Below are 144179 nucleotides of genomic sequence, written 5' to 3'. Positions count from 1 at the left end.
GTTGCCATTTTAAAATGTACACTTTTAAGAAATACACATGGAGCAGCATGAACGTAATAAACATAAAGAATAGGAACACAGCACAACTACTTACTTTTTTGCAGCACTCTCTGGATCTTTCTGTACTGCTCATGTTCTCATAATTTCAGGACCGACCACCACTTCCTGAGCTGATCTTTCGATCAACGTACCCCGAAATTCTGGTGCAGACTCCTGACCACTTTCGCCATGATCTTGGCCTTTCTGACATTGGGGTTGGGGTAAGGTCCATACTTTCCATCATATTCGGCCTTCTTCAGGATGTCCACCATCTCCAACATCTCCCCAAAGGACATATTTGATGCTTTAAATCTCCTTCTGGATCGGGACGTGTCCGGATCCGGGCTTTCCTCCTCCTCCTCCTCGTTCCTGTAATTAGGTGACAATTGTGTGTGAATGATGACTAAAAAACTAAAACTATGTCCCTTTTTCATACACAGGAAGACCTCAGCCAGGAGGAGGCTGTGGAATGTGGCAGCCAGGAGGAGGCGGGGATTAGTGGCAGCCAGGAGGAGGCGGGGCTAAGTGTCAGCCAGGAGAAGCCTGGGACAAGTCGCAGCCTGACAGAATCGCAGGTTCCTCCCCTCCGCCTTCCATACAAAAGACCCAGGAAGGGGAGTCATGTTCAGGATTTTGCACTCAGGCTTATTCAGGAGGCTTCTGCGTCCCTCCGAGCCTTACCCACTCCTGAAGAGGCCTTTGCCTGCATGGCTGCCACCAAACTGCAGGGCATGCAGGAGGGTCAACGCCTCATGTGTGAACAACTTATTTATAAAGTCCTAACTAAGGGGGTGAGTGGCGAAATCACACCCAAGACTGACGTGATTGAGTTGGACCATCCTCCTCCTCCTCCTGCAGCCACAACTCCACCACCACAGCCACAGCGTGGAAGGAAGCGTGGAAAGAAGACCAGAGAGTGATGGCCCTGGGTTCAGTCTGGTCTGACAAAAGCTGCAGTCTCTTGTATGACCACAGCCTGGGGACACAGATGTCATCTGCTGCTTTCCGGATCTCTGGGACTTCTGGACCAGACAGCACTCCGTTAGATAAGGACTCCTCAGGCCACCAATTTTGCTTGAAAATAGTTGATGTGTGCCCTGGGGGTCCAAGGCTTCACCCATTTCTGCTGTTTCTCCAGCATTGCCTCCCTCTTTGTTTAGTTGTGAGCCCTTAATAAATCAATTTTTTGAGAAAATTATACTCTCCTATGTGTGTTTGCATCCAAAAAGGACAGTTTGTTGGTGAGGATTCAGGTACATTTCGAAAGTACAATGTGAAATTAACAAGAGACAACAACACCAAACAATCTCCTACAGATTAAATAGAAAACATATCAATGGTGTTGTGGTAACTTGACACACAAAACACACACAAAAATATTCTGGAGTAAAAATAAAAATACAATAAAACAAAGATCAGCCTTGAAAAAAAGACAAACAAAAAAAAAAAAATAATCTGCCTTAAAACCAAAAAAAAAAAATTCCAACACAAAAAAAATGTTGTCAGATGTGACAAATCTAAATATATTAAGGGAATCCCGATAAATAATAAAGAAAGAAGTTTGTGAGAAGTTTGTGTGAATATGAGCAGCAAAACTACTTCATTCTTCTCACATTATAAAGAAGAAGAGAGTGCGCTGTATTAACCACTTGACCACTGGGCATTTAAACCCCCTTCCTAACCAGACCAATTTTCAGCTTTCGGTGCTCTCACACTTTGAATGACAATTACTCAGTCATACAACACTTTACCCATATGAAATTTTTGTCCTTTTTTTCACACAAATAGAGCTTTCTTTTGGTGGTATTTAATCACCGTTGGGTTTTTTATTTTTTGCGCTATAAAAGAAAAAAGACTGAAAATTTGGTAAAAAAATGAATTTTCCTTTGTTTCTGTTATAAAATTTAGCAAATTAGTAATTTTTCTTCGTAAATTTTGGCCAAAATTTATACTGCTACATATCTTTGGTAAAAATAAGTACAACATGGTGTATATTATTTGGTCTTTGTGAATGTTAGAGAGTCCAAAAACTATTGTGCCAATATCTTAAAATTGATCACACCTGAAGTACTGACGGCCTATCTAATTTCTTGAGACCCTAACATGCCAGAAAAGTACAAATACCCCCCAAATGACCCCTATTTGGAAAGAAGACATTCCAAGGTATTTAGAAAGATGCATGGTGAGTTTTTTTGAAATTGTCATCTTTTCCCACAATTCTTTGCAAAATCAAGATTTTTTTTTCTTTTTTTTTTTTCACAAAATTGTCATATTAGAAGGTTATTTCTCACACACAGCATATGCATACAACAAATTACACCCCAAAACACATTCTGCTATTACTCCCGAGTATGGCGATACCACATGTGTGAGACTTTTACACAGCGTGGCCACATACAGAGGCCCAACATGCACGGAGCACCTCCAGGCGTTCTGGAGCACCCAGGCCAATTCTTATATTTCTCTCCTACATGTAAAAATAATAATTTATTTGCTAGAAAATTACATAGAACCCCAAAACATTATATATATTTTTTTTTAGCAAAGACCCTAGAGAATACAATGGCGGTTGTTGCAAAGACCCTAGAGAATACAATGGCGGTTGTTGCAACTTTTTATCTTGCACGGTATTTGCGCAGCAGTTTTTCGAACGCATTTTTTTGGGAAAAAAAAACAGTTTTGTGCTTTAAAAAAAAACAAAACAGTAAAGTTAGTCCAATGTTTTTGCATAATGTAAAAGATGAAGTTACGCCAAGTAAATAGATACCTAACATGTCACCCTTCAAAATTGCACACTCTCGTGGAATGGTGCCAAACGTCGCTTCTTAAAAATCTCCATAGGTGACATTTTAAAATTTTTTACTGGTTAAATGTTTTGAGTTACAGAGGAGGTCTAGGGCCATAATTATTGCTCTCGCTCCAACGTTCGCAGTGATACCTCACATGTGTGGTTTGAACACCGTTTTCATATGTGGGCGGGACTTACGTATGTGTTCGCTTCTGCATGCGAGCACACGGACATGGGCGCTTTAAAATTTTTTTTTTTTTTTTTATTGTTTATTTTACTTTATTTATTTTAGTTTGACACTTTTTCCCCCCAAAAAAATTTTTGATCACTTTTATTTCTATTACAAGGAATGTAAACATCCTTGTAATAGGAATATGGCATGACAGGTCCTCTTTACAGTGAGATATGGGGTCAATAAGACCCCACATCTCACCTCTAGGCTGGGAAGCCTGAAATAAAAAAAAAAAAAACGATCTTGGCTTCAATCGTAGCGGTGAGTCGGTAGAAGCACCGGAGGGTGGCGGGAAGGGGGGGTGTCCCCTCTCGCGTCCCATTAAAATGATCAAGCAGTGGAACAGCCGCTATGATCATTCTTATGGTGTAGGAAATCGCCGGCTGAAAAAGCTGATATCTGAATGAAACCTGTAGCTGCAGGCATCATTCAGATATTCCCGCTCAAAGTCAAGGACATCATATGACTGTGGGCGGGAACTGGTTAAATATTGCGGGGTATTGCAGAGTAGTGCAGGGTATATTGCAGGGTATATTGCAGGGTATATTGCAGGGTATATTGCAGGGTATATTGCAGAGTATTTCTGGGCATATTGCAGAGTATTGCGGGGCATATTGCAGAGTAGTTCCGGGTATATTGCAGAGTAGTGCCGGGTATATTGCAGAGTATTGCGGGGTATAATGCAGAGTATTGCGGGGTATTATGCAGAGTATTGCAGGGTATAATGCAGAGTATTGCAGGGTATTATGCAGAGTATTGCAGGGTATAATGCAGAGTATTGCAGGGTATTATGCAGAGTATTGCAGGGTATAATGCAGAGTATTGCAGGGTATTATGCAGAGTATTGCAGGGTATAATGCAGAGTATTGCAGGGTATAATGCAGAGTATTGCAGGGTATTATACAGAGTATTGCAGGGTATTATGCAGAGTATTGCAGGGTATAATGCAGAGTATTGCAGGGTATAATGCAGAGTATTGCAGGGTATAATGCAGAGTATTGCAGGGTATAATGCAGAGTATTGCAGGGTATTATGCAGAGTATTGCAGGGTATAATGCAGAGTATTGCAGGGTATAATGCAGAGTATTGCAGGGTATTATGCAGAGTATTGCAGGGTATAATGCAGAGTATTGCAGGGTATTATGCAGAGTATTGCAGGGTATATTGCAGGGATGGCTGAGCATGGAGGGATGGATGGATGTGACTGCAATTGTCACTGAGCACCGCTGTGGGCACTACACATGCAGCCCACAGCGGTGCTGCCATCCTCCCCCTCTCCCCTCACACTGTACCGATCGGTACAGAAAGGGGAGGGAGGAACCGGCGTCATGACATGACGCCGGTCTGTTGACATGTGATCGCTCCGTCGCGATCAGCGGCCGTTTACCGTGATCCGGTCACGGAAGTTCTCGGGAGCGCGCTCCAGGGGGCGCGCGAGAGCAGTATTCTGGGAGGACGTCCCACGGACGTCCACCCAGAACTAGCCGACCGCGCTGCAGCCGTCTTTTGGCTATGGCCCGGTCGGCAAGTGGTTAAACCATTTTTAACATTGCACCGTGATGAAAGTGTTGTATCCATTGCGAACGCTAAGTTTACCAGACCAAGCTGTTCCGTCTCGGAATTTCTTCTGAGCATGCGTGGCACTTTGTGCGTCGGAACAGGCCACACACGTTCGGAATTGACGCGATCGGATTTTGTTGGCGGAAAATTGTATAGCCTGCTCTCAAACTTTGTGTGTCGGAAAATCCGATGCAAAATGTCCGATGGAGCCCACACACGGTCAGAATGTCCGACAACACGCTCCGATCGGACATTTTCCATCGGAAAATCTGACCGTGTGTACGGGGCATAAGTGTAGCAATATGTTTACATTTAATGAAGGTACAACATTTAGCAACTCACATGGTTGATGATTAAAAAAGGCACATCTAAGTATGCACACATCCGGGGTAAAGCTGTCCACATAGACCATCCTCCACACCGCTGGCTCTCAATGCTGTCAGTCTGCAATCATGACTAGGAAGACTACCCTGCAGTAGAGCGATCTGAAAGCGAGGCTTGAAGCGATCGCGGAGCGCAGAGTGGAAGGGATGACGTCAGTGTCGGTGAGGAGGACGATCTATGTGGACAGCTTTTCCCCGGATGCCTGCATACTTAGATGTGCTTCTTTTGATCATCAACCATATTGTTACACTTAGAGGCGCCTCTCTTCTCTTTTATCCTCAGTTGTGACATGACACTACTTATATATTAAGTCAAAATATTTTCACACAGGAAATAATCATTCACCAACACATAGAGCAGAAAAGACACATTTTAATAGAACTGTGAAATATACACACTCTCAGCCGCATCCTGTGCAGATTTTCCAGATTGCATCATGCGTGTGGGCCGACCATTTTGCCTGACATTCTTTGAACCATTAAAATTCAGTCCAAGTGTGTTCGTCCGAGCACTAATATACTGCCCAACAAGAATTCTCTTGCCTTTTTGGCTGTGTGTGTGATTTGTATATACCATATTTATTGGCGTATAACACACACCTTTACTTTAACCACTTAACAACCGGCCCATAGCCAAATGAAGGCTACAGGGAGGTTGCTTAACTCTGGGAGGGCGTCCAGGAACGTCCTCCCAGAATTCCGCTCTCGCGCGCCCCCTAGGGCGCGCACTCGAGAGCATCCGTGATCTCGGTAAATGGCCGCTAATCGCGGCCGTTTACCATGTGATCGCTCTGTCAAATGACGGAGCGATCACATGTAAACAAACCAGCCTCATGTCATGACGCCGGTTCCTCCCTCCCCTCCTGTGTAGCGATCGTTACACTGTGAGCGGAGAGGGGGATGGATGGATGGTAGCAGCGCTGTGGGCTGCATCTGTAGTGCCCACAGCGCTGCACAGTGACATCCAGCCATCCATGCTTAGCCATCCCTCACTACTCTGCAATGCCCCACAATACTCTGCAAAACCCCGCAATACTCTGCAATACCCCGCAATACTCTGCAATACCCCGCAATACCCAGCCATACTCTGCAATACTTGGTGATACCCAGCCATACTCTGCCATACCCTGCCATACCCTGCCATACTCTTCCATACTCTGCAATACCCCGCAAAAGTCTGCCATACTCTGCAATACCCCGCAAAAGTCTGCCATACTCTGCAATACCCCGCAAAAGTCTGCCATACTCTGCTATAACCCGCAATACTCTGCCATACCCAGCCATACTCTGCAATACCCCGCAATACCCAGCCATACTCTGCAATACTCAGTGATACCCAGCCATACTCTGCCATACCCAGTCATACACAGCAATACTCTGCAATACCCAGCCATGCTCGGCCATACTCGGCCATGCTCAGCCATACTCGGCCATGCTCAGCCATACTCGGCCTCTGCATGTGGCCAGGCTGTGGAAGTCTCACACATGTGGTATCGCCGTACTCAGGAGGAGTAGGAGAATATATTTTGGGGTGTCATTTTTGGTATGTACATGTTATGTGTTAGAAATATTGTATAAATGGACAACTTTGCGTTAAAAAAAAAAAGCGTTTTAACCACTTCCCGCCTGCTGTCATACGACGTTCTTGACCTTGTGCGGGGATATCTGAATGATGCCTGCAGCTACAGGCATCATTCGGATATGAGCTTTTTCAGCCGGCGATTCCCTACACCATAAGAACGATCATAGCGGCTGTTCCACTGCTTGATTGTTCTTATGGGAGGCGAGAGGGGACTTCCCCCCCTCCCACTGCCCTCCGGTGCTTCTACCGATTCACCGCTACGATCGATGCCAGGATCGTTTTTTTTTTTTTTTATTTCAGGCACAGCCTAGAGGTGAGATATGGGGTCTTATTGACCCCATATCTCACTGTAAAGAGGACCTGTCATGCCATATTCCTATTACAAGGGATGTTTACATTCCTTGTAATAGGAATAAAAGTGATCAAAAAAAATTTTTCTGGGAAAAAAGTGTCAAACTAAAATAAATAAAGTAAAATGAACAATAAAAAAAAAAAAAAAAAATTTAAAGCACCCCTGTCCGTGTGCTCGCATGCAAAAGCGAACGCATACGTAAGTCCCGCCCACATATGAAAACGGTGTTCAAACCACACATGTGAGGTATCGCTGCGATCGGTAGAGTGAGAGGAATAATTTTGTCCCTAGACCTCCTCTGTAACTCAGAATTTGTAACCAGTAAAAAATTTTAAATCTTCGCCTATGGGGATTTTTAAGTAGCAAAGTTTGGCGCCATTCCACAAGCGTGTGCAGTTTTGAAAGGTGACATGTTAGGTATCTATTTACTCGGCGTAACTTCATCTTTCATATTATGCAAAAACATTGGGCTAACCTTACTGTTTTATTTTTTTTTTAAAGCACAAAAAAAAGTGTTCGAAAAATTGCTGCGCAAATATCGTGCGAGATAAAAAGTTGCAATGACCGCTATTGTATTCTCTAGGGTCTTTGCTAAAAAAACATATATAATGTTTTGGGGTTCTATGTAATTTCCTAGCAAATAAATGATGATTTTTACATGTAGGAGAGAAATGTCAGAATTGGCCTGGGTGCTCCAGAACGCCTGAAGGTGCTCCCCTGCATGTTGGGCCTCTGTATGTGGCCACGCTGTGTAAAAGTCTCACACATATGGTATCGCCATACTCGGGAGTAATAGCAGAATGTGTTTTGGGGTGTAATTTGTGGTATGCATATGCTGTGTGTGAGAAATAACCTGCTAATATGACAATTTTGAGAAAAAAAAAAAATAAAGAAAAAAAAAAAAACTTGATATTGCAAAGAATTGTGGGAAAAAATGACAACTTCAAAAAACTCATCATGCATCTTTCTAAATACCTTGGAATGTCTTCTTTCCAAAAAGGGGTCATTTGGGGGGTATTTGTACTTTTCTGGCATGTTAGGGTCTCAAGAAATTAGATAGGCTGTCAGTACTTCAGGTGTGATCAATTTTCAGATATTGGCACCATAGCTTTTGGACTCTATAACTTTCACAAAGACCAAATAATATCCACCAATTTGGGTTATTTTTTACCAAAGATATGTAGCGGTATAAATTTTGGCCAAAATATATGAAGAAAAATTACTAATTTGCAAAATTTTATAACAGAAATGAAGAAAAATGCATTTTTTTACAGATTTTTCGGTCTTTTTTCTTTTATAGCGCAAAAAATAAAGAACCCAGCGGTGATTAAATACCACCAAAAGAAAGCTCTATTTGTGTGAAAAAAAGGACAAAAATTTTATATAGATACAGTGTTGTATGACTGAGTAATTGTCATTCAAAATGTGAGAGCACCAAAAGCTGAAAATTGGTCTGGTTATTAAGGGGGTTTAAGTGCCCAGTGGTCAAGTGGTTAAGAGGGAAGTTTCAGGAAAAAACCTTAAATTTTAAATAAAGAGCTGTGAAGCAAAATAAGGGTCAGTGCCCACCTGTAGCCTCACAAGTGCCATGAATGCAGTACCCCCATTGCCATCAGTGCAGCACCCCTATTGCCATCAGTGCAGCACCCACCATTGCCATGAATGCAGCACCCACCATTGCCATGAATGCAGCACCCACCATTGCCATCAGTGCAGCTTGATTGAAGCCCATCCATCTGCAGCCTCGGAGGGGACAGGGAGGTGGGCGGGTTGAGCGCCAAAAGATTACATACAGGAAAAACTCTTGTTTTCTCGGCGGCCTCTTTAATACAAAGTCCCTCCTCCTATAATGGACAGATGGCAGCGCAGGAGACGGGACTTCCTATTACAGAGGCTGCTATGTAAACAGGAAATTCTCCTGTATGTACGGCACTCGTCCCGCCTCCTCCCTGTCCCCTCCAAGGCAGCCAGCATATATATCTTTTGTTGGGGCCACAAAAGATATATATGTCCAAATAACCAGGCAGGCCATTCAAAATCGGAACGCAGGCTGGGATTGGAAAATAATGGTGGCCTCACAAAATATTGACACTTTGGGCCCAATTTGGACATTTTCACTTAGGGGTGTACTCACTTTTGTTGCTAGTGGTTTAGACATTAATGGCTGTGCGTTGAGTTATTTTGAGGGCACAGCAAATTTACACTGTTATAAAAGCTGTACACTCACTACTTTACATTGTAGCAAAGTGTCACTTCTTCAGTGTTGTCACATGAAAAGATATAATAAAATATTTACAAAAATGTGAGGGGTGTACTCACTTTTGTGAGATATTGTACGTGATCCAGCATTCCTGGGTAGAGGGCGTCCAACGCACTCCTGCTGCCCCATCTGTGCTGTGATTCGGTACAGCACAAGTCAGTCAGCAAGTACCAGCCAATTATTTACCTGCTGATTGGCTTAGCGAATCACAGTATAGGGCCCTGTGTTTACTAACAACATAGGGCTCTGTACATGGATCAGCGATCTGGCTGTTTTTTTTGTTTTTTTTGTTTTCCCCTGCAAAGTAAGGAGAAAAAACAAACACATTTCTTAGTAAAAGCAGCACATATTACACACATTACACATTGTCAGGGATGCAGTTAACATTTGATTGCCCCTAGATGTTAACCCCCTCCCAGTTACTGTCATTAGTACAGAGACAGTGTATAGTATTTGCACTGATCAATGCATTAGCATTAGTCAGTTCCCTTCCTGTGTCAGAAAAAAAATAAATTAAAAAAAAATATATATATATATATATATATATATATATATATATATATATATATATACACACAAATTCCAGTGTAGATGCTATAACTTTCACGAAACCAATCAACATACACTTATTGAGATTTTTTTCACCAAAGACATGTAGCAGAAGTTTGGTGAGCATTGATTCGCACTTTTTTGTTAAGTTATTTTTATTTGAATGGCAGATAGCACCTCTAATTTATTTTCTGTTGGGTTTTTTCTGCACAATAAAAAAATTGTGGATAATAATACTATGTTTTTTTTCTTCAAATGACAGTTTGGGAGTAGGCAGTTACATTAAAAACATCACAATGGAAAATTAACAAGGGACACCAACATAGTTGTATCTTTGATCTTAAAAACTCAGGGATAATGGTGTTGTGGTAACTTCCCCAAAAAAAATCAAACAACCATAATATTAATATTATTTATATCACTACAAAACAAATGCCTTTTACAATATGTTTGGCATAACTCCATCAGTATCACCAGCAAAGCAGATTCATTATTATCCCATTAAAAAGTAGAGAATGTTCGCTGCATTTCGACATTTCATCAGCTGCCGTGTCACGAATGTTAATTCTAGATTACGAACTGTAGTTTACAAGACCGAACTCCTCCCGGTTGTTTCTTGATTCCGATCATGCGTGTTTGTACTTTTGACTTTTGTGTGACGATTTCTGTACTGACCATCCGAAAATCAGACATTGAGTTCACATCCGACAAACATTTTATAGCCTGCACATCCAGCTTTTGTCTGACGGAAAAGTGAAATTGGCTGTCGAGAGCACCGTACTAACGATCCAAAAATCCGCAGACAGCTCGTCTTACAAATTTTTCCATCTGATTTTCGTATCGTGTGTATGAGGCTTCAGGCCCCATTCACACTATTCAATTTTCTGCAGATTTTTGTCTTTAGATTTACCAAAACCATATGATGTTAAACCTTAATGCCCTGTACACACGGTCGGATTTTCCGATGGAAAAAGTGCGATCGGATTGTGTTGTTGGAAATTCCGATTGTGTGTGGGCTCCATCTGACTTTTTCCGTCGGAATTTCCAACACACAAAATTTGAGAGCAGGATATAAAATTTTCCGACAACAAAATACGATTGTTTAAATTCCGATCGTGTGTACACAAATCCAACACACAAAGTACAACTCATGTTTAGAATAAATAAAGAGACGAAAGCTATTGGCTACCGCCCAGTTTATAGTCCGTGTTTTACGTCACCGCGTTCAGAACGATCAGATTTTTCAACAACTTTGTGCGATCATGTGTATGCAAGACAAGTTTGGCCCAAAATCCGTCGGAAAAAATCCGATGGATTTTGTTGTTGGAATGTCCGATCGTGTGTACAGGGCATAAGAGTTTCCATTTGTATGCAATCAGGCAGGCCCTTGTACTACGTGGTTTTGGTACATCTGAAGACAAAAATCTGCAGGAAATCTAATAGTGTGTATGGGGCTTTAACTGTATTTGAGCACCACAAACAAAAAACACATATAAAGTATAACTAAAGGCAAAACTATTTTTTTTTTGTTTTGGATGGAGTAGAGAGGGATAAGAATGCTTGTTTTATTGTTGCGTGTGCCCCCATTAAGGAGATCCGCCGTCTCTATGTGTCCTGTTTACCATTATCATCGAAAGTGAAAGTAAAAGAAAATCCCAAATTTTATGTTGTCCCGAGAACAGTAATAGAAAGGAAATCTTCCGATGGGGACATTAATTCTGGTGACCTAGGGGTCCTCAAGGAATTCCATTAATTTGCTTGGATTTCCTCTCACTTCCTGTTTGGCTATGGGACCGGAAGCAAAGGAAAATCTCCGCAATGAGACACAGATGGCAAAAAAGAATCATACAGGGGTTATAACCCTCCCTTGCTTTATCGAAAATGAAAAAAAAAGTTTTTCCTATAGTTCTATTTTAATTCATTTTTAATATTTGTAGCAATAACTTACAGTGGAGCTGCTGATTTAAAGCCAGCTGTTACCATCACCTTTTTACCTGTAATTTCACCAGTAGCGGGTCTAGGGTTCTGTTGAGCTTATTATCAGACAACGTAGTCACCAGTCACTTGAGTATTTTTCCAATGCTTTAATGGGAGATAACTGGAAGAAGTAGCAGGAAAGAGGTAGAAGAAGAGTTGCAGGGAAGTTCAAATACCTTTTTTTGGTGTAACACTAAGGAATTGAAATCTTAGGGATGAATATATTTTCCTTTCAAGGTTAAATCTTTGCCCGCCCGGATAGCTCTCTCTCACCAACCTAGCAGCCGGTACGCAGCACGAACAAGAAGTCTCTGCCACATACTTGAGTGAAATAAAACCCGTACGATCCTCTGCCACAGGATGTAGTAGTTTTCGATGAACAGCAAACACAGTACCAGAACCTTTAAGCCGACCTGGCAGTACTTGTGCGGTAGGGTAGTTTAGGATACATCCTCCAATGGAGTCACCAGGCCCTTCTTAAGACCAGCCTTGCACGGTCCCTTCCAAGATGGGTCCTCCCCTGGATCTTCCCGATTGTCCGGCTTTTTCCCGCAGGACAGACAGCACAGGACCATCCCAGCGACAGCAGGCCCCAGACAGGCTTCTGGGTCTACCCACCCGGCTGTAGCAACGCAACCCTCCAGGCTGAAGGGCTACAAGGTAGAACTCACTGACACATACCTCTAGGCCAGGAGGGCCACGAGGCGAAAAGACTCCCCAAAACATGGCATCTTGCCCATAAATACCCTCTACCAGAATGCAACTCGGAGGACCACCTCCGCTGAGTTATCTCCGGGACAGAAGAGCACTCATACACTTCAGCTTGTTGCTTTTCCAACACCGACCCATGGTGACAACGACACCCACAGGCACAGTGTGAAACTACACGCAACACAGCCAAACTGGAACAGAGGCTAAATCTGACAATGAGCTAAATCTGAACTATGGACAGAACAGATGACCTACTAAATTTACCTATAAGCGGTAGACTGAAAAATCTACCGGCGCTACATACTCCCCCCACTACAATAGACGTTGTCCTCAACGTCTGTCAAAATATAACTCTCAAGCCTGAGAGTAGGTATTTGAATTTAGAACTTGGATGAGAAAGAAGAAAAGACAGTATAGAAATGTTACAGTTTTAACATTTATACAACGACATATTCACATCAGCAAAAGAAATCACATTAGACATGTCACAAAACCCCACTATCTACCTAGCTGAAACGACACACACAGGCACAGTGTGAAACTACATGTAACACAGCCAAACTGGAACAGAGGCTAAATCTGAAATAAACTAAATCTGAACTATAGACAGAACAGATGACCCACTAAATTTACCTATAAGCGGTAGATTGAAAAATCTACCAGCGCTACATATTCAAAGCAAACTCACCCATCCATCCATAGTTACATAGTAGGTGAGGTTGAAAAAAGACACAAGTCCATCAAGTCCAACCTATGTGTGTGATTATATGTCAGTATTACATTGTATAGCCCTGTATGTTGTGGTCTTTCAGCTGCTTATCTAATAGTTTTTTGAAACTATCGATGCTGCTCGCTGAAACCACAGCCTGTGGAAGGGAATTCCACATCCTTGCCACTCTTACAGTAAAGAACCCTCTACAGAGTTTAAGGTTAAATCTCTTTTCTTCTAATTTTAATGAGTGGCCACGTGTCTTATTAAACTCTCTTCCGCGGAAAAGTTTTATCCCTATTGTGGGGTCACTAGCATCTCTTCTCCAGAGAGAATAAGTTCAGTGCTTGCAACCTTTGTTCATAACTAATTTCCTCCAGACCCTTTATTAGATTTGTTGCCCTTCTTTGTCCTGGCTCCATTTTCAGTGCATTCTTCCTGAGGACTGGTGCCCAGAACTGGACAGCATACGCCAGGTGTGGCCGGACCAGTAGTCTTGTAGAGTGGGAGAATTATCCATTTATCACTTGAGTTAATCCCCTTTTTAATGCATGCCAATATTCTGTTTGCTTTGTTAGCAGCAGCTTGGCATTGCATGCCATTGCTGAGCCTATCATCTACTAGGACTCCCAGGTCCTTTTCCATCCTTGATTCCCCCAGAGGTTCTCCCCCCAGTGAGTAGATTGAATTCATATTTTTGCCACCCAAATGTATTATTTTACATTTTTCCACATTGAACCTCATTTGCCATGTAATTGCTCACTCCATTAATTTGTTCAGATCTTCTTGCAAGGTTTCCTCATCCTGCGGAGGCGTTATTGCCCCGCTTATCTTAGTATCATCCGCAAATACACAGATTGAACTGTTTACCCCATCCTCCAGGTCGTTTATGAACAAATTAAAGGATTGGTCCCAGCACAGAACCCTGGGGGACCCTACTTTCCACCCCTGACCATTCTGAGTACTCCCCATTTATCACCACCCTCTGAACTCGCCCTTGCAGCCAGTTTTCAATCCATGTACTCACCCTATGGTCCATGCCAACGGACCTTACTTTGTACAGTAAACGTGGGGAACTGTCAAATGATTTTGCAAAATCCAGAAACGTCTACGGGCCTTCCTATATCTAGATGGCAGCTCACCTCCTCATAGAAGGTTAGTAGATTGGTTTGGTAAGAACGATTCTTTATGAATCCATGCTGATTACTGCTAAGGATACCGTTTTCATTACTAAAATCTTGTATATAGTCCCTTATCATCCCCTAGAGCAGGGGTCTCAAGCTGGCGGCCCTCCAGCTGTTGCAAAACTACAAGTCCCATCATGCCTCTGCCTGTGGGAGTCATGCTTGTAACTCTCAGTCTTGCAATGCCTCATGGGACTTGTAGTTTCACAACAGCTGGAGGGCCGCCAGTTTGAGACCCCTGCCCTAGAGCTTGCATACTATTGATGTTAGGCTAACTGGTCTGTAATTCCCAGGGATGTATTTTCGCCCTTTTTAAAATATCGGTGCTACATTGGCTTTTCTCCAATCAGCTGGTTCCATTCCAATCAGTAGACTGTCAGTAAAAATTAGGAACAATGGTCTGGCAATTACTTGACTGAGTTCCCTAAGGACCCTCGGGTGCAAGCCATCTGGTCCCGGTGACTTATTAATGTTAAGTTTTCCAAGTCTATTTCTAATTCTGTCCTCTGTTAGCCATGAGGGTGCTTCCTGAGCTTCCTGCTTCCTGAGATAAGTCATGAGGATAAACACTGCAGTTTTGGTTACTGAAGCCCCCTGATTCCCACATGAAGACTGAGGAGAAGAAAAAATTCAATACCTTCGCCATCTGTCCATCCTTAGTAACCAGATTCCCTTCATCATTCTGTATGGGGCCAATAAGGTCTGACCTCCCTCTTTTACTGTTTATATACTTAAAGAATTTCTTGGGATTTTTTTGCTCTCCTCCACTATGTGTCTTTCGTGTTCTATCTTAGCCATCCTAATTGCACCTTTACATTTCTTGTTGCATTCTTTTTAAGTCTGAATGCTGATGATAATCCCTCAGCCTTTGTATTTCTTGAAGGCCTTCTCCTTTCCATGTCTTAATGCTTTATTTTGTTGACAAATCACTTTGAAAGCATTTCTAGCCATGGCCTTCTTGAGTAAGGACAGATGATTCATGTAGTAACCTTTAGTAATTCCAATAGTAAAATAAGAGCCCCCAGCTGCTCATGGAGCTGCCATTTCCTGTCCCCTGGCCAGTGTGGTGCAGAGCCAACCCCAACCAATCAAAAGGTCTGACGGTTGTGTTGTAGGTCTGCTCTTATTTAGTACAGTGCAGAGTTTGAACCACTTGAAGAATAAGTCCAGTCTGATGCTTCAAAGGTCACTGGACCCGATAGAGTTACTCTCAGTAATCTAGTTGGTCTGATGGTAAAATGAGAACCCTCAGGTGCTCTTGCAGCTACATTTTCTTGTCACCTGGCCAAATAAGATTTGACCAAGGAAGAAGGTCGGTGGTGTCTGTGCTCTCTGGGAGTAGTTGCTTTAGGGGTGCTTTTAGTAACACTTGGGTGTGGGACTCCACTGTGTGAAAAGGCACGTGGTCACAGTCACCAAATTTGCTTTCCTTTTGCACTGTGCCTTTTGGCTACGTCTGGGACAATTTTTGTATTTCAGAGCCTGGCCAGTGCACAATTGCATGGCCACGTTATTATTTTCTATTTGTCACCTTTTACTTTTATGTGTGTTTTTCTCACAGATGAAGGGTGTGAGTCCTCTGGCTTGTCCTGATGTCTAGGGGAAGAATGTGTGGCCCTTAGGTTCCTTCCTCCTCTGCCCCTTGACCAAGTATTCGATGGTCGGCTTCAGCTGACCTAGAAAAACTGAGTCTGCCAGGCCTTCTGGCTAGGCAGACCATTGGAAACCTTAGTCACCGTCAGGAGCCTTGCTCCCCCCCACCCCCACGGGGATCAGGGTAGAGGTCCTACTCCTTCGGGGGGTGGACTAAAAGCACACCCTTAAGTGCACTTTTTAGTGTGTGTTTGACATGCATGTTTCTTTGTTCACTTACGGATTTTTTCTGTTTTTTTGATTTTTGCACCACCTCAGACAAAAAAAAAAAATTCCTTAAATAGTTATAGATGGCTGCTGGGTGGTGAGTCACTGGCCGTATTTCTCTCAATAATTCCAAAAATTTGATTTTTGGCTTTGTGCATGAGAATGATGTTTCAATTTTTCTTTTGCATTGTATTTAATATAAAATGAATACTACATTCAACAGGGTAAATTAAATTCATTGAAATGACCAATGCAGGTCTGTGAAGCTAAGATGCAGAGATCTTGTTAACCAGAGCCCTTATACCCTTATAGCCCTGATACCCTGGGATATCAGTTGGAGGGATTAACATAAATTTGGATTTACACTTTAAACACTAGTCAGTCACTGAATGTGACTATTTAAAACAGGGGTCTCAAACTGGTGGCCCTCCAGCTGTTGCAAAACTACAAGTCCCATGAGGCATTGCAAGGCTGACAGCCCAGGAGACATTACAAGCATGACTCCCACAGGCAGGGGCATGATGGGACTTGTAGTTTCCCAACAGCTGGAGGAGTGCCGGTTTGAGACCCCTGATTTAAAAGGTCAGCAAACTTCTGATCCACTCATACCTCCTATACACATTTTTTTTATCATTGAGGTTAAGTTCACATCTATCTGTATCCATTTTTGTCTGTTTTTTTTTTCCATTTTTTAAATGTGTTGTGGGGTGTTTCCATCCTATTGTAAATCACAGGGCATGAAAATGCACAGAATTGGAAACAAATGTCTAAGCAGTATGTGAACCAGTGATAAGTCCTTAAGTTGAAGGGGTTTGGAGGAAGTCAGGCCTGCTTTTGAAGTGTGTCTGTGGTCTTAAAGTGTTTACATACAAATATGTTTTATGATCTTTTTATTTGTTTCATCCTATACCAGCAAATGTTTTAATGGTTGAGTATTAACTGTATCAAGAATTCCATCTGGAAAGTGGTAAATATTTAATTATTCAAACAAGATTTTATTGAGGCTATGAATTTTCTGAAGCTTGCCATGAGTGAAATGTACATTTATTTTATAAGAGACAAAAAAAAAAAAACAAACAAACAAAACAAACTATGGCTTAGCTCAGGGGTTTCCAAACAAAGTGCCAGTTAGCTGTCCTTCAGACTTTAGGGGGGCCCAGCTGTGGTCAGTGGGAGTAAACAGCACCCCATCTTTGATATTAGGGGGAGGAATTATGCCCCATTGTTGGTGTCAGTGGGAAGAATAGTGTCTCATATTAGTGCCCCAGGGGCTAGATAAAGGCAAGCAAAGGGACACAGTTTGGAGACTCTTGGACTAGCTGAAGCAGATAGTTTGTAGTGTTTGAAAGTAGAAAGTAATGTTAATATAAATATAGGTTTTATAGCCCCCAGCGACATCACTAACCTGGTCTTAAAATACCAACCAAATTGTTCTCTTCGCACCTCCCAAGACCTCCTACTCTCTAGCTCCCTTGTCACCTCCTCCCATGCTCGCCTCCAGGACTTCTTCTGAGCCTCTCCCATCCTCTGTAAAGCTCTGCCCCAATTGGTCTGACTATCTCCTACTTTGTCCAGTTTCAGATGATCCTTGAAAACTAATCTCTTCAGAGAAGCCTACCTGGCCCCCAACTAACTGTTCATTTATTTTCTTCATCAGCCCATCCCCCACAGTTATTACCTCTTATATGTCTTGATGCTCCCCCTAAGCTCTAACGCGTAGGGCCCTCTGATTCCTACTGGATTAAAGTGTATTGTAGTTGTACTCTCTCCCCTCAAGTTGTAAAGTGCTGCGTAAACTGTCAGCGCTATATAAACCCTGTATAATAATAATTATATCGATTTTTATCATTGTTTCATCCATTATTTTTTTTTACTTTTTATATATTTTTACTCTTATTTTTAATGAGCTATTTTGACTCAATAAAGCTTTGTTGAAACCTCAGGAGTCCAAGATAATCAGAAGTAAAGTGGAAAGACACTACTACAATATCTTCATGGTTTTTATTATAGGAATTAAATGTAATTTTAAATGTAACTTTAAAGTTGAGTATACCTTTCATTTCATAAATAATTTCTGCATTATTGCTGAATTACCTACTGCTACTAGTTTTGTTCCAGACCTTCAGAATGAACTGAGATGCAAGCTCCAGTCCCACACCTGGCATAGCCATCTAAAAGGTTATTACTATTAAAATACCTCCGTCCATCTGCATTTCACAGTTTAGAGAAATTCGCTGTTGACCTTTGGCCTATACAAAATCAATTCTTCAGCTTTTGATGGTAATGTCTTTTACCTACTAAAAACTTAAAATCATTTTCTTTGTGGGTGTTCACATACTTATTAGCAAATTTCAACCAGATGCAAAGAATAATTGGAAAAAAAATATGTTTAATGATTTTTTTTTAAAGGGCCAGTTCACACCACATGCAGTCTAGTGCGTTTTTTTCTGCATCAAAAACGCATGGAAAGTAGGTTATATTGTTTTCAATGGCATAGTTCACACCAGTGCTTGCAGTTCAAGTGCGCTCCAGAAAAAAAAGTAGGACATGCTGCATTTTTCCTGCACTGGACTGTACTTGAACGCTGAAAAACGCACTGGAACGCACCGGAATGCACCAAAAAAAAAGCACTGGAACACATATTTCCTTATTTAAGGTTAAGAAAAAAGAGGGGGGAAAAAATGCACTGGACTGCATCAAAAACGCACTGGAAAGCATCAAAAATGCGTCAAAAACGCGCATGCAGAAAAGCATCTGGAACGCATCTGGACTGCGTTTCTATGGTGTGAACTGACCCTAAATACAATAACCCTACTAGTGATTAAAAATGAAATATGAGGATATACTGTAAAAATTTGTATTAGTAACCAAGCCCGATGTACACAAGTGATGACACTTCAGAAGTGTTTTTATTCCACACAAATATTGGATCTTACTGTCAACAAACACATTTTTCATCATCTGTAAATCTGAGTGATGAGATGTGATTGGCGGACCTAACATGGGTCAAAACTATGGAAGTGCATTATTTCAATCTTCTATGACATTTGGTGAAGGTCAGCATACAGACATTTTTGGTATCTTGTTGTTTCCTGTTCTTATCTTTAGATTGTAGAAGGAAATGAATCAACTGCTTCTGCATCTCCAAGCTCAGCACTTCCCAGACAGGCAGCTATCATATACTTTTTTTTTTTGCCAAAAAAACGTCTAGCAAGTGGATGTAGCACTATTTATATAAACCAAGTGTCCCATGTTTATGTAAAGAGAATTTACACAACTATCCTTCTGGTAAATGATTGCTTTCAGTTAGCAAAGCACCACTTTATGTGCCACTGCAAGCGGAATGGCCACATGCAGTTTAGGGTAATATTTTTTGCCATGACACATCAGATCAAGTGTGACAATTTGTGCCAGAAGAACATGATCCAATTTGTGTAATTATTTTTCTACATAATTTTACCCAAATCTCATATAACCTTTAAAGTGATACTAAAACTTCTGTGCCGTGGCAAATTATGTTACGTATTGGGCGTGACATTTTAGCCAGAGTTTTTACAATTTTTTAATTATTTTTAGTTATAAATACTTTTTTTTTTACCATTTTTACATTTTTTTATTTTCATTTTTAATTAATTTTAAAGTGATTGTACAGTCAGAAGGTTTTTTTTTTTATCTTAATGCATTCTATGCATTAAGATAAAAAAACTTCTGTGTGTAGCAGCCCCTCTCAGCCCCCCCCCCAATACTTACCTGAGCCCATCTTGATCCAGTAATGTTGCACAAGAGACTCAGCTGCTGACCTCATTGGCTGAGAGGGCAGCGCGGCATCATTGGCTCCCGCTGCTGTCAATCAAAGTCAGTGAGCCAATGAGGAGAGAGAGGGGGTGGGGCTGAACCATTGCTTCGTGTCTGAATGGACACACAGAGCAGCGACTCGGGTGCCTCCATAGCAAGCTGCTTGCTGTGGGGGCACTCGACAGGGGCCAGAAGTGCCTGCAGGGTACCAGAGAAGCGGAGGATCAAGGCTGGTCTGGACAAAACCACTACACAGAGCAGGTAAGTATAAAATGTTTGTTCATTTTAAAGAAAAACAATCTGAGACTTTAGTATCACTTTAAGTTAATAATTTGTTACATTTTTTTCACACCACGGTGGGGGGGGGGGGGGTCTTTGGTGAGATATCAGGGGTCTCAGTCTCAGTTTTGGGACAGAGAAACAGGAAACACATTCCACAGTTCCCTTCTGCAGCCTTACATTATACAATTTTCGTATTCAATTTGCCTTTAGATTTACCAAAACTGTATAATATGAGGTCAAACTGAAACACTTTCAAAGTGTATGCAATCAGGGAGGCCCTTGCACTACATAGTTGAAGGTAAATCTAAAGAAAATTGAATAAGAAAATTGTATAGTGTGTGGCCAGCTTTAGCTGCACTGCAGATGAATGAACAGAAGACAGAGGATCCTGTCCATTCATAAACGGAAGCACAGTAAACACAGTTTACTATGCTTCCGTTATGAATTAATACAGTGTGTGATCGGTACCGGGGGGGGGGGGGTCCAGGCAATGAGGGAAATCCAATCAGTACAGCGGTCTGCTGTCCTAAGGTGCCTCCCTATGCTTCTTCATTCAGAGTGGTGTCTGTATATTATAATACAGGAGGTGTGTTACTGGCCAGATCACCAAGTAAAAACAGAGGGGGAAAAAAGCTTAAAAGGGAAAAGAAATACAGCCACTACATCTAAGGATTAGGGTTTAGTACTGCTTTAAAACCAGGGATGGTACTTAGATGAATGAAAAGCGTCCCTTGTGCTGGGGGCTGCTCTGTTCCTTGAAATCAAGTCCGGCCATCTTTTATGTATTATGACATATGATGTCATTCTTAAAAGGCCTAAATCCGTTCACCTGAATGCTTACAATCTGGAACACCCTGATTCAGATAGAATAAATATGGAGATAGTCTATCAAACAGAATAATGATCTGGATATAATTGAGTGAGTAATGTTCTTATAAATAGACAAGACAGTGGAAATTTCCCCTTTTAGAACTTGTTATGATTTCTCTGGAAAAAAAAATCATTAATGCTTATTTTTAGACAAGGGACTTTTTACTTGCTTTATTTGGAGCCTTTGAATTATTTTCTCATCGTTTAGAAATAGGTCTTCTTTCTGAATATCCTGACTGTATTAATTTTTTTAATTTGGATAGAGCGCTGGGGTTAGAATCTCTGTCATGTATTTATTGCTGTCTGTCTCCCCTTTATGGAGATAAAGCACAATTCCTCTAATAGTCCTGATCAACAATGTCACCAGAAACAAAAGTTAGGGTAAGTCCAAAATATTAAGTGGCCACCAGAAGAGGAATAGAGGGATGATGATTATTGATGATAGTGATGATGATGATGATGATGATGATTGATGATAATGATGATGATGATAATGATGATGATAAAGAAGGTAAGAGCACACATTGGGCAAACCATTGGGGGTTCATAAAGGTTAACTGCTTCCCGCCCACCCAACGTCATATGACGTAGTCAAGTTTGAGCGATGATATCTGAATGATGCCTGCAGTTACAGACATCATTAGGTATCTTCTTTTAGAGCGATTCCCTTCACCACAAGAACAATCATAGAAGCTGTTTAGCCACTTAATCGATTTTATAGGCGGCGGGAGGGGACATCCCCCTCCTCCCAGTGCTCTCTGGTGCTTATCCCAGCTCGCCCCTGCGATTGGCGAACCGGAGAAGGAACCGGCCGGCCCCGGATGTTGACCATAGAGATTTCCGGTGGGTCAGACGGTCCCCGGAATCTCTATGATCGTTTGGAGGCCGGGCGTGACGTCATAACATCGCGTCCTCTGCATTTGAAAAAATGCCACGCTGGGAAGCCAGGATCTGTTTTGGAGGGGATTTCAGGCTTCCCAGCCTAGAGGTGAGATCTGGGGACTTATTGACCACAGATCTCACTGTAAAGAGGACCTGTCACGCACTATTCCTATTACAAGGGATGTTTACAATGTAAAAAGAAAGCATCAAACTAGAAAAATAAAATGAAAATTAACAATACAAAAAATTTTTTTTAAAGCGCCCCTGTGTGCTCACTCGCAGAAGTGAACGCATACGTAAGTCGCGCCCACATATGTAAACAACGTTTAAACCACACATGTGAGGTATCGCCACGAACGTTAGAGTGAGAGCAATAATTTTAGCACTAGACCTCCTCTGTAACTCAAAACATGTAACCTGTGAAAAAATGTAAAGCGTTGCCTATGATTACAGTGGCTGCAGATTGAAAAGGAAAGGTAATTTTTATTAACGTTAAATTACAATATGACTTGTGTCGCAATTTTTTACGCTATATTATTTTTTCTTTATGTGCTAATTATTTTCCCCACAAAAGTGGAGTTACCCTTTAATAATCCCCACTTGAAGGGTCAGGGAATATAACTGAAACACATGCACAGTTTTGAGACCATGAGGAACATAAGTGAGCACCAATAGAATTCAGGGATGGCGAACCTTGGCACCCCAAATGCTTTGGAACTACATTTCCCATGATGCTCATGCACTCTGCAGTGTAGTGGAGCATCATGGGAAATGTAGTTCCAAAACATCTTAGGTGCCAAGGTTTGTCATCACTGGAATAGAGCAATCTACTCCAAAAAACTCTGTATTTTCTAATATTTTTTCTAGCACGGCATATTTTTGTATTAAGAAGAAATAAGAGTCATGTGTTAGGAGTTGGAACTAATCATTAATGTGGAAGAAGGTCATGAAATCTGAAGAAGCATAAACTGCCTCCTGCTTGTAAAGGTGCTGAGTTATGCAGAGAAATGAAAGGATGTGGTCAAACCAATACTACCCTATATTACACATTCTATTATAATCAAGAAGATACATCAAAGTGACCACAGAAGATGCATATCATATGTATTTATACCGTATGTATGAGCAGAAACAACAGCAGAGTCAGTATTTAGGCGTATACTGCATCCGAACACCACAAACCAAAAAAACAAAACAATTTAAGTTTAATATTCAATCTCCCCTATCCATCCATGTCTCCATGTTTTATTTTGCTGACAAATCACTTTGAAAAACACCTTCCTGGCAATTCTGGTTGTGACCATCTTGAGTAAGGGCAGATGATACATGTAGCATTTACTTCCTGGAATCCATCTGCCCTTAGCTCAGGTAGGCAGGCAGGCAGGAGGGTGTGTTTAGCTGAGAAAACACCTCCCCCCCTCTTGAGACTCCTGGGATGTATAACATCATTTGGCTAGGCCTGGAAACCAAAAAGTAACTGAAGAAATACAAAAAAAATTGAAACAAGTAAAGTGGTACCTTGGATTACAAGCATAATTAGTTCCAGATGAAAGGCTTGTAATCCAAAGCACTCGTTTATCAAAGCGAGTTTCCCCACAGAAGTCAATGGAAACTCAGATAATTCGTTCCACAGTGACTTCTATTGTATGCAGTACCACATGTGGCCAGAGGTGGAGGGGCGCAGGAGACACTCGGAAACACTCAGAGAGGTTCGGAAACACTGGGGAACTGAGTGTTTCTGAGTGTTTCCCTGTGGCTCCGAGTGCATCTGAGAGGCTCTGAGTGTCACCGGCGCCCCCGTACCTCTGGCCAAAGGCGGTACTGCACACCACAGAGGCTTGAATCCTGCTTGTTTTGCGAGACAACGCTCGCAAACCGAGTCAAGATTTTGAAAAAATAAGAGCTCGTTAACTGGGTTACTCACAATCCGAGGTATTACTGTAAATATTATATACTTTCCTATCTATTCAACAATGCTGGCAACATACGATTTACAAATAGTCAGTGTTGATTACTGTTGAACACATATTACATGCTGTTTTTCTGATAATGTACTTGTTCTATTAGGCAGCTATTGTGGCTTGCCATATACCTGGTATTTCCTATCCCTATATCTTATGCCCTGTCTGTACGCAACTTTTTTAAATAAGGAATTTAAAAAAATATGGTAGTCAACGTTTATTGAAAGAGTGAAGTTCCACTTTAAGAATTATCAGTATTGGTAATCTGTGGAGAATATCAATGTGATTCTTACTAGTGGATATTTGTGGCTATTGCTGTATGGCTGATAAAGAAATCTATTGATATAAAAACATAACTATATTATTTTTCTGGATTTTTCCTCCTCATGTTACGACTCTTTGAGGGTGTTTGTGAAGTATAACATTACTCTCTATAATTGATCACAGACTGTGCAGGAAGTGTAAAGAACTTGAACCTGCTATACATTAATAATAATTCAGTAAAAATCCACATCATTCATCATTTCAGAGTTTGACAGGTTAGTGCAGCAAGTAATGTTCACTTTACAGCAACCGTTTACTTTATCAATGTATGCGAAAACCACTGCCAAATATACATATTCAACGTATAAATAACTCACTGCTGCATAATGAGCGAACAAAAACTCTGTCTCTAAAAACCCAGTAATCCCCCCTTTGGTTATCACCATCTTGGCTCTAGCTTGACAAAGAGAAGGTGAAAGCAGTCTGTCAATCTCAGCCCATATATCAGACATCACTCCATTTTTCCAGAGAATATGAATGATAACACAAAAACTTTTCTTTCACTCATGGTTCGTGTTTTATTTATTATCAATCAAATTATCAATCAACTTTATTTTATTTATTATCAATCAACTGTGTTTACTTTTTTTTAAAATCATAATGACAACAGAAATTACCCAAATGACCCTGATCAAAAGTTTACATACCCCAGTTCTTAATACCGTGCATTGCCCCACATCAAAGACAGCTTGAAGTCTTTTGTGGTATTTGTGGTGAGGCTCTTTATCTTCTCAGATGATAAAGCTGCCCATTGCTCTTGGCAAAAAGACTCCAGTTCCTGTAAATTCTTGGGCTGTCTTGCATGAACTGCATGTTTGAGATCTCCCCAGAGTGGCTCAATGATATTGAGGTCAGGAGCCACTTCAGAACCTTCACTTTATACTGCTGTAGCCAATGACAGGTCGACTTGGCCTTGTGTTTTGGATCATTGTCATGTTGGAATGTCCAAGTACACGCAGCTTCCTGGCTGATGAATGCAAATGTTCCTCCAGGATTTTTTGATAACATACTGCATTCATCTTGCCATCAATTTTGACCAAATTTTCTGTGCCTTTTGTAGCTCACACATCCCCAAAACATCAGCGTTCCACCTCCGTGTTTCACAGTAGGAATGGTGTACCTTTTCATCATAGGCCTTGTTGACTCCTCTCCAAATGTAGTGTTTATGGTTGTGGCCAAAAAGCTAAATTTTGGTCTCATCACTCCAAATTACTTTGCGCCAGAAGGTTTGAGTCTTATCTCAGTGCTGTTTGGCGTATTGTAAGCGGGATACTTTGTGGCATTTGCGTAGTAATGGCTTTCTTCTGGCGACTCGACAATGCAGCCCATCTTTCTTCAAGTGCCACTTTATTGTGCAACTTCAAACAGCCACACCACATGTTTTCAGAGTCCTGTATTTCACCTGAAGTTATTTCTGGGTTTTTCTTTGCATACCGAACAATTTTCCTGGCAGTTGTGGCTGACATTTTAGTTGGTCTACCTGACTGTGGTTTGGTTTCAACAGAACCCCTCATTTTCCACTTCTTGTTTAGAGTTTGGATACTGCTGATGGGTCATTCTCAATTCCTTGGATATCTTCTTATATCCCTTTCCCCATGACTCAGAATCCAGAAACGTCAGTGCAGCACTGGATGAAAGATGCAAGGGTCTGTCAGGAGTCTAGAAACTCATTGACCTTTTATATACACACACCAAAATCACCAGGGTATGTAAACTTTGATCGTTGTCATTTGGGTAGTTTCTGTTGTGATTCTTATTTAAAAAGAGTAAACACGGTTGGTTGATAATAAATGGCTTCTGCCAAACACTAACCATGAGTGAAAGAAAGGTTTTTGTGTTACCATTCAAATTCTCAGAAAAATGGCAAAGAAATCATAAATTCAGCCAGGGTATGTAAACTTATGAGCACAACTGTATATATATATATATATATATATATATATATATATATATATGTAAATAACAATAATGCAGCTCTATAATTATTAACACATTCAATGTATTACATTAAAGCCTTGTACACACGATCCGATTGTTGGTCAACTGAGCGTCTGATTTTGTCCAAAGGGCGTGTGCCAGGATATTGTCTTGCATACTAATGGTACACAATTGTCAGCCAACAAACATGTACTATGAGACTATAAAGAGGAAGTTAATTTCTCAAGTGCCACCCTTTGGTCACCTTCTGCTAATTTCGTGTTAGTAGAAGTTTGGTGAGTGTTGATTCGTGCTTTAGTTCCTGCTTTTCAGTTTGTTTCTGAACGGCTGTTCGTCAACCAGCCATGTTGCAGAACCAGAGGAGAGAATGTGCTATTATTGGGCTTGAAATTATTGCTATGACCCAAGTCCAGTCCAGGAACAGAAGTAGGAGGAGTTCTTGGACCAAGAATTGGTTGCTTAATTGTGACCAATTATGTCATATGCCATTGCTGCGGGAGCTCCAGGAAAATAACCTGGATGATTTTTGCAATTATCCCCGGATGATGGACCCCTGCTTTCACCAACTCTTGGCATTGGTGACCCCCTATATTAGTAAGCAGGGTTTGCCATCACTCCAGAGCAAAGGCTCATAGCCACCTTGTGGTACTTGGCGACGGGGAGAAGTCTCCAGGACCTCAAGTTTACCACTGGGATCTCCCCCCCCAGGCTCTGGGACTCATTATTCCAGAGACCTGCTCAGCCATTATTCAAGTACTGCAGAAGGCCTATATTAGGGTAAGTTTTTACCTTTAAGATCACATTCTGTGTATTAATGTTTGCTAATGTATTGTATTCATTTGTTGATTACATAATTACTATTATTGTAATATGCTGTGAATGTCCTCTTTGTCCTCACGCATGCTGTAAGCTTTTCCTGCTCCTTTTTTGACCTACATGCATATTTACCATAACTAACCTCCCCAGCATGCTATCCTGGGCCCATACACATCTAGCCTAATAACTTAACAATGTTTTTTGTCAGCTACATTTTGGGGCTTACCCTAAACAACCCCTAAAATATGTACAGATGTTATTGTTGTCCTCAAATTCAGGCAGAGTGCAAGAGACCATTTTTTGAGGCCCAAACTCATTTGGAACCCTCCCTCCCCCCCAAGTATGCAAAGTCGACAGATACAAATGCTCTATCTGCTGATTTTGCAAAACCCATACACACTATCCCTCTTTTGTGTTCATATTTCTACAAAGTAGTAGTGCAAAAGTTGATTGTAAATCAAATGGCTGATAGGCAGGGTATTAATAGCAGAAGAGACCCTATTGGTCTCTTCTGCCATAAATGCATCATTCTTCCTGTCAGCTGTCATGTTCACTGAGCTGCGCATGTGCAGCTCATTGAACATTTACAGTCCCGTTCTGTGCCATGGCAATGTGACTCCCGTGCGCATGCGCGGGAGTCACATTCCCGTGGCCTAGCCTATCACATAGCCGAAGGCACGGGACCTGGAAGGAAGACCGGGTGAAGATGGAAGCGCTGGAGGCCCGGCGGATTGATCCCACCGCAGCGCTGGAGGACACCATATGACAGGTAAGTCTGCCATGATGTACTAAAATACTGTGCATACTAGCACATTATGGCATAATCCAGCTGGGGGGCCCTATAAAACAAATGTTATAGCGGAATTTACTTCCGCTTTAAAGTGATACTAAAACAAAAAACGTTTTTTTTAACTCTAATGCATTCCTTGCATTAAGGTAAAAAACATTTTATAATTATGTGTCCTCCCCCTACCCTGTGTGAAGGGGAAGAGAGGGAAGAAGAGATCCAGCACTGTGCACGACTGCAGCTCTTCTCCCCTCTCTTCCTCTTCACACAGGGCCTCAAACAGCAGCAGGAGCCATTGACTATTGCTGCTGTCAATCAAATGCAGTGAGGAGGAAGTGGGGGGCTGGGCTAAGCCCCACTATGTGTGTGTATTGAGCTCGACACACAGATTGGGAGCAAGTGGACACCATAAGCCCCATAGCAAACAGCCTGCTATGGGGACACATGTAGAAGAGGAGGAGCGAAGATTGCTAGTGGGGGACCCAAGAAGAGGAGGACTGGGGCCGCTCTGTGCAATACCAATGCACAGAGCAGGTAAGTATAACATGTTTGTTATATTAATTTAATAATAAAGTACTTTAAGGTATTTGCTGAGAAATCAACACCCTCTATCATTTCTGGCCATGTCCATCTTGAGTACAGCCAGATGATTCATGTAGCATTTATTCCAGGAATCCACCCTTAGCTCAGGCATGAAGGCAGGAGAGTGAGCTTAGCTAAGTAAAAACCTCCTCCACTCCTAAAGACTCTTGGAATGTATGACATCATTTGCTTAGGCATAGAAAACAAGAAGTAACTCAAGAAATGTAAAAAATAGTCAATGTTCATTCAAAGAGTGAAGTTCTGCTTTAAATTGCTGAAGACACTACCTTCTTATCTATGGTAAGCTTCAGTGAATCTCCTTTCATTGGTGGTACAAGTCAAGTATTGCTGTTTCTGGGATAAGTAAAAAAAAGCCCATAGTCTTCTCCCAAAGCCCTGCTAGAAGTCTTCCTGAGTTATGAGAGTCTACACATTCTGGAGGCATGGCCAAGGAGCAAAGTCTAATGACATCAAGAGATTGGGTGTGGACCGAATGTCTGCAGTCTGATCATAGGGAATAGAGGAACTGTTTGATGAGATGAACGCAGATCTATATTTTTACTTCAGCTGTACAGATGAATAATACAAAAACTGAATCCAATATATACACAATAAAGAAGAGGAACTGTTGCCACGAACGTTACTAAATAACCCATAATCCACCCAATGCTGAATTATATTTTCATCCCGGAAAATGCAGCACTCTCTTTACAGGAGGAATGAACTGGAAAGGGTACAGCGAGGACATGGTTTTTCTTGGAATGTGAAAGAACTAGAATCATTATTAGAGGGAGGATGGAGTAAAATCAAACAACTACAAAATCAGAAAGTTTCAAAGCTCCGTAAGCATGAAGGCATCTTCCAGGACAAGATGACCAGACTCTTTCAAATTAAACAATGCAGATTATGCTTAAAGGAGAAGTTCAGGCAAAACATAACTAACGCTATCGCTTCTCGGCCTTTTGGCTAAGATCAAGTGTAGTTTCTGCCTTGTTCTTGTCATTAGGTAACGACCAGTGCCAGTACCTCTCGGCCTTGGGGTGTTTCCTTCGGGTGCATCCCATGCTGCTATTGGGGGGGACGCCTTTCCCTACCATCCATGAGTTGGCCGTGGGATTGGTGGGCGTAGATATGGGGGGGCCGCCGAGCGCACCAAATACTTTGAGGCTGGTCGTGACCGAGCCTAGACGGAGCGAGGTTGGATTGCACTTCATTCAGAAGCAATTGATTGAAGACCTTTTTGGGATGCCGAGAGAAGCAATTTTTTGCATGCAGTGTTTTCCTACTACTGGAATGTATGATGTTACTTTCTGGAAAAAGGAAGATCTGCAGACATGTATGCTACGGAAGAGCGAGAAAGAAGGCGACGAGATGCTGGAAGGGATCACATTCCTGTCGAGTGAGACGAAAGTGCGGGTCCCCATCACTGTGCATATGTGCAATCCTTTTGTACAGGATGGGGAAATCGCTGCCTTTTTATTTAGGTACTGCGAGTCAGTTTCAGCAGGCGTGAAACTGACAAATGTGCTAGGCACCTTTAACGGGCAGCGAAAATTTTGGGTGACCTTTAGGGCGGATCCAGAGGGTATAGGTGGCGTCAGGCACCCCCCTCAGTCTTTTTCCATTGGACGGAACCGTGGCTATCTTTGGTACCCTGGCCAGCCCCTCTTCTGCAGGCAGTGCTTTGCTTTCGGGCACACCAAGGACCAGTGCGAGTCCGGGTTAACATGCCGCAATTGCTTCAAACAGGGTCACGGAGCCGGTCAGTGTCCGGAGAAGAAGAGCTGCCACATCTGCGGTAGTAGGACGCACCTTGCGAGACAGTGCCCGAAGGTAAACAGAGCGGCTGAGCCCACTCCAGAAGCTGTGGCGGTAAAAGCTGTGGAGGCGGGGGGCAAGCAGGTGTTGTCCTACGCGGATGTGGCCAGACTGGGATCCATTCCAACCACCGCGGTGGACTCTGTAGAACAGACCATAGTGCTACCCGAGGAAGTGGTGGTGCGGGCTGATGTCTGCCTACCTATGGAGGGTGAGCCAGGTCCCTCCCCTGTTGACGCCGTAAGGGAGGAGGGGGCCTCTCCTGCACCTGAGGAGAGTGTCCCTGGGCACGTCCTGGCTGAGGGGGAGTCGGAGGGGAGCGGTGAGGAATCGGAGGACTCAGAGGAGGAGGAGGAGATGGAGGTGGGACAGCTCTCCCTAAAAAGAAAGATGGCTGAGTCCTCCCAGGTCATAGGCTCCTTCCCGGACTCTCCAGGCCCTGAAGCATCGGATGTGGTGATTGACTCGGACTCCTCACAGGCACCATCTTATGTGAGCACTGGTCAGGTGTCCGAACTGCAGGAGGTGATGGGGTACTGCAAGGTACCAAAGGGGAAGGCGAAGAAGAAATCTGGGGGGGTGAGCCTGGGGTCAGGGATAAAGGTGGGAAAAAGAAAAAATCCTGACAGGAATGTGATCCCTTCTTAATCGTTTATGCTCTTACGGGTATCTTCCCTCAATTGCAGAGGTATTGGGACGGCATGTAGACGGGCAGCTGTTTTTAAAATCTTGGCTGGATATGCTGACGATATCTTTTGTTTACAGGATTGCAACATGAGGGAAGAGCCACATACTGCGAGATGGACCCAGGGAGAAGCAGTATGGTCTTTGGGTCGAAGCAGGAATAGTGGCGTGGGGATTCTTATTAAAAATAAAAAAATGAAAGTTTTAAGGAAGGTGGAGATGGAAGTGGGACGGTGTTTATTTATTACGTTGGAATATGGGGGTGTTTGTTTTAAGCTTTTTTGTGTGTATGCACCGGTGGATAAAAAGGGGAGGTTGGATCTATTCGAAAAGATTAAGTTATTTTTGGGTGGAAGGGATCCTGTTATTGTGTTGGGGGATTTTAATTGTATTTTGCGTAATGGGGATAGGTGTGGGGGTGGAGTTGGTGGTGGGGAAGTTGACAAGTCTGGGAAGGAGTTGGGTGAGATTTTACGGTTGTTTGGGTTAAGGGATGTGGGTGAGGGTGGTGGTTTTTCTTATTTTAGTGATAAGGGTACTGTGCAATCTAGGATTGATTTTTGTTTTCTTTCAAAAAATTTACAGTCAGAATCTTTTACCGTTCAGCGGGAGCCTTTCTCGGACCATGGTCGGATCAAGTGTATTGTGAGTATGGAATCAGAGGTAACGTATGGTAAAGGTGTGTGGAAGTTGAATGTGGAATTGTTGGAAGATGAGGGTGTGAAAAGAGAGTATGTTGAGTTTTTTGGGAAACTGAAAAGGAGGAGGAATGATTTTTTAAGTGTGATTGAGTGTTGGGAGTGGGTGAAAAGTCAGACTAAGAGGTTTTTTGTAAGGAAAGGCTGTGAGATTGCGAAAAAGGAACGTGAAGCGTATGAGTGGTGGTTGAAAAGATTGGAATATTTGGAAGAACTTAGGGAATGGGGAGCGAATGTGGGGTGTGAGTTGGTGGAAGCAAGAGGAAAGTTGAGAATATTTATGGAACGGAGGGGGAGAGAGATTATGTCGCAAGCAAGGATGGTGGTGAAGGAGAAGGATGAGAAGTGCACGCGGTTTTTCTTTAAAAAGGTATATGGTGGGAAGGTGGATTTGTCAAGTGTGTTGGATGAGAATGGATAGGTGGTAAGTGGGAAAAAGAGGTTGGGAGATGAAATCTGGAAGTTTTATTCCGATTTATATATGGAAAAAAAGAGGGATGAGGGGGTTGAGGAAGAAGTGTTGAAGCAGGTGGAGATGTGTCTGGACATGGAGGATAAGAGTATGTTAGGGGAGAAAATGAGTAGAGGTGAAGTTGATGAATGTCTGGGGAGTATGAAGAAAGGTAAGACGCCTGGGAGTGATGGTTTGCCAGTTGAGTTTTATTGTACGTTTTGGGAGGTGATTGGTGACTGCGTGTATGAGATGGTGATGAAAGTTTTGGAAGAAGGGAGGATGCCTGAATCTATGTTAAAAAGCGTGATTGTTTTGCTGTATAAAAAAGGTGACAAGCGAGAGTTGAAAAATTGGAGGCCTATATCATTGTTGAATGTAGATTATAAGGTGGTGGCAAAGGTATTGGCGAATAGGTTGCGTGCAGTGGTGGAAAAATTGGTGGGGGAAGAGCAGGCGTGTGCGGTACCTGGGAGGTCTATTGCAGAAAGTTTGGTGAGCTTGAGGGATGTGTTATGGTTTTGTAAGGAGAGGAAGCAGGAAGTGGCTGTGTTGGCTGTGGATTTTGAAAAAGCGTATGACAGAGTGTCGCATGAGTTTATGTTTAAAGTATTGAGAAGGATGGGGTTACCTGAGGTTTTGATTGGATGGATTAAGTGTTTATATAAGGGTATGGTAAGTAAGGTGTTGGTGAATGGGTGAATGACGAATGATATAAGCATTAGGTCGGGTGTGAGACAGGGTTGCCCGTTATCACCCGTGTTGTTTATTTGTGTGATTGAACCTTTGTTAAGGATGTTGATGAAAGATAAGTGTGTGAGAGGGGTGGAGGTGCCAGGGAGTGGTGGCAGGGTTTTGAAAGTAATAGGATACATGGATGATGTTACGGTGATTTGTAGAGATATGGCAGGTCTGAAAAGAGTGAAGTTGTTGATTGAGATTTTTTGTATGGCAAGTGGTTTCTGTGTGAATATGGGGAAAAGTGAGTGTAAATTGTTTGGTGTATGGAGGGGGATTGAACAGTGTGGTTGGAAGTTTTGTGAGGGTGGAGTGAGGATTTTAGGTGTCAAGTTTGATTCTGATTTGTATGGGAGAGAGAGTTGGCAGGATGCGTTGGTGAAAGTAAAAAAGAAAATTGATTTTTGGTCTTTAAGGACTTTATCTTTGGAAGGGAAGGTGTTGATTGTGAAGGCTGTTGTGATTCCGATTTTGTTATTTTTATATTATGTGTTTCCAGCTCCGGATAGAGTGATGAAACAAATTGTGAGAGTGTGTTTTTCCTTTTTTTGGTCGTCTAAGATGGAGAAGTTGAAAAGAGAGAAAGTAATGAAAGGAGTAATGAATGGCGGGAAAGGTATGGTGAGTATCGAGAAATTTCTGGTGGTGAAGTATGTAAGTATGTGTGTGAGATTAAGTGAGAAAGAGAACGTTGCAGGGTGTATGGTAAAATATGCATGTGGGAGTGTGTTACGGAAATATAAGTTGTGTGAAGTTGATTTGAGGAAGCCTGTATGTTTTGTTGCGCCTTGGTTTTATGTGAGGGTTGAAAGGTGTATGAGGAGGTATGGGTTGCAGGATGTGACGCGAGAGAAATGGTGTGAGAGTAAGAAGGTTATGCAGATACTGAAAGAAAGGGAAGAGATGGAAGGAATAGGTGGTTTAAGAGTAGCTGAATGTAAGAAAGTCTGGAAGAATGTGTGCTGTAAGGGAGTGGATAATAGACAAAAGGATATTGCATGGATGGGGGTGCATGGGTGTTTGCCTACAAGAGAGTTTCAGAGAAGGAGAAGGTTTGTGGACAGTGAGGTGTGTCCAAGGCTGGGGTGTGGGGGGATTGAGAGGGTGGTACATGTGTTCTGGGAGTGTCGCTATGCGAAGAAAATATGGAAAAGAATGGAGAAGATGATTGAGGGTTTGACTGGTGTAAATAGTGTAACGTATGAGATGATGTTATATGGTTTGTGTGATCTGGGGAGGAGTGAGGAGAGGTTGTTGTGGATTGTTGTGAATTGTATAAAAGAGTGTTTGTGGGATGTTCGGAATATTTTAATTTTTAAGCAGGAAGTGGTTAAGGTGAAGGAATGTGTGGCCATGGTCCGAGGAAGGATTTACAATTATGCATATTATGATTATAAGAAGTTGGGAGAGAAGGATGCAAGGAAATTATGGAAATTGGAGGAGTGGAAACAATGGTGTATATAATGTAAATATGTGAATTATGTTTTTGATGTTTGTTTTTGAATGATTAACCTTTTTATTTTTGTTTTTCAGGGTGAGTACAGATGGTCATAAAGGGACAGTGTGGAGAAAGAATATAGGAGTGTTTTTTGTTTGTGTAGGGATAGAGTGGAGGGATAGTATATAATAGGGATAGTTTGTCATTTATTCGCTATGAGGGATGGGAGTGGGTTGTTTTGTTAAAAGTTAAAAATTCTTTGTTATCTTTATTGTTTGTTTTGAAACATTTTTGATATATTTATCGTTTGTGAGATGTCTTTATTTTTTGCTATTGTTATGTACATTTTTGGTTTTTGTGGGTGGGGTTTTGGGAGGGAAGTGGGTGGGTTTTGGGAGGGAGGTGGGAGGGTTATGTAAATATTGTAAATACTTGTCTGATAAATGTACTTCAATGTTATTTTTATTGTTCAAACATATTCTTTTGATTTATGTTATCTATGTATTTTACTTGTGAAATTTTAAATAAAAGAATAAAAAAAAAAAAAATAACTAACGCTAAACCTGCTCTGTGCCACATTCTAAGCCTAACCTATCTAACCCTGTAAAGAAAAACACTATGTACTTACCTATTCTGCAGCTGATCCAGTCCCAGCATCAGCTGTCAGCCGCAGCTTCGCAGTGTAGGCGGGTTCAGGTGCAGGAGAGGCATCCAACAATGGAAGCCCCATAGTAAGTCTATGGGTGACATCACTTCCTATCCAATTCATTTCACAGCCATTGTCGGTCCTCTCCTGCACACAGCTTCTACCGCTGGAGACCGGCTCGGATCAAGTGCAGAATAGGTAAGTACAGCAAGTTGTGCTTTACAGGGTTAGATAGTTTAAGCTTACAATGTGGCACAGAGCAGGTTTAGCATTAGTTAGGTTTTACCTTGACTTCTCCTTTGAGGTTGGGTTGACACTTTTGCGAATTGGAGGCAGATTCCCTGCATCCAATTAGCAATAGCAGGAGATTCTGACCGGTTCTCTATGGAGCCGGTTCACATATCTCTGCTGCGGCTCCGGTGCAAATTTGCACAGGAGCTCTGTGCGTCTTTTGGTCCATTTCAGGTCCAAATTCAGCCAAAAATTTGGGCTGAAATTGGAGCTGAAACAGTGAACAGGGACGCACCAGACCCCTGCTGTTAGCTGTATGTGAAGATAGTGTGAACCCAGCCTAAAGGGCATCTACCCACAAACAGAATGTAATATAGTGCTGCTTACCAGTCCTTACTTGTGATGGCTGGTTTATTTTTTTTAGGCTTTTTCCCCTTTATTTTCACCTGGTGATCCTACCGGTAAATCACCTCCTTGAATATGTGTAATTGATGTGCTGGGTTCGACTTATCAATGGATCATGATTGGAGAAGATCTAACAAATTCATATGTCTGTGATGGCTCCGGTGGGGCTGCCCTTAAACACAAACAGGGTGCTCCAATAAATGGGGGGGGGGGGGCTCAAGTCTGGAGGCTATATATACAAAAAGAGTTTCAGACCAATGGGCCAAGAGTCCAAAAATCCTTAAAGAGGAAGTAAACTACTGCCCCCCTCTTTTTTCTTTTTTCTAACCTGTAAAGTAAAACCCTAATGTGTTAATATGCATCGCATACTAGCACATTATGTGTAACTTACCTGCGAACAAAGCCCTCATTGTCACCGCTGTAGGTCGCATCCATCTTCGCCCGTCTTCCTTCCGGGTCCACGAAAAACCGGCATGCGTGCGGGAGCCGGCGGTCACAGAACAGGGCTTTGAAGAGACAGCATGGATGGCCGTTCCTTAAGAGCGCATGGACTGATGATGTCATCTGCTGCATATACAGTAAGTAGGGTTGTCCCGATACCGATACTAGTATCGGCACCGATACTGAGCATTTGCCCGAGTACTTGTACTCGGGCAAATGCTCCCGATGCTTCCCCTGATACCTTGAGAGTCAGCAGTGATCGGCTCGTGGGGGAGTTACAAGCTTCTCCCCCCCCCCCGCTTTCAGCTGCTTTAGTGAAATCTATACAGCGGTGATCGGTGCTTGTAACTCCCCCACATGTGATCACCGCTGACTGTCACCGCATCCTCCATGCCCCCTCCGTTCCGCTGTCCCCCTCCATTCAGCTGTCCACCTCGGCTGTCCCTCTCCGTTCAGCTGTCCCTCTCCGCTGTCCCCTTCCGTTCATCTGTCCCCCTCCGCTGTCCCTCTCCGTTCAGCTGTCCCCCTCCGTTCAGCTGTCCCCCTTCGCTGTCCCTCTCCATTCAGCTGTCCCCCCCCCGCTGTCCCCCTCCGTTCAGCTGTCCCTCTCCGTTCCGCTGTCCCTCTCCGCTGTCCTGTCCCCCTCCGTTGTGCTGTCTCTCTCCATGTCCTCCTCCTTCCTCTGTGTGTGGACAGAGTCAGCTGACTCTGTCCATTCACATAACTGAAACATTGTAATCTCCTGTGATTACGATGTCTAAGTTTATGAATGGAGAGGAGCCGCTGTCTTCTCTCCACTCATTTTCAGTTCAGGCTGCAGAGAAAGGGACTGGGGAATCTCTATCCTCTGTCTCAAGGGGGAGATATCAGGGGTCTGTTAAGACCCCTGATATCTCACCAAAGCCCCCCAACAGGGCTGATTAAAAAAAAAAACACAGAGTATTGCAATAAGTAATAAAAAAAAAAATTATTGTAAAAAATAATAAAAATTTTAATAAAAAAAACACAGACAGCGTCCACCCCCTGAAAGCATTGTAAAGAAAGCATTTTGAAAAAACAAAAAAAAAAATTGTAAATAAAAAAAAAAAAAAAAAAACCACTGCCATGTGACATTAAAAATCAAAGTATCGGTAATCGGTATCGGCGAGTACTTGAAAAAAGTATCGGTACTTGTACTCGGTCTTAGAAAAGTGGTATTGGGACATCCCTAACAGTAAGTGTTTCCTAAACGGTGTACATTTAATAGATATATACAGTACCTATAGGTAAGCCTTATTATAGGCTTACCTATAGGTACAAGCAATCCATGGAAATGTACTTCTTCTTTAAACTGTCATTAAACCTAGACTATGTAAAACTCTCCTTACATGCTATATAACAAAGTGTTCATACTTACAAAGCCACTAAAGCTTTAGTTTTGAGTGGAGTGAAATATACCTGGTTGATCCTGCCTTCAGCTGTCCCTCCTATCTTCTCTGTGTCCCCACTGCAGGATGAGATTTTGCAGACCAGCTGGTGTCCTCTATGGAGCATATTCAATTTCAATTCCCTTCTAAGCTCTTCATTTCCTCCCTTTTCTTATCTTTACAACCCATGTGACTATAGAGTCACACATATGGGCATTCCCACAGCGGTAAATTACATACCTTTCCCTCTCTCCACCTCCTCCATGTACTCCTATTGCTAAACAACACAGTGGGTAAGTGGTTAGCACTTCCACCTATCAGCAATAGGGTCTTCAGTTCAAATCCTAACCACAACACTACCTGCCTGTAGTTTGCATGTTCTTCCTGTGCCTGTGTGGGTTTCCTCCCACACTCCAAAAAGACTGGTACTGTAGGTTAATTGGCTCCTGTGTATGTATGAATGTGAGTTAGGGACCTTGGATTGTAAGCTCCTTGAGGGAAGGGACTGATGTGAATGTACAATATATTTGTAAAGCGATGTGTAAATTAACAGCGCTATGTAAGTACCTATAAAAAATAAACACTGTGGGTGCGTGATATAGTACGCTGAATGATTACACTCACAAAAACGCTTAGTTTTAAGGACCAGCCTCGTTTTGGATTTTAGGTGTTTACATGTTTAAAACAGTTTTTTTTGCTAGAAAATTACTTAGAACCCCCAAACATTATATATGGTTTTTCTTCTAACATCCTATAGAATAAAATGACGGTCGTTGCAATACTTTTTTTTGCACCGTATTTGCGCAGCGGTCTTAAAAGCGCACTTTTTTGGAAAAAATTCACTTTTTTGAATAAAAAAATAAGACAACAGTAAAGTTAGCCCATTTTTTTTTTTATATTGTGAAATATAATGTTACGCCAAGTAAATTGATACCCAACATGTCACGCTTGAAAATTGCGCCCGCTCGTGGAATGGCGTCAAACTTTTACCCTCAAAAATCTCCATAGGCGACGTTTAAAAAATTCTACAGGTTGCATATTTTGCGGTACAGAGGAGGTCTAGGGCTAGAATTGTTTCTCTCACTCTACCGGTCGCTGCTATACCTCACATGTGTGGTTTGACCACCGTTTTCATATGCGGGCGCTACTCGCATATGCGTTCGCTTCTGCGCGCAAGCTCGTCGGGACGGGGGGGTTTTAAAATTTTTTTTTTAATTTTTATTATTTATTTTACAATATTTTATTTATTTTTACACTGTTTTTTAAAAAAAATGGTGTCACTTTTATTCCTATTATAAGGAATGTAAACATCCCTTGTAATAGAAAAAAGCATGGCAGGACCTCTTAAATATGAGATCTGGGGTCAAAAAGACCTCAGATCTCATATTTACACTAAAATGCAATAAAAAAAAAAAAAAAAAAAAGTAATTTAAAAAAATGACATTTGAAAAAATGTGCCTTTAAGAGTCTTGGACGGAAGTGACGTTTTGACGTTGCTTCCGCCCAGCAGTGTCATGAAGACGAGTGGGCGCCATCTTAGCCTCACTCATCTCCAGACACACCACGGAGGAGGGCGCGATCGCCTCCGCTGCTACCAACGGCTCCGGTAAGCAGCGGAGGGCACCGGATCGCGGCGGGAGGGGGGGCCCTCTCCCGCCACTGATAAAAGTGATCTCGCGGTGAATCCGCCGCAGGGACCACTTTTATCTGAAAGCCGGCCGCCGTACGAAAACGGGGATACCGGGGTTATGGCAGCTAGCTGCTGCCATAAGAACGATATCCGCTGCCAAATTTGGACATACATCGTCGTGCGGCGGTCGGTAAGTGGTTAATATACAGTGCATCTGGAAAGTATTCACAGCGCTTCACTTTTTCCACATTTTGTGATGTTACAGCCTTATTCCAAAATGGATTAAAATCATTATTTTCCTCAAAATTTTACAAACAATACCCCATAATGACAACATGAAAGAAATTTGTTTGTCTTTACAAACTTATTAAAAATAAACAACTGAAAAAAAAATCACACATACATAAGTATGTAGATGTAAAAAAATCACATGTACTTAGTGCAGGAAGTTTAATAGGACTACTGAACACCTCCCCTTTCTATAACATAAGGTGTAAAGTGCTCTGTAGTGCACAAAGGTGAACTGGGAAGGGCTCATAATAGAACTTTCAAAGCAGCAGGGGAAGAGTGCATAGGAAGATAGGAGCTCACTGGATTTCTAGTAGGATCAACTGATATGTTTTGCACTTATCAAACATATATATAACAAAATACCTTTAATGGTAAATTTAATAGATCAAAATGTAGCAAATATAGGAAGGTCACTGTTAGGGTTTACATACCCTTTTATACAAATGCAAGACAAAGCAGCAGACACATTCATGTCATTAAAGGTAAGCTATATCTTTTTTTCCTTTAATAGGGGAAGCTTTCCTGGCTGAATGTCTCAGTTCCTTCAAGTTTGTTGAATGGCTCCTGTGATCTGTGAATTGTCGGCTTTCACAGGATAATTTATTGTGGCAAACAAAAATCTGTCTGAATGGGCAACAGATGCGGGACTTCCATCTTTGATGGTGATGTACTATAGTACTGTGTATGCTTAGTGGGTCTGGGCACTGCAGAGGAACCATTGGACCATGGGATTCATCTATCATTATAGTTCCTTAGTCCTATGTTGATTGATGGGGTGTGCGTTTCTTCTTGGTATTGACAACTTGATGAGCTTGTGCTAGTTTAGTTGACCTTTTAGAGTAGATGGTTTCTACATCTCTTTCGTTAACAACCTTAAGAATTGTGTTTTACTTTATTCCTCTGCAACCAGCAACCTTAATATATACAGTATAAAGAGACTTCAGTGGGAGGAGTGAATGCATGTAGAATTGACTGAATGGGCATGGAAGGGTTATTCTGGGAAGTTTGCCTGGTTAGCTCACCTGATTGGACCATATTACTACTGCTTTTTCTACATTCATTCCCCATGTGAGACATACAGTAGATTTTAGCCTAGTGCAATGTAATATTAAAGTGGATGTAAACCCTCACATTTACACAGAGGTGAAACAAATCTCCCTACAAAGTTTTACATGTATATCTGCTGTCTTCAGCTTTATATATTCTTTAGAATGTTAACTTTGTGTTAGAGATTTTCTCTTCCTAGCACTGGGAGTGAAGTCTGGGCATACAGCCAAGACAGCTGATTGGAGGAAGGGCAACCCCCCCCCCTCCTCCACATAGGTAGAGACTTGCAGAGCTGTGCTGTGACAAGGCAAGCTCTCTGCTAATCTATTTATAGCTACCTCCCACAACACAAATGTCAGGCTGGTTTTATCACAGTTGACAGAGAACTTGTCAGAAGTTATCATGCTGATAACAGAAGAATGGAGCAGGGGGAAGCCACGGGACTTAGGGCTTTGAAGAGAGATAAAAAAACACTACAGATATATGTGCCCAGCTCAAATTTCATGAATCGGGTTTACATCCACTTTAATATACAGTATAGTCACTATTACTAAAGAAGAACTAAAGGAAAAACTTTTTTTTCATTTTGGATAGAGCAGGGGTCTCCAAACTTTCTTAGCAAAGGGCCAGTTTACTGTCCTTCAGACTTTAGGAGGGCCGGATTGTGGCCAGTGCTTGGGGGTCAGTGGGGGTAAAAAAATAATATAACACCTTCAGGCAGTAGGAGGAGGAATAGTGCCCCATCATTGGGTATTAGTGGGAAGAATAATTTCTATTGTTGGTGTCAGTGGGAGGAATGGTGTCCCATTGTTGGTATTAGTGGGGGGGGGGGACTATTGCCCCATCACTGATGTTAGTGGCAATATTAATGCACCTTCATTGGTGTCAGTGGGAGGAATAATCCCCATCACTGATGTCAGTGGGAGGAATAGTGCCCCATCTATGGTATGCTCTAAGGGCCAGATAAAGACAAAGGGCCACATCTGGCCCATGTGCCGCAGTTTGGAGACCACTGGGATAGAGTAAGGGAGGGTTATAACCCCTGCCAATTTTTTTCTTCCATCTGTGTCCCATTGGGGAGATTTCCCTTCACTTCCTGACTCATAGCCACAACAACAAATGTGAGGAAATCCCTCTGAAGGAATCACTGATAGTTACACAAGCTAAGCTTACCATTGGACAATTTCATTATTCCTGTTCTAGTGACCACCCAGAATTTAGGATTTTCTTTCATTTTAACTTTCAGCGATAACTATCACCAGGACAAATAGAAAAGGCGAATCTCCCTAATGGGGACACAGACAGCTATAAAAACCAGACCAAAGTTCTACTCACTCGCCACTCAACCCTAAACAAAAAAAAAAATACTTTTGCCCTCAGTTATACTTTAATATTGCAGTACTGAATTATTTCTCACTTATACTGTATATAGTATAAGTAGTATTAGGTTTAGGGTTTCTATACAGTACAACATTAGAAGAATTCCACGTGTGTATATTTTTATAGGTCAATGCAAAGTGTTCCCTGAATAGGCCCTCTGTTCCAAGCAAACAACCTCCTGTGTTCAGTAAGCAGCAGAACCTGGAAGCTGGTGGAGATCACTCTAATGGCACTGCCTACTACAGTGATTTTCAGCTTGCATAGGGATCCCACAGATATGGTATATACATAGTTACAGTAATCCAAGCTGGATAGAACTTACATTGGTCCAAGATGGGCATTTTCTTGCTGTTAATGTGCATTTAAAACACAGGTCAACAGATTTCCATCAACTTTATAAGAGTATCATAGATGACTGTTCAAGAGCTACTTTTGTCCTTTGCATTCATTTCTTCGAATGTAGCAGATCCTATAGATGTGCATTTGGACTGCAGGCAAAGCAAGTCAGACACAGCTTTACCTAGCCAAGTGCTGTATTTTACATTTAAATGCAGCACTGCCCTTGAAAGGCAAAGGCTGTGTTTGACATGAGCACAGACCCACTCCAGCCCCTAACACTTGCAGGGCCCTTTTTGCTGCTCAGCTATCTTCAGCTTGAATTGCCTCATAGAATCAAAAAAAGCAAAGAGTAGACATAAAGTTGATCTCTTCCGGCACATACACTGATCAGACAGAAAATTATGATCACCCACCATAACCTGTCAAAGCATGGACTTCACTAGACCTCTGAAGGTATGCAGTAGTATCTGGCATCAAGCTATAACTAGCAGACCCTCTACGTCCTGTAAGTTGCAAGGTGGCGCCTCCATGGATCAGACTTGTTTTTCCTGCACACCCCATGGATGTTTGATTGGACTGAGATCTGGAGAATTTGTGTTCCTCAAGCCATTCTTAAAATGTATCAGATCAGGCTACTTTCTTCCATTGCTCCTTGGTCCAGTTCTGATGCCCATTGTCGGCACGTTTTGGCTGTGGACATGGGTCAGCATGGGCACCCTAATTAATCTGCTGCTAATCAATCCCATACTCATCACACTGTGATGAACTGTGTGTTCTGACATCTTTCTATCAGAACAAGCATTAAAGTGCAACTTATGGTAGAACTTTTTTTTCATTTTGGATAGAGTAAGGTAGGGCTATAATCTCTGTTAGTTTTTTTGGCTTGTGTCCAATAGAAGGGATATCCCTTCACTTCCTGTCCCATAGCCAAAACAGGAAGCAAGAGGAAAACCTGTGGGAAAACAGTGAGGGGAAACCCAGGGTCTCACCAGAACTAGTGTGCCCATTGGAAGATTTCCCCTCTATTAGACCCCTTTCACACTGAGGCAGCTTTCAGGCATTTTAGCGCTAGAAATAGCCTCTAAAAAGCACCTGAAAACTGCCTCCCATTCATTGCAATGAGTGCTTTCACACTGGGGCAATGCACTTGTGGGATGTTAGGAAAAAGTCCTGCAAGCAGCATCTTTGGGGCGGCTTGGGAGCTCTCCCAAAACGCCCCTACCCATTGAACTGATTAGGCCGCGCTTCCAAAGCGCGGCAAAACAGGACTTTTCTCCTGTTTTTAAGGTCACGTTAACCTAAAAAATCCGCCCAGCCTGAAAATCGCTGCTAAAGCACCACAAATACGACCGGCGCTGTTTCAGCATTGCTGCAGTGTGAAAGGGGACTAACACAAAATATGGGATTTTCTTTTACTTTTGATGATAACTGTAAACAGGACAAGTAGAGAGGGTGAATCTCCCTAACTGGGGCACAGACAGCAATAAAAAACACTCTAAAAGCAAAGCTTTTTTTCTTTTTTTTGTATAGTTACACTTCAACTTTTCAGCAGTTTCAGTTACAGTAGCTCTTCTGTTGGATTGGACTACACTGCCAGCCTTTTCTCCCCACGTGCATCAATGAGCCTTAGCCACCCACGACCTGGTTTGCCAGTTTATCTTCCTTCGACCACTGTAGACCAGGAACATCCCACAAGAGCTGCAGTTTTGGAGATGCTCAAACCATTACAATTTGGACGTTGCCAAAGCCACTCAAATCTGCTCCCAGACCTGGGCTGACAGGAGATTGTGATGCCGCTGCCATTCCTCCTGTCAGCCTTGTAACAGAAGGATCTCAGCACAGGGCACCCCCATTCCTGCAATAAATCATTGTGCCTGGGGCAGCAGCCCCTCCTGCCCACTGCTGGTCCACCATATGCTGGTAATCTGAGAACCCTTGCTTGTGATGTAGGTAAGCTTTTCCAAAACACACCCGATGCATACTCTTTACTGTCTCGCACACCTGAAGTTTTAATTGTATAATCAATTTTTAGTTTTGGATAGAGCAGGGCTCAAACCTTTGCCAGTTCTTTTGCTTTCTGTGTACCAATGGGAAACTTTCCCTTCTCTTCCTGTCCCAGAGACACAATGAGAAATTAGAGGAAATCTCCCACAGTCAGAGAAATCTCCGCAATGGCAATACAGACACCAATACAATTCGACAGAGGGTCCAACCCTTTCCCACTCTATCCATAATTAAACAAAAAGGTTTTCTGCGACAAAAATACTTACCATTTGCAATTTTTTAAAATTAGGGCTGTCTCTCTTTAATGCACTTTAAAGCTGGCCATACACTATACAACCTGATTGCACATTCTCCTTTAGATTTACCAAAACTATGCAAATTGAGAACAAACCCAAATAATCCACTTAATATGTATCAAACCCGGCAAGCTCTTTTCACTTCATGGTTGGTGGTAGATTGTATAATACATGGTCAGACTTAAACCTGCCATAAATGGATTGAAACTTATTCATTTCATCATGGACCAGCCAAATTCTGATCCAAAAATGGGCAAGGAGGTTGTACAGAAGTCTATCTTCCGATCTCCCTGACTAATTTTCCCCGCTCATCAGCACAGCAGGCTATAGCCGGCAACGCTGATCAGTGTATTTTGATGGCGGCAAAGTCTAAACCAGAGTTTAGTGTCACTTTAAGCCAGCCAATGTATGAACTAAATAAACCAGGACTGGATGGATGAAGACCATGTTATATGGACAATGTAGACACAAATAGTGTGCAGACAAGTATTGGGGAATACACTGAAGAGGAGACTAGACATTTTACCAGGAAGGTCTAACGTTACATTACTTTGTGATTAAACAGAGAACTTCCTAAATCTAATTTTCTCAGTTTCGTGTGAACAGTCAATGACATCATTCCTGACTTGGCACATCAACATAAACCCACCGCCCCCGTTTTTCCTCCCCTGTGGGGAAAACGACACTCCAATAAACTGGAAGATGTGAAGATAACACATCCTGTGCGATATCTACCAAACACGCGGGGGAGAGTGAGAGAGGACAAACACAGCCCAAGCCATAGAGGAGAACCTACAGCCTCTCTACTATGTTTCAGATACACAAATCAAAAAGATCCACTGAATGTTGTGCGTCGATATGATCCTAGTTTGCTCATCACATAAAAAGGCCTTTTCTTGAAGCTGATTCTCTAATCTAAGAGACAGAGACTGATTTGTTGAAGGACTTGAGGATCTTCACACAATAAATCGTGAATATTCACTTCAACTATCCAGTAATTTGAAAAGCAGTATGTGCAGGAAAGGAGTGCAGAGGGGATGACCGGTGCCAGCATGTAAAAGAGAAGAGTGTAGAGGGTATGACTGGGGGCAGTATGTGCAGGAGAGGAGTGCAGAGTGGATGACCAGGGCCAGCATGTGCAGGAGCAGAGTGGATGACTGGGGGGCAGTATGTGCAGGAGAGGTGTACAGAGGGCCTGAGAAGGGGCAGCATGTGAAGAAGAGTGCAAAGGAGATGGTTAGAGGTAGCATGTGCAGGAGAGGAGCGCAGAGGGAATGACAAGGGGGCAGCACGTGCAGGAGAGGAGATGAGAGGGGGGGCAGAAAGTGCCGGAGAGGGGTGCGGATGGGAGGACAGGGGGGCAGAATGTGTGGGAAAGGACAGCAGAGGGAATAACAGGGGGCAGCATGTGTAGGTGAGGAGTGTGTCAGCTGTGCAGGAAGGGAGTCGGGGGATCACAGCAGGCAGTATGTTCAGGAGAGGAGTGCTGAGGTATGACAGAGAGCAGTATGTTTAGGAAAAGAGCGCTGAGGGTATGACAGTGGGCAGTATGTGTAGAAAATGAGTGCTGCGGGTATGACAGAGGGCAGCATGTGCAGGAGAGGAGTGTTGACAACAGGCAATAAGTTCAGGACAAAAGTAAAAGGAGTGGGACGGTGGGCAGTATGTGCAGGTGAGCGTGGAGGGCATGTCAGTGGGCAGTATATGCAGAAGAGGAGTGTGGAGGGTATGACAATGGGCAATGAAAGAAAGAAAAAAAATGTGTAAGAAGCCTGGGGGATACTGGGCGAAGACCAATGGAAGAGCCGTGATGTCACTGGAGAAGGCAGAGGAAGAGGCTGATTTGCATAATGGCAAAGTAAAAGTAGAACTTAGAAACTGTATATTATATGAAGAAATGACACTGCCTGGTACCGTGTTACACACACTTTGTTTTACTGATTTACAACCTCTGTACATAGTATTAGGGATAGACCGATTATCGCTGCGGCCGATATTCACTTTTTTTGGAAGTATTGATATCGGTCACAAACGTACCCGATATTACTGATATTGCTTCAAGGGGTTTTACCGGGGTGATGCATGCAGCTGCATGCATCACCCCGGTACGGTTCTTTAGAGCGGACGGTCAGCTTTATTGTACTAGCAACCGATGCGGCACAGCAGCCACTCGGCTGTTATTACAAGCAGGGGACAACCCCCCCTCCCCCGCTGCCTTCTGCTGCTCTCCTGTACCACTGGGAGGCCCGAGCAACCAGCCGGGTCGTCCACCGGCTGGACGAAGACACGAACAAAGCTGATGCTTCGTTTGAGTCTCGGTACTAGTAACCCGGAGGCGATGTCATGACATCACTTCCTGGATTACTGGCATCGGTTTTAAAAAATAGAAAGTATTCAAAAACGCTGATCTTGATGTTTTGATGTCTTCTCCTCTCTCCAGGATGTGACGCTCCCCGCTCCTGGAGTGGACCTGCGTGTGGGGCGGGGGGGCTGGTCTGCGCGCCGGGGACTCGGAGGGCGGCTTCTCCTGTCAGGGATGACGCTGCTCCCAGTGGAGTCAGCTGTTCATCCTATGCTCCTAATTAGCAGCCCTATTTAAATCACACGCCAGGCTGTCAGCTCACACACTGGTGGAGACACCGGACCGAGTGTGCAGCTGCCAGGATCTTTCAAGGTAAACACTATAGCCCTTCTTTTTATCTCTTAGGTGTGCCTATAATGTCTTTTGGAGCTGCAGTGTGTATATACACACTGAGCACCAGGACTGCTCTTTCAGTCCAGGACATTTTTATACTTTGTGCTCTGGAATACATCCAAGAGCCCTCACTAATTATTACAATCTATGCCCTTTTTTTTTTTTTGCCATTGCAGCCGCTGAACATAGGCGCTTCATTACTTATCCTCCTGCATTGTGGCCTCTGCCAGCTAATAGCCGTCATAGACCACATCCCTTCGTGAGCCAGCATAGGGACTAACCACCTACTATGCATTACTAGGTATGTCTACCCGACCCCTGTAGGTGTGTACTTATAAGACGAAAGTATTCATCTGAGCAACATCCTCCCTGTTTTTACTATGCTGCTCTCTCTTTTTTATTTTTAGTCCGTAACACCTTTCATTTACCCTATATACCTGGCAGTGTCAGTTGACGGATAACTATCCTTGAAAACGGAATAGAGACATTTTCAGTCTTCATGCACCTAATAGGTATGTATACAAGAAAATATCCATTAGAGCCCCCCTTCTCTAAATTCATTAAAGGGTATCTTATGCAACAAAATAAAAGGGCACTCCTTTGGGACGGTGGGCTATAACACATACTCTTTTTGGTCCTTAGCCCACTAGACGATTCATTCATTATTCAGCTGACGGACGTGACGCCCTTTGTGTCCGGTCTTGTTCTGCTGACGGTTTTGGTCTTGTGTTAGCGGCACTGATACTCGGGTCTGGACCCCGGTGGCTAACAGGCTCTTCCCTTCCCCCTCCTTAATCGGATGCCATGGGATTCTGTTTTCTATGGTTAGAATGCTTTTTTGCTATTACATCACGATTTTTCTATGTTGTAAATAGTTGCATATAAAGTAACACTTTTGATATACAATGTGCTTCACTGTATGTTTCTCTGTTCTTTTCTATGACATGGTCTCTAGAAAGATATATATCTCATCTTCAGCTCCTGAAGAAGAGGTCGTAACCATTATAAAAACCTCAAAATGCGTCGGGCCTGCACTGTCAATTAGCTCCTGTTTGCTGAAACAGCGTTCTGTGGGTTAAGTGCAGTTCTGTTGATTTGTTTTGTATATCTTTACTGTATTATTATCAATTGTAAACTGTGGCATCCATTTTGCTCCCACTGTTGTTTTTCATACAATATGTGTCATATTTTTAACTTTTTGATATAATAAAACAAATATTTTTTATACTCTTTGTTACATTATTTGAGACTTCCGCCCCTCAAAATCCCATTTAAGAGGAAAAAACTTTCGATTGTATATGAATACAGGGATGTGGGCGGATTGTCTCCTTTCATAAAGTCCCCGTCACCACTCTCTGTTCTATGTTCAAGTGCAGAGGGGGGGGGGGGTTTGGGGTCTTATAGCCCCCCGATCCCTTCATAAAGAGCACCTGTCACTGCCTATTACTGTCACAAGGGACAAGCGTGGTGAAGTAAAAATAAAAAAATGTAATAATGTAGTTGCTTAAGTGTGCACATCCTCTTATAACTGGGGATGTAGCTGTGTTCAGAATAAAGCAATCACATCCAAACTCATGTTAAAGCATAAGTAAACCCTCCTATTGTTTTCATCTTGGCTTCTGTTTCATCAACTGCCATGATGCTGCACATTAGGGCTGCAACTAACGATTATTTTCATAATCGATTAGTTGGCCATTTATTGTTTCGATTAATCGATTAATCGGTTGATAAGCTTAAAAAAAAAGTGTTGTGCATAATTTAGTTAATTTGTAAAGTTTAAAAAAAAAAAGGCAATGTATTCTTAAATATCTCTTTGCAGTGGTAAATATAAATAACTATATGGTTAGGGAGCAACATATCTAATCCACTCTGAGAATAACAGACAGAAGAGATATACTGTATATACTATTAGAGGAGAGATATACTGTATATGCTATTAGAGGATATATACTATTAAAAAAGGGGTGAATCTGGTAAATATCATCAGACTCAGAGATCAATTTTTTTTTTTTTTTTTAAACAATGTCTTCCTTCAAAAAAAAAAATGGCATTTTAAGAACGTTTGTTCGATTTTCTAATCGTTAGTGGGGTCAAATTGACGTTCATTTTCAACCACAGTGACAATTTGGAAATGTTAGAAAACTTCTTGGTCAAAGGAATTTTCAGACGGTGTATGTGGTTTTCGTTCATTTTAAAAACAATGTTAAAAACAAGTAAAAATTTCAAACATTCTTTCATTCAGCAAATGTACAAAGATTTTTCGTCTGAATATTCTTGTCTGAAAATTGATCCCTGTGGCCAGCATAAGGCTCGCTACACACCTATGCAGTTTGCTTTTGATATGTTTCTGTAGTGCTTTTTGCTGTGCATTTTGATTTTTGCTCACGTGATTTTGCTGCAATTTGCAATTTTTTGCATTTTATGGCCAATTTGTTGTTGGGCAGATTAAAAAACGCATTACATGCTTTTCTGCAGCTTTTCCATTGAAGTGTATTGAACCAAAAAAGCACAGTTTTGCATAAAAAAAGTCCCTGACCCTTTCCAAATACGCAGCGGCTGGAAAAAAGCATAGATGTGAATGTGTCCCATAGGAAACCATGTAAATGAACTGCAGTCCGTTTCTGCAAAAAGCACCAAAAAACACATAGATGTGAACCAGGTCTAAGACGTTTAGTAACATAATGGGGTTAAAAAAAAAACTAAAATTAGCCCTTTATAGTACAAAAAAAGCAAATAATCTCTATTGTAAGGGGTTCATTTTTTTTTACTGTAGAACGGTGATAGTAACATTTACAGTAGCGATTATTTGCTCTTTTTTGTACTATAAAAGGCTCAATTTAATTTTTTTAACCCCATTATGTTACTGGCCGATTAATCGATTATGAAAATAGTAATCGATTATTTTCATAATCGATTAGTTGTCGATTAATCGATTAGTTGTTTCAGCCCTACTGCACATGTGATCAGTTATGACACCAGCCATTGGATGGGCTGACAGTTTAGTTGAGAAAACAACCAATGTGACAGTTAGCATCCCAGCATGCCATTTTTTTTGAAACTGTTAAATTGATGGGTTTACTTCTGCTTTAAATAGAAGTCAGTACACACCTGCCATCATTTAAATTGCCTCTGATTAACCCCAAATAAAGTTCAGCTGTTCTAGTAGGTCTTTCCTGACATTTTCTTAGTCGCATCCTACAGCAAAAGCCATGGTCCGCAGTAGGGCTGCAACTAATGATTATTTTCATAATCGATTAGTTGGCCGATTATTGTTTCGATTAATCGATTAATCGGATAATAACCTTAAAAAAAAGTGTGGTGTATAATTTAATATGTTAAGTTTAAAAAAAAGGCAATTTATTCTTCAAAATCTATATGCAGTGGTAAATATAAATAATCAACTATATGATTAGGGAGCAAAATCTCTAATCCACTCTGAGAATAACAGACAGAAGAGATATACTGTATATACTATTGGAGGTTGAATCTGGTAAATATCATCAGACTCAGAGATCACATTTTTTATTTAGACCCCATTCACACTGGGGCACATGTAATGTGCCCTGCTCCCACGTAATGTGCCCTGCTCCCACGTAATGTGCCCTGCCTCCTTGAAATGTGCCCTGCTTCCACGTAATGTGGCTTGCCTCTATGTAAAAGTTTACTTTAAATGTAATAGTAATGCCTTCTATTACCTCCAGTCTATCAGCCTCCACCTTCTCTGGGTTCAGATGCTGATCTTCCCTGCACAGTCTTTAAAGTCATTTTTTTTAAAAAACAAACATGGTATACTTACCTGCTCTGTGTAATGGTTTTGCACAGAGCAGCCCCGATTCTTCTCTTCTGGGGTCCCCCACCGATGCCTCTGGCTCCTCCTGCCTTTAGAGTGCCCCAATAGCAAGCTGCAAATTATAGTATAGTGTGCCCCTATAGCAAGGTAAAAAAACTTCTGCTTTTAGACCCACTCATTTCCTGCCCAGGACTACATGTTCCATGAGGCATTACTCCTCACACATTCACAAGTTCTCAGGCACTTCCTGACATGTATGGATGGTGTAGTGAGCTGTATGTGTGCTGCACTGTATTTCCTGATATGTAAACAAATAACGCATTCTGTATGCAGGCCAAATAATCAGCTGGCCGATTAATCGATTATGAAAATAGTTGTCGTTTTCGATTAATCGATTAGTTGTTTCAGCCCTAGTCCGCAGAGAGCTTCCAAAGCATCAGAGGGATCTCATTGTTAAAAGGTATCAGTCAGGAGAAGGGTACAAAAGAATTTCCAAGGCATTACATATACAATGGAACACAGTGAAGACAATCATCAAATGGAGAAAATATGACACAACAGTGACAATACCAAGAACTGGACATCCCTCCAAAGTTGATGAAAAGACGAGAAGAAAACTGGTCAGGGAGGCTGCCAAGAGGCCTACAGCAACATTAAAGGAGCTACAGGAATATCTGGCAAGTACTGGCTGTGTGGTACATGTGACAACAATCTCCCATATTCTTCATATGTCTGGGCTATGGGGTAGAGTGGCAAGATGGAAGCCTTTTCTTATACAGAAAAACATCCAAGCCCGGCTAAATTTTGCAAAAACACATCTGAAGTCTCCCAAAAGCATGTGGGAAAATATGTTATGGTCTGATGAAACTAAGGCTTAACTTTTTGGCCATAATTCCAAAATATAGGTTTGGCGCAAAAACAACACTGCACATCACCAAAAGAACACCATACCCACAGTGAAGCATGGTGGTGGCAGCATCATGTTTTGGGGATGATTTTCTTCAGCTGAAACAGAGGAGTTAGTCAAGGTAGAGGGATTTATGAACAGTTCCAAATACCAGTCAATATTGGCACAAAACCTTCAGGCTTCTGCTAGAAAGCTGACCATGAAGAGGAACTTCATCTTTCAGCATGACAACAACCCAAAGCATACATCCAAATCAACAAACAAATGGCTTCACCAGAAGATTCAAGTTTTAGAATGGCCCAGTCAGAGTCCAGACATGAAAATCTGTGGGGTGATCTGAAGAGGGCTGTGCACAGGAGATGCCCTCGCAATCTGACAGATTTGGAGTGTTTTTGCAAAGAAGAGTGGGCAAATATTGCCAAGTCAGGATGTGCCATGTTGATAGACTCATACCTAAAAAGACTGAGTGCTGTAATAAAATAAAAAGGTGTTTCAACAAAGTATTCGTTTAAGGGTGTGCACACTTATGCAACCATATTATTTTATTTTTACTTCCCTCCACCTAAAATATTTCAGTTTGTTGTTCAACGGAGTTGTACAATTTCTAGGTCACATTAAAAAGGTAGAAAAAGTTCTGAAACAATTTCTTTGTCTTAGAGCTGGGCGATTTTCTCAAAAAAAACAAACAAAAAAAAAACCCTCGATTCACGATTCAAATCGAGTTTTTTCTTTTGGACACCGCGCTGGTCCTGAGGAGCTGCGGGCAGGAGTTTTTAGGCGAGGACATGGCTTCAGCCTAGCCCGTGGCGTCCGGCCTCGCGGACTAGGTCAAAGCCGCGGCCTCGCCTAAAAACCTCCTGCCCGCAGCTCCTCAGGACCAGTGCGGTGTCAGCGCCGCTCCTGGTGGAAAAAAAAAAAAAAAAAAAAACAAAAGACGATTTGCTGAAATTTTGAATCAATTTGACCTCTTAACTCGATTCAAGATTCAAATCGTTTTTTTCCCCAGCCCTACTTTGCCACATTTTTTTACATCACAAAAACCTGACATTTTAACAGGGGTGTGTAGACTTTTTATGTCCACTGTATATGTGCATGTAACATAAAAGCCCTAAAGTCTTACAAATTGGTTTTCTTTAGAAATCACCCACTGTTTCAGAAGAAAAGCCTACCGCCTAACAGCATGCTGCAGAGAAGGACCATTTCTGTGTGGTCGCTCTGCAGAGGTCTGACACATCTCCTGCTCTCTAATCCGTAAGGAGTGTGAGCTTTGCTGGTTGGGGAGCTTTAGGTCAAACTGAGCGGGGGACATGTGAGACCTCTGCTTCCACAAACAATGCAAGGATCCTTCTCTGCAGCATGCTGCCAGGGAATAGACTTTGTTTACTAAGGCTGTGGCCACTATTTAAAGAATACAATGTGTGAGATGTTGAACACCATGTGCTTTGATGTACCTGGAATGTAGTTATCAGATTTAAACTGAAAATTAATTTGTGGTTTAAAGTGGTAGTAAACTCTTGTTTTTTTTATTTTCACCTACAGGTAAACTTATAATGACGCTTACCTGTAGGTAGGTAGCGAGGAGCAGTCGGAGCTGTGTGCCGCGGCCCGAGTCCCAGAACCCGGAAGGAAGATCGGGTGAAGATAGAAGCCTCTGCAGTGGTGAAAGCATGCTGCTGGAGGGCTTCGTTTTAAGGTAAGTCTTTCATAATGTGCTAACATGCGATGCATACTAGCACATTATTGCCTTGCAGATGGAAACTTTTTTTCTTTCCTTGACCACTTAAAGTGGAGTTCCACTCAAAAATGGAACTTCCACTTTTTGGATTCCTCCCCCCCCCCCGGTGTCACATTTGGCACCTTTCAGGGGGGAGGAGGGAGCAGATACCTGTCTAATACAGGTATTTGCTCCCACTTCCTGGCATAGTTCACTGCGGCGCTTGCGGTGACCTACGCCACTTCCAGCGCCTACACTGTCCTCCACCGCTGTATTCTGTGAGACATAGAACACAGCAGGGACCAGAGAGGACGCGCAGCGTGACTCACGCATGCGCAGTAGGGAACCAGGTAATGAAGCCACACGGCTTCACTTCCTTATTCCCTTACCGAGGATGGTGGCGGCAGCCGCCAAGAGCCGACGGACGGATCGGCTTCGGCTGCTAACATCGCTGCCTCCCTGGACAGGTAAGTGTCCAAATATTAAAAGTCAGCAGCTGCAGTGTTTGTAGCTACTGGCTTTTAATATTTTTTTTTGCAGCGGACCTCCGCTTTAAGGACCGAGCCTTTTTCTGAGATTTGGTGTTTACAAGTTAAAAACATTTTTTTTTTTTTTTTCAAGAAAATTACTTAGAACCCCTAAACATTATATATTTTTTTTTCTAACACTTTAGAGAATAAAATGGTGCTCAATACAATACTTTGTCACACCGTATTTGCGCAGCGGTCTTACAAGCGCACTTTTTGGGAAAAAATACACTTTTTTGAATTAAAAAAATAAGACAACAGTAAAGTTAGCCCAATTTTTTTTATATTGTGAAAAATAATGTTTTGGCGAGTAAATTGATACCCAACATGTCACGCTTCAAAATTGCGCCTGCTCGTGGAATGGCGACAAAAACTTTTACCCTTAAAAATCTCCATAGGCGACGTTTAAAAAAATTCTACAGGTTGCATGTTTTGAGTTACAGAGGAGGTCTAGAGCTAGAATTATTGCTCTCGCTCTAACAAATCGCAGCAATACCTCATGTGTGGTTTGAACACCGTTTTCATATGTGGGCGCTGCTCACGTATGCGTTCGCATTTGCGCGCGAGCTTGGCGGGACGGGGCACGTTTAAAAAAAAAATATTTTTATTTTCTTATTTATTTTACCTTTTATTTTTACACTGTTCTTTAAAAAAAAAAGTGTCACTTTTATTCCTATTACAAGGAATGTAAACATCCCTTGTAATAGAAAAAAAAGCATGACAGGACCTCTTAAATATGAGATCTGGGGTCAAAAAGACCTCAGATCTCATATTTACACTAAAATGCAATAAAAAAAAAAAAAAAAAAAAAAAGTCTCTTTAAGAGCTATGGGCGGAAGGGATGTTTTGACGTTGCTTCTGCCCTGCAATGGTGTGGAGACGGGTGGGGGCCATCTTCCCCTCACTCATCTCCATACCAACTCAGAGTGAGGACCCGAGCCGTCGGTAGCGGCAGAGGGCACCAGAGCACGGTGGGAGGGGGGCTCTCTCCCGCCGCTGATAAAAGTGATCTTGCGGCGAATCTGCCGCAGAGACCCCTTTTATCTGAAAGCGGACTGCCCGCTGAAGAAGAGGATACCGGGGTTATGCTAGCTAGCTGCTGCCATAACAACGATATTACTCTTCAAAGCACCAACGTATAACGACGGCAGGCAGTCCGTAAGCGGTTAAAGAGTTTACTACCATTTTAAAAGTGGTAATCAACCCAAAAGGCATTTACTACACTGCAGCCTACCAATTCTTAGATGTAGTGGCTGTATTTGTTTTTAGTCTTGCTTTCTTTGACTTTCATCTGGTGATCCAGCCAGTAAATCTGTTTTTCAAAAGAACAAGCTCTCCAGCAGAATACATCAGTTACAGGGATGAGATAAGCCATGAAACACTAGCAGGGGTGCTTACAATAATCAGCTATTTATGCAAAACCATTATCCCAAAGGAAAAAAAAAAAAAAAACTGTTTACTGTAACTGCTTATAAAGTATTAGCCAGAGTTTGCCCCCCCCCCCCCCCCCGTGCGCCTTCATCCAGAGTGGAGGCACTCTAATACAGGAGGTGTGTTACTGGCTAGATCACCAAGTAAAAACAGAGGGGGAAAAGCCTCAGAAAAGAAAATGAATGCAGCCACCACATCTAATGATTGGTAAGCTGCAATATATTACATTTTTGGTTTTGCGTTTAATACCGCTTTAAAGCTTCACATACATGTGCATCTAATTATATTGTACCCTGGGGGCAACTGTATATTCAACTCCGGCTTCATCATTTAATGTTTCAAGGAAAATTTGTGTTGTGGAGAAAACTGGAGGCTGCCATTACGGACCTGAAAATGCTAGCTGCTGATCTGCCTCTGCTTTCATAGGCATGCAGCAAGTGAAGTCACAACTCCTGATCTGCATGTGTATTATGGGTCAGCGACTCATAAGGAACCAGAGCTACTGGATCAGCATTACTAGGCAACTACAGTGCCTTGAAAAAGTATTCATACCCCTTGACATTTTCCACATTTTGTCATGTTACAACCAAAAACGTAAATGTATTTTATTGGGATTTTATGTGAAACAAAGTGGCAGGAAAATGATAAATGGCTTTCAAATACAGATACTCCTCATTTAATGACTTACCTGTTTAGCGACCACTCAGACTTACGACCAGCTCTCCCAACCCGACGCACTATACATCATTGTATTGTACAGTACAGACTTTGTGTTTTGTACTTATGAAAATTAAAACCATGTTATTGAGCTGGAGTTTTGTTTTTAGACCTTTTTTTCACAATACAGTAGAGTACAGCAGTTAAGAATGCCTAAAATATTGATTACTTGTGGCTCCTCGTTTAACAAACAAATTTGTTTAACGACCTGGTCATTGGAACAGAACCTGGTCGTTAAGTGAGGAGTACCTGTATCTGAAAAAGTGTGGTGCGCATTTGTATTCAGCCCCCTTTACTCTGATACCCCTAACTAAAATCTAGTGCAACCAATTACCTTCAGAAATCACCTAATTAGTAGAGTCCGCCTGTGTGTAAATTAATCTCAGTATAAATACAGCTGTTTTGTGAAGCCCTTAGAGGCTTGTAATGCCCTGTACACACGATAGGATTTTCTGACAACAAAATCCATGTTTTTTTTCCGACTATACACAGTCACACAAATCTTGTCGGAAATTCCGATCGCCAAGAACGCGGTGATGTACAACACGTAGGACGAGCCGAGAAGAATGAAGTTCAATAGCCAGTGCGGCTCTTCTGCTTGATTCTTCTGCTTGATGCGTGGAATTTTGCGTATCAGAATTGTGTACACACGGTCGGAATTTCCGACAACGGCTTTTGTTGTCGGAAAATTTGAGATCCAGATCTCAAATTTTGTGTGTTGGAAATTCTGATGGAAAATGTCCAATGGAGCCTACACACGGTCAGAATTTCCGACAACAAGCTCCCATCGAACATTTTCCGTCGGAAAATCCGACTGTGTGTACGGGGCATTAGAGAACTTTAGGCTGGGTTCACACTATTGCGATGCAGGAACCAGCGCGATTCCAGTGCGGGTTCCCGCATTGCATGTCTAGCAGGCAGATCACACTGCCCTATACGAACCGCTGCAGGTGTCAATACAAAGTTATTGACAACCCCAGATCGCAGTGCGAACTGTCAAATGTGATCCGAATCTAGTGTGACTTGCAGCTGTAATTGCAGCAAAAGGTGGTTCTACAAAGTATTGACTCAGGGGGGCTGAATACAAATGCACGCCACACTTTTCAGATAGTTCCCAAAAATTTTGAAAGCCATTTATCATTTTCCTTCCACTTCACAATTATGTGCCACTCTGTGTTGGTCCATCACATAAAATCCCAATAAAATACATTTACAGTTTTGGTTGTAACATGATAAAATGTGGAAAATGTCAAGGGGTATAAATACTTTTTTCAAGGCACTGTAACCCTTTTCTGCATATTTCTCTTAAGCACTGTAGATAGTGTTCACTTCAGCATGAGAAAACCATAGAAAGATAACATGGCTTCCCTTCACTGTAATCCTCATCTATACTAAGAATATTAAAAATGAATAAAGGTCTCCTTTGGTGCTTCCCACAATTCACTAGAAGAGTTAAGCACAACTTTGTACATATCATGTAACCAAGATACCCAGCAACAGTCTGAAATTTCACTTTGACTTTCTGACCTCCTGAATACAAGGCGTTCTCCTATGTCCACCACCAAACAAATTAGAAGAGAACAACATATGCACCATTCTCCTGTGATAAAATATGAATTTATTACTAGAAAAAAAAAAAAAAAAAAAAAGAAAAAAAAAAAAGATGTTTAGGAAGGCACAAGAAAAGTTTCTCAAGTAGAAGAAGTTCTGTAAACAGAGGATTTGTTAAATCCAAAATGTAATAAAAAAAAAAGGCATCTGATGACATTTCGTGTGTTAATTAGTCCACCCAAAGTATGCACTGTGAACTCATACTCCCAAGAAATGGTAAGGCAAATCTGCATACTTCATACCCCACAACATAGGTACAATGGTAGTGTAAGCCTGCATAATATAATTTAAATATAAATGTGCTATGCTGGATCTATGCGGAACTGTTATATCATGGTTCCAATGTTGTTTTCTGCATCACAGTAAACTAAAAATAAATGTACGACCATTCGTGTACCACCGCCAATTATTGGCAACAGGTTTTTTTATCTTGTGTTGGGGGGCGACTACAACCCCGGATTTAAACTTCCCCGAAACGAGGAGAAAAAAAAAAAGTTCAGAGTCTCTGCAATGATCACTAGGCTGCGTCGTATTTCTGTAGTGCCTCCTCCAACGTTAGTGTCACTTTTTGAAAGAAAGTTATCTGTTGCAGTAGGAAATGCTGCATTTGTGATTTAAAGTCCCGCACGCGGATTTTGTGAAAGTGCTGGATTTCTGCCAGGGTTGCGTAGGAGATAATGTTACAGCGCTCTTGGATGTCGCTGGCTTTCTGGAGTTCCATCTTGCTCTCTTCCACATGCTTCTTGCTCTCGCGGACTTTGTTTAGAGCGCCTATAAAACAAAAAGGGAATGGTTACAGTCCAAGTCTTTCAAGTTAAAGTGTAACTAAACCCAACAATTTACCCCATCCCCCAAAAAATCTCAAGTTATAAAAGGTTCAACAAATCCTTACATTTGAAGGGTGGTGGATTTAAAAGAAGCCCTCAACAAACGTAACCAAACAACACGGAAAAGATCAAAGATTACTTAGGTGCAATAAATTAGTAATGCAAAGTCCAGAGCTCAGTAGTATGAAATGCATAGTGCAGGTGCCAGGAGTACGTAAGGCTGGCCATAGATGGTGCAAATTTCTTTCCTGCAACCACCGGTTGATTCCTCCATCACACAGACAGTACTGACAGAGGAAACCCTCCCGCCGAGACATTGTATTCTCCCTGCAGAAGGGGACGGGGAAGACCGTGATTATTGCTAGCGACTACTAAGGATGAGCTCAGGCGTGTTCGCAACCCGCACGTGCAGAGCCCGCCAGGAAGTCGGCACTGCACAGCGCTAATCCCAGGCAGTGAGACATTTCTCAATCTCTGCAGCCGCGGATCGGGAAAATATCTCACTGAATGCGATTAGCACTCTGCAGTGCTGACTTCCTGGCAGGCTCTGCATGTGTGGGTTGCGGACATGCCTGAGCTCACCCTTAGAGGCTACAGCAGTCGCTAGCAATAGTCCCAAGTAAATCCGGTCCAATCGATCAACTTGGTACATTCTGTCTACTCATACACAGTTCGAATCGGCAACGGTGGCAAACTGCCTATGACTGGCCTAAGGCAGTATTCGGAGATCTAATATGTCATTAGGAGTGGAGGGGGGCAGTAGTAATACAGAGTGCAGGGTTCAGTAGTATGCAACACAAAGTAGTATATAATGCAAAGTTCAGGGGTTAAGAGTCAGGCGTAAGTAATGTAGTATTTAGTATGTAATGCAGAGTATAGAAGTCAGTAGCCTGTAATGCAGAGTTCAGTAGTATATAATGCAGAGTTTTAAGGTCGGCAGTATAACACAAAAGTACAAGGGTCAGTAGTAAGTGAAATAGTTTAGCATAAGTAGCATGTAACGCCGAGCGCAGGGGTCAGTATAAGTAACACAGAGGTAAAAAGTAGGTAATGGAGAGTTCGGCGGACAGGAATAATACACAGTTCCAAAGTCTAGTATGTAATGCAGAGTTTGAGTTCAGCATTAAGTAATAGAGATCTATGACTGAGGGGAGCAGCATCACCCCAAAACACTCACCCGATTCCACCTCTATGAAAACGATTACATTGATCAAAATGTATTGTGCCCCCCCCCACCTCAAAGACTCATTGTCTACTCTTTGGTCAGCATTTGCAGCCCCCTCCATTCCAAACACTGCGTATGGCATATGTATTGAATCACTTTGATATCTGGACATACTTAGGCTTCATGAACACTTAAACTACTTTTACCGCTAGCCGTGAAAAACGCAGAAAATGCAGCAAAATTGCGCCGTGATTTTGCGTGTTTTGCGGCTGGCGGTCAAACATTCCTATCCTGAACGTTATTCTTCCGCATTCAGGAGAGGGGGGGGGGGTTGAACCTCCCCTAACCTCAGCAGCTCCTAAATGATCCTAAAACCCTATGTGTACACGGACTCATAAGCTTTTATGGAGTTGAGTTTAGGAGCTTTGGCAAAAAAAACACCAGAAGCTGCTGCTAGTGTACATGGGGCCTTATAGACTTTACACAGATAATCGTTGCTTAATGTATTTTTTTTTTTTCACCATATGCCTGGTTTGTGATAGCTTTAGGCCTCATGTACACTGCTGCTGGTAAACGGACGTTTAGGAGTAGTTGGGTGTTTTTTTTTTTGGGGGGCCCCTGAACTCTGCTCTACGTTATCTTATCAGTACATATACACGGGGCCGTTTAGGCTTCATGCACACTGGGCTTAAAAAAACGTCTGTTCTCTCAGGAGTAAAAAACGCTCATATATTCACCTGACTTGGAGATCTTAAATCTCAACATAGATTTCATACCACAACCCTTCCGTCATATTACAACACACATTCTGTTAGCTGCAAGACTGAGCATAACAAGACTGTGAAAAACAGACAGGACACTCACACTTGATTTGGTAAACCTCCATTACAGTTATGAAATAACAATGGCCTCCAGCGGAGGTCTTCTAGCTAGAGAAAAGAGCATGGTTACCGTGGTCTGGAGCTGCGAAGTTCCTATAACACAGTATGACTAACCCTTAAGTTTGGTCACGATTTAGCAATAGGTCATGTTTAAGAATTCTCGAATTGTCTAAAGTATATGTTATGCAAAAGGCAAAAGACACAATATACAGCCCTCCCCGAGGTAACAAAAGAGGTCCCATTGGGGGAGCGGGAACCACACTTTCATGGTTAACACATATTTGTATCTAAAGTATAAGCTTTACCTCAGAAATTTCTGTTAGTTTAAACATATACATACATACACATACATACACACACACACGTACATACATACATACATACATATACACACATACATACATACATACATAGAGAGAGAGACCGCGCGAGAGAGCGAGCGAGTTTACGACACCTTGTAATCTGACGTACAATGTATACATGGTTCTATTATAACACAATAAAAAATTATTGATGAAAAAAAAAGCTCATATAGAGTATTTTTTGTACAGAGTTCAGACGAGTTTAGGAGAGTTTTACGTTTTTACTCCCCATTGAAAACAATGGGGCAGCGCTGCGATACCGGCGGCGTTTTGCAGGCGGATTTAACCCCTTTTCGGCTGCTAGCGGGGGGTTAAAACCACCCCACTAGCGGCCGAATAGCGCCGCTAAAACAACGGTAAAGTGGCCCTAAAAATTACCGCTGACGCAGATGGCGGCACAGTGTGAAAGGGGTCTTAACGTCCTAATGTAGATAGACACATAGGATAACATTGAGCTGCTTCTACAGGCAGAACACAAAACTCCTGTAGACGCAATGTTTTTTAAGCCAGTGTGCATGGAGCCGAAGTCGTTTCTAGGCAGTTGAGTTTAGGAGCATTTTTTAGAAAGCAAAAAAATGCGTTCAGGATGGATGTTCAGAGAGAATTGAAATGTCAAATGCCTGTAACAGCCTGTAAACGCGGTAACTCGTATTTCATTTATAGGCGTTTTTAAAGGAGATACATATCTGACCATTTACAATGGAAAAAAAATGCTTCTACACGCAAACGGGTAAATGCAGCAAAACGGACATTTTTAAACATCGTTTACTAGCTGTCAAGTTCCATCGTTCAGGAGAGGTTTTAAAACGTCCCGTGTACACGAAGCCTTAGACCCCTTTCACACTGAGGCAGTTTTCAGGCGTATTAGTGCTAGAAATTGCGCCTGTAAAGCGCCTGAAAACTGCCTCCCATGCCACCCGAATGTGAAAGCATGAATACTTTCACACTGGGGCGGAGTGCTTGCGGGACGTTAGAAAAAGTCGTGCAAGCAGCATCTTTGGGGCGGTTCCCAAAGTGCCCCTGCCCATTGCAATGAATGGGCAGCACTTTCGAATCACCTGAAAAGCGATTCGGAAGCACTGCAACATGGGCATTTTTAACTCCTTCTTCGGCTGCTAGCAGGGGCTAAAAGCCCCCTGGTAGCTGCCGAAAAGCGTCGCTAGAATGAGCGGCGCTTTACCGCTAATACACGGGCGCCCCAGTGTGAAAGGGGTCTTACTCTATAGCACCTTTTGTTGCATGCTATCAGGTTGTGAGATAACCTTTCATTTAGGGCTGCAACTAACAATTATTTTCATAATCGATTAGTTGGCCGATTATTGTTTTGATTAATCAGTTAATAGGCTTAAATAAAAGTGTGGTGTATAATTTAGTTAATATGTTAAGTTTTAAAAAAAAAGCAATTTATTCTTAAATATCTCTATGCAGTGGTAAATATAAATAACCAACTATATGGTTAGGGAGTAAAATCTTTAATCCACTGTGAGAATAACAGACAGAAGAGATATAATGTATATATACTATTAGAGGAGATATATATTATTAGAGGAGATATACAGTATATACTGTTAGAAGAGATATATACTATTAGAGGAAATATACTGTATATACTGTTATGCCCCGTACACATGGTCGGATTTTCCGATGGAAAATGTCCGATCGGAGCGTGTTGTCGGAAATTCTGACCGTGTGTGGGCTCCATCGGACATTTTCCATCGGATTTTCCGACACACAAAGTTGGAGAGCAGGAGATAAAATTTTCCGACAACAAAATCCGTTGTCGGAAATTCCGATCGTGTGTACACAAATCCGACGGACAAAGTGCCACGCATGCTCAGAATAAATAAAGAGATGAAAGCTATTGGCCACTGCCCCGTTTATAGTCCCGACGTACATGTTTTACATCACCGCGTTTAAAATGATCGGATTTTCCGACAACTTTGTGTGACCGCGTGTATGCAAGACAAGTTTGAGCCAACATCCGTCGGAAAAAATCCTAGGATTTTGTTGTCGGAATGTCCGAACAAAGTCCGACCCTGTGTACGGGGCATTAGAGGTTGAATCTAGTAAATATCATCAGACTCAGACCAAATTTTTTTATTTAAAAGAAAAAAAAAAAAAAAAGTTAAAGATGGTTTTGCAGATTTTCAAACAGAACTGTAATATATTATATGCTGGCCATACAAAAACAATGTCTTCCTTCAAAAAAAAAAAAAAAAAAAAAATACAAAAAGTTTTTTTTTTTTTTTTTTTTAAATTTTAAGAACGTTCATTCGATTTTCCAATCGTTTGTGGTTGAAAACAAATGTCGATTTGACCCCACTGTGACGGGAAAATTTAGAAATAACAGAAAACTTCTTGGTCAAAGGAATTTTCAGACAGCGTATGTGGTTTTTGTTCAGAAATGACATTAGTTTTGAAACAGAATGTTAAAAGCAAGTGTAAATTTCAAACAACATTCTTTCATTCATTTTTCGTATAAATAATCTCATCTAAAAAATTAATTCGTGTTGCCAGCATAAAGCTCGGTACACACCTATGCAGTTTGCTTTTGATCTGTTTCTGCGGTGCTTTTTGCTGTGCATTTTGATTTTTTGCGCACATGATTTTGCTGCGTTTTTTGCATTTTTTTTATGCCTTTTTTTTGGCCAATTTGTTGTTGGGCAGATTTTAAAAAGAAAAACACAAATTACTGCAAAAACGCACTACATGCTTTTCTGCAGTTTCTCCACTGAAGTATATTGAACAAAAAAAAGCACCGCTTTAACGTTGAAAAAAGTCCCTGACCCTTTCCAAATACGCAGCAGCTGAAAAAAATCAAACATGTGAACGTTAAATGAACTGTAGTGTGTTTCTGCAAAAAGCACCAAAAAACACATGGGTGGGAACCAGGCCTAAGACGTTTAGTAACATAATGGGATAAAAAAAAAAAAAAAAATAGCCCTTTATAGTACAAAGAGCAAATAATCGCTACTGTAAGGGGTTCATTTTTTACTGTACAACAGTGAAAGTAATATTTACAGTTGCGATTATTTGCTCTTTTTGTACTAAAAAGGGCTCATTTTAGTTTTTTTTAACCCCATTATGTTGCTGGCCGATTAATCGATTATGAAAATGGTAATCGATTCATTTCATAATCGATTAGTTGTTTCGGCCCTACTTTCATTACATTATTCTAGTGACAGACTTATAATAAAAAATGCTTTCGTTTAAGCAATATAACATGGCCATTTGCTGCTTTAGAAGTGTATTTTCAAGAAAGGCTGTGACACATGAATGCTTCGAAGTCTTTAGATTGAATGTTTACTGACTGGTTAAGCAAGATCCATCAGTAGGAGCCCTATTTGCTCTCCCATTGTAATGAGATGTTCTCTGTGTGGGTGGTTAGTGAGGCCTTTGAAGTTTATGTAGGTCACAACCTCTAAGCATCCTGCATACAGTGTAGTATTTGTAGGCAAAGGCCGACATTCTTTTCTGTAATCACAGCCAAATACTGCTTTGTCCAGATATGCAATTACAACACTTCATTGTGGAAGATGATGCAAAGTCACATTTAATGTCCACAGTGCTATCACAAGGAACCATGGATCCATACAAAGAAGCTTAAAGATAACTATTGTCTCTATTTATAATGCTGATACATTACAGGGTTGTATTCAGGGCTTTTTTTTCTCAAACAATAGGTGCTGGAACTCAACCATGAACCCCCAAAACCCTCCACCCACACACACCCTCCAAATCACATCAAATAGTGGGTGTGGTCAGTCACATTTTTACAAACAGTAGGAGGGTCTTAAAGTGGAGTTCCACCCACTTTTACAACTCTTCAGCATCCCTCACTAAACTGTGCACTGTAAACGAATTGCATATTTTTAAATTTTTTTTCTCAGCACCTGCTGTATTCATTTTTCACTTCCTCCTCCCTGGCCGCGGCCCATCGCATCATTTCCTGTTTGTAATGCCTTCTGGGAAGGGGCGGCAACTTCCTCTGACACCCCCGTTGCTATGGAAACCTGACCTGAAACCTATTACATTGCTTGTGCTGCACTGAGCATGTGCGAGATCTGCAAGGCTGAGATCCAGGAAGAAATACAGTCTGGCTTCAGATGCCCACACTTAAGATGGCCGCGGCCTGCTGTAAGTTTGTTATTTTATAAACTATAGCTATAAACTAAAAAAACAGACCTTAGTTTACAGACTAACTTTACTAGAATACATTAAGCTTGTGTATTATAGGGGTATTTTTATTTAAAAAGTATAATTTCGGCCGGAACACTACTTTGAAGGGGCATTAAATATCAGGATTGCATTACATACAGAGTGCAGTGTTCAGGGGGGTTACCCAGAGTGCAGAGCTGTCACTTGTATTGTGATTGTGGTGAGCAGACCCCCCCCAAGGGTCTGAGCCAGAGGTGGTGGAACTGAGTTCCACCAAGTTCTCCCTGAAAAAAAAGCCCTGGTTGTACTGCTCCTTGATCCTGCCAAGTTTTCCTTTCTACTTGTATTAGATGGCCCCCTCAGAGTTTGGCCGCCATATTCGGATTGAGGGTAGCTCCTTTCCTTGGTAGGGTTCAATGGAGCCACCCTTGCATTCATGCTCCCAGCTGGCGCCTGTGGACACTACATTTGCCCATAAAAAAAGGATAGCTGGGCAACAAGCTAAGATAATCAGGGCACAAGCCCCCTACCTGGAAATTCAGGGAAGCGGTGCTCTGGGACCTGGAGCCAGTGGTAGTGTGCAGATCGCTAGGTAAGTGTTTGTACACACACTAAGATAATTATGTACAGGACAAGGTTTATTAAAATATTAACATATTGAGCATTTACTATTACTTCAAAGGCTTAGGGTAAAACATAATATTACCAGCTTAGCAATCTTCTAGCAACTACAAAGCAGTGGCCTTCTATGCAATGAAGATGAGGATATAGGGAAGGGTTTGTAGTTCAAATCAGAAAATCAGCCTAAAGGTGACAACACTACTACTCCACAGATACAGTGCAGTTAGTGTGGTCATCCCATGACAAGAAATGTGTATTTGGCAGGATCACTAGTTAAAATATAAGAAAAAATAAATAAATGAAGAAAATGAAATCCATATCATCTAAAGACTGGTAAACTGTATGAATTCTTGTTTTTTGGTTTACATACACAAAACTCTACATTGTCCTTCTTCTCCCTGTGGCTCGGCGAGCACAGCCCCCTATTACCAGAAAAGATGTGATAGAAAACACAGGATGAGCAGAGCTCCTCGGATCTGGCTGCCAGATGGAGTTTGGTTCTCTATGAGTCAGCAGCAGAGGCATCCAGCATGATCAGGATGACGTTGACAAGACTCCAGTGCAAGATGTGGAATTCACATTTCAGCAGAATAGGAAATGCTGCAGCCAGCAGGGTATCCGAGTCCTTACACATAGAGGAAAGGAAATACTAAATAGACATTATGCAGCATAAAAAGAGATCACATTATGCAGCATAAAAAGGTATGTAATACTAATCAAATATATAACCTGGAACCAAAATCATTCAATGATCATTACACAAGATCTGTCCTGTATACATTCAGTAAGGCTGGGCATACACGGGGGGTGGGGAAAGACATCCCACCGGGAGAAGACAGTGATTATTACTAGCGGCTATAGCAGCCACTAGCGATAATCGCAAGAGAATCCAGCAGGCTGGTTGTACCCTCATTGATCGGATAACTTGGTACATGCACCCTGCCCATTAACGATATGGCCGGCCTACCTCATTAACAAATAGTACAGTATGAACAGAAGCTGATACAACATATAGGTTTTTAACCGGTTAGCGACCGCCCACCGTGGAAATACTGCGGCAGGGCGGCCGCTCTGTGCCAGATCATCTACCTAGTACATGATCTGACACTTCCAGGTCTGAACAGTGGGAAAAGGAAAATGCCGCTCCAGGCGAGTGATGGGACCACGTAGGCTGGTGAATGGACTCCTCCCAAGGGTGCTAGCCTCGGCTCGCCGACCGTGCAATAAGGTAGAAAGAAATGGATGGCTCTTTAATGTAAAATCCAAAACATGAATGACACCACAGGATAACAAAGCAAGTACAGGTAAACGCGTTTCATACAGCGACGCTGTGCTTATTCATTACCTAATGAATACTAATTAATGCAATGAATAAGCGCAGCGTCGCTGCGTCATTCATGTTACGGATATTACATTAAAGAGACTTATCATTTACCTTGGAGTGCAGCCATCCATTTCTTTCTACCTCCAGGTCTGACACCGCCGGGATCTGCCGATCGTTCATGAGTAAGGCAGAACGGCGGTCTGCCTATGTAAACAAGTGAGTTCTGTGAGAGGGGGAAGGTGTTGATCCTGTGTTCCTGACAAGCAGTAACACATATCTTTACATTTCCCCAGTCAAAGCACATCCACCACAGTTAGTAAGAACACCCAAGGAACACATTTAACCCTTTGATCGCCCCTGATGTTAACCCCTTCCCTGTTAGTGTCATTAGTACAGTGACAGTGCATATTTTTTTAGCACTGTATTAGTGTCACTGGTCGCCAAAAAGTGTCAGTTAGGTGTTGGATTAGTCCGCCGCAATAAATTTCGCAGTCCTGCTATAAGTTGCTAATCACTGCCGTTACTAGTGTATTTATATATATATATATACACACATACATACACACACACACACATACATACACACACACCATGGTTTGTAGACGCTATCACTTTTGCACAAAACAGTCAATATACATGTATTGGGTTTTTTTTTTTTTTTAATCAAAAATATGTAGCAGAATACATATTGGCCTAAATTGATGAAATTCGATTTTTTACATTTTTTTTTTTTTATTGGTAATGTTTTATAGCAGAAAGTAAAAAAAATGTTTGGTTTTTTTTTTACCAAATTGCCTTTTTTTGAATATAGCGCTAAAAATAAAAACCACAGAGGTGATCAAATACCACCAAAAGAAATCTCTATTTGTGGGAAAAAAAAGGACAATTTTATTTGGGTACAGTGTCACATGACTGCACAATTGTCAGTTAAAGTAACGCAGTGCCGTATTGCAAAAAATGGTCATGAAGGGGGTAAACCTTCCGGAGCTGAAGTGGTTAACCCAAGATTCACATGTTTTTCTAACTGGATTAATTTGGAAAACTGTGTGAATCTTGGGTAAAAGTTGTCCGAGATAGTTTATAAACAAACAGACAGACCCCCATCTAGTTATACCAGTGTGATTTGAGTGTAACTAAAAAACATGTTAGACTTCCTAGTTAGGACCGCTGTTGATGGGTTTTGGTCCATGACATTAGTTTAAGACTCCTTAAGGATTTAGAATTTACCGACAGGTGCATTTGACTTGCAGTAGATATGTTTTATGTGGGTTTAGCAGTTTACTGACGTGAACAAAATCCCATTGACACAGGCCCTTAGGCTGGCCATACATGGTTAGATTTTTATTGTACAGATCCCTCCATCTATGCTAAAGGATATCAGGCGAGAGGAGGCCAACGGGGCCACCTACGTAGCCAATTTCTCATAGGTGAGTTTAGGCTAGCCATATATGTATTTATTATAGGTACTTACAATCTAAGGTCCCTAACTCACATTCACACAGTAGGGCCAATTTAGACAGGAGCCCATTAACCTACCAGCATGTCTTTGGAGTGTGGGCACAGGGAGAACATGCAAACTACAGGCAGGAAGCGCCATGGTTGGGATTCGAACGGGCGACCTGAGTGCTGCTAGGCACAAGTGCTAACCACTTAGCCACTGCGCTGCCCATGTATGTATAGATTTCTCTTGAACAAAAGAAAAATAAAATTGATTCCTCCGTCCATGCTGTTTTGCAATCTGCACTAATGGCTACTATATTTAGACAGCTGCAGTACCATTGTCAGAATACCCAAACAGCGACTGCACCCCTGATAGGATGCAGTCCCTGCAGGGGTTGAGCGATTGCCGATAGGGCCACCCATGGCTCAAATTTTCAGTGGATTTAGCACAGATAACCCACAAGAAGGCAAAAATCCTTCTCAAGCCTGGTCTAATTTGCTCCAATAGGGAAAACACTGCCTTGCCGATTCCCTAAGGCAATCAGATATTCCATGAATCATCAATTCACAGCAGTATTACATTTTAATAATTAGTAGTAATTAGTGACATTTAACTGGACTTGTAATGTTGAAGACGTTTCGTAGTTTATCTAAGCCGTTTCTACAAGGGTTTAGACAAGCTACAAAACATCTTCTACATTACAGAAGAAGTCCGGTTAAATGCCCCCAACTAGTTCTAGATATACCATGACCTGGGTAAAGAAGAACCTTCATGCTCAGTTCACACTGGTGGATGCGGGAACTACAGCGATTCCTGTGCGGGTTCCCACATCGCATCTGAATCGCAGGCTCTCTGTGAACCAATGTGGGTGTCAATATAAAGTTAATGATACCCCCAAATCGGTTTGCAGAATGCAGTGCGAACTGTGGAATCAAATCGCATGGGTCTGAACGCCCATGTGAAAAAAAGGGTCCTGCACCATTTTGGTGCCAATGCGATTTCAGCCAAATTGCATGGCTGAATTCGCATTGCACAGACATTGCATGTGATGTGCACAGGCATGAGGTGCGAATCACATGCGATGTCTGGAATTGCACCAGTGTGAACCCAGCCTCAAAAGACATTTTGATAATAGATAGTTTTAGGGCTCATGCTCACTGGAACTTCTTTTCCTCTAGAAACAAAGGGGTTTGATTTACTAAAACTGGAGCATGCAAAATCTGGTGCAGCTCTGCATTGAAACCAATCAGCTTCCAGGTTTTATTGCCAAAGCTTGACTGAAAAAGCTGTAAGAAGCGGATTGGCTTCTGCACTATCCAGCTTTAGGCTCCGTTCACACCTAGGCATTTTTTTTGCTCTAAGCCTCAGCTCTAGAAACACCCAACAGGACAAATCCCATTCATTTCAATGGCCTCTGTTCACATCTGAGCGTTCTGTCGCTTAAAGCGAAACGCCAGTCGCCTAAAAAAGTACATGAGCTGTTTTGGCAGATTACAGGCGTTTTACTGCTTTTACATTGATGACCTTTTAACCTTGAAAACAACTGTACAAAAACGCTGCAAAAACGCCTGAAAAATAGCAACGCCTAGATGGGAATGGAGCCTAAGTAATTAAAACCCCAAAGTGTGCCATTGTCATCTGTATTGACCTTTAGGCTCCTTTCACACTTGTGCAACTTGTGTGACTCAAAGTCGCAGGACATGTGAAATGCCATGCATCTCTATGAGAGCCATTCCAAATGACACTATTGAAGTCACTGCGACTTCAGAAAAGGTTCCTGCACTACTTTGATGTGACTTTGACACAATTTCAATGCCAAAGAGTGAAAAAGTCTTATGAAAGTCACTTCAAAATCATATCAAAGTCAAACTCCAAAGCTGCACTGAAAATCACACAATATTGGAGTCGTCTAGTATGAAAGGAACCTTAGTTGTTCACGCTTTAGCAGAAAAAAAAAAAAAGGTCTAAAAGCACTCAGTTTGGGGTGTATATAAAACAAATCTTCATACTTACCTCTATGCTTAACATTGGGGTGATGCTGCCCATGTTGGCTCTAAGACCAACAGCTGAGTGTTCACATGCCCAACGATCGATCAGCTGTCCGTCCGCTCAGAGGAGAGAGCAGTGGATTGTCAGTCACCACTGTCTGCTCTCCCCCTCCAGTGCTCACTGGAGTCCTGGGCAGGAGAGGGGGCAGGTGCTTAGAGAGAGCTGTCAATGAGGCAGATGGGTGGATCCTGACAATATGGTCGGGATCCTTCCAGAGCCTGGAGCTGTTCTGTGGCATGAGCTGATAGCGGACAATAGCCTGCTATACGCGGACTCTAGGTCACAGGAGAGCAAACGTGCACCCCTGTGATCCCACAAGAGCAGTATGGACAAAAAAAGCTTTGGTCATACTTCTTTTACCTAAAAACATATTTCCCTGGTTGTTTTGTTTTATCAATTTTTTCCAGATTTGATATCTACAATCCCTTCTGTATGACTACATTGCAAAAATCAATGACAATAACAGGATACGCCACCCAACAGTAATCTGATGGTGTCCGAGCTTATGAAGTTGAGGTTAACAGCTCCCTTACATGATAAATGTTTGGGCCTGTTTGGTTGCACAGACTCAAACCCTTCATCATGGGTGAAGGTCACATGCTCCCCCATACCAGCAGTCTCTGGGTATTTTGATGTAGAACTAAATGGAGAAGCTGAGTTGCAAAGAAGGAAACAAAAGTAAAGTAAAAGTGTGTTGCACAAAATGAGCAATGTGACATTGAGGCAACTTTAGGTCCTCATGCACACAGGGCGTTAGAAAAAATGGAGCTGCAAAGCCAATACCGATGCCAGGAAAAAGCAGCTGTAAAAAATGCGCTTTAAGTAGCTTTTTGCATTGGCGTTAAAGTGCATTTATCTGCGTTTCTTTGCCTCTTCTAATTTCCACTCCCAAATACAATTACTACAGAGCACAAGTCGCATGACATGTCAAAATCAATGGTTCCCTGTCAGAGCCATCCTAACTGATCCAACTTTCATCCCATTGATTTGAATGGAAGTCGTATCCAAGTCGGATTCCGACTTGTGGCATGCGACTTATGCTTTGAGGATCTTGAAGGGGAACACCACAATCCATTCCAGACCCCCATCAGAGCATGCAGCCCGGCAGGTTAGGAAAAGGGGGGGGGGGCTTTGGACTATACCAGGCCACATGCCAGCAGCAGAGGAAGAACACACCACCAGAGAGAAGGAATGTTGGAGCTATCCCATACTCATTCACATAGGGGTGGGGCATGCTCTGGGGGCCCCCCCTTGTTAAAGACCCCCACAGCCACCAGCCAGGGTTGTGGGGGAAGAGGCCCTTGTCCCCATCAACATGGGAACAAGGTGCTTTAGGGTGGGGGCACAGAGCCACCCCCTGCCCCAAAGCACCCATCCCACCCATGTTTAGGGCATGTAGTCTGGTATGGTCCAGGAGGGAGGGGTGGGGGTCGCTCGCTCACCTTTTTTATTTTTTTTTCACAGTGGGGTTTCCCCTCCAAATGGGTGGGGGGGGGGGTCCACGTTATTTATTCTCTTCATTTTGGCGTGGGGTTCCCTTTTAAGACCCATACCAGACTCAAAGGGTCTGTTTTTTTTTTTTTGGCATAGGATTCCCACTCAAGCTCCTCAGAGCACAAGTCACATCATGATGATTAGAGATCGACCGATATGGCTTTTTCTCTGGCCAATGCCATAGATTTCGAAATCGGGGCGGCCGATGGCCGATATATGATGCCCATTTTTGCGGCCGCTTTTTCTTTTTTTCCCTCCCTTCATCTCATAAAACGCACCCACTCCCACTCCACTGCCCCCTGCTTGCTCCTGTCACTCTACCACACACTTGAGGTCCTCAGTACATATGGCACCGATTGACACTGGCAGGCGGCACTGACAGTTGGCACTGATTGACACTGGCAGGTGGTACTGATTGGCACTGGCAGGTGGCACACTGAGCTGATATAGTGTAACTGTGTGTGAAACTGACATATGTAATTGAATGTCGAGAGAGACCAGCTGTCAAAATTCAGCAGTGAGGTCGGGGGTGGGCGGGACCCAGCAGCTATCAAACACCAGCCAATGATTGGGCTGCTTAAGAAAGGGGGTGGAGCCACATACACGCAGTGGCCCGCCCAGATCCCATCCCATTGGCTGGGTCCCACCCACCCCCGACATCAACGCTCAAATTTGACAGCTGGTCCTTCTCTGCATTCAGTTACAAGTGTCAGTTTCACACACACTCAGTGGCCCGGGCAAGCGTCGCACTGCTCTGCCAATGGAGTGTGGGGAAGGGAGGAGGAACACTTTTGGGCACGGTGTGGTCAGTGTTAAATATCGGCCTAATTTGGATAATAAATCGGCCGATTTCTCAAAAATGGCCAAATATCGGCTAATATATCGTCCGACCTCTAATGATGATGATCCGACTTGGATGCGAATTCCATGCAAATCAATGGGCTGAAAGTCGGATCAGTTCAGACAGCTCTCATAGGGAAACATTGATTTTGATAAAAAAACAAAAACAAAAAAAAAAAAAAAAACGCTTGACTCGGCTTAATGCTGTATCCAGCGTTAAGCCGCGTCAGAGGTTTTTACAGCTGCAACGCTTGTCTTCAGAACGGGTTGGCCCTGGATTTTTTTTTGCAGTTTGAAAACGCCTATGCCACTTACAGCTCCTAAAAACCTATGTGTGCATGAACACATAGAACATGGAGAGGGGTTTTTTAGCTGTAAAAAAAAAAATCTGATGCCGGTAAAAAGCGGCTGTAAAAACGCCCTGTGTGCATGAGGCCTAAGAAGTAGAGGTTTGACAACATATCTCTTGAAACAGGTTTTCACGATGCATGCCAACTCTTTGCAACTCTGCTTCTAAAGCAGAGTTGCAAAGAAGCAGAGTTGAAGCAGAGTTGCAAAGAGTTGGCATGCATTGTTCTAATCAAATATTCAGAGAACCTTGACTGCAACACAATAAAGAAACCCTTTAAATATCTTCTAAAAAAGCCACTGCATATAAGAAAAGCGTATTGCACCAATTAGGACAGCCAATAAAACTATATTTTCCCGTAAAGTATCCGTGCACGCCATCTCCTCCAATCAAAACAGTCATGTTCAAAGTATGCAATAAGGAAGTAGAGTTTATAAAGCAGACAGCTATTTATAGACCCTTTAAATGGCAGACATGGAAAAGTGAAGAATTACTGGGTGATCACATGAGAATTACTTAAGTTTGTATTTATGAATTCTTATTTGGACTGAACTTGCTAACAAGCCAAAAAGCTCATGCTTGCCGAGATGGATCCGATCAGTTTTGGGTGGCTTGATAAATATATGGATACAACGGAAAGCTACTGTACTTCTATAAATAATCAATAGCGTAGAACCAGTGTGAGGAGGTGGGTGACTGGCCAGAACACAAAATTATCATTCTGATTTAGGGTGGGTTCACACTGGTACAACAAGTGCTCCGATATTGGAAGCACATGTCGCATGACGTGTATAAGCCAATGGTTCCCTATGAGAGCCATCCTAACTGGTCCGACACAAGTCGGTCCGTCTTTGAAAAAGGTTCCTGCACTACTTTGGCCCTACTTCAGCCCATTGAATATCACTGAAGTCGTATCAAAGTAGAATCCTTGCCCTAACCATCCGATTTGCGACATCCGACATGGTGATTACAGCAACAGGAAAAGGAATTTATCTCACACTGATTGTTTTGATTGGTCAAAGGACAAGTCAGACTATCTCAATGTCAGAGAAAAATCTTATCTTGTTCATTCAAGTCGAATGGAAGTAGGACCAAAGTAGGACCGATGTCGCAGGGCAAAGTAGGATGACAGTCGTACAACAGTTGTGTCGTACCAGTGTGAACCCAGCCTTAGCCCTGCATCTGATAGACCAGACTTTCTAAACTAGGGTTCCTCCAGAGGTCTCTAGGGGTTCCTTGTGCAATGAGCGACTTCTGCCTCTCAGATGAGTAACCGCTGGACACCAATCATCTTTTAGCTATCTGTAGGGTGGGATTTTCTGAATGACTACAAATGTAGGGAATGTTCTTCCCAGTGATCATCACACTAATGAACTATGAGTAATAGATATAGTAATTATTAGTAGGGGTTCTCTGTCACTGGAAAGCTATTTCAAGGGTTCCTCTATGTTGAAAAGATTCAAAAAGGCTGTGCTAGACTATGGGGCCAATTTATACAAGCAGTGTTACCCCAGCCAGACTAACGCTTTTCATAAAGAAATTATTCTAGCACTTTTTATAAAACAGCTGTGTGCTTTCCAATTTGCTTGCTTACGACCTCTGAAGAGAAACCCATTCAACTGAATGAATAGGAGGGGGAATGGGCAAAGGAGTCTTATCACATCTGCCAAAGTCATGTCATCGAGTGCGGCTTCTATCATGGAGTGTACTCTGCAGGCTCCACATTGTGCTATGTATTTTTATAAATGAGGAAAGCAGGAGCCACTCTACTCATAAACATAAGCAACTACTTACCTCTTCACACATAAGTCATTGTGCCTAGTACTGCTCGTCTCTATTCATGTCCAACCACCATCGCTCACTGCGCAGGTCTGAATTGTACCACATGACCTGTGGGACAAGTGCACCACCTATATGTTCAACATAGAGATGAACGAAGCTGCCAAATGTGAAGTAAGCATTGGTCAACACCAGGGCCAAAGACATATCTGTGAAAAAATCCATGTCTACCTATGTATACTCATCTTCTAGCCCTCTAAATGGAAGATACAGCTGAAACATCAATTTCGACATTTGGAGAAACATGCACACATTGGAATTCCAATTTTCCACTAGTATGAACATCTGTTTGTACACTTCCCTCACGTGATGTCCTCCATGGCCCCCATAAAACACATGCAAAAGGGGTTAAGGCTTTACAATGCTGTATGATAAACAACTACATAGAATGTCGCTATGGAAGAAGCTGCAAATGAGGCAAAGGTCCTGGATTTACATCAGTGTCTTAACAGTGAACTCCAGGATAAGCACTTTTTAAAAAAAAAATACATGACATACAGTATGTGCATTGTTACTTCTTGATGTGCTTTGGAGTATTTCTTCTAGATCTGTACAGTAATCCAGTGTGAGACTTTTCCTTTGTGTAGGAGCTTCCTGTAATAAAGGCCAGTCACTGCTCTCACACCTTGGGCAGAATGACTGGCCTTGTCTTCACCCACCTCTTGTAGCTTTTCAGGCAGCCTGTAGGGGGGTGGAGACGCCTAGGCTATGTGCAGCACAGTGATGATGTCAATGCCACTTATGTGGTATTATTTCAGTTTTCAAAGGTATTTAGTTCACAAAAAGTGAGAACAGGGCAACAAAGCTAATAAAGGGTCTGGAGGATCTTAGTTATGAAGAAAGGTTGCGAGCACTTAACTTATTCTCTCTGGAAGAAGAGAAGCTTGAGAGGATGTGATTTCAATATACAAATACCATACTGGTGACCCCACAATAGGGATAAAACTTTTTCGTAGAAGGGAGTTTAACAAGACTCGTGGCCACTCATTAAAATTAGAAGAAAAGAGGTTTAACCTTAAACTACGTAGAGGGTTCTTTACTGTAAGAGTGGCAAGGATGTAGAATTCCCTTCCACAGGCGGTGGTCTCAGCGTTGGGCATCAATTAGTTTCAAGAAACTATTAGATAAATACCTAAACGACAAGAAGATACAGGAATATGCAATGTAATACTGACATATAATCACACACATGGGTTGGACTTGATGGACGTGTGTCTTTTTTTCAACCTCACCTACTATGTAAAAAAGTGGATTATTCTTCCTCTGTAGCTATTAAGGAATATTTATTTCAATAAAAGTTTTTGTTCCAAGTTCACCTTTAAAGAGATGTTCTGTGTAGGGCTGAATTAGAAGACCAAGGACTTTCTTACCGGCTATAAACCTTTTTGCATACTGCAGTGCTACAGCTGCACAGCAATAATATGCAATTACTGTATAGTTTGAAAGTTATTAAATTACGTCGTAACCTGGGTTAGATTAGCCTTTACTTCCACATTAAGAATAACCAGAAGACAACACTAAATATTAAGATCAAGCCAAAATGTTTGGTTGCAGGTAATGGAGGTAATTTTACAAGAAAATTCAAGGCAAGGGTTTGGACTCTCAGGAGCAACGTTCTCATCATTGTAAGCCAGTCTATTCAAGTCGGCTGGTTTTATTTTTGTGTATTCAAACAGCAAATAATATCCACCCACAAAATAAAGTGGTAATTTTTCTGTAGAAGGAGGAAATACCTGGTACATTATAATTATCAATGTTTAATGTCAATAATACAAGATTCTGTGTCCTTCAATTGGACAATGACACAGGCCACGTGTCTGCTCACCAAGATGAACTCCAAGCCCTTGTCACATATACAGTACCAGAATATTGACTTAGAACACGCACCTGTGAAATGTCTTTTCAAGAACATTCAAGATAGCCATACAAGACTCCGTGATCTCTTATTCAGCCACTGGGCTAAATAACATGGATGGGAAAAACTCCACTGTCAGCTATTGTATTTAGGCCCCCGCAGCCGCCTGAATACAAGAACAATGACTGCACCAGATGTCAAGCCAATCATTTTCCACTCAGCAAAGTCAACTTTTTAATAACTTGTCAAGTGGTGCTTGATGGACCACTTATGGCTCCTGCTGAATCATTCAAAATTCAAGCAGTATTTGGCGAGCCTTGCACAGTTACTATATCCAAAACTGTCTGTGGCGCATGCTGGGAACCTTCTGCAGTGGCAAGCAAAGATCCATGTTCTGATATACAATTCATTGCAGGCCATCTCCAAAATCATCAGTCAGTACAAGCCTATCACAGCTGCTGAAAACTTGGAATCTTCTCTCGTGGTCCCTAATGGCCAACATGTGGCCCTTTAGCACCTTATGTACCATACAGCCCTCAGCATGGCTGAGCTGTTAAGTCTAAAGGGGTTCTAAAGCTTCCCAGTATGGCCAGGCGACCTGTGAACTGTGCACAGAGCTTGGGAATATTAGAGCAGGTTGCTTCATTTGCACAGTAATACCTTATTCACATGTGTGCTTGGGCTGCAGGCTGCAATTTCCTGCGGGAGACCCAGAAGGGTTTCCACAAAGTGCTGCGGACAGGAAATACAAAGAAATGAGAGGCTGACAGTGCCCGCAGCCATGTATGACCCTTCACATGCAACTGAACGGGCAGCATTTACCTGTGGGTGATCAGCCATAGCTAACTCTAGTTGGTTAAATTATGTGTGAAAGTCCATGAATGGTTGCGGCTTCTAAAGAAACCCAGCTGGGTCTCCTGCAGGAAATCATAGTCTACCCCTAAATGCACATGTGAACGAGGCTACATTTTGTAGTCTCAAACTTTGGTTTGAACTGGTCCCAAAGCTCAAATTTAACATGATGATTGTATATGTATTGCTAGATTAATCATTTCTTTAGCTCTGACAACATTGGTTCCGGCTTTCCTCCGGAATAGCGATGTGTGTTGCAATAGCACACAAAAATATGGGTCACTCACTGTTGTATTATCAAACATATGTGGGGTGTATTGCACATTATTATAAAACAATTCAAAGAGACAAAAAAGGTCCTATGAGCTGATTATTATTACAAGACCCTGTGGATATGTGAAATGACAGCCTCAGCCTGGGCTCCAGCCAAGCCATGCCCAACCCCGACGTGTTTCACTTTGCTCCAAAACTTAAATCCACATGATTAAGCTCTGGGGCAGAGTGAAACACGTTGGGGGCGTAGCTTGGCTGGAGCCCAGGCTGAGGCTGTCATTTCACATATCCACAGGGTCTTGCAGTGATGTGCGGCACATTGGACCTTTTTTTGTCTACTGTATCATTGGAGCCGGGGTGAGCTTTGTCCTTGCCAGCACTCCCAGCGGTGTACTACAGAAGAAGATCCAATTGGAGCCTTGAATGACACCCCCTATTTATTGTCTAGTCATTCCAAAATCATTACTATTAATACGATGTACCTTTTCTCTGACCACCCAGTGAGTCCTTTATTGCACTTGGCTGGAGGCAACAGCAACACAGAGATGTGCTTCCTCCAAAATACTCAGCTGTGTTTGTATTGCATGGTAACAGGATGTGCTGCAATTATCTTGTCACTCCAATGAAAAGATTGCTGGATTTTGCAATACAGCAATTGAACAACAATGTGCATAACTACATAAACCTTAAAGAGGAATCTCACTCACGGTCTAAACCCAGTTAGAAATAAAAAAAACTTAGTAGTTCATAGTTCAAAAGCACTCCCACCCCGACAGCACCCTCATAGTTAATAGTGATCTAGCGCATGAACAGACATGCCATGAGTCTTTTCCAGGTCAGCAGGACCAGGCAGATACTCCCGTGATGCGTCTGCGCTAGATCCCCAAACATGCACAGACACCCCACAGCATGTGTGTGCGAATGTCCGATATCTCACAGACAGGCTCCAAGAATGGCTGTCGCATCCCAGGAGGCAGCTTGCAAGATGTCACACATGCCATGAGGTCTCTGCCAGAAAACTGGATAAAAGGAGACCTGTGGCATGTGCACATGCAAGGAGGCTATGATGGTATCCTGGCCTAGACTTAGATTTAGCAAGTATAAAAAAAAAAAACAAAAAAAACAAAAAACGGACATATATAAAAAGGGAGCAGTTTTACCTGCTGTATTTCTATCCATTCATTCTGAGATTTATAGTCTTGCCAGATAATACAAACCTGCGGGCCTGACTTTTCAATCTGCAGTTATGTGTTCTCCCTTCCTACAACCTGCGACTGGACAACGAATGAGCAGCAGCAGAGAGAGGAGCTCATCTGTTTCCTCCACTCTCCTATTAGCATGCTTCTGATTGGTTCCTTGTGCTGTTTCTCCCTCTCCCAGTCAGAAGCATGATAATAATAGGAGGAGAGTACTCTCAGCTGCAAAGAACTGGTACTACAAACCAGTTCTTTGCAGCTGAGAGATTTAATTGTTCTTTGACAGCATCCCTATGTGCAGCAGATAGAAATCAATGTCCTGGTTAAGAGATATCAGCAAGAAGTAGTTAAATAGCCAATGCAGCCCTAGCCTAAGGTCTCACTCATACCGGTTTATGTCTGGTGTGATAAAAAAAGAAATCTCGCTTGCTGTATATTTGATGCGCTTTCATACACGGTATATAGGGTTCAATGGTAATGTGCCTAAAAACGCAACACACCTAAAAGTCACTGCACTGATGTGAACTGGCCCCAAGTCAAATTAGGATACTTAGGCTATAAAGCAGAAGTCCTGGAAATATCTTTATTACCAACTTGGCACAATACACTTAACCAAATCTGATATTCTGAGGCCACTGTGGATGCTGAATATCGTTGTAGTAGCCTGTGCTACATAAAGTGATAGCCGTGATTATCCAGGTCCTGCTCAAGTAGTTTCCCCTCTGCAGATTGAACAAGGGGGTCGCTTGCTCCGCACTTCCACCATTCAGAGAACGCCTTGTGTTAATTTCAATAAACACAAGGCTTCTCTGATTGGTTGAGGTGAAGAGTAGACTACATATATGACCTGCTTTAATCAGAAGCATATAACGACTGCAGCTGGCACAGCAGAATCTACAGAAGGTGGTTTGTAGGGTCGTTATCATTAGTGCACTGCGATTTACACAAGCTGGACCTGTAAAATCGTAATTCATTAATTTTGTTGCCTTATAAATTTAACGGGTATCCTAGCTAGCTAATTTTTATCATTAATACGGCACCATTAGAACAATGTTTTTTTCGGATGGCACAACAAAAGCAGGTGAAAGCTGCTTATAAAACCAGACTATCAAGGGATCCCATCTCTAATCTCTAATTACTGCTTGCTAGAGCATATGGAAAATTCCCAACGCTGCAAAAATCTCTGCAACTGAGCTCCAGACAGTGGGTAGTGTTGCCAGCACACTAAAATCCTCATTAAAAAAATAAACCTTACCAAAGGAAGTCACCCGCTACCAAAGGAGGTCAACCGCTACCAAAGGAGGTCAACCGCTACCAAAGGAGGTCACCCGCTACCAAAGGAGGGCTACCAAAAGGAGGTCACCCGCTACCAAAGGAGGTCACCCGCTACCAAAGGAGGTCACCCGCTACCAAAGAAGACGTGGTCCAACTATTCTCATACCTATGGATAAAAAGTATTGATCATTTCAGCATACATACTACACAATGTAGACTGGTCAAGACAGAGAGAACATGGTATGGGATTACAAAGTGGGCAGGCACTTCTGGCCAACCTCTGATCATCTCTTACCAATAAGTAAAAGTTACCAGAAATAATCAGGGTCTCTGATCAGCAGATAAGGGGGAGAAGAAATGCCTATGACCAAGACTGCTCTGTCCAAACTGGCTGCACCAGAACATGTTTCTGTGTACATATGTCAGTCTTATATCCATCATGGCAGATACCAATACAGTATAAACAGCGCTTCCCTGATGGCAGTGGCCTTTTTTGGCAGGATATTGCACCCTGCCACACTGCAAAAATGGTTCAAGAATGATTTGAGAAACACAAAGAGTTTGGAGGCGTTGACTTGGCCTCCAAATTCTCCAGATCTCAATGCAATTAAGCATCTGTAGGATGTGCTGGCAAAACAAGTCTGATCTATGGAGGCCCCACCTCGCAACTTACAGGATTAAATGATCTGCTACTGACAGCTTGGTGCCAGAGCATACCTTCATAGGTCCATGTCTTGATGGGGCAGGGCTTTTTGGTGGCAAAAAGGGGACTTACTCAATATTTGGTGGGTGGTGACAAAGTTATTGCTAAACGGTGAGTGTATAGAAAGGGAGGAGATGCCTGGAATATCATTGCTGTAATATATGTATGAGTGAGCAATAAATAGAGCTGTCTTTTGTGCTGAAGCCCCTCTTGATTTTTCTTTTGATTTCCTACTGGTGGTGGTGTTCACCCTTATAGGAAAAAAATAAATATCTATCTGAACCACTAGAATCAAATGGCCCCCTATTCTTTGAATGTTTTCTAAAGATTGAAGGATGTAGTCAGAAGCTTGTTTTACGGGTGGGTAATAGTATTTAAGCAGTTATAGAGGGTTATTTATGGATATTTATCAACATTCTTGGTTAATATTATTCAAGTCCAAGGGGAGGCTCAGGATGTCTGCATCATGTACCATTTTGAGTGTCTTTAGCACCGTCCATGCAACCTCCTTATTATACTGTATTTGGTATAATATATGAAACAAACACACTCGCGCCACCAATATAACTTAGTGCAGCTGCTGTTCCAAACCAATTAGGATGTATATTCCTCAAAAAAAGCCCACAGGAATTTTCCTTGTGTGCAAACAGCATTTTCAATTTTTAAATCAAACAATTGATTGAATATGTAATATGCAAATGTTCAATGCTCATATAAAAACCATAATTTCAAGTGATAAAAAATATTAAAAGTGACGAGTCCCAAAAAATGGTGATATGCACTTAAAAAGTCCAACATATAAAAAAAGAGCCTTGCATTTTCTTCAATTGCAACATCCACTTTAGTGCCACCAATTCACTTGTGTGATATAGGTCCCCACTCTCTAAATTGAGTTGACCCTCTTGTTGTGTAACAGAGAGGAGTCAAAAATTGCTTAGTGGTCTCTCGTGGACTGGGAGTGTCCTTGGGCTGTTCTCCGGTGTCCTCTCCCCGTGGCAGCGTCACCAATGGCTCCGGTAGCAAAGTTGATTAGTAGAGGAGAAAGAAAGAGGACAGGCTTCTCATAGGTGTAAAATGTTTCCAGCTTATTCTAAAATAATCAGTGATATGAGACTTTTGACTCCTCTGTTATACAAGAGAATCTACCAATTTGGTGCGGCCCCAGTGTGAAAGTGCCCTTATTCTGATACCCCTAACTAAAATCTAGTGGAACCAATTGCCTTCAGAAGTCACCTAATTAGTAAATAGAGTCCATCTTTGTGTAATTTAACCTCAGTATAAATACATCTGTTCTGTGAAGCCCTTAGGAGGTTTGTTAGAGAACCATAGTGAACAAAGAGCAACATGAAGGCCAAGGAACATACCAGACAGGTCAGGGATAAAGTTGTGGAGACGTTTAAAGAAGGGTTAGGTTATAAAAAAAATATCCCAAGCTTTGAACATCTTAAGGAGCACTGTTCAATCCATCATCCGAAAATGGAAAGAGTATGGCACAACTGCAAATCTACCAAGACATGGCCGTCCACCTAAACTGACAGGCCAGGCAAGGAGAGCATTAATTAGAGAAGCAGCAAAGGGCCCATGGTAACTCTGGAGGAGGATCCACAGCTCAGGTGGGAGAATCTGTCCACAGGATAACTATTAGTGGTGCACCCCAAAAATCTGGCCTTTATAGAAGAGTGGCAAGAAGAAAGCCATTGTTGAAAGCCATAAGAGCCCTTTCACACTGGGGCGGGGGGCGGCGTCGGCGGTAAAACGCCGCTATTATTAGCGGCGTTTTACCGTCGGTATTCGGCCGCTAGCGGGGCGGTTTTACACCCCGCTAGTGGCCGAGAAAGGGTTAAATACCACCGCAAAGCGCCTCTGCAGAGCCGCTTTGCCGGCGGTATAGCCGCGCCGTCCCATTGATTTCAATGGGCAGGAGCGGTAAAGGAGCAGTATACACACGGCTCCTTCACCGCTCTGAAGATGCTGCTGGCAGGACTTTTTTTACCGTCCTGCCAGCGCATCGCTCCAGTGTGAAAGCCCTCGGGGCTTTCACACTGGATACACAGCAGTGGGCACTTTTGGGTCGGTTTGCAGGCGCTTTTATTAGCGCAATAGCGCCTGCAAACCGCCCCAGTGTGAAAGGGCTCTGAGAAGTCCCGTTTGCAGTTTGCGAGAAGCCATGTGTGGGACACAGCAAACATGTGGAAGAAGGTGCTCTGGTCAGATGAGACCAAAATTGAACTTTTTGGCCTAAAAGCAAAATGCTGTGTGTGGCGGCAAACTAACACTGCACATCACCCTGAACACACCATCCCCACTGTGAAACATGGTGGGGGCAGCGTCATGTTGTGGGGATGCTTTTCTAAAGCAGGGACAGGGAAGCTGGTCAGAGTTGATGGGAAGATGGATGGAGCCAAATACAGGGCAATCTAATGCCGCGTACACACGACCGGTTTTGCTATCTGAATAAACTCCGAAGGTTCCTCCGACGGAATTCCATTCAAGCGGTCTTGCCTACACACGGTCAAACCAAAGTCCGACCGTCCAGAACGCGGTGACGTACAGCACGTACGACGGGACTAGAAAAAGGAAGTTCAATAACCAGTAGCCAATAGCTTCTGTCTCGTACTTGCTTCAGAGCATGCGTCGTTTTTGGTCCGTACAGCATACAGACGATCGTTTTTCCCGATAAGAATTGGTTCTGTTGGAAATAATTTAGAACATGTTCTATTTCTAGGTCCGTCAGAATTTTCGGAAAAGAAAGGCCGATGAGGCACACACACGATCAGAATATATGATGAAAAGCTTCTGTTGGACTTTTTCTGTCGGTCATTCCGCTCGTGTGTACGCAGCTTTAGAAGAAAACGTGTTAGAGTCTGCAAAAGACTTGAGACTGGGGCAAAGGTTCACCTTCCAGCAGGACAACGACCCTAAACATACAGCCTGAGCTACAATGGAATGGTTAAGATCAAAGCATATTCAAGTGTTAGAATGGCCCAGTCAAAGTCCAGACCTAAATCCAACTGAGAATCTGTGGCAAGACTTGAAAATTGCTGTTCACAGACGCTCTCCATCCAATCAGACAGAGCTTGTGCTATTTTGCAAAGAAGAATGCGCAAAAATTTCACTTTCTAGATGTGCAAAGCTGGTAGAGACATCGCCAAAAAGACTTGCAGCTGTAATTGCAGTGAAAGGTGGTTCTACAAAAGTACTGACTCAGGGGGGCTGAATACAAATGCACGCCACTTTTCACATATTTGTAAACAATTTGGAAAACCATTTATCATTTCCTTTGACTTCAGAATTATGTGTTTGTCTATCACATAAAATCCCAATAAAAGACATTTATGTTTTTGGTTATAACATGATAAAATGAGGAAAATTTCAAGGGGTATGAATACTTTTTCAAGGCACTGTGTCCCACCAACATTGCCATTGTAATGAGATAATCAAATGATATTCACTTAACCTCTCTGTGGTCAAAAAGTGATTTCTGATGTGTGTATATTCAGTATATATTTATTTATTTATTCAATGTATTGAATTTAGATTCAAAGGTTTTGTTTAGGTTGCTGCAGAGACAGACAAGGATACAGAAAGACAAAGATAGACAGGCAGAAATGTGCAATCTGTAGAAAAGGAGAAATTGCCAAGCCCCAAGCATTCCACATGGTGAACCTCATATACCCGTATTACGCTGGAGGGATAGAGAGAGAGTTCTAGCAGACATGATGCTGTGCTAACACACCATTCCAGAGAGTGCATGAAAAGCACACACCGGCCTCACATTATTATAGAACAGCATTACACTTCCACTTAGCACTGAGTTGTCAAAATGTGTTGCTAAGTACATAAAACAAGCTAACTACATTTTTCCATTTTACCCAATGCTGCCATCACTATTTAACACTGCTAGAATGGTAATGGACAAAAGGCAGAGCGCTGCTCACTCAGGCAGCTATTTCTGAACCGAAAAGGGTTCCACATCTCCAATAACACATCAGCTGACTATATATGGCCTAATTTGTGGCACATTTTTTCAGTCCTAACTTATTAAGAAATATTCTGCATATGGGATGCCTGTGAGACTTTCTGGCTGCCACACAGCAGAAAGCAAAACAGATGGAAACCTCTGGAAATTTCATTACCATGTGTGACCAGGATCCATCCTTTCTGAAAACCATCGTCACAGGGGATGAGACCTGGTGCTACCAGTTCAATCCGGGAATCCAAGCAGCAATCGATGGAATGGCGCTCACGGTCTTCCCCGCAACCCAAAAAAAGTCGCTTGTTTCCCCGCCTGAAGGTCGCCATGAAAGGCGCACATTTTTGGACATGGTGGCAATCCAAGAATTCCCAAACAGGCCTTTGCTGACAGTTTCCAGAAGCTTTATGAGCTTTGCCAAAAGTGTGTAGTGAAGGATGGCGATTATTTTGAAGGTCAATAAAGGTAATTTGTTGGTATCTTCCGTTTTGTTTGTTCTCTAATATTCACTTTTTAGACACACCTCATATATGGAAACTTTACACTACGTCATTCCACCCACTGACAAGACTTAAAGGCTGCTTTGAACTCCACACAGTCTGCCATCCACGTCTCTCAACAGTTTAGTTTCCATGCGTGCCAACTGGTGAATCCAGCACTGCAGTCTATGACGGCACTAACTGGCTGCCCATTCCTGACTTCATCAGAACATTGACGTCTTCCAGATCCTGAGAGCACCCAGCAAACAGACAGCCAACTGGAAGTGTCCATGTCACCCAGGCAGTGAACACTTGTATAAGGACAATATAAAAGACATAGGACCTGGAATGAAATTTCAGTATGAAAAACGCAAAATCTCTACCATTGATGCCTGTCACTACTAAATGTTTCTGTACTGCGATAGGACCCTTACAATATTCACAATAGGGTTACCCTGGTAGGGATCACATTATTTGGACTCTCGCAATGATTACATTAGCTTGTGTGCAGTGACAGCTGGATTCATTTCTCAGGGTAGTAAGGGCAGTCAGGCTGCACATGTGTGTGCTGCAAGCCGCATCTCCTCACTGGCTGCAATGACGACGACGCCCTGCACGTGAGTGGCTGCACAGGACGTCCTCAAGAACGATTTGCAGAGTTTCTCCTCCCAACTGGGTTCTCCCATAGGTTTGTGAATTTGTAGGTTTAATAGGATGTCAGGACTTGTGGACAAGGTCACGCTTGCTTCTTTAGTTCAAGCACATGTATGATGTGATCCTTTACACTTCTGACTATGCAAAATTTTCCACCTCATCCTGGCACTATAATGATGTCATTATGAAATCAGAGGTACTCTTTTTTTTGTACCCTTCTGATTGGCGAGTTTTCTCTTTAAAATGTTTGATTAAAAAGAGAAGTATGGGGTTTTGATTTACTTACCTAGGTGGATGCAGCATTGGTCTGCATCTGTCCCCCGCCGGCTTTAGGACTGAGTGTTCAAAGACCGATGAATGCTCAGCTCTCCGTGCTGCATGAGCAGAGAGCGGCGACTGTCAGTCACCGCTCTCTGCTCAAACCCACCAAACCCCCCACTTCCACTCATAAGCTTTGGCTGTATTTCTCCTTTAAGCAGTCCATAGATTCATTTGTTTTTTTTCCCCATTCAAAAAGGTGGTTGAATGTAAAAAAAAAAAAAAAAAAAGAAGAAGGATTTGCTCATTTACATGTTCAAGATGGATGAAAATATACCCCCTACTGAGTCTTGGTATTCTGACAGCGGAGGACTTCTCTGCTGTGGGAATACACAGATCAGCGCTGCCGGCTACAGCTGATCAAGTGGCTAAAAAAAAAAATGACAGAGTGGTTGTACAGAAAATCGATCAGTAGATCAACGTCGGTACAACCCAAGTGCCCATGCATGGATTGAAATTCGTCCGGTCCCTGCTGAATTTGCATGACCGGCTTTATTCCACCTGGCACTTCATATCTCTGAAAAAGAGGTGCTGCATGGCTGCAAAACATTGCATGTATTGTGATTGCTTTAAATAAACACTTGGATTATTGATAAGAGATCCATGGTATTCTGGTGACATACTTTGTTATCTATGCTGTTACCAGACAACCTGCTGGCAGTTGTCCTTTCTTTAGACCTTGCTGAGGAATGTGTGTGATTGGAATATATAAAATAAGGTACGTAATGGAAACAGAAAGGTTTTATTTAAAAAAAAAAAATCTCATTAGCATTTTTGATTAGGTTAATTGAGGGAGGGAATATAAGCAGATTCAACCTCAAGTACGACTCCATAAATAATTAGCAAGCTTGAAAATGAATTGCTGATGCACAAACATTGTTCAAATTTCTATGAGGACACAAACATAAAACCTTCATCAGAATATCTACAGTATATGGATTCACTGGAAGTCCGAGGCACATTTGATGAATTTGCACTTAGTTCTCTCGGTTAGCTTGGTCCAAGCTAGTGGACAGTGGCGGCCGGGGCTCAGTTTTTGGGGGGCGCAATCAAACTGAAAAATACTGAAAAAAAAAAAAAACACACAAACATCAAATGCAGCCACTGTGATTCCCCGGCGGCATTTAACCAGCACCTCCCCACCTGCTCGTTGTCTGACCGGCACTTACCCCATCTTGGGGTAGAGGCTTTTTTTAACACACCTGGGTGGGCTCCCAGCGCAATGCTCTGCGCTCCGAGTCCACCCTATTTTGAAGCCTATTAGATAGAGCCTGTGGCTCTAATCAGGTGCTTAAAAAAAAAAAAACACCCCCCGCCGCTGTAATTCACGCGCCTGTCGTCCTAAAAGGGGCCGGACGCATGAATAGGGGGTGGCCGCAGCAGCCATTGATAGATTCATGCTATGCATAAATCTATCCATTACTCATATAGGGAGGGTGGCGAGACAGAGAGGGTCCTTACTGGACAGGCCGCCACTGCTGGTGGGCATCATAGCACAGCAATCTGTAATCATATGGACTGTCCTCAATGTAATGCTGGACATTTTTTGGCTCCAATCACAGCAGTATAAGAGAGCTTTTCAGCTGCACAAACATCCGGCACTGCCAGTGGGAACTCAAAAGGAAAACTGTAATTACACAGAAGAGGTATTACTAGAAATCAATGCATGGGATAAAGGGAGAGTCCTCTAAACACAGGCTCACATTTCAACACTTTGCTGGGAAAACCCCATTTAATAGAAAAGCCAGAACAATTTCTTCTGATACACGCATAGAGAGCATGGAGCTGCGTCATTCCCTCTATTATGAAAGGTCTATGAAGAAAACTTGGTAATTAGATCATTTAAAGTGGAGTTCCACCCACTTTTACAACTCTTCAGCATTCCTCACTAAACTGTGCACTGTAAACGAATTGGATATTTAAAAAAAAAAAAAAAAATTTCTCAGCACCTACTGTATATCTGCTGTATTCATTTTTCACTTCCTCCTCCCTGGTCGTGGCCCATCGCATCATTTCCTGTTTGTAATGCCTTCTGGGAAGGGGCGGCAACTCCCTCTGACACTGCCGTTGCTATGGAAACCTGACCTGAAACCTATTACACTGCTTGTGCTGCACTGAGCATGTGCGAGATCTGCAAGCATGAGATCCAGGAAGAGATACAGTCTGGCTTCAGATGCCCACACTTAACATGGCCACGGCCTGCTGTAAGTTTATAAAATAACAAACTACTGCTATAAACTAACAAAACAAACCTTAGTTTACAGACTAACTTTACTAGAATACATTAAGCTTCTGTATTATAGGGGTACTTTTATTTAAAAAGTATAATTTCGGCCGGAACACCACTTTAAGTAGTCGCATTACAAATGCCCATTTACATACTGCAGAACAAGAGCGGAAGAATACGTTTGCGTGAAAATGCACGCAAAATTGCGTGAAATTGTGCGATTTCAAGCAAACGCATACAAAAAAAAAACACGTCTGAAAAAGTAGATGTTCAAACAGGAGTATCGTGTGCAAGAGGCTTAACACCTTAAGCCGGCCATAGATGGAGCAATTTTCTTTCCTGCAAACACAGGTAAGTGTTGATGGGGGAATCCCGAAGCCATTGTGTTCTCCCGACAGGGAGGGGGACGGGGAAGCTGTCCCTGCTGGGAGAACACAGTGATTATTGCTAGCAGCTATAACAGCCACTAGCAATAATCGCATTTAAAATCTGGCAGGATCGATCAAATTTGGTAAATTCAGCTTGCCCACACAAGGTTCGAATCTAGGCTGGTTCCTGCTGAATGGCTGGCTTTAGAATGTCCATCAAGCTTTTTATGGCTGTCACTTCCACAACTTAAAGTGGATGTAAACCCACTCTCATCCTTTCTAAACTACTGCCATAGGGGTTATCTATAAGGATATACATGCCTCCTGCATGTATCCTTACCTGTCAAATATCTCCCCTCTGTCTGTTATGAGACCCGAAAAACTGCAGATTCTGTGGGTGGGTCTGCTGTCTGGAGCTTGGTGGGTGGAGTCGTGATGTCAGTTGACTCCACGCCCACCTCTACACTCCCCTTGTCAATATGCATTTTCTCCTGTGTATTTCTTACACTAAACCTCTGCTAGGATCACCAACATCCAGTCAAAACCCAGAAAAGTTACCACATGACTTCAGCATGCCCAATCATGCTGAGGTGTGGAGCAGCCAACCCTGGGAGAACTGGAGAAGAAAGGAGGGGGGATGGGAAGTACACAGAATGCCTCTCTCAGGCTTGTACATGAGATAAGGAAATCATCTGTCAGTCACAGCAAGGGTTTTATCTTACTGAAAAAAGATAAGAGGATTGCTCAGAGCTAGATTAACTCTTTGTGGCAAGACTGGGCACAGATGACATGAAATCCTATACCGTACAAGGTGCAAGCCTTAATAAAAAAAATAAAAAAATAATTCGGGTTTACATCCACTTTAAACTAAATACCCAGAGCCAAGCATTAGACAAATGTTCCTTGTTCAACATTTTAGTAACATGGATCTATAACAATTATAAAAAAGTAAAGATGGCTAGATGGTACCAGAGGATACAGCACCTCAATTATAAAAAAGCAAATCTAGACTTCACAAATACACATAAATTACAAAACTACCTCTAATTCTAATGATATAATCACCCGACACAAAACACTGGGGTTTTTTCTAGGCTATTCGATCTAAGAAAGTAGAGATCCTAAATTCATAGTTATTTATCCTTTCCACACCTACCCGGCACTGAAGGTTTTCTACAGAACAATGTGAAATGTCCCACAGCGCTGTTATCTACACACGGTATTGTTATGTCAGTGTTGACAAGGCATGCAACAATTGTGGGACCACAGCCATGTATCCTGATTCTAAAGGGCCTATCAAAGTAAAAAATAAAGTACAATATTTTTCTTGGGATAGAAACATATAAAAGCAGAGGGAGAATAAATGGTCCAGCTACAAATGATAGACCTGATTCAGGTGACTATCTGGCATTGTGGCTGTTACTGATCACTTCTACTCCATAAAAATAATTACTGTATCTACACTGTACAGGCAGTCCCCGCGCCCTGTAGATTTGTTCTTAACTCGAATTTGTATGCAAGTCGGAACAGGTACATTTTTTTTTTTTTTGTGCAACTCCGGCCACAAAAATTTTTTTTAGGTTTTGGATAGCATAGGGAAGGGTTACTAAAGTCAAATTTTGTTTTTATTATTAAAATAACAAATATGTTATACTTACCTGCTCTGTGCAGTGGTATTGCATAGTGTGGCCCCGACCCTCCTCTTCTGGGGTCCCCAGGGGCGATCTTGGCTCCTCCTCTTCTTTTTTATGTCCACCATAGTCAACCGCTGGCTATGGGGAGAGAGTAGTCCGCGCACACCCGAGCTGTTTGTCTATAAAGCCGCGCTCCAAAGACTTACACAGCGGGACTTAGGCCCGTCCCCCACTTCCTCTGACAGCAGCAGAAGCCAACGGCTCCTCCTGCTGCTCGAATGCAGTGTAAAGAGGAAGGGGAGAAAAGATGCAGCCCGGCACAGCGCTGATCTCTTCTCCCCTCTCTTACTCTTCTACACAGGGAAGGGGGGGGGGCACAGAGACACTGAAAATGTTTTTTTACCTTAATGCAAACAATACATTAAGGTAAAAAAACATTTTTAGGTTTAGTAACACTTTAACTGGCCATGCAGTGAGGTGGGATTGCTGACAGGTCCGGAGGACAGTAGGCGGTAGCATTCTGTGAGCAGCAAGATGGCCGCCCGGCGGTTTCAAAGTTTAGTGTGGCGTGTCCCAACCTCCGTTCTGAAGTATGAATTGTATGTAAATTGGATGTTTGTAACTCGGGGGACTGCCTGTATTGTTGCTTGGCACCCATCTCTCCTCCCATCTTGTCTTTGCAGTTTCCAGGTTCCCAGTCGGTATTTAGGAGACAGCCTTGTACCGATCCTTGTAGCAATTTAGGTCTAGTTCTAGCCTAACCTCCAGGATTTTATTAATTCTTAGATCAATTGGTTACATTGTATATTTTATTATCGGATGAATGATCTACCTTTTTTTTTTTTTTTTTGTACGCTAGTCTCCTATTAAACATAGGAGAGGTCACTCAACTTATGAAAATTCTTGCATGATAGAATACAACTTTGAAATTGATGTAATGTGTTGTATTGTATATTAATGTATTCTTTCGCTTCCAAGCATGCGTAGTCTTGCTCTGATTTTTTTTCTGGACGAAAACACTACCTATTAACCGCTTGATGACCACCCTATGGTAGTTTTACTGCTACAGGGCTCACTCCCACTGTGATTAGTCACAGCAGGAGCCAATCATTCGGTACGCAGGCAGAACGGCAGCCTGCTTATGTAAACAAGACAGATCGCCACTCTATCAGGAGGGAAGACATGTATTCTTGTGTCCTTGCAAAGCAGGGACATGGATTTGTGTCTTCTCGTACAAAGCACCTCTTCCCCACCCACCCAATGAGAAAACACAGGCTAGACACACAGTTAACCCTTTGATCACCCCTGATGTTAACCCCTTCCCAACCAGTGTCATTAGTACAGTGACAGTGCATATTTTTAGCACTGATCACTGTATTAGCGTCACTGGTCCCCAAAAAGTGTGTCAAAAGTGTCAAGTTAGGTGTCCGATTGTCCGCCGCAATATAGCAGTCATGCTAAAAGTCGCTGATCGCCGCCATTACTTGTAAAATAAAACTATCCCATGGTTTGTAGACCTTAGAACTTTTGCGCAAACCAATCAATATACATGAATTATGATTTAAAGGACGTCAATTTTGTTTGGGAGCCACGTCGCACAACCACGCAATTGTCAGTTAAAGTGACGCAGTGCCGAATCGCAAAAAGTGCTCTGGTCTTTGGCCAGCCAAATGGTCCAGGGCTGAAGTGGTTAAACACTATGAATCCAGCAGGAATAGGGCTGGCCATACATTAAACAATTTTCTTGTACAGTTTACCTTTCGATTTACCAAAACCATATAATATAAAGTCAAACCTAAACACTTTCAATTTGTATGGAATCAGGCAGGCCCTTGTACTACATAGTTGTAGGTAAATCTAAATGAAACGGAATAATTGTATAATGTATGGCCGGCTTAAGAAAAAAGTATTGTAAACAGGACAGATTTTCAATGTCATGGACTGTTCATACTCATATGAATGGAGATGAACGGAAAGAGGAGGAGGGTAGGAATGGTTCTGGCAATCACTGTTGGCTCTGCCCATCTCCAGAGCAGACCATTCCCAAAATCTCTTAACGTTTTCTGAGTCCCCACGCAATTGTTCCATTAGATCAGGGGTCTCAAACTGGCTGCCCTCCAGCTGTTGCGGAACTACAAGTCCCATTATTTCTCTGCCTGTGAGAGTCATGCTTGCAACTGTCAGCCTTGCAATGCCTCATGGGACTTGTAGTTCCGCAACAGCTGGAAGGCCGCCAGTTTGAGACCCCTACATAATGTCTGGTCTCTAACAGAAATCATTGTCCAAAAGGCAATTGTCCTTTCATGTCTGGGAGTACTTCATTCTCTGTACTTGGAGCATTCCACTCCTTACACAGTTGCACAGTAAATTAAAGAAGAACTCCGGGATAGGCAAATAAATAAATCACCCATTAGTACACCCCCTACACAAAAACACTAAACAGTTAATAACATTTTGAAAATCTTTACCATTTAGGAGAAAAGTCTAATTGAATTTTCATAACCTTATCTCTGTAATTCAAAAGAGAATAGCATCTGCTCTTCCAAGGAGGAGGTGTAGCACAGGATTATCTTCTCTGCAGTAAAAGCAAACTACAGTTCCCATCAACCCCAAGGAATTGCAGTGAACGTGGGCGGGTGCACTGGAACGCACTGCACTGGTGTGAACTAGAACCATGGAAAATAGTGCGTGTGTTTTTTATGCAGATTACAAAACGCAGTGGATTGCATCTAGTATTGAGAATAGAAAACCTTCAAGTTTTGCTTTTAATCAGAGAAATTGTAGATACAGGAAAACGTTGTGTCTAGGCGAGCATTTCATAGACATGGATTTGTAATGGCAAACTACTTTGGAAAAAAAACGTAACTTCAATGACAAAAGTACCTAGAAATCCTGAACGGCATAATGATAATAAAGAGACCTGACTTGGCCAGATGCTGTACATGAGCGAGGCAGTCAGTCTAACATCACCACTAACAAACAGGCAACATGACAATTTAAAAAAAAAAAAAAAAACAAACACTTAAAGAATAACTAAACCCAAATAAAAATAAAAATAATGTAATATATTGCAGCTTACCAGTCTCTAAATATAATGGCTGCATTATTTATTTTAAGCTTTTTATTTTCACTTTGTGATCCTGCCAGTAATGCTTCCTGTCCTAGGCCCCTTTCAAAATGAGCATGGTCAGGTGGCAAAAACTGGCAGTCATGGTACATTATTAAATTGACACCAGGCAATGGCCACCAGATAGCCAGCTTGGCAAAAAAAAAAAAACAAAAAAACACACAACCACACACACACGTTGTGTTTGGCAGGTGGGGACACGCTGCAACCATCTTCAATAGACCTGCATGCTGCACAGTGGAACTTCCATGTGAAATCCCTCTTCAAACAGGGCAGCATATCGCCTGCTAACCCCAGATTGTGAGTCAGCAGCTAGGCCTATATGAGTGACAACGCTCACCATACTGTATCTCTGGAGGAGCAGCTGTCACCCTATCACAGGAAGAGAGTGTTAGGACTACAAGAACACCCTCCCCAACCCCCTTTGTCCCTGTAATTAAAAGAAAAAGGTATTCTGTAGTTCAGATTTTACAGAGGTGAACCGGGCAGTGCTGATAGCATGGCTTGAAATGTACAGAGAGCACAGGAGCTCACTGGATTTCTGTCAGGGCAAACATTGTCCTTATCGAGCAGATATAACAAAACACTTTCAATGGTTTAAAGTGGTTGTAAACCTCAGACATGAAATATGAACAAATCATAGTCTCCTATAGTGTGTACCTTAAATGTGCCTTGAATTGCCTTGAAATAGTGCCTTGAATAAATATTCATACCCCTTGAAATTCTGCACATTTTGTCATGTCTCAAATAAAAACATAAATATATTTTTGTGTGATTTTAAGTGATAGACTAAACACAGAGTGGCACAAAATTGTGAAGTGGAAGGAAAATGATAAATGTAATTTCCTGCTTGTGTGATTGGCTGCAGAAGTCTGCACTAAGTCAAATTTTCAGCATCCCCTGTAATAGGAATTTCAGGTTTTTTTCAGGCAGAGATACTCCAAGGGTTAAACAGTTCTAAATAGATGCAGATTCTGCAGCTTTTCTCATTAGAACACTGAGGGTGAATCAGCCGATTATAGTGATCTAGACCATCTCATTCCGAATCAGTATACAAAGGCCATGGTAAACCAAACAACTTTTTCTACAGAGCAACAAAAAGGTAAGACTGCTACAAAGTATATTCAAATCACTGCAATGTATGTACAGCCGTGGCCAAAAGTTTTGAGAATGACAAATATTAATTTTCAAAGTCTGCTGCCTCAGTTTTTATGATGGCAATTTGCATATACTCCAGAATGTTATTAAGAGTGATCAGATGAATTGCAATTAATGGCAAAATCCCGCTTTGCCATGAAGACAAACTTAATGCCATAAAAAACATTGCCACTGCATTTGTAAAGAAGGCTTCAGGGCACCCAAGTCCAGCAAGTGCCAGGACTGTCTCCTACAATTGATTCAGCTTCAGAATCGGGACACCACCAGTGCAGAGCTTGTTCAGGAATGGCAGCAGACAGGTGTGAGTGCATCTGCACGCATCAGTGAGGAGAAGACTTTTGGAGGATGGCCTGGTGTCAAGAAGAGCAGCAAAGAAGCCACTTCTCTCCGGGAAAAACCTCAGGGACAGACTGATATTCTGTAAAAGGTACAGGGATTGGACTGCTGAGGACTGGGGTAAAGTCATTTTCTCTGATGAATCCCCTTTCCGATTGTTTGGGGCATCCAGAAAAAAACCTTGTCCAGAGAAGAAAAGGTGAGCGCTACCATCAGTCCTGTGGCATGCCAACAGTAAAGCAACCTGAGACCATTCATGTGTGGGGTTTCTTCACAGCCAAGGGAGTGGGCTCACTCACAATTTTGCCTAAGAACACAGCCATAAATAACGAATGATACAAAAACCATCCAAGAGAAACTTCTCCCAACCATTCAAGAACAGTTTGGTGGGGTACAATGCCTTTCTCAGCATGATGAAGTAGCTTGCCATAAGGTAAAAGTGATAACCAAGTGGCTTGGGGAACAAAACATCAAAATTTTGGGTCCATGGTCAGGAAACTCCACAGACCTTAATCCTATTGAGAACTTGTGGTCAATCCTTCAATAGGGTGAACAAAAAAACCCTGCAAATTATGACAAACTCCAAGCATTGATTATGCAAGAATGGGAGGCCATCAGTCAGGATGTGGCCCAGAAGTTGATTGACAGCATGCTAGGGGGAATTGCAGAGGTCTTGAAAAAGAAGGGTCAACACTGCAAATATTGACTCTTTGCATAAACCTAATGTCATTGTCAATAAAAGCTTTTGACACTTATGAAATGCTTGTAATTATGCTTCAGAATACCATAGTATCATCTGAAAAAATATTGAAAAAAACACTGAAGCAGCAGACTTTGTGAAAATTAATATTTGTGTCATTCTCAAAACATATAGCCACGGCTGTACATAGATCAGCCAGTGGGAATTGCTTTTTTTTCCTCAGCGAAGGTGGAGTTACTCTAAGTTGTTTCTTCAACTTTGTGGAGATTTTCTGGTATGCAACCAACTAATAACAGACAGGCAACCAATAAATAATTTTCTTTCCCACAGAAAAATTAATCAATGCTATCCGCAAAAAATGAAGTATTAGGATGCAGAAGGATCTGTAATTAGATACCAGTCTGCTTACCTACCAGGTCAACCCACCTATGGTTGGCCTTACATGATCAAACTTGTCAGAAAAATGAACTTCTAAATAACAAGAGTCAGAGCTGTTGGCCGAGTACCAGTTCAGTCTAATATCCTCCAATCCTAACTGGAATTTAATCATAGCAGACAGTTCAAGGAAAAACAGATTTTCAGCACACAAAGAGCCGTCACGTGATGCAGAGTTGTAGGACCGGCATCTAGAGTTTCACTGCTGAGGTCAGACCATGGGAGAGGCCAATAACTTTATGCTTGCTATGAAAATCTGCAGGATTTCAGTGCAGCTCAGGACACTTCAAACCTCGCTAGATCCCATGGTTTACAGAGCAAACACAGACACCCAACAAATCTAACCAGATTAGGTGAAAAAGGAGACCTACTTTCTGTGATATCACAAACACCAAGAGCTCTGCCGAAAAAAGACCTTCTAGGATACACACATCTGTCAACCAGCACAGTCCCAGCAATGGCTTTCAGACATGCATTTGGCAGAAACCACTTATTTAACGTATGCGAAAGACTGTTGAAGGACAGACGGCTGAGAAAACCATAACAGTCGATAAGATGTCCTATTTCACCATGATGTTTATAGGTTTAGGGTCGTGTGAAAGAGTGTGTATGGGATTGTTAGAGCTGGGAATTCCTGGTGTCCTTGAGGTTATAGGAAGGCACAAGCCTGGCCAAAGTGCCTACTCTGGGGATAGAAAAGATAAGTGCATGAGTAACAGCAGGGCAATAACTTCTCCGCAGGATGTGGAAATCTTGCAAAAAGACCTGAACAAATTAATGGGGTGGGCGACTACATGGCAAATGAGGTTCAATGTAGAAAAATGTAAAATAATGCATTTGGGTGGCAAAAATATGAATGCAATCTATACACTGGGGGGAGAACCTCTGGGGGAATCTAGGATGGAAAAGGACCTGGGGGTCCTAGTAGATGATAGGCTCAGCAATGGCATGCAATGCCAAGCTGCTGCTAATAAAGCAAACAGAATATTGGCATGCATTAAAAGGGGGATCAACTGCAGAGATAAAACGATAATTCTCCCGCTCTACAAGACTCTGGTCCAGCCGCCCCTGGAGTATGCTGTCCAGTTCTGGGCACCAGTCCTCAGGAGGGATGTACTGGAAATGGAGCGAGTACAAAGAAGGGCAACAAAGCTAATAAAGGGTCTGGAGGATCTTAGTTATGAGGAAAGGTTGCGAGCACTGAACTTATTCTCTCTGGAGAAGAGACGCTTGAGAGGGGATATGATTTCAATTTACAAATACTGTACTGGTGACCCCACAATAGGGATAAAACTTTTTCGCAGAAGAGAGTTTAATAAGACTCGTGGCCACTCATTACAATTAGAAGAAAAGAGGTTTAACCTTAAACTACGTAGAGGGTTCTTTACTGTAAGAGCGGCAAGGATGTGGAATTCCCTTCCACAGGCGGTGGTCTCAGCGGGGAGCATTGATAGCTTCAAGAAACTATTAGATAATCACCTGAATGACCGCAATATACAGGGATATGTAATGTAATACTGACACATAATCACACACATAGGTTGGACTTGATAAACTTGTGTCTTTTTTCAACCTCACCTACTATGTAACAGGTATACAGAATGTAGACAGTATATGAAATATAGGGGGAGTCTACATAACGTACAGCAGCCTATAAAATATATACGGGGGCGTTTTATATAATATGGAGAAATATATGAAATTTAGGGGAGTGTCTACATAAATGTACAGCAATATATAAAATTATAGACAAGAATCCATATAGTGTACAGCAGTATATAAGATATATGCAAGAGTCTACATCATGTACAGCAGTATATATAGGGGAGAGTCTACATATTGTACAGCTGTATATAAAATATAGGGGAGGGTCTACATCATGTACGGCTGTATATGAAATATACAGGAGGGTCTACATAATGTACAACAACATATAAAATATAGGGGAGAGTCTACATATTGTACGGCAGTATATAAAATATAGCGGACAGTCTATATAATGTACAGCGGTATACACACAAAAAAAAAAAAAAAAAAGAAATGGGGGGAATCTATGTAATGCACAGCATATAATACAGCGTAGGAGCTATAAAGTATATCTAATTATTTAAAGTGGAACTTAAGTCTGGAAAATTCACCTATTCCTAAACGGCCTGAGGCCCACGGGGTCCCTTGCTGGCGTCAGCATCTTCTCCCCAGCTCCATCTCCTTCCGGAAGCCAGTCTTTGGCCGTCTCAACTGATCGTTGTGGGATGACATCACTCCTGTGTGGGAGTCATTCATCCCAGAAAACTGGCACGGTGGTAAAAATATAAACGCATGCACAGCTTTGTGTACATTATGTAGAGGATTGCAAATGGGAAGGTACGTATTTTATTGCTGAAGGCACACTGCATGTCTTTTGCAAATAGGATCATACCATACAGTGAGGGAAAAAGTATTTGATCTCCTGCTGAGTTTGTATGTTTGCCCACTGACAAAGAAATGCAGAGTCTATAATTTTAATGGTAGGTTTATTTTAACAGTGAGAGACATAACAAAAAATATCCAGAAAAACGCATTTCAAAAAAGTTATAAATCGATTTGCATTTTAATGAGAAAATAAGTATTAGATCCCCTATCAATCAGCAAGATTTATGTCTCCCAGGTGTCTTCTATACAGGTAATGAGCTGAGATTAGGAGCGCTCTAGTAAAGACCAAAGAGCTGTCCAAGGATGTCAGGTACAAGATTGTAGACCAAAACAAGGCTGGAATGGGTCTACAAGACAATCGCCAAGCAGCTTGGTGAGAGGGTGACAACAGTTGGTGCGATTATTCGCAAATAGAAGAAACACAAAATAACTGTCAATCTCCCTCAGTATGGGCCTCCATGCAGGATCCCACCTCGTGAAGTTTCAATGATCATGAGTACGGTGAGGGATCGGCCCAGAACTACACGGGAGAATTTTGTCAATGATCTCAAGCCAGCTGGGACCATAGCCACAAAGAAAACAATTGGTAACACACTACATCGTGAAGAACTGAAATCCTGCAGCTGCCGCAAGGTCCCCTGCTCAAGAAAGCACATGTACAGGCCCGTCTAAAGTTTGCTAATGAACATCTGAATGATTCAAAGGAGAACTGGGTGAAAGTGTTGTAGTCAGATGAGACCAAAGTCGAGTTCTTTGGCGTCAACTCAACATGTTTGGAGGAGGAATGCTGCCTATGACCCCAAGAACACATCCCCCCCGTCAAACATGGAGGTGGAAATATTATACTTTGGGGGTGTTTTTCTGCTAAGGGGACAGGACAAGTTCACCGCTTTAAAGAGACGATGGACAGGGCCATGTACCCTCAAAATCTTGGGCGAGAACCTCCATCTATCAGTAAGGGCATTGAAAATGGGTCATGGATGGTTATCCCAGCATGACAATGACGCAGAACACACAGCCAAGGCAACAAAGGAGTGACTCAAGAAGAAGCACATTAAGGTCCTGGAGTAGCCTAGCCAGTCTCCAGACCTAAATCCTATAGAAAATATGTGGAGAGAGCTGAAGGTTCCAGTTACCAAGCGTCAGCCTCGAAACCTTAATGACTTGGAGAGGATCTGCAAAGAGGAGTGGGACAAAATTCCCTGAGATGTGTGCAAACCTGGTGGCCAACTAAAGAAACGTCTGACCTCTGATTGCAACAAGGGTTTTGCCACCAAGTACTAAGCCATGTTTTGCGAAGGGGTAAAATACTTATTTCACTCATTAAAATGCAAATCAATTTATAACTTTTTTTAAATGCATTTTTCTGGATATTCTTGTTGTTATTCTCTCACTGTTAAAATAAACTTGCCATTAAAATTATAGACCGATCATAACAACCATATTTTCATTTTCTCCATCTGATCATCCCCCACAGTCATTACCTTTTGTAATCGGAGTCAATCTGTGGATAGTGTAGGAAAGGAACAAAGAGCAACAGAGAACATTGACCTGAGGTGTGCCTGGGTCACGTGGTCAGTATGCCTAAAAGGGGGCAAAAATAACCCAGTAGTATGAAAGCTTTACAACCAGATTTATTACACACTGAATTAACGTACAATCACCAGATTGACCAACGCTTGTGGCATCTCAAAAGTGGCTCTGGGACATACCCAAAGAAACAAGACGACCTCCACCTACCCAAATAATAAAGGCCGAGGCCCCCTGGTGCAAAGTCACAAAAGTTGTTCCTCTCTTGAATGAATGCCAAAGTATGCTTTAGGGTCCAGACCCCGATTGGCCAAAAAAAGGGGTTGGCAATGAAGTATGCCTTGAGCTACGGAGAGGGAAGCGCTAGGAAAGGCAACAGGGGAACATCCATGGGTTTATCAGATGTAGCACTGACGAGCTAGTTTAAAACCAACACCGGGCACCATGCCTTGCCAGGCTCCATGAACCTGATGACAGTGCCGCCTCCCGATTGCAGCATCTTGCGAGCATGCAGATGTAACAGAAAAGGCCGGGGTGCAAACCAGTTGATTGGCCAAAAGTAAGCGAGACCCTGGGCCAGAAGAGCAACTCCCCTGGCCTCAGGACCCACAAAAGGCCAGCTACAGCGCAGCCTTGAGCACCAAGCTGGTAACCAACGCAAAAGGAGACCTTGTGAGCATGACAGATACGTCACGAAAATATGACCCACGATGGGAAGCCTGCAGAGCACAGCAGGAGGGCTAATCTTCAGGATCCCTGAGGATGGCTTAAATAGAGTGCGCAGAAAAGAAAGAAAGACCTGTCGGGGTCTTCCAACAACATGAAATGCTGAGTCTCAGCCAGATACGCCCCAATAGCACTGTGGGCCAATGAGTTGGAAGAGGCAAAACACAGAAAATCAAATAGGAACTGGATGTTAACCGTCAGGACTAGGAAACCTTGACCGGAAAGCCTGGAAAACATCCCAAGCAGTGTCATGCGCCTTCCTGGTATTCAAAGTAAAAAAACTTACGATCAAGGCTGCTGCATCAGCCAAATAAAAACCCAATCCATCACAAAAGCTGGAAACCGAAGAAAAGGCGTGACGCCAGCATCTGCGTCCGAGACCTGGGCCTACTGGTAACGGCCTAGGCACCGAGAAAGGTTCCGGAATCCACTAAAGCCCCTGAGCCCGTAGAAGCTGCTGGAGCTGCAATAGTCTGATTTACCAATAGATCCATACCATTGCTACTCCTGGCCGGACGTAGCTAGAAAATTAAAAAGGTAGTGTGCATATGGGCCAGGGAAGAAACCGCAGTTCATCGGGTAAGCTGCTCCGCACTCACACTCGACGCGCAAGGGAACAGTAACCTAAGAGCTGGGCTTTCCAAGGCCAAAGCCGGGAAAGCAATTCACTACGTTGAAAAACTGCCATCAGGTCAAAACGTAGAAGCTATCTAAGTGAAAATATGAAGCCTTGGGACGGTCCAGGTTCTGAGAGAGGGTGAGCTACCATGCTCCGACCCCACCAGCTGGAGAAGGAGGAGAAGCGAAGTCCCCAATATCCGCTGCTTGAGACATGACCTGCATAACCGGAATTTGCAACCTGAAAAACGTGTCCGGGTGCTGCAGTACATGGTAAGATGTAAATTTATGAAACAGAAACCGAGATATAAAGAATGTAACCCGGATGAGAAGAAGAATTGCTGCTGCCCACGATGACCAACTCAACCGTGAGGACAAAACATATGAACGGTACCCAGCAAAATGATGAAAATAGCAACCAAGAAATGAGTGGAAATGACACACGACTGGGTCAGCAACATAACCTGCGAGAGAAATGTGAGCCGACTGAGAAACCTGTTACAGGAATGTAAGCTGTGTGAAGGAACGAGTAACATGCATAGCGCGAGCTGACGAAAATGTGAGCAGCATGAGAGCCAAGGCAGCAAGAAAACCGCCAACTGCATGGAAAAACGCCGGTTGCACGAGAACGTGAATTGATGAACAACATGAGAAACGAGAGTAACATGAGAAAACATGAGAAATCTGGGAAAACGAGAGTTGACATAGAAACAATAAATTGCATGAGAAACCTAAATTGCATGAGAAACCTAAATTGCATGAGAAACATGAGTTTGCACGAAATATGTAAACAGCGTAAGAACAAATGAGGAGACTTGCCACCGAACAAGCCAATTAAAAACGATCACCTCAATCTGTTAAACCCATAGACGTGATGGGTAACCTGCAGTGGAAGAACATGGACAACCCAGCTGTGTGAAAACGACCAGAGAACCTTACAGACTACCAGCCCATGACCTAACAACACCCCTAGTACCTGACAAGTATGAGAATGTGGGTTTAGAAATGACAAGACCAACAGCGCATGAATATAAACCTAATGACAACACCACCCTACTGTATGTAGTAAGCGAGCCCGAGCAACCTGCAGCGCCAAGTCAGGAAATTAAAAACGAACACTCAGGGATAAGGTCCCCACAGACTGTGGTGGGTAGTAGTAAAGATGTAATGGTGAAGTGGACATATGACGTATGGTCTACAGGCGAGAGGATTGTGTGACAACAATCAATAAAAAACTAAACCTCAGCCTGTATGGATCTGTAGACGTGACAGATCCTGAATGTAAGCACTAGCTAACGGAAATGCAGCAAACGAAATGCAATGACATGAAAGAGCAACATGGGAAACGTGAGAAACACGGGAAACGTGAGAAACACGGGAAAACGTGAGAAACACGGGAAAACGTGAGAAACACGGGAAAACGTGAATTAGCATGAGAACACCGTAACTTGCCTGAGAAAATCGTAACCATAAATTGTATGAGAAATCGTAAACTGCATGAAAAAATCGTAAACGTAAATTGCATGAGAACAAAAATTGCATGAGAACCGTAATTTTGCCAAGGACCCCCAAAGAACATAACGAGATGACAGGCAACAAGCAAGTGCCATGTCTATAACCTGAATTACCCCTGAAGACCCACACTGTTGACCACATGGAGCTCAGGGGGAGGAGCTAAGGAGGGAGGAGACCCTGCCCATACATACCTATGCTGCAACCTAACCAAGGCATCCCCGAACCTCCCAACAGGTGTATTGCTGATACATACAGTACACCATAAAAAAACAACAACAAAGATGATGTTTTTTCTATTTCTATTCTCAGTTTATCAGTGGTATCAGTGGTTGTCCAGTAAAGCTTAAAGTGCACAGTGTGGCAAAGAGACTACCGTATATACTGTGGTGTACAGCATGGCTTAAAAAGAGTGTCAACTGATTTGCTGCCATCACTAGTGGTTGGTTGCTAGGACTGTCCGGCGTCAAAACAATCAATCGGACGCTTGGCCCATCCCTAGGTGATGGAATACCTCCTGCAGATCTGCTCTGTTCCAGTGCCCCGCCTCCCAATTTCCACCAGTCTCGTAGCTGTCGTATTGAAACTTCCCTCTTACCAGCGCCCACAGCGCACGAGACCCTCCAAGAAGACCACCGTAGCCCCCAGTAAGCCGGGCCAGAAACGAGGCAGGGGGAACAAGCGTCCGTTCATCTTCCACACAGCACCCGCAACCCGGAAGTGACCGAAGAGACGCGCCGGAAATGACCTCACACAAGAGCCAACGACCACAAGGAAAAGGAGGCAAAGGAGGGCAGGCTTTATGCAGCCTGACTCCTTCTACAAATACAGGCTGACCTGCGGTCAGCCTTACACTTGTTCCACTTGACCCTCCCTTCTAGATTGTAAGCTCTAACGAGCAGGGCCCTCTGATGCCTCCTGCATTGATAGTGTACTGTCTGCCCTCATGTTGTAAAGCACTGTGCAAACTGTTGGCACTATATAAATCCTGTATAATAATACATTTCTTTGTCAGTGGGCAAACGTACAAAATCAGCAGGGGATCAAATACTATTTTCCCTCAAAGGAAAACAAGGCATGCGGGTATGTTTTTTAAAACCACTTTCTGCCAGGCCTATAGCAGAATGACAGCCGGCTGGTGGTTCAGTTATCCTGACTGGGCGTCATATGACGTCCAGCAGGATAACAAGCTGGCGCGCGCCTGTGGGGGCACATGCGTGGTGATCAGTGGTGCTATGTGTCAGTCTGACACACTGCAACTCCCATCTAGGTAAAGAGCCTCTGACAGAGGCTCTTTACCACGTGATCAGCCGTGTCCAATCACAGCTGATCATAGTGTAAACGGGAAAAGCTGTGTATTGGCTTTTCCTTTATCACATCTGAGAGGCGCAACTAGAGGAGTGCCGATTGGCTGCTCTCCTGACAAGGTGGGTCTGCTCTGATTATCAGCGCAGCCCACCCCCTCCCCCCGGACCACCAAGGATGTCACCAGGACAACCCACAACTGATGAACACCAGGTATGCCACCCATGACCAACAGTGTTGCCAATCAGTGCTCATAAATGATGCCAATCAGCACCCATATGAGTGGTAATGCCTGCCAGTGCCATCTATCAGTGTCCATCAATGCCACCCATAAGTACACAGTGCCGCCTTTCAGTGCCCAGTGTTGCCTATGAATGCCCATCAGTGCTGCATATCAGTGCTGCATATCAGTGCCACCTATCAGTGCCAACTCATTGGTGCCACCTCATCAGTGCCCATCAGTGAAGGAGAAAAAAAAAACTTACTTATTCACAAAATTTTATAACAGAAAAAGAAAAACTTTTTTCTTTTTGGTCTTTTTTTATTTGTTTAGCAAAAAATAAAAATCCCAAAAAGAAAGCTCCATTTGTGGGAACAAAATGATAAAAAATTGGTTTGGGTACAGTGTTGCATGACCACGCAATTTTCATTCAAAGTGTGACAGAGCTGAAAGCTGAAAATTGGCCTGGGCAGGAAGGGGGGGGGGTGAGTGCCCAGTATTGAAGTGGTTAATACGCCTTGTACAATGTGTTGGTAAAATCTTTACGTAGGATTCTATTAAGCTTCCTGGCTCTAGCTATCGGAAAATTGTCAGCTTTCCAGCTTTTACCTCCATGACAAGTTAAGTGTCTGTATAACGGTCTCCGTTTATTGGGATGGCTGATGGCACTTCAATTAATTGTAAAATTTGACTTCTGAATATTTGATTTTTACCATTCTTGGCTATGAAGTGGCACAATCCTAGCGGCTTGCATTATGTCAAACAGCGGCTGTTGTAGCTCTTCCTTTTTGGAGAGGACAGAGTGAGCCAGCAGCACTTGTCTCTACTATACTGTACAAGCTGTTCTCTGCCACGCTACAGTATACAGTATATGTGTATGAAGGAGTGGAAGAGGTGGGGAGAGGAGTGTGGTGTGTCCCTTTATCTTCATCCTCAGCATACATAGCCAAGGAGGGAGAGGCTGTGTGTAATGAAGAACACACTCACCATTCCCCTTTATACAGAATTGCACAGAAATAAAAGATCTGTAAGCCATTCCTTACCTATCCCTGCACAGCCAGCACCCCTTTCATAGGCCAAGCTGTGATGTAGACACAAATCGTCTACTTTAATAAGAGTGCCGACTCACTTTGTCACCACCAAAACAGCCACAAGAAATTCTTATTAGGGAGATGCATGAAACAATATCATAGGAACAACCACACCAATTCCTTTGGTTTCCTAATAAAAAGAATATGTACAGAGCCACAATACTACTTCAGTCTGAACAGGATATCTCGAATAAGTTTGCTTTTTGAAACCCCAGGCAAAAGTAAGGAACAACCCTGTGTCTGCATAGAAACATAAAGTAAGGCCACGTGACCACTGCTCTCTGTATGGAAGCAGTGGTCTTTCTGCAGAGGTCCGACATGCCTAAAAGCAAAAAATAAAATAAGTGGTTTGGTGCCCCCAGTAGTACACCTCCATCCCTAATATATCCATAAAAACATGAGTTAGCCCTGAGACTTTAAATGAGGTGCAACACACACAGCCACCAAGTTCTAGGAGGTGCACCGAATGAAAATGTTGGTGCTGAAACCAAAAATGCACTTGGCCGAAAATGAGTTTTTAAAAAATATTTATATAGAATATTATATTCAACTTTTTAATTAATATCATCAATTTAAATGAATATGAATTGATCGTCGGCCATTATTGGCACCTTTAGCGCAAGAAAAAAAATGTATCCCTTTAAATTCCATGTATGTCTTCACACTGGTCGGTTGAGATTACATTGTGGTGTTAAAAATCCTGCTTGCTACATTTTTGTTCAGTTAAAGCATAACTCCGGCCAAAATTTTTTTTTACATGTCCTTGTTGCTGATCTTCTACCTTCACCAACTTTGCCATCCATGTTCTTCTGAGCTCTGTAGTTCCTCTCTAATAGGCTGCTGAACTTGCTGAAAAAACGTTATTGCCTGGTGGCATCCTGTTTGTAAAACCGCTGGCTTCTATCCCTGTCCTCAGCTCAGTCAGCGGTCTGACACGCCCCCTTGTCTCCCAGCCCCCCGGTCTGTGCCAACCATGGTGTCCTCCTCCTCTCTCCTCCCTGCCTGGTGGTCCGCCCCTCCACTCCACTAGTGCCAAATGTCAGGGATCTCCCACTGTGTCAGGTATAGTATACGAGAACATAGATTGCTGATGCCCCGCCTCCCGCCATTATGATTGACAGTGCACTGTGCCAATTGTGCCGTTATTGGCACAGTGCGCTGTCAATCATAATGGTGGGAGGCGGGCATCAGCAATCTATTTTCTCGTATACTATACCTGTCAGTGGGAGATCCCCGCTGTGTCATACAACTGATTACTGATAATAATCCCCGCTCTGCACGGAGATAGCAGGCGGCGTGGAGGTGCTCCTAGAATGTATTTTGCAGATTAAAAGGGTATCTCCCCTTTGCACTGGTGGGACTGACATTCGGCTCTGGTGGCACTGGTTTGCATTTCTAAGGCTGTACCCCATCATACTGTGTGTTATGTATGGCTTGCTGGCTGCAGAATGAGGGGTGTGATTTATGTTGAAGTGGACGAGTTCACATTTACATGTACAGGCCTAGTGTACCCGCCCATGTTCCCTCCCATCCCAAGGATTCATGGGAAATGTAGGCTGATTACAGTTAAAGAGAGAGAGAAGACATATGATGCAATCCCTGTTCTAACACCTCCTCCTTGCCAGAATACAGGCTGCATTTTTTTTAATCACAAAACTGTATTCTTGAAAATTCAGTCATATCTATTAAACGGTAAGAAATTTCACAAAGCAATAACTGTTTCTTGTGGGGGGGGGGGGGGGGTTAAATCCCAGAGTTCTGCTTAAAAAAAACCCAGCACAAAAAAAAAAAAAAAGAAAAAAAAAAAGAAAAGAAGACGACCTCCCAGTTCAAATGCATTAAAAATGCAGCAAGAACGCATCATTAGCGCACCCGTGTTATGTTTTTGATGCGATTTTTGAGTCACATGACCTATGAAAAACCCCATAAACAAAGCATGGTAACATCGGCCCAATATCGCAGTAAAATCGCGGTGCGTTTTCAGTGCCATTATCGGCACCACTGGCCGAATACCGATAAAACCTTTTGGCCGGAATGTCATCTGTGTTCTAAGTAATGTGACGAGAATTGTATTTATTCATTAATAAATTGTTAACCATGCCTACTATGTATTTAGTGGCTGTGTGTGTTGCACCTCATTTAAAGTCACAGGGCAAATTCATATTTTTATGCCCCCACCTTGGCTAGAGCTCTCCAATTGGCAAGGATCATGCCCCCTGCTGAATAGAGCTCAGCAGTAAGTGTTCTGGATCTCTGCATAGATACTACTGTTTCCATACAGAGAGCAGAGTTATCTCTGCAGCATGCTGGTAGGACATAGGCTTTTCTACTCAGGATGTGGCTGCTTCAAAAAAATTAAAAAATAAATAAAATAAAAACAAACTAAGACATTGCACAGCATCTGCTTTGATGCACATGGAATGTATTTTGCTGATTTAAACTGAAAGTTGGGTGGGGTTATATGCCACACTTTAGATACAAATACCACATAGAGGAGCTATTTTATATTAGTAATATAGTAACTGGAACCAGCGTCACACTGATCTTAAAAGGGAAGTAATTTGCCCAGGCTAACAAAAGGAAACTGGGTAACTGATGCAACAAGAAGAGTTCATGTCATTATGATGTACCTGTGCTGGGACTGGATACCTAGCTGGCCAGAAATCATTTGCATAGCTTCACTCATCTAAATGGAGGAAGGGCCTCTTCATTTTTAGGATTTGTAACAGCGGTGAAAAATATATACTTTCTGCCGTGCGCAAACTGAGTGGAGAATACATATAATGTATGCATCTCTCTCTCAGGGAGACCTCAAGAGTTAATCATTTCAAATCTCAAACCATACAAGTCTAGTCCAAAAATCTAATATTATTCCCATCAATATAAAAAAAAAAAAAAAAAAATCAAATCATACTGTAAGTTACATTTAATATAAAACTATATATCGTCGAAAGCACCCCTCCTCCCTCCACAGCCATCCGACAACGCAGCTGGCAAAGAGCTGGCTGTTTTGACAGATGCCAATTTCCCAAGCACATGCCCGCCTGTCTGCAACATTTCAGGGACAAGTCTCCCTTCCCTGCATTCACGGTAACACACTTGTCTCAGGCAAGTGCTTAGAGATGGAGAAAAGTGCCATGTGCCAGAACAACCATCTCCTTGCCAGCTGTGTTGTTGGATGGCATGGAAGGTTGACGGGTCACTGTCCGACCTCACAGATAGTCTTGTGGTGGCCACACACACACTTCGCTTCTATTATCCAGTTAATGTGCAATTTGCTAAAAAAAAATAAATAAAATAAGCATGAGGCCCCTCTCACACTGTCGGACCAATCGTGCCAGCCCGTCAGTTTTTCACGCAGACCATCTTAAGAAAGCCGGCACACAAAAGCTTCTCTGCAAACGTTTATTTCAGCACTGACAGCAATTGCAACATGACAAACTAACGTTTTTGGTTTGTCCTGTTGCAATTGCGGTCAGTGCTGGAATAAAAGTTTGCAAAGAAGAAGCTTTTGTGTGCCGGCTTTCTTTACATATTTGAAGTGGTTTGGACGTTCTAGCCTGGAGCACCAACACTCAGCTCTCTATTCCTTCATAGTGCGGTGGAGCTAGGGTGAGTTGTTACATACGATCACACCATCCATTGCTCTCTATGGAGCGACAGATGACAGCGGACATGTGTCTGTCTGGTGGATCAGATGACAGTTTCTGGTCCATTTCTATCAGTCAGCCCATAGAGGACAGCGAGAGGTGTCTGTGTCCACTCTGCATCAGTAGAGCAGCCACGGACCTGTCATCCACCTGCTCAGTGAGGATCAATGGAGAGATTCCCTGCTAAGTGGGCGGATCCGCTGCCAGACACCACCAGTGAGGCCTAACTTGCCTTCCGTTCAATTCAGATTCAATTTAGATTACATTGTTTTAATAATGTAATATAGATCTGGTTTCCTGCTCCATAATGGTGAAGCCCATGGTGCCCAGGACTGAGGATCAACTGCTCAGGAGGATATAGAAGCCTTGGGGCATTCACCCATTCTACATAACATCATCACTAGTGGCCAGGCTCATTCCTTCCGTGTCTCAGGAGGAAGCAATAAGTGGTAGCTTAGTGCTCCAATAATACAGCATGGGTGCCCTCTATGTTAAGCGTGAGGGTATTTTGGAGTGGTAGGTGATCATAGGTGTGTTAGACTGGCTATACACCATTGGTTTTATGTTTAATCACTCCTTCCCCTGGGACATTCTATTCTGTCAGCAGCACCCACCCAATCAGCTGCTGATTAAGAAAAAATTTTCAACATTTTCCTTTCAACTTCTGGCGAATGAGGACAGCCACACAATGAGCTAGGGACCTTAGAATATAAGCTCCTTGAGGGCAGGGACTGATGTAAATGTACAATATATATGTGTAAAATGCTGTGTAAATTGACAGCACTATACAAGTGTCTATAATAAATATAGTCATTGCCAAAGAAATCGGTGTTATAAGCCCGTTGACTGGAGGACTGAAGTCTGGTAGTCTCCAGCACCCGGTACATAGGATGTGCATCTCACCTACGTGAGTGTGTGCAAAATAGTGCTGAGCAAAACATACATTCCCATACATACCTGCTCTGTGTAATGGTTAAATACATTTGTTCAGATGAGTGTAAACAAAACAGAGTAGCCAATGTACAATAGATAATCCCAGCCTTTTTCAACCAGGGTGTCTTCAGATTTATTTAGGGGAGCCTTGGAAAAATGCCTAAAAGTTGCCCAAAAACTGTATACAAGCCAGCGGGTGGATGAAGCCACCTTTTACACAAAGCCACAAGTTTTCATTGTGCACCATTATAACCTTCAAGCCGCCAGCATCCCAACAACCAATGACATCATCGGTTGATAAGGACGGTTGGGCGCCTGCAGAACATCCTTGTTTGTTCCTCCCTTGCTCCTCTCCGCCATCACTGGGGTCACATTAGCTGAGTGAGGCAGAGAGAAAAGAAACACTGGAATACTAGTCAGTACCAGTGTGCAAAGGTGTGTTTGCTTTCGAACAGGGATCTCAAAACTTTGCTTGCCTTTGGGGCGCTAGTCCTTCCAACTATGCGGGGCGCTAGTCCTTCCACCGACACCAATGATATCATTTCTTTACTCCCACTGACCACCAAGCCTATGGAGTTGTTTACTCCCACCAATGCCAGGGCATTTTCTACGTCCACTGGTCACCGTTCAAGCCCCCTCTAATATTTGAAGGGCAGTAAACTGGTCCTTTGTTTCGAAAGTTTGGAGATCCCTGCTTTAGAAGAATAAATCATCTCTAATGTTGGGTGTCCTACATGTGTGGATATTGCTCCATTATGTGAAAATATTAGTTTCCTTTTTTTTTTTTACATTTCAGAATGGGGTGCCTTGAGATTGTGCAGAATTTAACTGTTGGCACTATATAAATCCTGTATAATAATAATTTTAAAGGGTGCCTTTACTGGAAAAAGTGTTGAGAAACACTAACAATATTAGGCAATATGTCAATCATTTCATAACCCTGGAATCACCCAATTAAGACACAAGACCCCTCCACTGACAGATGTGGAACGATTGTTACCCAATCTACCTAACCCAGATCACCTCCTATACATGTCATTAAAGACAAAGTTTATGCTTCCTGGCCTGCTCCTTAACAACCAGCTAATGTTAAAAGACACCAGTGGACCCAGCTCCAAAAAAATTCATCTAAACCGCATCTAAAAATCGTAGCTGAACTGCCGAACATGTGAAAACTCAGGAGAAATTTGCACTGGACATAAAGCAGTATGTTGCAGCTTACCAATCTTTAGATGCAGTGGCTGCATTCGTTTTCCTTATTTTTAAGGCTTTTTTTTTTAAGTGTATTTTCACCTGTTGATCTGGCTGGTAACAAACATTTTGTCTTTGCGTTTGTTAACACCTGTCACTCTTTGAAGAGTGATCCACATTGCATTGCTTTTCACTGAGCGGCACAAGCCTAGCTGCCATGCATTCCCAGTGGCAATGCTGCCTTTTGACAGCTGAATGGGAATACCACACCACAAGTCTAGCGTTTGACTCAAGGTTGCGTTGCGGCCCATTCTCCTGCATGGGTTGCCTTTTGCGGCAGTACCACCAAATGGGGCAGGGCTGATAGGTTTTGCCATGTCTTCATCATAGCCATGGCATTTGTACAACCCCATTCGGCTGCCTTTGCAGCTTAAGAGGGGCAGTAAAAACATAGCCCAACACCCTCCAACTGTATAAACCAAGCCCTGGGCTGTCTCCACTCAATGCAGGGGAGATGTAGCCATGCTTGGATAGCAGTACTGTCACCCTAGGGAGAGGGGATTGTTAGATGGACTAGCAGATTCAGATAGACTTCACTAATAAACTAAAGCCGAAGCTCAACTAAGGCAGGCAAAACATTATTCAAATCACTTGATCAACACAGTCAGTGTTGATAGGGAAATCCCTCCCACTGCACTATTGTATTCAGACAGCGGGAGATTTCCCAGCCGTCAGAATTCAAAGATCACTGCTGCCCCGACTATAGCCAGCAGCCATGATAATACACATATAAACAGACAGGCTGGTTGTACTGAAATAGATCGACTTCAGGCAGCACAATCAGCCTGCCCATAGATGGATCACAATTCACCCATTCCTGCTGAACCAGCTGAAATTCGATCCGTCTATGGCCAGCTTAACACTTTATAGGCAGTTAGAGCAAGTTTTTTTTCCCCCCTTTTGGGATAAAGGTTTTACATAAATGAATAAAAGCTGAACATTGTAAGCACCCCTGTCAGTAGTAAATGGTTTGTCTCACCCTCCAACTGCCACTTTTTCAGGACAGTTTGTACTATTAAAAAAAAGTTGAAAACTAATAAACTTACTGGCCAGATCACCAGGTGAAAATAAAGTGGGTAGTGAGAGGCATAGTGCCCCATCGTTGGCGGCACTGGGGGGACATAGCCGCCACATCGTTGGCGGCACTGGGGGGACATAGCCGCCACATCGTTGGCGGCACTGGGGGGACATAGCCGCCACATCGTTGGCGGCACTGGGGGGACATAGCCGCCACATCGTTGGCGGCACTGGGGGGACATAGCCGCCACATCGTTGGCGGCACTGGGGGGACATAGCCGCCACATCGTTGGCGGCACTGGGGGGACATAGCCGCCACATCGTTGGCGTCTCTGGGGGACATAGCCGCCACATCGTTGGCGTCTCTGGGGGACATAGCCGCCACATCGTTGGCGTCTCTGGGGGACATAGCCGCCACATCACTGGTGTCACTGGGAGGAGTAGCTCCCCATCACTGGTGTCACTGGGAGGAGTAGCTCCCCATCACTGGTGTCACTGGGAGGAGTAGCTCCCCATCACTGGTGTCACTGGGAGGAGTAGCTCCCCATCACTGGTGTCACTGGGAGGAGTAGCTCCCCATCACTGGTGTCACTGGGAGGAGTAGCTCCCCATCACTGGTGTCACTGGGAGGAGTAGCTTCCCATCACTGGTGTCACTGCGTGGAGTAGCTCCCCATCACTGGTGTCACTGCGTGGAGTAGCTCCCCATCACTGGTGTCACTGCGTGGAGTAGCTCCCCATCACTGGTGTCACTGCGTGGAGTAGCTCCCCATCACTGGTGTCACTGGGAGGAGTAGCTCCCCATCATTGGTGTCACTGGGAGACGTAGTGCCCCATCTTTGTCGGTAGAAGTGCAACATCGTTGGTGTCAGTGGAAGGAATAATGCCCCATCATTGGTGCCACTGGGGGAAATAGTGCCACATTGTTGATGTCACTGATAGAAGTAGTGCCCCAAGGGCTGGATAAATGGAAGCAAAGGCCCACAAGCTACAGTTTGAAGACCACTGTTCTAGTCTCAAAGAACTCTTGCTAATAATTACGCTGTGTGCAGCTCACAGTACATTATTGTCAAAGGGAAGACTTATATTTATGGTCATTGCAACTCCCTAAGTTACTGGCTATATACATATATTTGAGAGGCAGAAATTGTCCATTACTGAAGGAACTCCTAGCAACTCCTGGAGGTACTCTAGGGTTCAATGGAACTCTGACTGAGAAAGGTTGGATTAGAGCAGCATGTCTCAACACATAACCCTTAAAGTAACCTTCTGGTCTCAGGGAACCCCTGCTAAAAGTGACTATCTACAACTCATGATACATTAGTGCGATGGTCAATGGGAAGAATAGTCCTTATATTTGTGGCCTTTGGAAAGAATTAACCCCTTACAGATAGCTAAAGAGATCAATAGTGTCAGTGGGAACTAAGTATGAGCTCCGGCGTGTTCGCATGCTGCACGTGCCAAGCCCGCCAGGAAGTCAGCAATGCGCTGCGCTAATCACAGGCAGTGAGACATTTCCCGATCTCTGCAGCCGCACATCGGGAAATGTCTCACTGCTTGTGATTAGCGCTGTGCAGTGCCGAGTTCCTGGCGGGCTCGGCACGTGCAGCATGCGAACACGCCGGAGCTCATGCTTAGTGGGAACTCATCTTAGAGGCAGATATTGCTCCAGGGACCCCTAGCAACCTCTGGAGGAACCCTGGTTGAGAACCCCTGGATCAGAGGCTTCCAGTGCACTTGATAAGGATACATAAGCCTGACACTCCCCCCCCCCCCCAAGAAAGGAAAGGTTTACTGTAAAAATCCAATAACATCTCTACTGCTATTTTTCAATTGTAAAATTATTCCTCCCACTAATGAATCCTGCCAGGAAAGTGGTGAAGAAAGACGTATCGTGATGAACCTAAAATCTGAAGTATGTGTTACTTTCCTCTGAGAAGAGGTTTAATGCACAAGGTTGGCCAGACTACAGATATAAGTTTTTTTCCGAATTGACTTACAAATATCTGCTAAAATAAAAATATTTGCAGAAAGCACAACATAGACAAAACAGGAAAGCATGGTTACCTCTCTGAACGTGGATGATATCCGGGAAGTTGGCCAGGTGACCCTGGTAGACTGCCAGTAAGTCCATAATTGGATCCAGGTCCTGACGGGGCTGCTCAGCAAACATCTCCCCAATCTTATCGTAGGCATCCGCCGTGAAGGACATCGCCTTATTCAGACCGGCTGAAAAGGGCTGTTGGTCAATCTCAAAGGCTTGGCCCAAACCTTTAAAAGCCAGTCCAACTTTCTGGTACTCCTTCTTGAAGCCTGTAGCTTGCTTACGGGCAAACTCTCCAGCGGTTTGGTTGAGCAGAAGCACGCTTTCATCCATCCTCTTGGCGAATGCCTTGAAAGCGTCCAGTTTTCCGTCAACCTCTTGGGGCTCCAACACTGGGGATCCAGGCATGGTGGTGAGGGTGAGGAAAAAGTTGGCCCCCACCATCTCATCCTTCTCACACTTCCTCTTGCCCTGTTTCCAGGCCTTCTCGTCCGAGCAGGTGAGGAAATGCTGAAAGGCATCGCAGCGAGCCAGCACTGGATGGCTACACATGTGGTCCATCCACCACACCAGGCCTTTCCTGCGCTTGGAGATGAAGTCCTCCTCGAATCGGCCGGTGGCTTGTTTCTCGGGGATGCGTGGCACGGAGATGACGGGAAACTTCTCCAGTAGCCGAGCGTAGAGCCAGTCAAAGTGTTTGTACCGGCGGTGGACTTGCTGGTTAGTATGGCTGGGTAGCAGGCGGTATGAGATGTAGCTTTTCATCCCCTTGAACTTGGTCTGCTTGGTGGGCTCATCGATGGAACAATGGAACGGGTAGGGGTTCTCTTGCCATTCTGGCCCATTCGAACCATGGGCCACACAGAGCTTGTCGCCATCTCTCACGAAGCCTGCCGCCTCGCCAAGAACGAATGCCTCACCGCCGCTCTTGACGAAGGCGGAAAAACGGTTGAGGTTACGGCTGACGGTGGCGGTTCCCTTGGCGGCGGAGGAGGCGGTAGAGCTGGTGGTGTTGTAGGAGCCTGGGGGCATCTCAGAACGGGTGGACATGCGGTAACGGCTGCTCTCGTAGTCGTGGAAACCGCCTCCATAGAAACCGGGGGTCGGGGTGCCACCGGGCTCGTCGGCGGCGGTGGAACTGCTGTCGTCCCATTCGTCGTCCCAATCGTCATCGCTGGGCTGGCTGTGCTGGTAGGGCAGGGCGGTGGGACGGGGGTACCCCTGGAAGGACTCCTGTCCCCGGTAAGTGGGGGGAGGAGGCTGAGCCGGCTCGTACCCCCCCGGGGGGAGGTTGGCATAGCGGGTGTCGGTAGGAGGAGGAGGAGGCGGAGGACTGAGCGCTTCTCCCCGGACGATCTCCACATACGAGGCCGGGAAGAGTCCCCGCTCCCCCCGGCTGTTCACTCCTTCCAGCCAGCCCTCGATGTCCTGATCGCTGCACAGGCTCAGCACCTCCGACTCCCTCAGAGACACCTCACCCGGGTTCTCCGCCCGGAAGTCGTACAGAGCGCGGGCTCTCATCAGGGCCATGCTGGGAGAGAGAGAGAGGGAAGGAAGGGGGACACCCGGAACGGGCGGCTGGACACTGGACGGACACGGAGCCGAATGTGACCGGAGGAAACAAACCCACCACTGTGACCCCGACTCCTCCCCGGGACACCTCCCCGACACATCCCCCTCCCATCCGGGACGTACACTGGACGGGACTCCGCTACCGCCTCCCCGGAACCTCCCCTCCCCCTACACCGGGGACATCACTCCACCCCCTCCATCACTGTACCGGGAATCCCTCCTCCATCCCCGATCATCTACAGACCGGGGACCGCCACATCCTCCATCACATCATTCCCAACTCCCTCTACTGCCACATAACACGTCTTCATTACTCGTATACCTTGTCCCAGGAGCTAACACTCCACCCCATCCCTCCTTCCATCACTGATCTACCTTGTCCCAGGAGCTAACACTCCATCCCATCCCTCCTTCCATCACTGATCTACCTTGTCCCAGGAGCTAACACTTCATCCCATCCCTCCTTCCATCACTGATCTACCTTGTCCCAGGAGCTAACACTTCATCCCATCCCTCCTTCCATCACTGATCTACCTTGTCCCAGGAGCTAACACTTCATCCCATCCCTCCTTCCATCACTGATATACCTTGTCCCAGGAGATAACACTCCATCCCATCACTGATCTACCTTGTCCCAGGAGCTAACACTCCATCCCATCCCTCCTTCCATCACTGATCTACCTTGTCCCAGGAGCTAACACTCCATCCCATCCCTCCTTCCATCACTGATCTACCTTGTCCCAGGAGCTAACACTTCATCCCATCCCTCCTTCCATCACTGATCTACCTTGTCCCAGGAGCTAACACTTCATCCCATCCCTCCTTCCATCACTGATCTACCTTGTCCCAGGAGCTAACACTTCATCCCATCCCTCCTTCCATCACTGATATACCTTGTCCCAGGAGATAACACTCCATCCCATCACTGATCTACCTTGTCCCAGGAGCTAACACTCCATCCCATCCCTCCTTCCATCACTGATCTACCTTGTCCCAGGAGCTAACACTTCATCCCATCCCTCCTTCCATCACTGATATACCTTGTCCCAGGAGATAACACTCCATCCCATCACTGATCTACCTTGTCCCAGGAGCTAACACTCCATCCCATCCCTCCTTCCATCACTGATCTGCCTTGTCCCAGGAGCTAACACTTCATCCCATCACTGATCTACCTTGTCCCAGGAGCTAACACTCCATCCCATCCCTCCTTCCATCACTGATCTACGTTGTCCCATGAGCTAACACTTCATCCCATCACTGATCTACCTTGTCCCAGGAGCTAACACTCCATCCCATCCCTCCTTCCATCACTGATCTACCTTGTCCCAGGAGCTAACACTCCATCCCATCACTGATCTACCTTGTCCCAGGAGCTAACACTCCATCCCATCCCTCCTTCCATCACTGATCTACCTTGTCCCAGGAGCTAACACTCCATCCCATCCCTCCTTCCATCACTGATCTGCCTTGTCCCAGGAGCTAACACTCCATCCCATCACTGATCTACCTTGTCCCATGAGCTAACACTCCATCCCACATCACTGATCTACCTTGTCCCAGGAGCTAACACTCCAACCCATCCCTCCTTCCATCACTAATCTACCTTGTCCCATGAGCTAACACTCCATCCCATCACTGATCTACCTTGTCCGAGGAGCTAACACTCCATCCCATCCCTCCTTCCATCACTGATCTACCTTGTCCCATGAGCTAACACTCCATCCCATCACTGATCTACCTTGTCCTAGGAGCTAACACTACATACCATCCCTCCTTCTATCACTGATCTGCCTTGTCCCATGAGCTAACACTCCATCCCAGCCCTCTTTCCATCCCTGATCTACCTTGTCCCATGAGCTAACACTCTATCCCATCTCTCCTTCCATCACTGATCTACCTTGTCCCAGGAGCTAACACTCCATCCCATCCCTCCTTCCATCACTGATCTACCTTGTCCCAGGCGCTAACATTCCATCCCATCCCTCCTTCCATCACTGATCTACCTTGTCCCATGAGCTAACACTCCATCCCATCCCTCCTTCCATCACTGATCTACCTTGTCCCATGAGCTAACACTCCATCACATCCCTCTTTCCATCACTGATCTACCTTGTCCCGGGAGCTAACACTCCATCCCATCCCTCCTTCATCACTGATCTGCCTTGTCCCAGGAGCTAACACTCCATCCCATCCCTACTTCCATCGCTGATCTACCTTGTCCTGAGAGCTAACTATTTATCCCATCTTTCCTTTCATCACAGCCATACCTTGTCCCAGGAGCTAACTCTTCAACCCTCTTTCCATCACTGATATACCTTGTCCCAAAAGCTCACTATCCATCCCATCCCTCCTAATACCACTGTACCTTATCCTGGGAGCTAAATTTCCATCTCACCTCTTCTTCCATCACAGCTGTACCTTGTCCCAGGAGCTCACTATCCATCCCATCCTTCCTTCCATTACTGCTGTACATTGTCCCAGGAGATACTTCTCCATACCATCTCTCCTTCCATCACTGCTGTACCTTGTCCCATAAGCTTCTTCATCATTTTTCCTTCCTTCCATCATCATATATACCTTGTCTCTGGAGATCACTTTCTGTCACATCCCTCCTTTTATCACTGCCTGAACCTTGTCCTAGGAGCTAACTCTCCATCACATCCCTCCTCCTACCACCATCGTTACCTTGTCCCAGGGGCTCACTATCCATCCTTCCTGCCATCATTACTGGACCATGTCCCAATGTCTAACTATCTATCCCATCCTTCCTTCTATTACTGCTGTACCTTTTCACAGGAGCTAACTCTCCATCTCATTTCTCCTACCATCACAGCTGCACTTTGTCCTAGGAGCTCACTATCCATCTCATCCCTTCCTCCATCACCATTTGTACCTTGTCCAAGGAGCTAACTCTCCATCCCATTGCTCCTTCCATCACCGTCTGTACCTTGTCCTAGGAGCTCACACTCCATTCCATCCCTTCATCACTGATGTACCTTGTCCCAAGAGCTAACTCTCCATCCCATCCTTCCTTCCATCACTGCTGTACATTGTCCCATGAGCTTCTTTTACATCCTTTCTTCCTTCTATCATCATATACAGTATCTCACAAAAGTGAGTACACCCTCACATTTTTGTAAATATTTTATTATACCTTTTTATGTGACAACACTGAAGAAATGACACTTTGCTACAATGTAAAGTAGTGAGTGTACAGCTTGAATAACAGTGTAAATTTGCTGTCCCCTCAAAATAACTCAACACACAGCCATTAATGTCTAAACCGCTGGCAACAAAAGTGAGTACACCCTAAGTGAAAATGTCCAAATTGGGCCCAATTAGCCATTTTCCCTCCCAAGTGTTATGTGACTCATTCATGTTACAAGGTCTCAGGCGTGAATGGGGAGCAGGTGTGTTAAATTTGGTGTTATTGCTCTCATTCTCACATACTGGTCACTGGAAGTTCAACATGGCACCCCATGGCAAAGAACTCTGAGGATCTGAAAATAAGAATTGTTGCTGTACATAAAGATGGCCTAGGCTATAAGAAGATTGCCAAGACCCTGAAACTGAGCTGCAGCACGGGGGCCAAGACCATACAGCGGTTTAACAGGACAGGTTCCACTCAGAACAGGCCTCGCCATGGTCAACCAAAGAAGTTGAGTGCACGTGATCAGCATCATAGCCAGAGGTTGTCTTTGGGAAATAGACGTATGAGTGCTGCCAGCATTGCTGCAGAGGTTGAAGGGGTGGGGAGGTCAGCCTGTCAGTGCTCAGACCATACGCCGCACACTGCATCAAATTGGTCTGCATGGCTGTCATCCCAGAAGGAAGCCTCTTCTAAAGATGATGCACAAGAAAGCTCACAAACAGTTCGCTGAAGACAAGCAGACTAAGGACATGGATTACTGGAACCATGTCCTGTGGTCTGATGAGACCAAGATAAACTTATTTGGTTCAGATGGTGTCAAGCTTGTGTGGCGGCAACCAGGTAAGGAGTACAAAGACAAGTGCGTCTTGCCTACAGTCAAGCATGGTGGTGGGAGTGTTATGGTCTGGGGCTGCATGAGTGCTGCCGGCACTGGGGAGCTACAGTTCATTGAGGGAACCATGAATGCCAACATGTACTGTGACATACTGAAGAAGAGCATGATCTCCTCCCTTCGGAGACTGGGCCGCAACCCCAAACACATCTCCGAGACAACCACTGCCTTGCTAAAGAAGCTGTGGGTAAAGGTGATGGACTGGCCAAGCATGTCTCCAGACCTAAACCCTATTAAACATCTGTGGGGTTTCCTACAATGAAAGGTGGAGGAGCACAAGGTCTCTAATATCCACCAGCTACGTGATGTCATCATGGAGGAGTGGAAGAGGACTCCAGTGGCAACCTGTGAAGCTCTGGTGAACTCCGTGCCCAAGAGGGTTAAGACAGTGCTGGAAAATAATGGTGGCCACAAAAAATATTGACATTTTGGGCCAAATTTCGACATTTTTACTTAGGGAGGTACTCACTTTTGTTGCCAGTGGTTTAGACATTAATGGCTGTGTGTTGAGTTATTTTGAGTGCACAGCAAATTTACACTGTTATACAAGCTGTACACTCACTACTTTACATTGTGGCAAAGTGTAATTTCTTCAGTGTTGCCACATGAAAATATATAATAAAATATTTACAAAAATGTGAGGGGTGTACTCACTTTTGTGTATATATTGTACCTTGTCTCTTGAGCTCACTTTCTGTCACATCCCTCCTTCCATCACGAACTGGACCTTGTCCCAGGAGCTAACTATCCATTCCATCCTTCCTTCAATAACTGCTGTATCTTGGCCTGGGAGCTTATGCTTCTTCCCATTATTCCTTCCATCTCTGCTTTACCTTGTAACAGGAGCTAATTCACCATCTCACCCCTTTCATCGCCATCTATATCTTGTCCCAAAGAGATAACTCTTTATCCCATCCCTCCTTCCATCACTGCAGTATCTAGTGCTAGAAGCTAATGCTCCATCCTGTCTTTCCTTCCATCACCATCAGTACCTTGTCTCTGGAGCTCACTTGCCACCCCATCCTTTCTTCCTTCACTGTCTGTACTTTTTCCCAGAAGATAACTCTCCATCCCATCTCTCCGTCCATCACTGTTGTACCTTGTCCCAATAGCTTACTATCTATCCCATCCTTTCTTTTATTACTGCAGTGCCCTTTTCCAGGAGCTAACACTATCCCATCTCTACTTCCATTATTGTCTGTACCTTGTAGAAGCTCTCTATCCCATCTCTCATTCTATCCCCATTTTTACCTTGTTCCAGGAGCTCACTATCCATCCCTCCTATCATCACAGCTGTACCTTGTATCAAGAGCTAACCATCTATCCCACCCTTCCTTTTATTATTGCAGTACTTTGTCCCGAGAGCTAACTCTGCATCTCATCCCTACTTCCTTCACTGCTGTACCTTATCCCAGAAACAAACTCTCCATTCCATCCTTCCTTCTATTACAGCTGTACCTTGTCCCACAAGCTAACTCTCCATCCTATCTCTCCTTCCATCACTACTGTACCTTGTTCCAGGAGCTCACTATCAATCCCTCTTCACATCACTGCTGTACTTGCTCCCAGGGGCTAACTCTCTATACCATTCCTCTTTTCCATTTCATCCCTCCTTTTATCACTGCTCTACCTTGTTCTAGGGTCTTACTCTCCATGCCATCTTTTTTTTTTTTATCCTCATTCCCAATTCCATCCTTTCTTCCATTACTGCTGTACCTTGTCCCAGGAGCTCACTTCCTGTCCCGATCCCTCCTTCCATTACTGCTGTACCTTGTCCCCAGAGTTCAATCTCCATACCCTCTCCCCTTCTACTACTGCTGTACGGTGTCCCAGGAGCTCACTTCCTGTCCCGATCCCTCCTTCCATTACTGCTGTACCTTGTACCCAGAGTTTAATCCCCATATCTTCTCCCCTTCTATTGCTCTACAGTGTCCCAGGAGCTCCCGTCCCATCCCACTACATCACCACAGTACTTTAACTTGGAAGCTTACTTCTCATCCAATCCCTGAAGCCTGCCTCCTCCAAGGCCTGTTACCCGGAGTAAACAATCGTCCAGTGCAGTTGCATTTTAAGGCCTCATGCACACTGAACATTTTGCTAAAATCTCCTAGACTCCTTTCCTCCTGGCAGCAGAGTTTTGGCAGAAAAAACTTTTGATGCTTGTAAACGTGTTTAGGTGCATCAAGCACTTGGGCATAAATTAATTTAATTGGCTATAATAATAATTTATTCTGGCCATTCAAGTGAATTAACTCTCAATCACTAAACACACCTGGAATCAACACGCGTTTACACATGTTTAGGCACGTCAAGCGTTTTTTCTGCCAAAATGCCGCCGCTTCTGAATGTACTAGCTGTGGAGTTTTTTATGCTTTTAAACTTCTTTAAAGGCCTATGTGTGCATAGAGCAGTGTGTTTCAAACTGTGTGACCTTGCACATTTGCAGGTGTGCCATGGGGAGCCTGAGACCCTGACACCCCCAGGTGACCCCACATCCCATGTCCCCCCATAAACCCCATTTGCCCTGCCTCAGTGATCAGACTGCATTGGATGGACACTGGTGAGACTGCATTTATGGACACTGATAGAGCTGCATTTATGGGCACTGGTGGGGCTGCATTTATGGCCACTGGTGGGGCCGCATTTATGGGCACTGGTGAGACTGCATTTATGGACACTGATGAGGCTGCATTTATGGGCACTGGTGAGACTGCATTTATGGACACTGGTGAGACTGCAATGATGGGCACTGGTGAGACTGAATTTATGGACACTGATAGAGCTACATTTATGGGCACCGATGAGGCTGCATTTATGGACAGTGGTGAGGCTGCATTTATGGACAGTGGTGAGGCTGCATTTATGGACAGTGGTGAGGCTGCATTTATGGACAGTGGTGAGGCTGCATTTATGGACAGTGGTGAGGCTGCATTTATGGACACTGATGAGACTGCATTTATGGGCACCGATGAGGCTGCATTTATGGACAGTGGTGAGGCTGCATTTATGGACAGTGGTGAGGCTGCATTTATGGACAGTGGTGAGGCTGCATTTGATGGGCACTGGTGAGGCTGCATTTATGCGCACTGGCGAGGCTGCATTTATGCACACTGGTGAGGCTGCATTTGATGGGCACTGGTGAGGCTGCATTTGTGGGCATCAAGCGCATGGGCATAAATTAATTTAATTGGCTATAATAATAATTTATTTTGGGCAAAAAGTCGCTGCTCCTGAATGTACTAGCTGTGGGGGGGGGGGGGGGGGGGGGGTTCTGCCTCTAAATGCCCCTGCCTCTAAACTTCTCTAAAGGCCTATGTGTGCATGGTCTGATGGTGTGCCCTGGCACATTTGCAGGTGGGCCGCGGAGAGCCGTCACTGTAACAGTGGTCCATCAGAGTCACCTTCAGACTCAGGGGCAGGGTGGGAGGACAGGCAGTCTGTGCTGGAGTGCAAGGGAGGGATGGACCAGGGAGCAGGTTGGCAATTTCCCCCCAGGCTGCCCTAACCTATGTTGAAAATAGCCGATAGCCGCTGCCCATGGCCATTCCTTTTTCCCTCTCTAGGAAGTCAGGCTGGGGGCATGGCCATGGTGGCCAGCCGCTGTTGCATTCTGGGAGTTGTAGTTTGCACTCAAGTGCAGGGGAAACTACAACTCCTGGATTCTTGGAGGCAGGGTGCGCAGGGAAGTTAGGATACATGACTGGCTTGGTCTGAGGGGCTGGGTGCTGGCAGCAACTTTACCCCAGGACCAGGAGCATCACCCCCCCTAGGAGGCCGTGGCGTGCAAGTACCTGCTGAGCTGCCAAGTGAGAGAACCTGACACCCCCAGCTGACCACCACATCCCATCTCCCCCCATGCACCCCATTTGCCCTGCCTCAGTGATCAGTCTGCATTGGATGGACACTGATGAGGCTGCATTGATGGGCACTGGTGAGACTGCATTTATGGACAATGGTGAGGCTGCATTGATGGACACTGGTGAGGCTGCATTGATGGGCACTGGTGAGGCTGCATTAATGGGCACTGGTGAGGCTGCATTGATGGGCACTGGTGAGGCTGCATTAATGGGCACTGGTGAGGCTGCATTGATGGGCACTGGTGAGGCTGCGTTGATGGGCACTGGTGAGGCTGCATTGATGGGCACTGGTGAGGCTGCATTAATGGGCACTGGTGAGGCTGCATTGCAAATCTTTTCAGGTGTGGTGTGAAAATTTTTTAATCTTTTTGGTGCGCCATAAGACAAAAAAGTTTGAAAAACACTGGCATAAAGGCAGGAAAAAATGCCAAATGCAGAAAAAACATCCAGTGTGCATGAGACCAAAGTGCTGTACTACATAACTTCACTCCAGCACAATTCTTAACTGCCTGTTGTAATATGATGGTCGGGTGGCAGGAGCTCTCTCATTCTGGGTATATGTCATATGATGGGCCACGCTGTGGTGTGATGTGTCACCCGCTGTGTCCACTGGATGCAGTGAATGACTGATCAGTGCTGGTACCTTTGTGATTGGTCACAGTGATCATATGGTACAGACAGGGCCAATCACAGCCCATCTGTACCATGTGATTAACTTTGGCTAATCACAATAGTACACACTGAATGAATGGATTTCATTCATAAAAAAATAGTTGCTTATAACAGTGTGTAAAAAAAATCTTACTATGGTAACACTTTATTGCTCTGGTCGCAGTATGCAAAAAAATAAATAAAAAATCGTTTAAAAAGGAATAAAAAAGGAAAGTATTTTTAAATTTATTTTTCAATTTATCAATATTTTAATATTTTTTGTCAGTGTCCCTGATCGCTGCCACATCAGTTATATGATGATGCTGTACTGCACTGGTGACAGTATGTAAAAAATGTAAAACAATTCATTTTCAAAAAAATTATAACTTCAAAAAAAACACCATGCCTCTTACTAAATACTTTGGACTGTCCACCTTCCAAAAAAGGGGTAATTTGGGGGGTATTTGTACTGTCCTGGCAATTTCAGGCCTCAAGAAATGAGATAGGCCATCAGTACCTCAGGAATGAACAATCTTCAGATGCACTGTATATAAGATAGTTTGTAGACGCTATAACTTTCACACAAACCAATTCATATACACTGATTTGTTTTTTTGACAAAGAAATGTAGCAGTATACATTTTTGCCTAAATTTATGAAGAAGGATTTTTTTTTGCAAAATATTATAACAGAAATTAAGAAAAATTAGTTATTTAAATTTTTTTTTGTCTTTTTTGTTTATTTAGCAAGGAATGAAAACTCAGTGGTGATTAAGACCCCTTTCACACTGAGGTGCTTTTCAGGCATTTTAGCGCTAAAAATAGCACCTGTAAAGAGCCTGTAAAGTGCCTCTAAAGCCACCCCTGCAAGTGCTTTCACACTGGGGCGGTGCGCTTGCAGGACGGGAAAAAAAGTTCTGCAAGCGGCATCTTTGGGGCGGTGTATACACCGCTCCCACACCGCCCTTGCCCATTGGAATGAATGGGCAGCGCTGCCGAAGCACCTTGCAAGGCGCTTCAGCAGCGCAGCAAAACGGGCGCTCTTAACCCTTTATTAGGCTGCTATCGCTGGGTTAAAAACTAGCGGCGCTTTACCGCCACCACCCACATCGTCCCAGTGTGAAAGGGGTCTAAATACCATAAAAATAAAGCTCTATTTTTGTGGGGGGGGGGGGGAGTCAAAATCTCATATGGGTACAGTGTTGCATGACTGCATAATTGTGATAATGCTTAAAGGTAAAAATTGGCTTGGTCAGGAAGGGGGGTGAAATTGTCCACATTGCGTATAAAGGCACTTTGATTGTGTTTTCTGTGATCCCCCCCTTATTTTACTGTCCCCAATCCATCTGCTGATAGAACAGAGCCTTGGAGACGCACTGCACATGCTCAGTTTGCAGTGTATTGCGAGAGAGATTATTTTTTATTTTAGTGGAAGGGTGCATGTGATCAGCACAGGGCCAATCAGCACTATCCAGACAGAGGGTCAGGGGTTATGCAGCCTCATAGGACAGTCAAAGAAGAATGAAAACTCCTCCTACAAGCTTTAACCAGACATTGATAGGTGTCACAAGACTGCTATATACTGCCAATGAGAAAAGATATTCAGCAGTTTATATTTGCCAAAATAATTGCATTTCAATGTTCTGTGTACTGTGGGAGACCAGATATAGTGATTGCAGGGTCCTGGGTTTAGTAACACTATAATCTCACAGGGTGAACCTTCCGCTCACACAAAGGAAAACCTTCATTGGCCCAGGGGGGCACCCTAAACCAAGTCAAGGGACCCGCTAGGCGAGGGTCGAGGAGGTGAAGGTTTCTATGTATACTCCCAAGTGTCCTCACTCAGCACCCCTCCAGTTCAGCCCTGCAGGGGGCTCTCTATTGCAGATCCAGTACAGCACTACATCTTTGCTGATCAGGGGTGCCATGCTACCATATCCCAAATTGCACTGGGCTATACCAACAGCTGGCAAATAAAGGGGCACTATTTCTACCCATTACATCACTACAAGGGGGCACTAACACCTGCCAACATGCAGATGGTGTTCTTATTATTCAGTCACTTTGATCCTTTCTGTAAAAAGTATTTATTTAAAGAACATTTGTCAAAAGTTCAAAGAATCTACCCATCTATGGCCAGTTGATTTGTGAAGCCAGGGTAAAAATGGCAGCATGGATAATGTTCCTTAAAAATTAGTTGGCAATGACACCTACTTTATTTCTAGCAGTAAAGGTTTTTTTATAGCTATATTTATCTGTTCAGATCGCAATAGAAGCAGTGTAAATGGAATATTAAGGCCAATATAGTTTTTATACAGTCTGTCATTATGTGATGCTTACAAATATTAAAGGCTAAGTTCACCTTTTTTTTCTAATTTTCAGCTGCCCTATGTACTAATATACCACAAATGTACCTCTGTTGCAGAAAAGAAAAGGTTTTTTCTTTCTAGAGCAGGAATGACCTCAGCCTCCAGTGTCTTCCACAGAAAACTCCTTTATTGCTTCCTGCTATTTTCCATGAAAACTGTAATGCCGCGTACACACGGTCGGATTTTCCGACAGGAAATGTTCGATGGGAGCTCGTTGTCGGAAATTCCGACCGTGTGTAAGCTCCATCGGATATTTTCCGTCGAAATTTACGACAAACAAAATTTGAGATCTGGATCTCAAATTTTCCAACAACAAAATCCGTTGTCGTAAATTCCGGTCGTCTGTACACAATTCCGACGCACAAAGTTCCACGCATGATCAGAATCAAGCAGAAGAGCCGCACTGGCTATTGAACTTCATTTTTCTCAGCTCGTCGTACATGTTGTACGTCACCGCCCGCTTGGCGATCGGAATTTCCAGCAAGATTTGTGTGACCGTGTGTATGCAAGACAAGTTTGAGCCAACATCGGTCGGAAAAAAAACATGGATTTTGTTGTCGGAATGTGCGGTCGTGTGTACGCAGCATTAGAAGGAAATAGCTCAGCAGCTGACCTCGATAACACACATCCTGCACCTGACCCCCCCCCCCCCCCAGGCGATTGCTCCTTCCCACCTCTGCAGTCACATGCAGTCATTGTCAGTGAGCACCATTCTCACTCAATACACAGCCATTGTCTTTCCTCTGCTAATCGATCGTTTGGTGCCTTACCTTCATCTTGCATAGATTGTTCATTTGGCAGGGTTTGCAGGAGCTGAGCGATCCTATGTGAAGCAGAGCTGTAGTATTAAAAACATGAGAAGTTTGTCCCTGGAAGTTTGTAAAGCTCACCATACAGTATACAATCTGATTGTACAATCTCCAATCTCCTTTAGATCTATATCTAATATTGGCACCCCTGCATTTCTGTCAGATAATGCACCACTTCCCCCAGAAAATTGTTGCAGTTACAAATATTTAGGCATTCTCATGTATAGTTCTTTTGTGTGTAATGGTATGACACAAAAAAGTGAAGAAACAAAAAGCCAAATCTGACACACTCCACGCAAAACTCCAAAAATAGACTGGGCAAATTTATTGGCACTCTCAAAATTGTAAGAATTCCAAGTTCGCATTACAAGTATTTGTAATTAAACTCACCTGTATCAATTAACAGGTGCTGACAATATAGAAATCGCACCGAAAACTAGTTTAAATGGGGGGAAAAATGTGCTCATCCTTTGTCTTTTGTATCTCTAGGTGCCACACGAGGCATGGAGAAGAGAAAGAGCAGCAAAAAATAGCTGAGACTTCGAGAACAAAAATTGTGGAAAAGCATAGACAGTCTCAAAGTCCATCTCCAGAGATCTTAATGTTCTTGTGTCCAATGTGAGCAACATTGTCAAGAAGTTTACAACCCATGGCACTGTAATTAATCTCCCTGGATATGGATGAAAGAGAAAAATTGATCAAAGAGTTTGCCAAAACTTACCTGAGAAAGCCAAAATCCTTCTGGGAGAATGTGCTGTGGACAGACAAAACAAAATTACTGCTTTTGGTAATGCCCATCATTCTACAGAAAAAGAAATGAGGCCTTTAAAAAAAAATACAGTCCCTACAGTCATATATGGTGGAGGTTCACTGATGTTTTAGGGTTGCTTTGCTGCTTCAGGCACTGGATGTATTGACCGTGTGCATGGCATTATGAAATCTGAAGACTACCAAAGAATTGTAGGGTGCAATGTAGGGCCCAATGTCAGAAAGTTGGATCTCCGGCAGAGGTCATGTGTCTTACAGCAGGACAATGACCCAAAGCACATGTCAAAAACCGCCCAAAAATGGTTTAAGACTGGAGAGTACTGAACTGGCCAGCAATGAGTCCCAATCTAAATCCCATAGAGCACCTGTGGAGAGATCTCAAAACAGTAGTTGGGAAAAGGAACCCTTTCAATCGGAGAGACCTGGAACAGTTGGAGAAAGAAAAGTGGTCCAAAATTCTAGTAGAGAAGTGTAAGAAACTAATTGATTGTTACAGGAAGCAATTGATTTCAGTTATTTTTTCCAAGAGGTATGCTACCAAATTTTAAACTAAGGGTGCCAATACTGGACGTGGCATGTGTCAGATTTGGCTTTTTGTTTCTGCCTCTTTTTGTGTCATACCAATACAAACAAAAGAAATAAACATGATAATCCCTAAACATTTGTAATTGCTACAATTTTCTGTGCTAAGTGGTGCATTATCTGACAGAAATTCAGGGGTGCCAATATTTTTGGCCACGACTGCATGTAGTGCAAGTACCTGATTGCCGTTCAAAATCCTAGTGTGTGAAGTTTGATATGAAAGCATACTGCAAACTATAGTGAACCACATATGCAAAAATATAGTGAATGTATAGTGACACCTGGTGCATTTTTTATGAAAAATGTTTTGCTAGTGTTGAGAAAATGCTCTGTTTGGTCAACACATAATCACTGTACTCTTACTTATTTTTATTAACTATCATTACCTGTAATGCTTCTTTTTTTTTTTAACTTCTTCAGCTCTCGCACTTGTATATGCCTCTTAATGGACCAGAGCAGTTTTTACATTTATGTAATTGACATTTTTATTTGGAGAAAACGACATCACTTTTTAAGATAAAGTAAGGCATATATCATTTTTGGCACAAAGACTATCTAAACAATAAGTCTTAAAGCAGGAGTGCCCAACCTTTTGAAGAGTGAGGGCCACTTAAGCGATTTGGTAACCAGTCACAGGCCACAATGAGTGGAGCGGGCGGGCGGGCGTGGACAGGTCCACTCTGCAAATGCAGAGCGGACACCAACATAGCCCGCTCTACTCTATGGGCCCTCCGATCCGCTCAGATGGAAGGGGACAGATCCCATTCTGTTTATTTTTAGGGGATTGGATTGGAGGTAGGCGGGTGTAAATGGACACAAGTCCGTGTACATGCGCTGCTTCATAGAGGTGAATGGAGGGTCTGATTGAGTCGGTCTGATTGTGTCAAAGGGGCCTAAGGCTGCTTTCACACTGATGCACTATGGTTTACCCACACTGAGGGTGCAGCCCAGTGCACCTGTACTTTCCTGCGAGTTAGCTGCACTTTCCCATAGACTTCTATTATATCCTGCAGGTTTGGTGCAATTTCTGAAAGTGCACCAAACCCACAGGTAATAACAGAAGTCTATGGGGTTTATTTACTAAAGGCAAATCCACTTTTCACTACAAGTGCACTGCAAGTGCGTTTGGGAGTGCACTTGGAAGTGCAGTCGCTGTAGATCCGAGGGGAACATGCAAGGAAAATAAAAAAAACAGCATTTTTGCTTGTATATGATTGGATAATAAAATCAGCAGAGCTTCCCCGGGTTTCAGATCTTCCCCTCAGATTTCAAGCGACTGCACTTTCAAGTGCACTTGCAGTGCATCGTGGATTTGCCTTTAGTAAATCAACCCCTATGGCTCAGTGCAAGTCACCCATATGTGCACTGCGCTGCACCTGTGGATCATTTTGAAAGTAGCCCAGTAACCACTGCAGAACAGATAGGTACATATATACACTGTGATTTTAGTAATGAAATTACCTTTAATAAAAGTCTTCCATTCAGGTATCACTGGCTGTTGCTGTCTCAGGTAGGGTGCATGTGGTATCACCCCGCCTGTGACAGTAGTTGACGCTATACAGGAAGCATCGGCTTATGCGGCTCTGCTTCACAGCCACATCCTTTCTCTACCTCCAGCTTCAACACTGCTGCTCTGGGATGGCGGGTTGGCAACCCACAATCTGTGCTTGCCAACCCGCCCTCCCAGAGCAGGAAGTTGCAGGCACCCCTGTCTTAAAGACTTATTTTATTTTATATGCAATCTATAGACAAAAACATAAAAGAAAATGCTTTTTTCCCCCCTACTTTAACCAGTGTTCATTTTAATACAACCAGTGCTATGGTTGATAAAAAAACACAAAAAAAACCAAACATTTTTTTCTATTGTTTATCACACTTATAATGACACTAAAATTACATTTCCGTTACAAAGAATTGCAAAATGCAAAAGTAACTTAAATAAAATCAAGGTTTTTGGGGGGATTTTTTATTTTTTGCACATTTTTATAATGTGACACACACAAAAAACATTAACAAAACAAATGAAAATGATAAAAGGTTTAAATGTTAATGGGTAAAAAAAAATAATAAAAACAAAATTACATTTTATTTAAAAATGTTTTTCATTTTTTTTTGTTTTAGGCCTGTTTGCCCGTTTTTCATCCATCCGTTTTTGACGGATGAAAAACAGACATCAATGCATCTCAATGGAAAAACGGATGTAAATGGATGATCATCCATTTATATCCGTTTACATCTGCTTCCGTCAACATCCATTTTTAGAACGTATCAAAGTTCTGTTTTTCCTCCGTTGAAAAAATGAATCAGTCAACATTTGACAAAAAACAGATGTAAACAGACAAACGGTCCGTTTTTGCATGAAAGAATGGCTCTGGAACTCAAGTGGTTAAGGACTCTAGCTGGCAGATGTAAAAAACTGATGAGAAACTGACTTAAACTTCATCACTGAACTAATGAAACGAATGGTCTGCAAGCATGAAAGGGGCCTAACCAGTAGGGTTGTTTTAATCAATATCATATGTAGATCAAATCACCCCCTTGATTTGCAGATGAATGGAATATGCACACAGATGGGAATTGAGGTGAAAACAGGATGGCAATTAAACTTTGTTTCCATCAGTTTATAATTGCAGAGTGCTATTTAATAATGGCTATCACTAAAAAAGGTTGAGATTCTGAATTTTAGTTCCAGTGCCCCACCTAACCCCCAAAACATTTTAGATCTACCCCATAATCCTTATTAACCAAGTGATGTCCATGTATAAGTGTGGGGCGGGCTTTCCGGGTAATGTCATCCAATAGCCATGCCCCATGGCTATATGAGAGATGTCAGATGGCAGCGGATGTCACAACGGAGGAAGACAACCTTAGAACAAGATTGGCCTTTTTGTTTTTAGTGGGTAACCGGTGGCAAGGAAGAAGACTGCGACAAGGAAGAAGACAGCAGCGTGGGAGAAGATGGCGGTGGAAGAAGATGGTTTGGGCAGAAGAGAGCACCGGGAGAGATGACGGCGGGAGAAGAGAGCACCGGGAGAGACGGCGGTGGGAGAAGACAGCTCGGAGCTATTTTTTAAATAAAGAACCAGCTCTTGTTTTATTTTTACATTTCACTGCTTTTTTGTGAATGGGTAGGGGTACCATGTACCCGATACCCTTTTTACATGGGGGGGGCGGGATCTAAGGGTCTCCTTGTTAAAGGGGGCTTCCAGATTCCGGTAAGCCCCCTGCCTGCAAATCCCCAATAACCACTGGCCAGGGTTGTCGGAAAGAGGCCTTTGTCCCCATGAACGTGTGGGTAAAGTGCTTTGGGGTGGAGGGGGGGCGCAGAGCCCCTCTGCGCCAAAGCACCCACCCCCGCATGTTGAGGACATGCGGCCTGGTTTGGTTCAGGAGGAGGGGAGCTCGCTCATCCCCTCCCTTTCCTGACCTATCAGGCTGCAAGCTTGGATAACGTTCTGGTATGGATTTTGGGGGGGACCCCACTCCATTTTTTTCATGATTTTTTTTAGCTGGCAATTTTTTTTTTACATTCAGCTGTCAGCAGGAAAGCCTGCTGACAGTTGATGACTCATTGATTGTTAAGGACATCGCAGCTTCTTCCCGACCCGCTCCTTAGCAACCAGCTATATACAGTGAATGTAAAAAAAACACAAATTGCGGTTAAAACGCGGTTACAAAAATGCAGAAAGCACTGCAGAAACACTTAAAAGCAACTTGCATAGATGTGAATTGAGCCTAAGGCAGTACAATAATTTAAAGCAATTATAAGCAATAATTATAAACATGCTGTATCCAATTAGATTTAAACTTACTGTAGTCAGGTCAGTAAAAAATCATTATGTTTGATTCCTGCCCTTTTCATATTGTCTCTGCCTTATTGAATACGCTTGCCAGTCTACAATATGAAGATAAACTGTGATGGAATATTGTGGTTGCAGAGGAATCAGGTGTCTTCAGCCCATATGATGTCACTCAAATGTTGAGCCTTCACACTTGTGTTTGATGTGTAGGGCCAGTAAAATGGGGGTCATATCCAATTTTGGTCAAGAATTATGATAGAAGGTTTCCAATAACCACATTGACACTGTAGTCATAAAATCTCTTTTGTTTGCTTAATCCAAGCAAGAGTCCAGGTTTTGCTTTAGTATCACTTTATGAAATTCCACAAGTTATTTATTTGTCCTGGCAATCATTTCCTGTCATTTCAACCTCCACCGGTCTTCCTTTTGAAGCAGAGACATCGATGTTCTGTTTTATGCCTTAACTGACGATACAGAAACAAACAGCCATTGTCGATAGGTTCATCTTCAGTAGTGATACTGTGGTAGCACAAAAATGGGAAATCTCTACTTCAATGTCCACTGCATTTATCTAGTACACAAACCAAAACAATTAGAAGGGATGGCCATCAGAGCTTATACCACTCAAATGTTATTATTAGCTTATTCGGAATGACTTAGGTTGAGTTCACACTGATGCGGCCACAGATCACAGCAGGGGTCCGGTGCGTCCCTGTTCACTGATTTAAGTGCGAATCAGGTCAGAATTTTTGCCTGAATTCGCACCTGAAAGGAGCCAAAGATGCACAGGACCCTTTTCCAATGCGGACCGCGGCCACCTCATAAATGTGTAAACCGACTCCATTGAGAGCCAGTCACACTCTCCTGTCATGCGAATTGAATGCGGGGAAACCCACATCCAATTTGCTTCAGTGTGAACCCAGCCTAAGAGCAAAGTACAGTAACCAATAGCAATCACAATGAAGTTGTTCAATGTTCTGATTTCAGTAAAGTAAAATCCAATTAAAAATGATTACAGGTTGCTACAGATTTCACAGAAACAGCATTATTGGTAAGGTAATTGGTAACGGCATTTGAGTTACTGATTATGTACACGCACCACTAAAGTTCTGAGTGGACCCTTCCTCTTTTTGACATATGATGGAGAGTATTCAGGAACACCCTTGTTGTATGGGTTATGTCGCACTAACTATCCTGTCGATATCAACTCACCATTTCCATGTATTGCTCCACTGTGGGGCAGGTGAGCAAGCCATTTATGGTAAGTGATATTCTGAAGTGTTTCTCCCAATGACAAACAGTGAGGCAGCAATGTGTGGAACCAGGTGAGTTTCTATTCTGCTCTGCAAAGCGTTCCTGTCACCAACAGTTTAGTGCCAGCTAGGGTTGCACCAATACCGATATCGGTGCTGATACTAAACATTTGAAAAAAAGTCAGGTGACTGAACCCACCTTTACCTAAAATATCGCTTTCTCTTTTTTTTTTTGGAGCTTTTAGCAACATGATTGCTGCAGTTTGTCAAACACCACTCTGAGCCTTGAAGATTTCTGCTTCCAATGAGCACACCATACTCTTATTACTAATAAATCTGTGTACTATCTAGACTTCATGCAGTTTCATCGTAGGTTAATGCAAAATCTAAAGTAACACAATAATCAATCCTAATAGAATGTAATGAGCAAACATTCTGAAAAGCTGAGCTGGTCAAAAAGACCTTATTTACTAGTAAATGCGAATAGCCAAAACTCCATCATGGCAGAAGACAGCAGACAAGTTCTTCAACTCAGTGTTACTCGGTAGTTTATATGTTCTCATAAAGCTTCTTGAAACAAATCCATGTTCATCCATTCTTCTTCCGTGTTCAGCCTTGACTATGAGCCATCCTTCAAAAATTTGAATGATGATGTCTTCTGGCCGAAACTGGACCACATCCAGCAGGATCTCCAAGGGTTCGGAATCTTCAGCACCATCTGCTCTGTTGCTGTCCAAGTCTACCTTCCTTTTTTTCTCTGAATATTCAAGACATTGAGGTCCAGGCAGAGCATAAAGGGAATGATCCAGTTTGAAATCTTTAAGATCCTTCCCAGCAAATATTTCCCTGTGCCTGACTGGGGTTTCTATCCAATGTCTAATGGTGAATCTCTCCATGGTACACAGCTCAATGCTCAGCAAGTACAATTCTCTGACTCCTGAAATTAGAGACAAGGTCCACTGGATACAATAACTCTAGCTTAAGCGGATATATTTATAGTGGCAGAGCTTTCAGTATCTATCCTGAACTTTTATAGTCATAAGGATTAATGTTGATTATTTTTAAACAATTTGTCAAAAGGTTTTTTTGGACCCTAATCTGTTGTCTGGCACAGCCTATTGTCTAAACTGTGGCTTAGTCTTTCAGCAGTTATAGTAATGTTTGGATAATTGTTGTTATGACTGATTTCATTACTACTAAAACAATAACCCACGTATTGTGACAGCAACTCCAGTATAATGTGACTGTGACCTACAAATACTTTTCTGGCTAACAATGAACCTCTGCTAAATTTAGATAGCTTCAGCAAACATTTCATTGTTTTTTGACTACAGACTGCAAAAAAGGCCAATACTCAGAACCTTAAGCCGGCCATAGATGGACTGAATCTCAGCCAATTCAGGAGAGACCAAGCGACCAAGATCCTATCCATCTTTGGACAGGCTGGTTGTACTGAAGTCGATCCATACAACCAGCCTGTCGGATTTTTTTCATGCGATCACTGCCAGCGGCTACAGCTGTCAGCAGTGATTATCGTGTTCTGTCGGAAGGGAAGGCTCCCCAACGACAGAACGCAATAGCTCTGCGGGAGGGATTCCCCCATCAACACTGACTCTGTTGATGGAGGAATTAAGCAATCTTCTTTCCTGCAACATGTGGTGGAAGGAAAGAAAATTGCATAATCTATGAGCTGCTTTAGATTGCATTTTCACTGGCTTATATGGTCTTTACAAAAATCAGGATGCTGGTGATCATAAGGGGCCTACTGCACACAGTTGGCACAAGAATAGAATTGAAAGACTCTCAGAAAATAGGTCAATGAATGAAATGTAAGACCCGAAGAAGACTGCCTGCCTACCATGTAGTTGCAGGATCAACACAAGCTCTTCCCCGTGGGGCTAATCAAAAAGTACCTAAGGTTATCTGAAGACTATGGGGTGTCCGGAGGAAACCATAAATTTAAGGGCCCATTCAGGTTGTTGCGGTGTATTAAAGTGTATTTCATTAAGGCAGCTTAATCAGTGAAATGGGCAGCCGATGCACCATTTTTCCAAGGCATTGTACAACAAATGGTACGCTGATGTGTTGCAATATGCTGCAATGCAGGTGTGTTGAGATGCCATTGAAAATTTAAATAACACTGGATAACTGCCAAGCTCAAGAGTACAAATAGCTAAATTTCACCAGGTCTGGGAATTGTAGATCACTCATTTCTTTGCTAAGGAATTTTGATCATTGCCTACTGGATCTATGATGGTTGCAATGACCTACCTAAAATGATAGCATGGGTTGTGTCTTTTTTTCTGGCCACTTTCTTCCTTTCCCCACCTCCCCCTGCTTTAACACTCCCTCATCCCTTTGTTTACTACCTTTCTAGCTCTACCTCTTTTTCCTATAAACACAGTTATGTTTGAGGTCTAACTGGGTTGTGGCGACTCAATGGCTGCCTAAGCATAGACAGGAGATCTTAATCTTACCACCTTGCTACTACTGACTACCGACTTACATTTTAGGGAAAATGAGAATGCCATTATGTTCAGTACTACTTTCCTATTCTCTACATCCAGTTTGTGGTCCAACAGTCCTCACTATCATCACTATCATCACAGCAATAACTGCAGAGTGTGCCAAAGGGAAAGTTGCTGTCAGACCAACAGAGCTGCACAGGGAAGCTGCTGAGGACCAGAGCAGAGGGCATTTTCACAAGGTATCGCCTGAGAGGCTGCTCTTGGTCATTAGAAATGGCAGATCACATGATAAAACACAGATTAAAAGAGAAACCCTACTGTGTTTATGGCAACTCTCAGCAGCTTCTTTGCACGGTAGAAGTGAAGCTTTGCAGCAATGCAGTGGAAGGAAATGGGCATTGGTAGAAATTAAAAAGTGGAAGAAAGTCACAAAAGAGGTAATATAGTAGTAATAAGGAGAACAATAAAGGGCATGAATGCTGCTCATTGTGACACTGCTCATCTTTGGACCCTGCATAGGGTATCCTGTGTCTTTCCATGATCCTAGCAATGCCCCTGGCCTGTAGATTTTTGTGCCAATGGTGCGCAATTTGTTTTTTGTCTGCACTGAGTTTCATATAGTATAATACGTTTTCTATCTCTTTAAAATCTACTTAGGGTGTTTAAACTAACATGTGATTATGAAAGTTTCTAAGGAGCCACTATCAGGAATACTGTATATATAGGGATCTGACATTCAAGTTTGCAGACTGAAATGGCAATGTAGTCTTCTCTATTATTAGCTATCATTACCCTTGAATTATTATGACTGACAGTTTACTAAGTCACCTATATTCAGCCACTGATCTTCCAAGAGAAACTAATACTGCTTGAAACATATGACATGAAGTATTTATATATGCCTGCTAGATGCTGAACATACCCTCTTGACCTCCGAAAGATTTACCCCCTTCATGACCAGGCCATTTTTTGCGATACGGCACTGCGTTACTTTAAGTGACAATTGCACGGTCATGCGACACTGTACCCAAATAGTTGCCAACAAAGGATTTATAAATAGGAAAAAAGGGGGTACCTGTGTCCTAACAGTTATATATGGAGAAAACTGGAGATGAGGCTACAATGGACTTTTATGGTACCATACACGAGCTTGGGATACAAAGATGCAAAGGCATCTGTCCATATATATCACTAAGACATAGTGATATATATTTATTGTCACGCAGCGGACATCTATCTGGCCTGTTTAAGGCTATATCACAGCCTTTTACCTATATGCATATTAAAAAGGTGAGCTTTTAGAGTGTATATGCTATCCATAATATTTATGCTTTAGTGATATATATTGACAGATGCCTTTGCATCATGTAATACAAGATGTCCCAAACAGAGGGGGGACCAAAGAAAAGTGGGGCTCAAAGGAAAGGCAAACCAGTTAATTATATATACAAACTAATGTTTATTGGGGTACAGTGACATATAATACATGAGGACAAAAGAGCGTAGACCGATAATCAATAGGCCCTGATAAAAATTGATCGGTGACGTTAAACCGACCAATGCAATTACACAGACAGAGGGAACATTAAACATATGTAGACAAACAAAACAATACACAGCGTCCGGACGTCTAGGCAATTGATGTCTGTGCAGCCTGCTGACAATGAGGAGTGTTCAGCTATGCTGAGTGAGGCTGCTAAACAGACATCAATCCCCCCGAGGGGTGGCTCGCGACCTGGGTGGAAAGGGGGGTGAAGAAATGGGGGGGGGAGGATCCGGGGGAGGGGGGTGGATAGGGGTGATGGTGAAAGGGGATGGGGTAGGACAAATGAGAGAGTATGGAGCCGTGATGTGGGGCACTGCGAGTGGGTCCTGTAATAAACCCTAATCAACCTAGATGGAGAAGGTGTGACCATAGATGTCTGAGGATCAAGCTGGAATGGCAGAAAGTCCAGATGCATGTGCAGCAAGCGATAACTTCAGTGTGCCAGATGATGTTCTGGATGTGGTCAGGTACGTACTGATACAGCAGATGGACTAGTGGCAGGCGTATAATATGCTAAGCAGTGAAGGTGATCATGTACATTACCACTTCCGGGTCCTGTATGGAAGTCCTCAGGTACTGCCTGTGTGTCACCTGTGCTGTAACCTGCGCCGTTCGCCACTGCGTATGAAATCCGGTACTTTCTGCGAAATTTCCGTGCTCTGAGGAGCACTCCTCATGTAGGTGGATGGCCGGCCATCTAGATGTGCCTCTTTCCTCCTTCACGGTGGTTCCGTACACAGTCGGAACGCTCCCTCAGTGTATGAGCCGGCTAACCCCTACGGGGGATGACAGCGGGCGTGACGTCCGGACGGAGTGACGTCAACGCGTTTCACAAGACAAAGTTGTGTAGCTTCTTCTTCCAGAAGAAAGTTACAAAACTTTGTCTTGTGAAACGCGTTGACGTCACTCCGTCCGGACGTCACGCCCGCTGTCATCCCCCGTAGGGGTTAGCCGGCTCATACACTGAGGGAGCGTTCCGACTGTGTACGGAACCACCGTGAAGGAGGAAAGAGGCGCATCTAGATGGCCGGCCATCCACCTACATGAGGAGTGCTCCTCAGAGCACGGAAATTTCGCAGAAAGTACCGGATTTCATACGCAGTGGCGAACGGCGCAGGTTACAGCACAGGTGACACACACTTCGGCAGTACCTGAGAACTTCCATACAAGACCCAGAAGTGGTAATGTACATGATCACCTTCACTGCTTAGCATATTATACGCCTGCCACTAGTCCATCTGCTGTATCAGTACGTACCTGACCACATCCAGAACATCATCTGGCACACTGAAGTTATCTGTTGCTGCACATGCATCTGGACTTTCTGCCATTCCAGCTTGATCCTCAGACATCTATGGTCACACCTTCTCCATCTAGGTTGATTAGGGTTTATTACAGGACCCACTCGCAGTGCCCCACATCACGGCTCCATACTCTCTCATTTGTCCTACCCCATCCCCTTTCACCATCACCCCTATCCACCCCCCTCCCCCGGATCCTCCCCCCCCCCATTTCTTCACCCCCCTTTCCACCCAGGTCTCGAGCCACCCCCCGGGGGGGTTGATGTCTGTTTAGCAGCCTCACTCAGCATAGCTGAACACTCCTCCTTGTCAGCAGGCTGCACAGACATCAATTGCCTAGACGTCCGGACGCTTTGTGTTGTTTTGTTTGTCTACATATGTTTAATGTTCCCTCTGTCTGTGTAATTGCATTGGTCGGTTTAACGTCACCGATCAATTTTTATCAGGGCCTATTGATTATCGGTCTACGCTCTTTTGTCCTCATGTATTATATGTCACTGTACCCCAATAAACATTAGTTTGTATATATAATTAACTGGTTTGCCTTTCCTTTGAGCCCCACTTTTCTTTGGTCCCCCCTCTGTTTGGGACATCTTGTATTACAGACGTGTCAGGGGCTGAAAGGCAACCACAAATTTATGGTACCAGTTGCATTACTACATGATTATACAAGCCTCATTACATTTAACTTGTTTTAATTGCCTTTGCATCATGTCTCCATAGGATCATACTGTCTCTGTCCTATCTGCTTTAGACATACCCTCTGATAGAAACACCCCTAAGGAAGCATATATACATAACTTCTTACAGATACCTGTATGGCGGATTTGGCCTTTAAGGTAAAGCATGGATTTACTTCTTTCTCATTTGGAGATATGTATACAGTATATATATATATATATATATATATATATATATATATATATATACACACTGTATTTATTGGCGTATAACACTCACTTTTTCACCATGAAAATCGGGTGCAAATAGCGTGTGCGTGTTATATGCCAATACTTCAATTTTAGCTGCCTCGGAGGGGACAGGGAGGGGCACGGGACGAGCACCGTCAGATTACATACAGTGAGAATCTATCATAGGAGATTCTCACTGTATGTAATCTGTCGGCGCTCGTCCCGCCCCCCTCCCTGTCCCCTCTAGGCTGCAGATGGGCATCGATCAGGCTGCACTGATGGCAGTGGTGAGGCTGCTTCAATGATGGCAGTGGTGAGGCTGCTGCATTGATGGCAATGGTGAGGCTGCTGCATTGATGGCAATGGTGAGGCTGCTGCATTTATGGCAATGGCAAGGCTGCTGCATTGATGGCAATGGTGGGGCTGCATTGATGTGGACTAATGAGGCTGCATTGATGGCACTTGCGAGGCTGCAGATGGGCATTGATCAGGCTGCACTGATGGCAATGGTGTGGCTGCAGATGGGCACTGACCCTTATTTTGCTTCAAAGTTCCTTATTAAAAATTTAAGTTTTTTTCCTGAAACTTCCCTCTTAAAATTAATGTGCATGTTATACGCCTGTGCGTGTTATACGCCGATAAACACGGTGTATATATATATATATGTGCACACATATAGTTTTTTGGATTGTTTGGTTCCCAATGTGATGTCCTCTTTTTGTAGTGTATTGCGGCTGCTGTTAAAATCTTTTAGACGTCTTCATAGCCTTATTCCTGAGAGGATTTGTCCCGAATTGCTGCACCTGCTGTTATGGTGTGTTATTAGTTTAGACTGTCTTAAAGGGTTACTAAACCCAGATTTATTTATTTTTTAAATAACAAACACATCATACTTACCTCCACTGTGCAGTTAGTTTTGCACAGAGTGGCCCCGATCCTCGTCTTCTGGGGTCCCTCAATGGCGCTCGCAGCTCCTCCCCGCATCTGGAAACCACCTAGGAGAAGCGCTCTCCCAGGAGGTTAGCGTGTGGGCACACTCCCGAGTCCAGCATTTGTGTCACAGAATACCGGACTCGGCCCCGCCCCCCGGTGCCCACGTCATTGGATTTAATTGACAGCGGCGGGAGCCAATGGCTGCGCTGCTATCAATCTATGTTCAGTGTCAGAAGTTTTTTCACCCTAATGTAAAGGATGCATTAAGGTGAAAAAACACGAGGGTTTACAACCCCTTTAACTGTGTTTTCCCTATAGCAGCATATATCTGAGTCCAGTTTATAAGCTTTATCAAATTCTCTACCAGACTACAGGCTGTTCCCCCTTTTGTGGGTGCCCCCACATCCCCCGGGGTGAATCTAATCCTTTGGACTTTTGTTCATGATTTTGTGCTGGGTAAGGCAACGTATGGGGATACTACCACACATGTTGTATTTATCACAATAAATGACCTCAAATGTTTTATTGATGTTATGATTAATGTCTCTTTTTTCTTCTATTTGTAGTATGATAATGATCTCTGTTATATAACATTATATGTTAAAAGCTTTTGAAGACGCAGTGACTATTTCCATGAAACATGTTGAGCATGTCAATGTCACAGATGTTATAGGGTGAATTGGTAATGTTAGCTCCTCCAGTGTCACCTTATCTGTGAACCTACAGAGTTACATACCTTTTCTTCTTTTTTAAAAAAATATGTATGTTTTTAATATGTTGTTAAAAATGAAAATTCAACTTTTTATACCTATTTTGTGTATCCCAAGCTTGTGCATGGTACCAGAAAAGTCCATTGTAGCCACAACTCAATTTTCTCCATATATAACTGTTAGGACACAGGTACCCCCTTTTTTCATATATATAAATCCTTTGTTGGCACTTCTTTTCAACTATTTGGGTACAGTGTCGCATGACCGTTTTGCAGAAACTCAGGATCAATACTTTCCTTTCTGACAGAATGGCAATCTGCCTTGTTTACATAGGCAGAATATCGTTCTGCCTGTGTAACCGGTGGGTGCCGGCGGACATTGAGTCTGTAGTACCCGCTGCTGGGCTCCTGCTATGTGTGATCACAGCAAGCTCGGGTCACCGGCGCCACGTGCGCGCCCTAAGACCCGGGAGTTTTAGATCACGCACTAGGTACTGCATTTCCCCCTCAAAAATAAACTCGGGTCTTATATTAGTATTGGTTCTGTTGATAATGAACTTAAATATCAAGGTAGAGTACCAAACATCCATATCTCATTAATCTGACATCACTTATCATTTCTATGGTTCATAGAAGTCTGTATCGAAATTATGCACTCTATATAGACTAAGAACTTATGTAAGTACGCTTGTTTAACATTTTGAACAGTTCCATACTAGTGTATGTAGAGTAACCAAAATAAAGAATATAAAGAGATGAAAAAGGAATTAAAGTAGGGGTGGGAATTGGGGAGGTTTTGGAGTGTGGTTCAGCAGTTGGTTGTATTGTTGATGGTATCGTGTGGGTCACATACATAGCCCTCTGCAGGGCATACAACCATGTTCTCTAGTGATATAATTACACCTTTAATTTAGGTTGATCAGATAACATTTGACGTGGCTGTTTGCCACCTATACGTGGAAGGGTGGGTATATGTAGTATCTTTGTAGATCTTTGTAAGTATCAGAGTAACGAAATTCAAACCAGGGTGTCCAGGTTTTATGAAACCTGTCTACTCTATCAGAGGCCTGAGCCAAGGTGTCTTCCATTTCACAGATCTCTGACACCTTTGCCAGTCAGTTCGCTATTGAGGGCACTCATGTAGTTCTTCAGAGGGCCGGGATCGGCGCCCTAGCCGCGTTCAGCAAATGTTTGGTTAGCGAGTTCTTGTAGCGTTTAAGTGGAAATGGAGAGATGTGTAGGAGGCAACAGGCAGCATCCAGCACTAGCTTGGTTTCTGTTATTAGTTTGATCAGGTCTCTGACCTGGCGCTAAAACATGGCCAGGAGAGGACAGTGCCACCAAATGTGTACGAGTGTGCCTGTATCCCCTCTACATCTCCAACATGTGCTTGGGGTCTGAGCATACCAGGAATGCAGCTTTGTTGGTGTGACATACCAGTCGGTAAGTAGCTTATAGGACGTTTCTTGCGTCTTAGTGCTAATAGAGCACTTATGTGCAAGGATGCAAGCTTTTGTCCATTGGTTGTCAGTGATAGTCAGCTTAAGTGCCTTGGACCAGTGCTTTATGAATCTGTCTTCTTCATTGGGGATAGTGTATTGCAGCCATTTATATGTGATTGAGGTT

General features: G+C 43.2%; 2 protein-coding genes and 1 pseudogene across 2 annotated transcripts; 1 reads left to right on the top strand and 2 right to left on the bottom strand.

Moving 5' to 3' along the window:
• Nucleotides 1-29369: 29369 nt before the first annotated feature.
• On the top strand, nucleotides 29370-29454 carry LOC141124479 (U2 spliceosomal RNA; annotated as a pseudogene).
• Nucleotides 29455-57755: 28301 nt separating this feature from the next.
• SNX18 (sorting nexin 18) lies at nucleotides 57756-116644 on the bottom strand. The gene is made up of 2 exons (XM_073622417.1): nucleotides 115003-116644; nucleotides 57756-58529 (listed from the first exon to the last, which is right to left on the bottom strand). The coding sequence occupies exons 1-2, from the start codon at nucleotides 116507-116509 to the stop codon at nucleotides 58276-58278; spliced, it is 1761 nt and encodes a 586-aa protein (XP_073478518.1). The 5' UTR covers nucleotides 116510-116644; the 3' UTR covers nucleotides 57756-58275.
• Nucleotides 116645-135155: 18511 nt separating this feature from the next.
• On the bottom strand, nucleotides 135156-135581 carry HSPB3 (heat shock protein family B (small) member 3). Its single transcript, XM_073592507.1, has one exon. It carries the CDS (start codon nucleotides 135579-135581, stop codon nucleotides 135156-135158), a length of 426 nt encoding a protein of 141 aa, XP_073448608.1.
• Between the last annotated feature and the right edge of the window lie 8598 nt (nucleotides 135582-144179).

The sequence above is a fragment of the Aquarana catesbeiana genome, linkage group LG01, assembly GCF_042186555.1.
Source record: "Aquarana catesbeiana isolate 2022-GZ linkage group LG01, ASM4218655v1, whole genome shotgun sequence".
NCBI lineage: Eukaryota > Metazoa > Chordata > Amphibia > Anura > Ranidae > Aquarana > Aquarana catesbeiana.
Note: the sequence above shows the minus strand (reverse complement) of the source record. Positions and strands in the feature narration are given on the sequence as shown.

Bases quoted from the DNA above. Each gene is read 5' to 3' on its own strand.
- SNX18 (XM_073622417.1), bottom strand. From the start codon at position 116,509: ATGGCCCTGATGAGAGCCCGCGCTCTGTACGACTTCCGGGCGGAGAAC. The intron at 58,530-115,002 runs GTAACCATGCTT...TTTGTTTTATAG, and splicing joins TATCATCCACGTTCAGAGAG to GCGCTCTAAACAAAGTCCGC.
- HSPB3 (XM_073592507.1), bottom strand. From the start codon at position 135,581: ATGGAGAGATTCACCATTAGACATTGGATAGAAACCCCAGTCAGGCAC.